The following is a 144,179-nucleotide window of genomic DNA, read 5'->3' as shown; positions in this document are numbered from 1 at the left end:
GAATGGAAGGATTTTACAACATACTTGATGGTAGAAAATTGTTTTGATTTGGGATTGGATCAACGTGTGTGTACTTATTGTTGTAACAAATTAAATCAAAACCAGATGCCTGCTAGAGCAGTTCATAATAATCTGGAATTGGTTGAGATTCCTTCTGAATTGAAGGATTTAAATACTTATGAATCTATTTTGATTCAAAGTATCCATCCCTTTCAGGCTATTGTAAGAATGGAGCCAAAGACAGGGAAATTGCCTCCATCAGATTTACAGAGAGGATTAAAGGGAAGAGTTGTTTATTTGCCTCTAGATTTGAAGAAAAACATTAACACAATTGGAGTAGAAAAAGTGGAAGAGGAACCTCTTGTTATCTTAGTTAATGGGGTTCCGACAAAGAATAAGAAAATATGGCAAGATTTAGTAGATGTTAGGAAAGTCAAAAGGGCAACATTGTATTTGAAAAAAAATAATAAATACTATAAAAATGTATATGTTGCAGAAGAGGAAGTAAGTGAGGAAGAGGATAGCGATTTGTGTGCTGGTCAAATTGAGAAAGTAGAACCCTGTACTAGTGAAGAAATATATGAACATTATAGTGTTCATCCTTTGCATTCCAAGGAAGTCATGGGGAATGCTATTGAGTTGTTTCAAATGAAACAAGCGAAAGGGAGTCCCATTAGTGTTTGGGAGGAAAGTTTGGAAGCTCGGTGTTTCCCACAGCTTTTTCCAACAGGTCAGGGAGGAAGATATGATGAGCGACCTCATCAAATTCCTGCTTCTGAATACCGGACTTTGCGATTGTATGCAGGAGATCCTAGGTTTCGACAATGCATTCCTTATTTGTTTCATCTCCTGTATGAAAGCGATCTGTCTGGACTGTCATATGCAGTGAACCACATCTTGAAAAGTGGTATACACATGCAAAACATCTCGGCAAGTGACTTTATGGATAAAGTCAATGTCCAAGACAGTATTTTGGATTCTCACCTGATTAATCTCATGGCGTGTCAGCGTGGTACTAATGAGTACTGGTACCGTCGTCATGGTGATTTAAAATGTATGCTGAGGAACTTAGGAACTCCCACATGGTTCCTCACTTTGAGCTGTGCTGAGTATGGCTGGGAAGACTTACTTGAATTTCTACGAGAGGCAAATGCTAACGTAGAAAACATCGAATTCAAGACACCCGGAGAACTGTGCTCTTTGGATCCAGTCAATGTATGTAGGTACTTCAATCATAGATTTGAAGGTATGATGTCTTTTATCATGAATAAGAAGAATCCACCTCTTAGGAGAGGTGTTGGATTTCTTCTGGAGGAAGGAGTACCAAGCAAGAGGTGCTCCTCATATACATATGTTGCTGTGGATCAAGGATGTACCTAAATTTGGAACGGATGCAGATGACTCAGTGATGAGTTTCATAGAACAGTATTCTACGTGTGCTGTTCCAAACGCAAAGGAGAAAAAAAGCCTAAGAGAAAAAGTTCTACGTTTCCAAAGCCATCGATGTGGAAAGTACTGTCGTCGTAAATTCCGGAACAAAGACAAGTTCTACACCAAATGTCGTTTCGGCTTTCCACGATCGGTGATTTCTAAAGGAAGAGTGAACAGTTTGATGTCTTCGCTGCGACATAATGTGATGAAGAAATCACCTAAAAACACATACAATTTGAAGAGGAACGAAGAGTCTAAGTACATCAACGACTACAACCCGGGGATTTTGTCCATGTGGAATGCTAACATGGATATACAGTTTGTGGCTGATAACTGTATGGCTGTGGCTCGGTATGTGACATCTTACATCACCATAAAAGAGAAGACAGAATTGAAGGATATGTGGGAGGACATTTCCCATGAAAAGAGCCTCAGCAAGAAGTTGTACAGTTTCAGTCTGAAGATGTTGTCGCATCGAGAAATCGGAGCTTACGAATGTTCTGACCGGTTGTCTTCAGCAAGTCTCTATGCCAAGTCCAGGAGTATCGTTTGGGTGAGTGTTGGTCTTGCTGCAACGCGTAATCGAGTTCTGAAACCTGTGCGGGAAATTGAGTATTTGGCGGAAAAGGAGCCAAACAGTACCGACATTTTGAAGAGCAACATGTTGGATACATATTATCCAAATCGAAGCAGTCACCTCGAGAATGTTTGTCTGTATGAGGTTCTGCAAAATTACATATTCAAGAGGAACATCAAAGAAGATACTGAGAAAGGAGTGTATGCTGTAATAGGAAGTGAGGGATGTCTGGTCAAGCAAAGAAAATGCCACTTGATAAACCATCGAAAATTGAGTGGCGAATCTCCTGAAAAAAAGGAGTTTTTCTATTTAGCACTTTTGCAACTTTTTAAGCCTTGGCGTGCAGAAGAGGAACTGCTTGGAGATTTCCTTTGTTACGAAGACTCATTCAATGCTGCCAAGGAGACCATAGAATGTCCTGCTTTTCCCAAATATGTAGAAATGTTGAATGTGGAAATTGAGCAGGAAGCAACGATTGCAGCCGAGATTGCCAGAGACAGTTCTCAGGACAGTCAGAGTTCTGCTTCATTGAGTCAGGATCCACTAGGAGGACCTCTTATCGAAAATGAAGCTGCCACTGCTATGAATGAAGTGGAAAGAGCCATGGCACATGCTCAGGAGGATGCGGTTAACTTAGAAGAGTTGGAAAGACAACTCAACGTTGAGCAGAGGAAAATATATGACGAACTTACCATGCAAATTGATCATGGATTAAGTCATGACAAGAAAGAGTGCTCATGTACGTCGTTGAAGCCTGTCCGACTGTACGTGAGTGGAGAAGCGGGAACTGGAAAAAGTTTCCTTATTAAAGCAATTTCATGTTATTTGCAGGAAAGGACAGAGTCATCGCTGTCTTGTGTTGTCACCGCTCCAACTGGACTGGCAGCACATAACATTAAAGGGATTAGTTTACATCGTTTACTGATGCTGCCAGTGGAGCATGACAACAAATTAGAATATCACAAGCTATCTGGAGATGCTTGTTTTGAAGTTTCAAGAGTCTTGAGGAAAATGAAACTTCTTATCATTGACGAAGTAAGCATGGTTTCCAATGTCATGCTTGCCTTTGTGCATTTGAGAATGCAAGAAGTTCTCAAAACAGAGTATGATGTGTTATTTGGTGGCAAACACATCATTGTTTTCGGAGATCTTCTGCAGCTGACACCAGTGAAAGGGCAACCTGTGTTCAAAATGCTCACGCATGAAGATACCAGGAAGTGCTTAGGGAGTATTGGCAACGTCAATATATGGTTAAACTTCAATTATGCTGAACTGCATGAAAATATGCGTCAGGCAAAGGATGAAGTTTACAAGACTATTCTACAAGATGTTAGAATTGGAAAAGTGACCGAGCATGGGAAAGAAGCTTTACATGCACGATTACTGACAAATTTATATCCAGACGAAGATGTTGTGCCTGAGAATATTTTTCAGAAAGTTACTGAGAAAAAATCTGGAATATGTTTGATGCCAACTCTTGCAGAATGTGCCAAATTCAACAACAAAATGTTGCATTTAGAAAAGCAAGAGATTGTGAAATTGGAAGCTATTGACAGAGTAGAGCATATGGGATCAACAATTATTTTGTCTGAGAATCTGAAAACAAAATTGGATTCATTACAGAAGAGTATATCTAAAACTGCGGGTTTTGAAAAGACTCTGAATGTGTGCTTGAACTGCCGTATAATTTTAAGAAGGAATTTACATGTTGAAAGAGGTCTGGTAAATGGATCAATGGGTAATGTTGTTGATTTTGTGAAATACAGAAATAGAGATGGAATTGAATTTTTAAAAATTAAATTTGATGGCATTGAGGAAGTACAGCTAATTGCTCGTTGTTCTGCTAGATTTTTGCTTGTAAAAGACTTATATGTTCGTCGTAAGCAGTTTCCTGTTTGCTTGGCATATGCGGTGACAATCCATAAATCGCAAGGTTTAAGTGTTGACTGTGCATTGGTGAATATTGGCAGTTCTGTGTTCAAGGAGGGTATGGCATATGTGGCATTGTCACGAGTTAGGACTTTATCGGGATTGTACTTGATTGAGTGTGATGTCACAAACATTTGTGCGGATCTAGATTGTGTTAAGGAATACAATAGGTTGAGAAGAGAGTATGCACCACATTTGCCTCAGTATCCTTTGTTTGAGAAACGTGTGGTAGGCCGGAAACGAAGAAATGTGACCAATACTGGGGAGGTTGTAGCAAAAAGACGAAAAGTCGATGAACCTGAAATTATAAGCAGAAACAAAAAGGATTCTGTTGAAGATGTTGTTGGTTTTCAATTTGAAAACAGTTCTGGTGTCAACTGCTATGCTAATGTAGTGGTTAATGTTTTGTTTTCTCTACAAAATGTAAAAGAAGAGATTGTGGTCAATTCTGATCAAAGATTTTGCAGTTTGTTAAATTCTGTGTTAGAGAAATGTAGCACTGATAGAACAAACATAGAAAGTGTGTCTGAAATTCGAAATCTGTTAGACAGATGTTCAGGCCAAACACAATTCTCTCAAAATAGTCAGCAAGATTGTCAGGAGTTTTTAATGTATATGCTTGATGTATTGCATGCTGAAGGTGTAGATGTAGATCACCTGTTTGGGCTTTCTTATCAATGGCAGCATGACTGCGAGAACTGTAGGGTATCAAGTAGTACTAGTGTAGACTCAGAAAGATTTATATATTTAACTTTGCCAGACAGTAAATCAGTCTCTTTTAATAAGCTAGTAAAAGCAGCTGATCACAATATGGAGTGTAGGCAATGTAAATCTGAAATGATGTCCACATTATTTATACGAACATATGGCCAGTATGTCATTTTAATGTTCCAACGATGTAGGCCTGATGGAACAAAATTGACAACTTTAATTAAAAATTTTGTGGCTTCACAGTTGTCAATATCAGGAAGGACTTTTGTAACTGTAGCAATTATATATCATGATGGTCCTTCAATAACATCAGGACATTATACAGCTTATTTAAAGTATAGAAATGGCTGGTCATTCTGCAATGATTCTGTTTTAATTTTCAAAAAAAAATTGCCATATGACCGTAAAAACTCTTACCTGGTGTTTTTAAAACCAAAATTTTAGGGAAAGAATCTCGGGATGTGCTCTGAGGAATTTCAAGAAGTTCTCATGGCTCCTACACTATTTGGCCTTGAGGATAAGTGTAGTACAGAGACATAATTTTTTACCATAACACTGGACGTTATTGAGAAATACGTGCACTTTGAATGAGTTCAGAAAAACTATTTCTTTTTATAAGCTAATTGAAGCAGCCAATCAAAACATGGAGTAGAGGGAATGTAAGTCTGCAATGCTGTCTACTGTTTTACATTGCTTTGTGATTAAAAGTGATGTAGAGAATTAAATAATTGTACTAGTCATAAAGGTAGTGTAAGTCTGCTTCATAGTAAGCAGTATCAGTGTGATAGGAAATGTAGAACATGATTGAGCAAGAAGGGGAAGATATTACTAGTCCAGGATTGTGTAAATGATCTTCAACATTTTAATTCTGAAAGTTGCGGAAATGCGAAAAGACGGGATTGGCTAACAAGAAATCCAAGAGTTATACATGGCTCTGACAAGATTTGGCCTTGTGGAAAATTGTGGTAGAGAGCAAGAAGTCATTTATTGTATGTAACATGTTTTTGAAAACGATGGAGGTTTTCTTTCAGAAAGTGGCGGGTTGAAAGTAATAACAGCACAACAGAGTGTAAGCTGTTCATAGGACATCCTTGGCCGTCATGGAAAGTAAGTTAACTTTAAGGAGTTCTGAATTCTGATTTGTAATGTTGTATGGGTTTTTTAAACACAATCATTTTGATTGTGGTTTTTTTTCCCCGCTGTTATATGATGAATACCTTCAAGTCACTGTTTTAGTGAAATTTGATACATTCTGAGAACAGCAAAAATAAACCATTTAACATGTATAATTAATTCTGTTCTGTTTGCATTTATGATGTACATGTAGAACTGTGTAGGAGGCATGGAGAAGGTGAGGCTTCTGTAAGTGTCAAAGTTGTTGCATACAGTGCTCATATTCTACGTAGTCTTTTATATTTCATTACTTTCACTGTTTCTGACTGATCTAAAAAATTTTTTTTAAAAAGAACAGTAAGTATAAGGGAAGGAAACAGACAGTTATGTTAAAAGAAACACAGCTATAGGGAATAAACTAGGGATACTGTTACCCGCAATCCTCTGCTGATGATGTCACTGAGCATGTCATGAATGATGTAATATGTGACATCATCAGCAGTGGATTACGGGTAATAGTATCTCTAGTTTACTCCCCTATAGCTGTCTTTCTTTTAACATAACTGTCTGTTTCCTTCCCTTATACTTACTGTTCTTTTTAAAAAAAAAAATTTTTTGGTTCGCTTCCGGTTCGCGTACCGGGGAGCGAACTGGGAAGCGAACTAAGAGAAATAGAGGTTGGCACAGTTGCAAATATTGTACCAATTTTTTAATAACGGGGAGGTAGTTCTGAAAAGAACTTTTTTTTAAATTGTTTTTGTTGTTTTATATTTTTTTTATTATTTTTCTGAACATTTTTTTACTTTTTTTGAATTTTTCTGAACAGTTTTATATTTTTTTTGTTTTTTTTTCGGAGGGGGCAACGAAAACGATTCATTGTAAAGGGCTCAACAGGAGCAAGAAAACAAAAAAAAAGAATTTATTGTTTGGGGAGTTTCGGACAAACATGAGCATGATTGTCAATAGCTCTGTTGATCAGAGTGATGCTACTTTCTCCGTAGCAAATGAATCCACTGCAATGTACGCAGACTTGTTTTACTTCACGAAATCTCGTTTGTATATTTGGCACCATCTCCCTGCCCTCTGGTCCCGTTACTTCCGGTACAACAGATCTTCTGGCCATAATAGGGAGATTATCTAGGTCGTCCTGTTCCTCTTCTTCCTCTTCTTGCTGAATTATAACTTTAGCAGGTGGTCCACTCTTCCTTGGATGTGGTGGAGGTGGTGGGGAAGCACCAGCTGAAGCTAGTAAAGAAGCCATTGCTCACTGGTAACAAAGGGTCTTTCTCTCACAATGATGAAAGTCAGAGTGAGGAAAGAAGGAGGGATTTTCACCATTTGGGAAAAAAAATAGTTCTCAACCAATGAAAAGTGTTCATTTTAGATCATATGACCTAGTCTTACATCATTAGGAAACCGAAAGTGAAATGAACCAATGAAAAGTGTTATTACCAAGTCACATGACCTGCTGTGTTTACGTTACGCGCTTTGCAGGGCCTCCCGGTTTGCTTCCAGAAACCTGTGCATTGCGACTCGGTAAGCGTACGAGTTCGCTAACGTAGCACGTCATATGACGTATCACGCGACAACGCGAAACGTCATGCGGACGGGAGGCGTCACGATGTTGTTTTCTAACGCGGCAGTTGCGGTAAAGAAACGTTTACCGGCTCGCGGTCTATTTCGCGGCATCAAGGTCAGCTAACGGGAAGCTTCCCGATTCGCGAAGCGGGAACGAAGAAAAAAAAATATTTAAAAAAAAAGTTATTAATAAACATATAAAATATATTTTTGGATTTAAAGAAGAATACATTTTACAGCTACAGATATTAGCTGTTAAAAAACCAATGAAATTCACTGAAAAAACCATAGGTTATAGACCATATATAGTTAGGAATTAGCATTTACAAAACCTTGAAAATTCACTGAAAAAACCATAGGTTATAGACCATATATAGTTAGGAATTAGCATTTACAAAACCTTATTTTACTCACACAAAACCATTGAAATTCCATATATAGTTAGTTGCACTAACTATATATCGCGCACCCGCAATCCACTGCTGATGATGTCACATATTACATCATTCATGACATGGTCAGTGACATCACTGATGACATCACTGATGACATCTCAAATGACATCACTGATGACATCACTGATGACATCTCAAATGACATCACTGATGACATCATGACACACCAATACCAGTTACTACATACGCACTCACTGATTCCTACGTCTACACACACATTCACTCATTCACCCATACAATCACTCATACATACAGTCACTCATTATTACAACACTATCATATGCACTCATACACCTATGCAGACAGTCACACACTGCCACTCATCCATGGAGTTACTCACACACCAAGTCAGTCCTGTAAAGAATCAATCACACTTCCATTTCTTCATCTATACAGTTAAACACAGAACACCATACTTCAGTGACATCACTGATGACATCACTAATGACATTTGAAATGACATCACTGATGACATCTCAAATGACATCACTGATGACATCATGACACACCAATACCAGTTACTACATACGCACTCACTGATTCGTACGTCTACACACACATTCACTCATTCACCCATACAATTACTCATACATACAGTCAGTTATTATTAGAACACTATGATATGCACTCATACACCTAGTCAGTCCTGTGAAGAATCAATCACACTTCGATTTCCTCATCTATAGTTAAACACAGAACACCATACTTTTCACACATATACTAACACATACTTACTCTCTTATACAATCACTGATACAAGTACACATTGATATGCACAGCGTCACACACCTCCCAGCCAGCCACACACACACTCAGTCTTCCATCCATCCAGTCATTCTTCAATATGTAAAACGTATTTAAACTTTACAAAAACACACAGACACTAGATGATGTCATCAGTGATGTCATCAGTGATGTCACTGACCATGTCATGAATGATGTAATATGTGACATCATCAGCAGTGGATTGCGGGTGTGCGATATATAGTTAGTGCAACTAACTATATATGGAATTTCAATGGTTTTGTGTGAGTAAAATAAGGTTTTGTAAATGCTAATTCCTAACTATATATGGTCTATAACCTATGGTTTTTTCAGTGAATTTTCAAGGTTTTGTAAATGCTAATTCCTAACTATATATGGTCTATAACCTATGGTTTTTTCAGTGAATATATATATATATATATATATATATATATATATATATATATATATATATATATATATTCACTGAAAAAACCATAGGTTAGAGACCATATATAGTTAGGAATTAGCATTTAAAAAACCTTGAAAATTCACTGAAAAAACCATAGGTTATAGACCATATATAGTTAGGCATTAGCATTTAAAAAACCTTATTTTACTCACACAAAACCATTGAAATTCCATATATAGTTAGTTGCACTAACTATATATCGCGCACCCGCAATCCACTGCTGATGATGTCACATATTACATCATCAGCAGTGGATTGCGGGTGCGCGATATATAGTTAGTGCAACTAACTATATATGGAATTTCAATGGTTTTGTGTGAGTAAAATAAGGTTTTGTAAATGCTAATTCCTAACTATATATGGTCTATAACCTATGGTTTTTTCAGTGAATTTTCAAGGTTTTGTAAATGCTAATTCCTAACTATATATGGTCTCTAACCTATTGTTTTTTCAGTGAATATATATATATATATATATATATATATATATATATATATATTCACTGAAAAAACAATAGGTTAGAGACCATATATAGTTAGGAATTAGCATTTACAAAACCTTGAAAATTCACTGAAAAAACCATAGGTTATAGACCATATATAGTTAGGCATTAGCATTTAAAAAACCTTATTTTACTCACACAAAACCATTGAAATTCCATATATAGTTAGTTGCACTAACTATATATCGCGCACCCGCAATCCACTGCTGATGATGTCACATATTACATCATTCATGACATGGTCAGTGACATCACTAATGACATCACTGATGACATCTCAAATGACATCACTGATGACATCACTGATGACATCTCATTTGACATCATTCTTGTGCTAATACGATAAACCTCTTCAGACTCTAATATAACCTTAGATATACTCAGTGTATACAGACACTCACACACTGTCACTCATCCATGGAGTTACTCACACACCTAGTCAGTCATGCAAAGAAACAATCTCACCTCCATTTCCTCAACTATACAGTTATACACACCTTACTTATTCAAACATATACTAACACATATTTACTCTCTTATACAATCCCTGATACAAGTTCACAATGATCCATACAGCCACTCACACATTCACTGGCTCTCATGCACAGTTATTTATATATGCCAACTCTCACATGTACTGTGTTTTACATATGTACTTACTATGACATCTAGCATTGAGATATCCATTCACTCATCAATACACTCATGCACACAGTCAACCGCCCATGTAGTTTTTTCCACATGCACTCTTGAACTCATACACCTAGTGAATCAACTGCTCACACATCTATGCACAGAGTCACACACCTCCCAGCCACCCCCACACAAACTCAATCTCCCATACAAATACTTGGGCAACCAATCAATAACACATATAGCCTCTCGTATAGCTAATGATCAACACATTCAGCAGTTTACATCACAACAGACATACTGATGCACACATTCAGACAGTTTAGTCACTAACCCATGCATTTAGTACGACAAATGTATTCACTCACTCATACAGTCAGTCACGCACTTACTAAATCCTTCATCCAGACACTTATACATCCACTCATTCTTCAATATATCAAACATATTTAAACTTTACAGAAACATACAGTCACTGGATGATGTCATCAGTGATGTCATCAGTGATGTCATCAGTGATGTCATTTGAGATGTCATCAGTGATGTCATCAGTGATGTCACTGACCATGTCATGAATGATGTAATATGTGACATCATCAGCAGTGGATTGCGGGTGCGCGATATATAGTTAGTGCAACTAACTATATATGGAATTTCAATGGTTTTGTGTGAGTAAAATAAGGTTTTTTAAATGCTAATTCCTAACTATATATGGTCTATAACCTATGGTTTTTTCAGTGAATTTTCAAGGTTTTTTAAATGCTAATTCCTAACTATATATGGTCTCTAACCTATGGTTTTTTCAGTGAATTTCAATGGTTTTTTAATAGCAAATATCATAAGCTGTCGAATGTCAAGTACGTGGTAAGTAAAAACATTTTCGTGTTTATGCACATTGATCTGCTTTGAATGCTGCCCCCCCCCTCATTTCTATTACGAGTACTCTCTCTTTGCAGATAGTGAAGGGTAGTTAACGCAGGCCTTTGCCCCCGTTGTAATCCGTCGTGCCTGCTTCTCTCTCCATTTGATTCGTTGTTTTCCAAGCATTTACTGTTTTAGAATTGGTTCTCTTTGGTTCATTCTCTATTTACAAACAAGCACAGAGTCGCAATACTCTGTTTAGTCTTTGCAGATAGTGAAAAATCGTGTAAAAAAACAAAAGGAATCGAACAAAATCAGTAGGCCACTAATGGGATCTCTTTTTGACCTCGCTAAAATAGAAACATTAGGAACAACCCCTCATGATTGCTCGTGGAATGGCCACGACGGAGCTACGAGATGGTGGTGCCAGCTTCAGTCTGAAACATCAATCAATCAATCAATCAATGACACTTATAGAGCGCGCTACATACCCGTAGGGTCTCAAGGCGCTTAGGGGAGGGGGGGGTGCCGCTACTGCTCGAACAGCCAGGTCTTCAGCTTCTTCCTGAAGGAGAGGTGGTCTTGGGTCAGGCGCAGGTCGGTCGGGAGGGAGTTCCAGGTCTTGGCGGCCAGGTAGGAGAAGGACCTTCCTCCCGTAGTTGCTCTTCGGATGCGGGGGACGGCGGCGAGGGCGTGGTTGGCTGAACGGAGGTGGCGTTTGGGAGCGTAGAAGTTGATCCGGCTGTTGAGGTAGCTCGGGCCTTGGTCGTGTAGGGCTTTGTGTGCGTGGGTGAGGAGGCGGAAGGTGATTCTTTTGTTGACGGGGAGCCAGTGAAGGTCTCTCAGATGTCCGGAGATGTGGCTGTGTCGTGGGATGTCGAGGATGAGTCTGGCTGAGGCGTTCTGGATCCGCTGGAGTCTCTTCTGGAGCTTGGCGGTGGTACCGGCGTAGAGGGCGTTGCCGTAGTCCAGTCGGCTAGTGACGAGGGTCTGGGTGACGGTCTTCCTGGTCTCGGTGGGGATCCACCAGAAGATCTTCCGTAGCATGCGTAGGATGTTGAAGCACGCCGAGGAGACGTTGTTGACTTGCCTGGTCATGGAGAGGGAGGAGTCCAGGATGAAGCCCAGGTTGCGTGCATGGTCTGTCGGTTTGGGTGCGGTGCCCAGGGCGGGAGGCGACCAGGAGTCGTCCCAGGCGGAGGGTGAAGAGCCCAGGATGAGGACCTCCGTCTTGTCCGAGTTCAGTTTCAGGCGGCTGGTCGTCATCCACTCGGCTACCTCTTTCATCCCTTCGTGTAGGTTGGCTCTGGCGGTGGCGGGGTCGTTGGTCAGGGAGAGGATCAGCTGGGTGTCGTCGGCGTAGGAGATTATGCTGAGGTTGTGTTGGCGTGCGATGGCCGCGAGGGGGCTCATGTAGACGTTGAAGAGGGTGGGGCTCAGAGAGGATCCTTGAGGGACGCCGCAGATGACTTCGGAGGCCTCTGACTTGTACGGTGGTAGGCGGACTCTCTGTGTTCGTCCGTCGAGGAAGGAGATGATCCATTCCAGCGCCTTGTCCTGGATTCCGACGTTGCTGAGGCGCTGTACTAGGGTGCGGTGGCAGACAGTGTCGAATGCCGCGGAGAGGTCTAGGAGGATGAGGGCCGCTGTTTCTCCGTTGTCCATCAGGGCTCGGATGTCATCGGTGGCGGCGATGAGGGCGGTCTCGGTGCTGTGATTGGCTCGGAAGCCGGACTGTGAGGGGTCGAGGGATCCATTTGTCTCGAGGAAGGCGGCCATCTGCTTGTTGACGGTCTTCTCGATGACTTTGGCTGGAAGCGGGAGGAGCGAGATGGGGCGGTAGTTCTTGAGTTCGGTGGGGTCCGCTGTTGGTTTCTTGAGTAGAGCGCTGAGTTCGGCGTGCTTCCAGCTCTCAGGGAAGGTGGCGGTGTCGAAGGATGTGTTGATGATGTCTCGCAGGTGGGGTGCGATGACAGCGTCGGCCTTGTTGAAGACGTGGTGAGGGCAGGGGTCGGTCGGTGATCCGGAGTGGATGGAGTTCATCGTGCGGATGGTGTCTTCGGTGCTGATCGGGGTCCAGGCATTGAGGGTGGTGGTGGGGGGTGGTTGTTCGGTCATGGTGTGCGTTGGTTGTTTGTTGAAGCTGTTGTGTATGTCATCCAGAACACTGTAGACTACCAATTCGATCAGTTCCGGTAGCGCCCCAACGTGACCCGATAGAGAAGAACTTGCCCTCCCCTCTTTGACTGATGGTTCTTGTTGCCTGTCCCTTCTGTTGTCATTTAACAGAACTATTTAGCCTGCTGAAAGGGGTTGTGTTCCGACCGCTGGTTGGTGGAGACATTTTGACTATATTCTGGACCTGCGTTGTCGCGTAATGCGTCATATGACGCGCCGCAATAGCTCATCCGGAAGTGCTCCGATGCGCGAAGCGCAGCTTCCCGGAAGCGATCCGGGGCGCGGCGCGCAGCGTGTAACGTAAGCATAACAGGTCATGTGACTTGTTAATAAAACTTTTCATTGGTTCATTTTACTTTTCTTATTCTAATGATGAAAGGCTTGGTCATATGACCTAAAAATTACACTTTGTATTACTTTCGAACATTATTTTTTCTTAAACATATATGTTATAATGTTCCAGGCTAATGTACTTTCCCGGAAAATTTACAACTGTCCTGCAAGTAAAATATATTCCTTTTTCGAGAAAAAGGGCGTTTCTTCGTCCCATGACGGAGCCGTTGAGCAAAAGAGGCTCCGCCTGCTGTCTTAGTCGCCGATACGCCTGAATATCAGATTCTTATCGATCACTTTATGTTGCAGGAGTAGAAAACACAACAGCCCTTGACCATTTATCTTTACTGCGTTCCTGCGTATTATACCTTTTACCCTTCATGTAATTGGACTGCTTTATTTCACTTGCCTTTTACTGATTCGAAAACAGTGACTATTATTAAAAACTTTACCAATGTAAATACTACTACCATGTTTTCTTTTAAAAACCTTTATTGTGAAAATGTCAGTATACAAATACGGGCCTATAACCACGTGGGTCGGCCACGGAGCAAACTATAATCGTATATGATGAGGAGACATTTACACTTTAGAGGAACGTAACGGGCGGGCCATTAGGTTGCAAGAACTAACGTGTCTAACAGTTGCGGAATCGGTGGACGTACATTTTATAATTAAAATACGACAGGGCCAGTTACAATAAAATTATCTAGATATAAATTTGCGGGCAAGTACCATGGGTGACGTTAATTCGAACTTTCAATAGTACAGTAATCAATAACACATCAAAACTTAATATCAATAGGGATGTCGAAATATTCAATCAATTCTCGTCCCCGCCCGCCATGTGCTTCAAAACTGCATACATATCTCGTGATATCAAGGTTGTGCAACCAGTACACAACAAGGAGTTACGAGTCCTAATTATTCCGGCGCCATTTTGGGCGAGGACGGGCAGGTCCAGGATATAGTCAAAATGTCTCCACCAACCATCGACTATGATGATGTTCATATGCTGTATTTATTAGAGTAACACTCATCTATCCACATGAAATTAATTTGCCACAATCTAAACATGTCATTTTAATCTTTCCAAAGTTCTTCTGAATATTTGGGACCGTTTCCCTTGCCTCTGATGCTGTCAGTGCCACTTCTTTGGTGAATGTACTGGCAGGTCGGGGGTTGTCCTCCAAATATCTCTTTTGTGCACCACTATAATTAATCGGTGCCACCTCTCCATATGACGATGCATGGTATAATTACCATAACTATATTTTTTTTCCGTTCCTCTGGAGAGTACATCGTGGCAGATGAGGCAGGTAACGTACCGGGCATTTACCTTTTTTGCATGTAGAGGAAAGGAAAAAAAATTCGAGCGTCCGAGTTCTAAGGTGTCCCAGGGCCATTTTAGTGGACCAGGCCCAAATCCAAAGAACAGGCCGCCATTTTGAGAGTCCTGTTGCAGCCGCCTGTCGCTGTAGCAGCAAGAGCGGGCGAAACTCAGCTAGACGGCGCTCCACTGCAGATGAAGTGCGTCAACCTGGAGAGGCGGGAGAGGCTCGTTTGCGCCGCCTCCCCCCCCCCCCTTCGGGCACCCCACGCCGTCTTTCGGCGCAGCATTGTAGGATGGCCACACCAGTGCGGCAACTTGCTAGACACCACCTCGGTGCCATCCGGATCTCGGCGCCCCACTGCAGATGAAGTGCCTCCACATGGAGAAGCGGGAGAGGCTCGTTTGCGCCGCCTCCCCCCCCCTTCGGGCACCCCACGCCGACTTTCGGCGCAGCATTGTAGGATGGCCACACCAGTGCGGCAACTTGCTGGACACCACCTCGGTGCCAACCGAATCTCAGCGCCTTGTGGTGTCTTCCATTCCGAAAATATTGTTGGCAGCATTTTAAAAGGAAAGATAAACAGCCATTTGTGGCCCTCACTACACCGTTCTCCTAGTGAGTCTCACATTGTTACATTTAGGAAGAATGTTGAAGAGTAGTATGTTGAAAATCTGAAGCCATTGTTCTACAAACTCTCAACCAGCCTTGGATGGAAAAATCCTAAAGAATGTACAAACTGAAAACCAGTTTTTGTCTGTATAGCATCAGCAGCAACGCTTGAGTCAGCTTTGTGTGAAGCCGCCATTTTGATTCCTTCAATAGCGTCCCCCTGCACACATTCATGGACCTGGTCGTGTCTTCAGGTCAAACGGATTGTGGGACAAGATGCACAAAGGAAAAGGAAAAAAGTTCCACCGGACTCCGAGAGGCGGCCGCCTATGTCATGGGCGATCTTAGGCCACACCAGGGCAATAGTGAAGCTGCAGCAGGTGCAAATAAGCTTCAGACAGTGTTACAAGCGCTGCTCGGAACTCTCAACTATGACACCACCTCGGTGCCATCCGGATCTTGGCGCCTTGTGCTGCCTTCGGCCTATTCGCACATCGGTCCGCTACTGACGCCACCTCACAGGCCAACGGGGCACCCCACGCCGTCTTTCGGCGCAGCATTGTAGGATGGCCACACCAGTGTGGCAACTTGCTAGACACCACCTCGGTGCCATCCGGATCTCGGCGCCCCACTGCAGATGAAGTGCCTCCACATGGAGGGAGAGACTCGTTTGCGCCGCCTCCCCCCCGCTTCTCAGAACTCTCAACTATGACACCACCTCGGTGCCATCCGGATCTTGGCGCCTTGTGCTGGTTCCGGCCTATTCACACATCGGTCCGCTACTGACGCCACCTCACAGGCAACGGGGCGCCCCACGCCGACTTTCGGCGCAGCATTGTAGGATGGCCACACCAGTGCGGCAACTTGCTAGACACCACCTCGGTGCTCTCCGGATCTCGGCGCCCCACTGCAGATGAAGTGCCTCCACATGGAGGGAGAGACTCGTTTGCGCCGCCTCCCCCCCGCTTCTCAGAACTCTCAACTATGACACCACCTCGGTGCCATCCGGATCTTGGCGCCTTGTGCTGGTTCCGGCCTATTTACACATCGGTCCGCTACTGACGCCACCTCACAGGCAACGGGGCGCCCCACGCCGACTTTCGGCGCAGCATTGTAGGATGGCCACACCAGTGCGGCAACTTGCTGGACACCACCTCGGTGCCATCCGGATCTTGGCGCGTTGTGCTGCCTTTGGCCCTATTCGCACATCGGTCCGCTACTGACGCCACCTCACAGGCCAACGTGGTACCCCACGCCGACTTTCGGCGCAGCATTGTAGGATGGCCACACCAGTGCGGCAACTTGCTGGACACCACCTCGGTGCCATCCGGATCTTGGCGCGTTGTGCTGCCTTTGGCCCTATTCGCACATCGGTCCGCTACTGACGCCACCTCACAGGCCAACGTGGTACCCCACGCTGACTTTCGGCGCAGCATTGTAGGATGGCCACACCAGTGCGGCAACTTGCTGGACACCACCTCGGTGCCATCCGGATCTTGGCGCGTTGTGCTGCCTTCGGCCTATTCGCACATCGGTCCGCCACTGATGCCGCCTCACGTGCCAACGGATTTTCTACGCTTTTTATAACCCTATGCCGCATAACAGGTCATGTGACTTGTTTATAAAACTTTTCATTGGTTCATTTTACTTTTGGTTTCCTAATGAGGAAGGCTTGATCATATGACCTAAAATAACACTTTTCATTGGATTAAAACATTTTTTTCCCAAACGATGAAAGCCCCACCTTGTTTCTGGATGTTTCAGACTGAAGCTGGCGTCAGCATGTAAGCACCACCATCTCGTGGCTCCGTCGTGGTCATTCCGCGAGCAATCATGGCAGCCGCTCCCCACCGGAAACCTGCAGGAGTCGGGGGCCCCCAAGACTTTTGTAGAATCTTCAAGGCTGAGGGGACGCTTTCGAGAATGGGGTCCAAGACCTAGCAGACAAGCGTCCGAGTTCCAAGGTGTCCCAGGGCCATTTCAGTGGACCAGGCCCAAAAAGGAAAGAGCCTGCCGCCATTTTGAGCGTCCAATCATGGCAGCCGCTCCCCACCGGAAACCTGCAGGAGTCGGGGGCCCCCAAGACTTTTGTAGAATCTTCAAGGCTGAGGGGACGCTTTCGAGAATGGGGTCCAAGACCTAGCAGACAAGCGTCCGAGTTCCAAGGTGTCCCAGGGCCATTTCAGTGGACCAGGCCCAAAAAGGAAAGAGCCTGCCGCCATTTTGAGAGTCCTGTGGCAGCCGCTTATCGCTGCACCGCAAGAGTGGGCGCAACTCAGCTGAATGGCGGATTTTGGCACAGTGTACCAAAAGCGGGCGGAATGGCAACTGAAACGGTAAAGGGGCGCCCCACTACAGCAGACGAGCCTCCACCTGGGGAGGCCCGTTCACGCCTCCTCACCCCCCCCCCCGGGGCGCCCCACGCCGTTATTCGGAGCAGCATTGTAGGTTACCAAAACCAGTGCGGCAACTTACTGGACATCACCTGGGTGCCATCCACATCTCAGCGCGTTCTGCTGCCTTGGGACTATTCGCACAACAGACCGCTACTGACAATGCCTCCCCCGGGACGCCTCACGCTGTTTTTCGGAGCTGCATTGTACGATACCAAAACCAGTGTGGCAACTTACTGGACATCACCTGGGTGCCAGCCACATCTCAGCGCGTTCTGCTGCCTTGGGACTATTCGCACAACAGACCGCTACTGACGAGGCCTCCCCCCGCACCCCCCGGGACGCCCCACACCGTTTTTCGGAGCTGCATTGTAGGATACCCAAAACCAGTGCGGCACCCAGGTAACATCACCTGGGTGCCGTCCAGAACTCAGCACGTTGTGCTGCCTTGGGACTATTCGCACAAAACACAGCTACTGACCATTGTTGCTTATTTTTTCCATAAAATGTTTAAATGTATTTACTGTTTTTGTTGCGTTGTATATATTTATAAGTTATTAAAGTTTTATAATCCTACTACTTTGTTGGAGTGCTATATATTTTTTATGTGACACATAATTGTAAAAACTTTGATGTACAAAGAGGCATCCCTGGAATCTTCAGCTTCAGGCTGGGTCCCCTCCCCAATCACAATACAGGATGGTTTTCAAATAGTAGGAACGCGTGTGATGTGACGGATCTCATCGGGTGGGGGCCTTGATCTACTGTAACTCCTTTGAAGAGGGGTGATTCTTTACAGCTGGAGCCATAAATTACATCTGCAGGGCTAGGTGATAGCCTGTGACCGGCCTGGACAATCGGACACATAGGAAGAGGAGTGTCAGAGGGTGCGGTAGTGAATAGGGCGAAAGGGAGGTGTCGAGCGGGCACAGGGTGTGATTCTCAGGGAAGAACAGCTCAGATGGGGGGAGGTTTATTGCCCATGCATAAGACAGAGAGCGGGGGTGATCAGTGCCTGGGGGAGATGCTTGCGAGGGTGGGGAGCCATGCTAAGGATCGACAGCGTGCAGAGAGTGGGTCTGGTCAAGGCATCTAAAATGGCTGCCGTGCACGACAAAAGTGTGGCATTTGAAAAAAGGCAAGATGGCGCAGACAATGTTTATCAACACTTCCTGATTTCCTTCGAATCGAACGTTAACAGACGTTATCTCTCCCACACTACCGGTCCCCCTGGGCTTTAACGCCGAGATGGTAGGGACTGCATCCCGTGGAGATAGGCCGAGACGTCACTCGGCAGAAAAAAAAAAAAAAATCAAAAAAAGTCTATAAACATACAATACGTTAAAAGTCAATCATTCTTGTTTCCTTGTAGTACGCTCCCCAGACCGCTTCCCGGTTCGCGAACCGGGCGCACCCCACGAAAAAAAAAGATTTTTTTTTTATTTATTTTTTTTGCCCCGCGGGGCCCTTTTAAAGCCTCCACATCAAACCTAGGGGGTCAGGGAGGATCTACTATGCCCCCTTATGGTCATTTGCCCCTTCGCTTTGGCCTCCTCTTGTCTCTCGATCCTACCGAGAGACAAGATGGCGGCCGCTACGGACTGTTTGGAATGTTTACAGACACCGGAGAGCCAATCAGCTTCGCTTCGCAAAGCTCCGTAACGCGGAAAGTACGCGAAACGGAGCGCTACCCGGGACGCTGTCACAGATATATATCTTTTTTTGAACGTTAATTTCTCAAAATCCACTGGAGCACATATATTGAGACCTAGCAAAGGCACATCGGGCTACCAGTCCCTACAATTTTGCCAAGTTTCGTGCAAATCCATTCAGCCGTTCGGGCTAAAAGTGAGGCCAACCGCCCTATGGAAATTAACATGGGAAAAACGCGTTTTGGGACCCCCCTTTTTTCTCGGCCCCCCCTTGACGACCCCCCCCAAATTTTCAGGGGCTGCTCAGAAACAAAATGTTCCATTTTCCTGAAAATTTCAGCCAATTCCGTCCACAAACGCCAAAGTTATTAGACATAGAATTTTCAAAAATCCCATAGAGAAAAAATCCTAACTATATATACCTACTGGCGACGGCCAGTAGGTAATATATATATATATATATATATATATATATATATATATATATATATATACCATCACATCCCTCCTTCAAACTAAAGAGGCACACTGACTCTGGCTGGATTGCTGTAATGTCCTTTAATATGTGGAACAGCACGAAGGCATTAGGCGTCCCTTTCCCAACGTTTCTGCTTCTGTAAGCCTTGATCACGGGTGGAGTCTCTGACTTTCAAATGACCCACGTGATTCTTTAAATCACCGCAGGCCGTATTCTTTTGCAGAGAGCGCAGGGGGAAATGCAGTGACATTTTTAAAAGGGAAGCGCTTCAATTTGCGTGTAAACGTTCCTTTTTACTTGTCTTTCCCTTAGCGCTGTAATACAGTCAGCCCAAATGCACAGTTCGTTTTTTCATATTTTCCACTCACTGTAGAATTACAGCCACAGCACGTAGCATCCAGAAATCTTTCCTTCAGCTCCCCACTCGCCACAGACTGGAAAGGAAATCCCAGAGGGCAAGCCGGCCCGGTTCTAACAAGTAATGTCCAATCAAAATTGCCTCGCAACTTGAACCGGGACCTAGAAGGGCGGTCAGTGAGGCTGGTGATCCAGCGCTCTCACCAAAATATTGCACAAATGACACTATCTACTACCACAAAACTTTCACTACAACACTAGGCCCATAACAACATTAGAGCGCTTGAATCATGAGGCGATAAGATCTAAATATAGTTGTTTAAACCATCTGCAATAATCAAGACCAGCTTGTCATTTTAGAAAGTTTATTTTAACACATCTAGAAAAACTTAGGTTTTGGTATTTTATTAAACAAGCATTAGAAAAATGTCATAAAGAAAGATTTATTCAGTATTAATAAAAAGAGCATAAATCAAAAATTATTATTCATTAGCAAGAATAAGTAAAATTAAGCATTTTCCAAAATCCTAACTATATCTCTGTCTCTACCCTCATCACCTAGTAATAAAGTAATTAATAAAAACTCCTGTCCTCACGTGTAAAGTCCATCAGCATAACATCGTCCTCCAGAATTCTCGAGCGTAAGCCAACTATGTGTTCTCTGAACCTATTCTTATACCCTAATTTTAGCTGAGCTAACTATTTTTCACATTCCAGCAGACGAATTCTAGTTCTTCATTGGCTGAGCCACCTCGTACCACAGTAAACTGTGACACCTCCTTTTTACATGCCCGGGCAAATTCACTAGTCCATTGTTCATGTAGAAGTCTTGGCAGCTTCTCCTTAGGCTGCTACATTTTGTAGCGACAGCTTCCTTTTAACCTTGAGCTAGTCAGCTCTGAACTCCCGTGGCACGTTAGCAAACGTTAGCAAATTTCTCCAAAAAGCCATCTTTTTAGCAGTTCAATCCAAAACCTTTCAAAATAAAAGCTCAGAGGCCTTTTCCATCCTTTCAGAATTATTTTCACTTGAGCCATTTTCATCATTAGGCCTCTTTCAGAAAGCGTCAATTTTCTGCGCCACTGTCCCTGCGCCACTTTTAAAAGGGTACTAATTTTCCTGCAGCCATCTCTAAGCTTCATTTGTAAAACTATTATATAAACAAACACAAAGAATAATTAATGAAAGAAATACAGTTTGTTCTGTTGCCTCCCATCATTGCTAATAATTAACCCATTAGTCTAAATTACCTAGCAGTAAAGCACAAATAAAGCAGCATTTTATATCTACCAGTCTTCATAAATCCATAAAACCTTATGTGCACCTAGAATAGTAGAAATGACATCACATAGACAAGGGAAGCAAAATAAGCACATGCCTTTATTTTAAAAACAGCTGCTATTAGTTATGACATGACAATAGACAGGATTAATTTATTATTTTCCACATACATAAGAATGCAACATAATGCACATTTATGAGCACACATGTTAGTTTCCCATGTGTTCTGTAATGTAATGTAACTTTAAACTAGGTTGAATTAGCACACACAGCACAAATTGTTAGCATTATTAATTTATTTATGGAAGTGTGACTTCACGGGTTTAAACAGATTTCTGTTTTCTATCCCGCTCCATCAACTCCCTCATCTGGTGATTAACAAATCACCACACCACCACCCAATATTTTAGCAAAGATTTTATCTAAGATGAACATGATTCAATTTCACCTGTGTTAGTAATTCTAAAGACTTATCTCATCAGTTTATCTACAATTCTCATATTGAGTTTTAAGAAACCCCTCCAGTTCTATTTCTTTTTCTTGTGTAACATACAACTAAGCTTCACTAAATGTGTTGCAAAAACTATAACTAATAAAATGTCAGTATCTTGCTTGTCATATTAACCTAAAACTTCTCTTTGTTAATTTCTAAAGGAAAAGTAACCACCTAAATTAACCAAAGCAGAATTATATTTTCATTAAGCTTGCAAAGAAAAATAAAACAAAAATTTTAAAAATTTTACCTAAATTTTCTAAAAATTTCTAACACCCCCCTTTTTCAATTTTTTTTTTTTTTTTTTTTTTTTTTTATACTTAGACCTTCTAACAGTTTTTCTTCGACCTAATGTCACAAATTAATTTTTCAGCTAACACAATTTCTTCGACCTTGTGTCACCTAACAAGATTTTCTTCAGCCTTATGCCAAAAATAGAAACCAAAAATTTTAACAGGCATGTACTTCAATCATTGTCACTTTTGTTTTCAATCTTTTCCTGACTGTGACTATTTACCTCCATTACAGGTATCACTTCTATTTTCTTTCCTGCCTCACTTTTCTTTTTAGAATCTTTTTCACTTGATATCTCATTAATCTGTTTCTTTGATCTGTATCTCAATTTGAATTTTAGGCCTTCATTTTCTCCTGGCCATTCATCACTTTTTCTTGGTAATTTCTTCTTTTGCTTGGTCACATTACATTCTGTTCTCCAAGCTCCTTTTCTGAATTTTCTTATTTCAGAATCTTCGTCATTCTCATCAGTTTCAGTGTCAGAAATTTTCATTCTGGACTCAGGTACTTCTTTACTCGGCAGCTACTTTTCTGCTTTTCAATACTCTCCTGGTCTTGAATCACAATCTGATCACATTCTTCTTCTGCTTCTTTTTCTGGCAGATCTCCATCATTTTCTGAGTCTTCAGTCACAACTTTCAAGTCTTCTTCAATCAAGGCTTGTTTTCTATTCATGTTCTCCAGATGTCGACCAACTTGTCGATCTTCAAGATCTGGATTCTCTTCAGGCTCTTCTTCAGAATCTGAATCATCAATTGTGACACTATCCTCATCAGGATTTTCAGGTGTAGATACACAAAAAGTATGGCCAGTGTCAATCCACCTCTTCAGTCTTTTGCACTTCTCTGCATTTGTCGTGACAAGACTGACTGGCCTCCTTTTCTGCCACCTTTGCACTAGAGTATTTCTTTTAAGACGAACCTTTTTCCTGATTCTTTTTCCTGGTAACAGATCAAGTACTTGCTCTTTTTCTCTTGTTTGCACTTCAGTTTCATCTTCATCAAACACAGTAATCATTTCATCTGATAAATTCCTGCAGTTCTCCAAATTGATGCTATCATTGATAGGCATCATTCTTTTCTCTGTTATGAATGTCTGTCTCATGACTTTGTACATCTTAATCTCACGTGGACTTAAATCTGTCTTTTTATCAGTAGTACTTCTCAAAAACATCAAAACAAGTGGAAGAACATCTGTCCACTTTGTACCTGCAGCTAGGCACATTTCTGCATCTCTGTCTTTTATAATAACATTCTCATGCTCCTCAACATCTGAAATTTCTAGTTTATCTGCACAATGGAGCAGTCTGTTTTCGATATGTTTTCTGCCTTCTGATAACTTTGCAACAGTAATTTCATCATCATGTCGCATCTGAAATGTTTCAACCCATTTTGTAATCAAACAAATAATCACAAAAATGTAACACAGTTTTTCATGTATTGACATCTCACAGAAATCCATTTGTAATCTGGTCAATGAATCACTCTCCTGTAATTCTGTTCCCAATCTCATAATTGTTCTCTTAATTGTATTCACTTGCTGACAAGGCAGACACCTCTGGTAAAGAGATTCTACAAATCTATGGTACATTCTGTTCATGTCAGTAATCATGCTATTTAGCAAAACTACTCTGTCATCTTTGTGTGTCAAAATTTCATCCTCATCTCGCTGTCTAAAATCTGCACTCAACCATGTGTTTCTCAACCATGTGTTATTCTCCTCATGAGTTACATCATCTTGTAAATCTTTGACTACCTGCCATGTTTCAACTACAGATGTTAGTATTAGTGAACTCAAAGCATGTTCATCATTTATTTTGTATGCTGCACATATCACGACAGCAAACCTTTCTGCCAATTGAATATCATCAATCAATCTTTTAATTAAATTTGCATTTCTGAAAAGTGAACCTGCAGAAGTCAATGTTTCAATCTGTTGATCAATTGTGTCCTTTACTTTGATGTCTTCACTCAAAAGAACATCAATTTTATTCCAACATTCTGGAAGTGCATTTAATCTTCTTGGACTGTTTTCTTGTTCTTTATTTAATCCTGTATCTGTTTTCTCTGTCTGTTCATTAACAAAAATTTGCAATGGCAATGAAGCCATGTCATTCTGCTGAACCATTACCTGTCGCTGTATTTGTAGCTCTTGTGTCGATTCAATTAGATCAATGTCAGACTTCTCACTTACCAGAACTGAAGTTATCTCTGTTTCTTGCTGAGTTTTGATCCCTACTAGTTCAATCTCAAGTACAATAGAATAAATCTTTTCAGTTAATGGGACTTTTAAATTTGTGGAACTAATTTCATCCTTTCCCAGCACAGGGACTATCTCTGTTTCCATAATTTTCATGGACTCCTTTAAATCATTTGATGAATTTACATAATCAGGATTATTAATTCCAGATGTACTCGGCATTTCATCATGCTTTTCTGTTGCATCAATTTGAGAAGAAGTTTGAACTGGGACTATATCAATCTGATCTTGGACTTTTGGCGTTACATCAATCTGCTCTAGGGGTCTCCTTAGATTCCTGTTCTGATCCATATTCACAACATCAATTTTACACTGATCTCTATTTTCTACTCTGACATCTTTATTATTTATTTTCACTAATTTGGGAATTTTTAATTTACTTTCGCATTTGGCAACAACCTTTTTCATTTTCTTATATAAGGAAGACATTTTCTTTAATTAATTTGGTAAATGTACTCTTTAAATTTGCCTTGCAGCGTTTGTTGATCAATTAATTAATTAATTTAACACTATCAGGTGTAAAAAACTTTATAATTTGGTCAATTTAATATATCTCCTAATTTACCTATATCACTAATTATAATTAACCTGTAAAGAAAAAATATCAATTTGCAAAAACAATAACAACGCAAAATATTTATTTATAACAATAATACCAACATATAATCACATGTGTTTTAAATGTACTTAATTTTCACTTACACACCTTCTGCAACGTATACCTGTGGAAAAAGAAAACCTAATCTATTTGCTTTTTAAATTTGGGCAGTAAAATATAAATTAACTTAATAACATCAATGGAAATAATCCAATTAATCAATCAAAATAAGGACAGAACTTGGTAAATTTTAAAATAATTCTTCTGCGTATCTGACCAATTTAAACACAGATAATCCTCTTAATATACTCCGTTTAATTTGATAATCAATAGCTCCTATTCTACTGTCAATAAATTATATGCAATTTATTTTGATACAGTAATCACTTTAGTAATATAGCAGCCAACAAAAAGTTCAGTGATGTTTATTTATTTAATTATGCTGCACAATCCTTTTATTTAATAAGTTCTAATCACCTTAGCTACTATAGTCAATTAATCAAAATAGCTGTTTGCTGTGATGTTTAATATTTTCCAAGAAATTCCACCTTCCCAAATATTGTGGCTAAATATCAAAAACGAATTAAGTATCAATCACAAAGCTCTGGGCACTGCTAGCGTAGAAATAAACACTTGGTATTAAATAAACAATGTGCATCAGCACAACGAGTGTTTCAGCCAATCAGCATGCATTTACCACATCACTCAGCCAACCACAATGTTCATCGAGCCTCGACCAATCCCGTCGCGGCCTTTCTAACACTGCGTCGTCTGAGCCAATCAGAATACTGCTCTTCTCGAGCAACAGCAAACAAACCTCCCTCAACCAAGCCTCCTAATGGAGATTTAAATTCAGGAAGTGTAGCGCGATCTCACTATCGCTTCAAAAGTCAGCGCCTAACATTATAGCCAGCACACACCAAAACACTAAGCTCAGACCAATCGGATATAAATTTTTAACCTCGCCCAATTACACGGAGCCTCGCCCAATCAGAGCGCGGCTCCTTCGTGAAGATACTGCTTTGGCTATGACGCGACGGCGTCCTAACGAATGGGAGCGCAGCTTTGGCTATGACGCTACGGCGTTTCAGCCAATGACAGCACAGGCGCTGACGCGCTTACAGCTTTCTTATTCAATCCAGCCCCCCTCCCTCATAAAGAGTTATTACATTTATTTGCCACATGCATCAGTCCTGTTCTAGACAACAGAGCTATTGTAGCGAGAGAAATTGGAAGAAGTGGGACACTTTCTCGGCAGACAATAATTACAAAGCCTACATTCGAGCCTCAACCAATCCGGTCGCGGCTCCCTTATGACGCTACGCGTCATCAGCCAATGGGTGCACGGCTTTTTCTATGACGCGCCGGGACCTGAGCCAATAGAAAGGCTGCTCCTTCGTTTACAACTCCAATTTTAGTTAAATCTCTTCCCTTCGTGTTCTAAACAAGTTGCAATACTTTTTGAGACATTAACCCAATTAGTAATAACACTTTCGATCTGTGATGAGGACCGGGATTTAAACAGGGACACTCATAAATGCAGATAACCACTCCAGACCAAGTATTTCCAATGGGAGAGCCTCGCCCAATCAGAGCGGGGCTCACAGAGCCTCGCCCAATAGAAGCGCGGCTCTATCTATGACGTGGACGGCCGCTGCAGGCAGCTCTCTCTCCCACTCGCTCCTTAGCAGCCCCCCTCCTTCACAAAATGCATTTATTTTACAATAGCGTTGCCAAAATAAAGGAAAAGACTACATTGGGGACACTTAAAGTAAATAACTAGAAAAGTCAACGCGTTTTCATTCAAATTCAGTGCTGTTGACAATTCTTTTAATTCATTTTCAGTACGGCTTGGCCATTATTTGTTGAATGCTTCAGCCAATTAGAGCGTTCTCTTGCCCTGACGCACTAGACACTTTAATTAGTCGGAATGATACTTTATTGTGACGCTTTTTGATTCGCTTTCTGATTGTTTGACAGCTGTTTTTATTCTTTGTACAGCACGCTTGTCACATACATCAGTTTTTAATTTAGTAATATAATTAAAACGAAGCCAACAAAAGTGAAGGCTTAGTTAGTTACTGTATAACGACGCCTCAGCCAATCAGGGATCAGCTTTTCATTAACAATGCTGACGCTCTAGCCAATCCGAGCGCGGCAATTCTGACGTAGGCAGCTGCTGCAGCTTCTGTCTCTCCTCACACACTTTCACTCCTAAAACCAGCCCCTCCCTTACAATTTTCGATCGGGGCACATTTTAATGAATTTAAACTACGGAGAACAATTTATTATTATATTTAAAGTGTGGAATGTTTATAAAATTAATTCTGATCACTTTTTACTTACTTAAAAAGTTTAACAACGTGGAATACCTTAATTATATCCTAATTAACACAGAACATTCTAAAATGCTCCTGAATGTTTTAAATTAGCACAGTTCACCTTTTTATACTTTTCAACTATGCTGAACACTTTTGAATCGAATTTATTAGTGTGCAGAGCCTTTAAATGTATTTAAACACTGCACAATATCATAAAAAGTCTTAGAATGGTACAGACTTTATCCTGAACTTTCCTAAGTACCTTAGAATTACTTTTGGTACATTTTAGTGAATACATAAAACGAAACTCATCTGTCTGCTTCTCTAATTAGGATAGTTTACATACATTCAAGTATCCACACTTCGGAATAGTCGGCGCTATTCACACTAAGGATAATTTACATTTGCCAGTAGAGCAACTCTTACCCTACCCTTCTAACACGTAAAAATATGAACCAGTTTTCCTCTGAACGCACCGCGAAGTGACAGTATCTAAGAGTTCCACTTGAACATACCTTACAAAACAATCACGCACTTTCACACTGAAAATTCCCTAACTTCACTCACACATGAAATCTGTACAGGACTCTCACCTGTTTATAGAAATCATGCACCGTTAGCAAAATAACACCGTTATCCGTACAGGGCTCTCACCTGTTTATAGATATAAAACATGTACCCGTACAGGACTCTAACCTGTTTATAGATAATCATGCACCGACATTACCCTGCCCTTCACTCAAGCTTGAATATAACTAATACTCTTATCACAGTGAGTTTTATGGAAGGCGCTTTGTCCCTATTCTCATGCTGCTCTAATTTCTTAGAAAACCCTCACTATACAAGATTCACACCTAGCCCTAAAACTGTGCTGCTCGGCGACAACACTATGGTACACGGCGATACCTCTTGTGATACTCGGCGATATCACTACAAACAGAACAGATGTCTTGTGTGACTGCCTTCTCATCACACAAACAGTACCGGTACAACTCACATATATCACAAAACAAACAAACTTAACATGTGTTAAAATTTAATCCTATGAATTTACCTACATATATGTATCATGCATGTAACATGTATGTCAAAAACAACATATATAAACCGTCCGATGGCTACCAGAAATTGATCCAGCGCTCTCACCAAAATATTGCACAAATGACACTATCTACTACCACAAAACTTTCACTACAACACTAGGCCCATAACAACATTAGAGCGCTTGAATCATGAGGCGATAAGATCTAAATATAGTTGTTTAAACCATCTGCAATAATCAAGACCAGCTTGTCATTTTAGAAAGTTTATTTTAACACATCTAGAAAAACTTAGGTTTTGGTATTTTATTAAACAAGCATTAGAAAAATGTCATAAAGAAAGATTTATTCAGTATTAATAAAAAGAGCATAAATCAAAAATTATTATTCATTAGCAAGAATAAGTAAAATTAAGCATTTTCCAAAATCCTAACTATATCTCTGTCTCTACCCTCATCACCTAGTAATAAAGTAATTAATAAAAACTCCTGTCCTCACGTGTAAAGTCCATCAGCATAACATCGTCCTCCAGAATTCTCGAGCGTAAGCCAACTATGTGTTCTCTGAACCTATTCTTATACCCTAATTTTAGCTGAGCTAACTATTTTTCACATTCCAGCAGACGAATTCTAGTTCTTCATTGGCTGAGCCACCTCGTACCACAGTAAACTGTGACACCTCCTTTTTACATGCCCGGGCAAATTCACTAGTCCATTGTTCATGTAGAAGTCTTGGCAGCTTCTCCTTAGGCTGCTACATTTTGTAGCGACAGCTTCCTTTTAACCTTGAGCTAGTCAGCTCTGAACTCCCGTGGCACGTTAGCAAACGTTAGCAAATTTCTCCAAAAAGTCATCTTTTTAGCAGTTCAATCCAAAACCTTTCAAAATAAAAGCTCAGAGGCCTTTTCCATCCTTTCAGAATTATTTTCACTTGAGCCATTTTCATCATTAGGCCTCTTTCAGAAAGCGTCAATTTTCTGCGCCACTGTCCCTGCGCCACTTTTAAAAGGGTACTAATTTTCCTGCAGCCATCTCTAAGCTTCATTTGTAAAACTATTATATAAACAAACACAAAGAATAATTAATGAAAGAAATACAGTTTGTTCTGTTGCCTCCCATCATTGCTAATAATTAACCCATTAGTCTAAATTACCTAGCAGTAAAGCACAAATAAAGCAGCATTTTATATCTACCAGTCTTCATAAATCCATAAAACCTTATGTGCACCTAGAATAGTAGAAATGACATCACATAGACAAGGGAAGCAAAATAAGCACATGCCTTTATTTTAAAAACAGCTGCTATTAGTTATGACATGACAATAGACAGGATTAATTTATTATTTTCCACATACATAAGAATGCAACATAATGCACATTTATGAGCACACATGTTAGTTTCCCATGTGTTCTGTAATGTAATGTAACTTTAAACTAGGTTGAATTAGCACACACAGCACAAATTGTTAGCATTATTAATTTATTTATGGAAGTGTGACTTCACGGGTTTAAACAGATTTCTGTTTTCTATCCCGCTCCATCACTGGCGCGGGGCTTCCAGTTGTAAATACCATCACATCCCTCCTTCAAACAAAAGAGGCACACTGACTCTGGCTGGATTGCTGTAATGTCCTTTAATATGTGGAACAGCACGAAGGCATTAGGCGTCCCTTTCCCAACGTTTCTGCTTCTGTAAGCCTTGATCACGGGTGGAGTCTCTGACTTTCAAATGACCCACGTGATTCTTTAAATCACCGCAGGACGTATTCTTTTGCAGAGAGCGCAGGGGGAAATGCAGTGACATTTTTAAAAGGGAAGCGCTTCAATTTGCGTGTAAACTTTCCTTTTCACTTGTCTTTCCCTTAGCGCTGTAATACAGTCAGCCCAAATGCACAGTTCGTTTTTTCATATTTTCCACTCACTGTAGAATTACAGCCACAGCACGCAGCATCCAGAAATCTTTCCTTCAGCTCCCCACTCGCCATAGACTGGAAAGTAAATCCCAGAGGGCAAGCCGGCCTGGTTCTAACAAGTAATGTCCAAACAAAATTGCCTCGCAACTTGAACCGGGACCTAGAAGGGCGGTCAGTGAGGCTGGCGCAGGGCATCCAGTTGTAAATACCATCACATCCCTCCTTCAAACAAAAGAGGCACACTGACTCTGGCTGGATTGCTGTAATGTCCTTTAATATGTGGAACAGCACGAAGGCATTAGGCGTCCCTTTCCCAACGTTTCTGCTTCTGTAAGCCTTGATCACGGGTGGAGTCTCTGACTTTCAAATGACCCACGTGATTCTTTAAATCACCGCAGGCCGTATTCTATTGCAGAGAGCGCAGGGGGAAATGTAGGAAGGGATGTGATGGTATTTACAACTGCAAGCCCCGCGCCAGCCTCACTGACCGCCCTTCTAGGTCCCGGTTCAAGTTGCGAGGCAATTTTGTTTGGACATTACTTGTTAGAACCGGGCCGGCTTGCCCTCTGGGATTTCCTTTCCAGTCTGTGGCAAGTGGGGAGCTGAAGAAAAGATTTCTGGATGCTGCGTGCTGTGGCTGTAATTCTACAGTGAGTGGAAAATATGAAAAAACGAACTGTGCATTTGGGCTGACTGTATTACAGCGCTAAGGGAAAGACAAGTAAAAAGGAAAGTTTACACGCAAATTGAAGCGCTTCCCTTTTAGAAATATCACTGCATTTCCCCCTGCGCTCTCTGCAAAAGAATACGGACTGCGGTGATTTAAAGAATCACGTGGGTCATTTGAAAGTCAGAGACTCCACCCGTGATCAAGGCTTACAGAAGCAGAAACGTTGGGAAAGGGACGCCTAATGCCTTCGTGCTGTTCCACATATTAAAGGACATTACAGCAATCCAGCCAGAGTCAGTGTGCCTCTTTTGTTTGAAGGAGGGATGTGATGGTATTTACAACTGGAAGCCCCGCGCCAGCCTCACTGACCGCCCTTCTAGGTCCCGGTTCAAGTTGCGAGGCAATTTTGTTTGGATATATATATATATATATATATATATATATATATTACCTACTGGCGGTCGCCAGTAGGTAATTATAGTTAGGACCTAGTTTCCATAGGAAATCCGCAACATTCTATTGGGAATAACTTTGGCGTTGATGGATGGAATTGGCTGAATTTCTCCAAGAAAATGGCCAGCTCCGCTCCGCTCCTTCCCTGAAAGTTTGGGGGGGATTCGTGAAGTGGGGGCGGAGATAAAACGGGGTCCCAAAACATGTTTTCCCCATGTTAATTTCCATGGGCGGTTGGACTCACTTTTAACCCGAACGGCTGAATGGATTTCCACCAAACTTGGCAAAATTGTAGGGACTGGTAGCCCGATGTGCCTTTCGTATGTCTCAAGATATGTGCTCCAGTGGATTTTAAGTAATTTAGGTTAAAAAAAATATATATATCTATAAGCGCGCCCCGGTACACGCACCGGGGCGCGTACCAGCGCGTAACGCGAGTTCGCGAGCGGAAAGCTGATTGGCTCTCGGGTGTCTGTCAACATTCCAAACAGTCCGGAGCGGCCGCCATCTTGTGTCTCGGTAGGATCGAGACACAAGAGGTGGCAAAAACAAAGGGGGAAATGACCAAAAGGGGGCAGGGTAGACCCCCCCGACCCCCTAGGTTTGATGTGGGGGCCATAAAATGGCCCCCGCGGGGCAAAAAAAATATATATTTTTTTCGATTTTCACGGGGGGAGCGCCCGGTACGCGCACCGGGGAGCGTACCGGGCAGCGTACCAAGGGGAAAACTCAGTGAAACAGTAAAATAATAATTTAAAGTGCTTAGAGGTAGGGTAGCTGTGAATAGAATTGTTGTGTTGTGTGGGTGATTTAAGTACCAACATGTAGGTACCAATGCAGAGTCTTAAATTCAATGTACACCGTCTCCTCTGTAGATATCTTGCATGTTGTTACAGAAGTTATTGTGGTATATGGAATCCATACCATAGTCTGTCAGGAAAGCAGAAACAGATCCTTTAAGCACTCCTTGAGAAAGCCTATGGGATCAATGGTAGTCTACCCTGCTCCCTTATGATGTTTTCAAGTATTACATTTTACTCTCTTCTGAATCTACACGAAATTGGTGGTGATATGGTGCATTAGAGACAGACAGTGAGAGAAAGGAGGCTGGAGATCAAAAAGAGATGTCAAATACACATTCGAGATAATATAGTGGGAGAAAGGAAGTAACTATGAGCAAACTTACTATGTAACACAAAAAAATTGCACAGTATACTGTAAGTCTCACTTTATATTATAATCATTTTGGTACTACTTCATGAATTATAATATTATATATGCTCACTCCCTACACCTCACCCACACTCCCTTACTTACCTTTCTTTGCTGCTTCACTCAGACCCTTTCGGTCACTCCTTCCTTTACTCTCTCTGTCTTTTCTCTCTGTCACTTCCCATGTCTTACCCTTATTCACTTTTATCCACCCTCTTTCACCCCTCTTTACTTACACTCACTGCTCTTTTCTCACCCTCCCTCACCGTTGTTCCTTTACTCCGGTTCCGTCACTACCCCTCATTCCCCATCCTTTACTGTCCTTCCTTTTACTTTCAACACCCACTCACATTCTCCCAGTACCTCTGCTTTAGTCTTCTTCCTCTCTCTTCCCTTCTTTCGCTCCCTTATTAATTTTCCTTTTCTCACTTACACCCTATTACACCTTCTCTCTGTCTTACTATGTAATAAACAGTCCCTCTGTGTTGTTCCCTCTAGCTCTCTTTCTCTTAACATAACTCTCTCTGTGTCTTTCCCTCATGCTCACTCCTTTATTTTTTTTATTTTTTTTGGGTGCGCGCCCCGGTACGCGTACCGGTGCGCGTACCCTGGAAAAAAAAGAATGACAGAGTTTTTTAAAAATGTAGTTTTTTTTTAAATTGGAGGTAGTTCTAAAAAGAACTGTTTTTTTTATTCTTTTGTTGTTTTATATATTTTTATTGTTTTTTTGAAAATCTTTTACTTTTTTTGGCTTTTCTGAACAGTTTTATATTTTTTTTGTATTTTTAATGGGGAGAAACAAAAAACAGGGAATTGTAAACGGCTCAACTGGAGCAAAAAAAAACTGGAAAAAATTAAGGTTTCTTTGGAAACTTGTGGTTATCACCAGCAAGGTTGATGAGTGTACTACTTTGCTCACCATAAGTAATTGTTTTTCCACAAAATATACAAACGATTTTGTATCTACCAAACTTGGTTTGGATGTTTGGGATCATCTTCCCTGTCTCTGGACCCAATGGAGTGGGTTCTTTGCTTGTTGAGGTTCTGGAAGAAGATTGGGGAAGGTTTCTGGCCAGTTCTCTCACCTCTGCCGCAGAATAGTTGTTAGGATGCCTGCGTTGCATATGGCGAATCATGGTGTGATTACCAAAAGAATATTTTTTTGTAGGGTTCCCCCTGGAAAATTCACAGCCACAGATCAGACAAGTTACTTTTGCCGCATTGACTTTCTTGTGGCCTCTTGGGAATTTAAAAAACTCCCACACAATGTGCTCTCTCGGTTTGTAAGGGGGATTGTCTTCAGGCAGGAAAGTCCTCCTCTCCTCCTCCTCCTCTCCCTCCTCCTCTTCTTCTTCACCACCAATGTGATGTTGTGGTGGTCCTTTTGGTAGTGGTGGTGGTGGTGGTGGTGCAGATGCTCCTGCTGCTGCTGCTACTGTAGCCATTTCTCAATCAATGGAAACAGGTCTTCCTCACTCAAAGAACAAAGTGAGAATGAGGAAAAAAGGTGGGGGCTTTCATCATTTGGAAAACAAAACTGTCCTGAACCAATGAAAAGTGTTATTTTCAGGTCACATGACCCGGGCTTTCATCATTTGGAAACCAAAACTGTTCTGAACCAATGAAAAGTGTTATTTTCAGGTCACATGACCGACGCGCTTACGCTACGTGCCCGGGGGCGCGCGTTGCAAAAGCGCATCGGGGCGCGCCCGGGGGCGCTTACGCCGTGTGTCATAAGACGCATCACGCGGCTACGCGATACGTCACGATGTTGTTTTCGTTCGCGGCAATAGCGCTAACGGGACGCTCACCGGTACGCGCACCAGGAGCGCTCCAGGGCAAAAAAAATAAATAGTATTACATAAATATACAATATAGGATTCATTATAAAATAGAAATTAGCTATTAAAAAACCTATGAAATTCACTGAAAAAAAACATAGGTTTCACACCAGTTATAGTTAGGAATTAGCATTTAAAAAACCTATTAAATTCACTGAAACAACCATATGTTTCACACCAGTTATAGTTACCAGGAAATTTTACTCGCATAAAACCATTGAAATTCCCACGTTATAGTTAGTTGGACTCACTATAACTTGCGCGCCTGCAATGCACTGCTGATGACGTCACATATTACATCACTCATGACATGGTCAGTGACATCACTCATGACATCACTGATGACACCATCCTTGTGACAGAGTAACAGACCTCCTTTCAGTGTAAAGTAACCCTTGAAACACATATTCAAATATAGAAACTAAAATTTACAAAAAAACAACCAATTCAGTAATTCCACCATCTATATACACATCCACTCATTCACCAACAGTTCTATATAGTCACTCATACATATACTCACTCATCATATGTAGTGATACACCTATACATCCTGTTACACACCGACAGTCATTCAAAAGATACTCTCACACATACTCACACATGCTAATAAACTATTGAACATCCATTTATTTGCATATACAGCTATACACACACTACCACTTTACTTCTAAGGTAACTTACACATACTTACTCTCTTAAACAATCAATTATAGAAACACATACTAATTTAGACAGGAACTCTTACAATCCCTCACTCTCACATATACTCACTTATATACATCAATATTCACATATACTAGATTAAAACATATGTAGTTACTGATAAAGACACTAGTGAGACAGTCATTCACTCACTAACACACACACATACACACTCATCCACCCATACAGTCCTGCACATACGCTGTCTTCAAAACACATACAAAGAGAGAGTCAGTCATTCATGCATCTATGTGCTAAGTAATACCCCCACCAAACCATACAAACACTCATACTGATACTAAGAAAAACATCTAATAACCCATATACATACACATGTAGCTACTCACCAACCCATGCAGCCACTTATACACAAAGTGAAACAATAATGCATATATTTAAATATTTAAACATTACTCACTAATATATGTATTCACTAAGATACACTTAATAAGCCACTTAACCAATCAATTTAAAAAAAATCCATGTAAACACTTATTTAAACATGTATTCTTCCATCAACTTTTACATATACATATATAACACATATTTATTTTTCAGAAAGACACACATTCACTTGATGGTGTCATCAGTGATGTCATGAGTGATGTCACTGACCATGTCATGAGTGATGTAATATGTGACGTCATCAGCAGTGCATTGCAGGCGCGCAAGTTATAGTGAGTCCAACTAACTATAACGTGGGAATTTCAATGGTTTTATGCGAGTAAAATTTCCTGGTAACTATAACTGGTGTGAAACCTATGTTTTTTTCTGTGAATTTAATAGGTTTTTTAAATGCTAATTCCTAACTATAACTGGTGTGAAACCTATGGTTTTTTCAGTGAATATATATATATATATTACCTACTGGCGGTCAACCGTAGGTAGTTATAGTTAGGACCTACTTTCCATGTGACATCCACAACATTCTATTTGGAATAACTTTGGCGTCAGTGGACGAATCTTCGTGAATTTCTCCAAGAATATGGCCTGCTCGGTTCCGCTCCTTCCCTGAAAGTTTGGGGTTGATTCATCCAGTGGAGGCCAAGAAAAAAGGGGGTCCCAAAATGTGTTGTCCCCATGCAATTTTCCATAGGGACCTTTAGCCAGGGCTACAGCCCGAACGGCTGAATGGAATTACACCAATTTGGAGAGGTAGAGTTCGGTTCGCAGATTGTGCTTTTTGTTAAATGGTGTAAATCCGTTCAGTAGTTTCTGAGAAAATTACAAGTAAAATCATAGCGATATCTAGAGACAGAGTTCTACACGCGGACGGAGATCCGTTCAATTACGAGCGCGAGCTGTATGCTGATTGGCTTTGAACTGTCTGTCAACACTCGAAACCAGGAAGTGTTGGCAGCCATGTTGTGCCTCAGTAGAACCGAGTCACAAGAAAACAGTAAAACAAAGTTGAGAAATAAGGTAAGGGGGCAGGCTAGAAACATTCTGACCCTTTAAGCTTGCTCAGGGCGTCGTACATCTCGGCGTACGCGTATGGAAATACGTACAATTACGAGCAGGAGCTGCATGCTGATTGGTTGTCAATACTCCCAAACAGGAAATGTTGACAGCCATCTTGTTTGTCGTGAGAGCCGAGTCACAAGAAAACAGTAAAACAAAGTTGAGAAATAAGGAAAGGCGGCAGGGTAGAAACATTCCGACCCTATAGTCTTGGTTAGGGGGGTGGTACATGGATCTTTAGGCTCAATTTTTATTTAAAAATAAATAAAAAATGTTGTGGTACTCGTGCAGTATTTGTACGCGGTGGAAAAGGTGAAAAAAAACTAGAAGTCCGTTTTATTCATTAGGTCCCGGGGGTGCAAATTACGGGGGCAATTTTTAGAGCTATATTTCCATGACAGTATGTAAAACTTTCCATTTTTTTTCCTGCATCAGTTGTACTCTCTACGCATGCGCAGCCTTGTTTGCAAGTGCACTTTTTTTTTTTCTTCAAGTTGGTCAAGCAAACCTCTCCTGATTTTAGGTATTAAATTTGCCGCTTTCTTTTCCCGGGTCATGTGTGTCATCTGGGGGTATACTTTTGTAATATATTAATAAACATATTGTACGTATATTTATTTGAAATGTAGTGTCGAGGCGCCAAACGTTGATTACATACTCGTCCAACCGCCATTTTAGTAGTTTTCCTCCGTTATTTTTATTATACCTGTTACTTTCATTTTAACCTGCGCATATTTTCTCTGTGATCGATGAGATTTCGTGCCACAGATACCACTGTGTTTGTCCTTGGCCTCCGATCTTATCAGACTTGGTCACATGTATACCTATAAACTAATTTGAAGGACGTAAGGCACAGCCATTACAACACGTGTTGGTCAACAAAAAAACAATATTAGGATTATGCGTTTATCATGTGTGGTAAATGCATACTAGTTGTAAAAGCATGTGTGGAAAAGTGATATGCGTGCTAATGGTTTTGTGGTGACGATCACGCGTGCTTATGAACCGGGTCTGGGCGTGGTGGAGTCTAGGGTACCAGGCAGAGGGGCACGCAGCTGCACTCATACAATATAGAAGTAATATAGGATTTTTAAAACTTAAAAAAAATCCATAATTATCCTAGATTAAGTCTTCTGTTAGTATGTTCATTAAATACATGAATATATGTTTTTAAACAATTAAAAACATTCATGGATTTTTTGTACGGGGCGCCGTACATGACGTCACACGGAAGCTTTGATGCGACGTGTAATGTCAAAGGGTATTCGTAGCGTATGCTGAGAATGATTAGCAGTACAAACTATGGTGCGATCACTCTCTCACTGTCAAATCAGAGCACAGGGCGCGCTATGAGAATGGTTAGAAGTGGTCACTCATTGGAGATCCAATTCAGGTGTGTGGCTTATCCACAGTATCATAACGTTATTTTTTAACCTGGTTAAGTTTGAGGTTTACATGAAATACTATGCTATAGACAGATATGGATGTTTAGGGAGCTTTTATCTGCATGAAGCTTGTTTATTACCATTTACATATAGGTGTCTGAGGGAGGGAAAAGAAGTCTATGTGAATGGCGAGGATTGCACAATAGTACCAGATCACTCCTTAATTTGTAGACACATACAATTGCATGGCTCTTGTATACAAGATGCTCCTAATTTGGACTGAGTTTTGAAAGGTAGTCCGACACCTGCTATCATAACAACTTTCAGTTTACTGGAAACGGGAGTTATTTACTTTGAAATAATGGAGATTGTTGTGCAATGTTAGCAGGGATTGCTTACATGATTACGGTAACTGAGCGTGTGGTTTGATTAAAAAAAAGTTGTGTTAACTCCTCTGCATCGGAAGCTGGATGTTTCCATCTGGGTGTCGATTTCGACCTTGAAAGCAGAGTCAACCAAACGAGTCGTATAAGAGCGATATTGTCTCAAAAAGAGGTCGCTCTTATATCTGGTACAGAAACATTTGTCCTTCATGTAGCAAACACCCGCACAGAAGTGAATGATTTTGGGGCGTGGTCTGGCCACGCAGGGAGATGGCCGCCTGCTAATAGAGCTCCGCCGAGGGACGGACCCCTGACGAGCTTCTCCGCCTCACCTGCTTGAGTGGGTCGTCTCTCTGGCGCTGGCAGGGCTCCGGAGCTTGTGAGGACTGCAGAGGTGTCCTTCTTTCCCGGATGGCGGCTCTCGTTTTCGCGGCAGCGGAGTGACGGTGAGGCGGCCGACTTCAGCAGCGCACGCACCGGCATTCGCGCGCTTTTGTGGCCGCGCCTCTCCTCAGCTGAGGCGGTGCTCCAGCTACCACAAGGCCGCACCTCCTTCACATCAGGGCCGCGCCTCCTCTGACGGTGCTGTTGCAGGATGACTTTCTGTGGGCTTTTTCAATGCCCAGGTTTCCAATGAGCAGCGCCCTCCTCAGGCTCCTTTCAGGATAGTTTTAATGCAGGTTATTTGGAGAATGCCTTCTGACAGAAATGAAGGATACAATGAAAGACTGCCATAATTATTCTTCCACGGAAGTGTGTTTATCCCAGTAACTGTGCACAGCAGTAATATTAGTATTGGCAGAGCTGAAAATTACCTGAATTTTTCCTTTTACTATTTATTTGCTGAGTGGAAGTAAACTGTGACTGTCATTTGAAGGAACAAAAATTAACAGTACTGGCAGATTCACATTGGGCTCTGAGCTGGGGGAAAATACATTTTGCCTGCCGTAGTACTGTATTTGTGATGTATGCTGCCCTCTCCAGGATCATTTAGGAAAAGTTTACCCTCAGCATTCCTGGTAATATTCTTCGAGGGAATTTCTTTCAGCACGTTCTTGCTGCCTTAACAGTACTTAATGATTATCTATAGGATTATAAGCACTGCTCCGGCTTTTTACCCTTCATTAGGGGCAACTGTGAAAGGCATCACCATAAAGACTGAAATGCAACCTAATTGACTGGCATACTTCTTTTTCGAGGCACCATGGCTAATCAATTTAATACCCACTTGTGCCCAGCTAATTTCTCAGCATTGGGGGGAAAAATTAATATTGCCTGCATTATCACTTCTATTATTACATTGTTTCATGTGGCAGTAACAAGTGAATATCATTTGCAAGGGCAGATATACTGGAACTGGCAGATTCACGTGCAAGAGTACTGGTTTATTTTTCCCTCTCATTTTCACCACCTGATCTCTGCATATTTGCTTAGCTGCTATTTGTGTCAGATTGACTTGACCTTCTCAGCTATTCCTATTTGTGTTCTCTGCCTTATTCCCCTAATATGGTACCTTACCAGTTCTATTACTACAGGGAAACGCAGTTGGAATAGGTTGACGGCTAACTTCTCAATTGCAGTCACTATTTTCTATTGTGGGCTCATGTGCTTTGTTTTTCTCTGCAGTCATTTACTGTTTTCACATGCTTTGCTAAAGAGGTAATTTACGTACGCAGGTTTGGTTATAATTTTCCAATTGCAGGAGCTACTTATCTGCTGTTCGTATTAGCTATTTTTCTTGCTGTGTACACCCTGTTGCCTCATTGCTATTTGGTACATTCCTGGCTTCACCATTGCCTCATATCCCAATATTTCCTCCATTCGCTACTGTAGACCATCATTGAAGTGGTGCGCGAACATGTCTAACAACAGAAATGGGGGCTGTGGGCCTAAGCAACCACTTTTCAATGAAGTGGTAAAGCAATCCGGTCCTGTGGCAGCTAAAGGTAATGGATCTACGTCACCTCCTTCATCGCAAGTTGCGTTGCCTCAGAGTGATAAATCCTTATCTGACACTATGCAACGCATTTTACAAGAACTATCTGGGGTCAACCGGCGGTTAGAAGGTCTGGACATTACTATGGCTTCCTTGACTACAGAAACTAAGTCCATCAGGGCAGAGCTCACTACCTTTCACTCCAGGATTAATGTAATGGACTCCAAAATAATGGACATAGAGGGTCGTCTGGATTCGGTTCAGGGTTCCGATCAGGGCTTACTTTTCCTACACAGTAAGATCATCGATTTGGAAGATCGCAGTCGTAGGGACAATATCTGTTTTTTTGGCTTTCCAGAAAATATTGAAAAGCAAGATATGAAGTCCTTTCTTTGTGATGCTCTTCCCACTCTAACTGGAATTTCTTTTACTCCTCCTCTTGAGCTCCAACGTGCTCACAGATTGGGCCCACCGCGTCCTGGACCTTCTGCAAGACCTAGACCAATCATTGCTTGTTTCCTTCGCCATGAGCAAACCAGACAAGTTCTATCATTGGCTCGCACTCGTGGTTCCTTTCTGTTCCAGGGTCATACCATCTACATGGCTGCAGACTTCTCTAGAGAAACGAATGAACGACGGAAGGCGTTTCTTTCCATGCGACCCCGACTACGTCAAATGGACATCAAATACGGTTTATTTGAGCCTGCTCGTTTTCGTATCACTAGGAATGGAGAGTCCAAAGACTTCTATGATCCTGCACTACTACAACAGTTTCTGAATGATATCAGGTCCGACGATATGGAAACACAGTCTCCTTCCTCTGCTCACTCTGCTCAGTCCAAGTCCTCATCTACGAATCTTCCAACATCTTCATTATATTCCTCTCCTGTATCTAAGCAACGTGGCAGAGATCCCACTCGTCTACCTCGTTCTCAGGATGGCAAAGATTCGGCTCTACGCTCTGTCTCCTCTCACACTAACACACAGCAAAGGGACAAGTCTAGATCACCTCTTAAAACACCTTCTGATGCTGATTGAATTTTTTCAATGTTTTAGTGTTTATTGGTTATGATGCTTTTACTGTTTATCTACCTGACCGAGGTCTTATGGTATGCTACAATAGGATTCATTCTTTTTAGCATTTTATATAGGGTTCAGTGCTCTATTGCCCTTCTATATTTACTATTATTATGTGATTTACTGTTGGCAGTTATTTAACTATTTTCAGGTTTGCTTATCATATAATATAAGAATGTCCCTCATCCCTCAAGGGATTTTCCTCTATTCCTGTCCATTTTCCTAGATATGATGCTGTTCCTGTTGTTACGCTTATTACCAATTGTTTCATGTCTTACTGACTCCGGTTTTCTATGATGTCTCTTTGTTTCTCTGTTTTCTTGATTCAAACGCCTCTTACAACACCCTCTGATACTGATTGAAATTTTATTTTCTCTGTTTTAAGTGTTTCTTGTTCGTGATGCTTTCACTGCTTATTTACCTCACCGAGGTCTTACGGCATGCTACAATAGAATTCGTTCTATACAGTTGGCATTTATTTCACTACTTTCAGGTCTGCTTATCATATAATATAAGAATAATGTTGTTCATGTTGGTATGCTTATTACTAATTATTTCATGTCTTTCATGTCTTACTTCCTCCAATTTTCTATGATGTCTCTTTGTTTTTCTGTTTTCTTGATTCAAACGGTGTTTGACCATCTTTCTTCTGTTTCTTCTCGGCTGTCTGGCTTTAGGGTATCTCTTCTTCTTCTTATATCTAATATCTCTTTCCCTCCCTTTCAATGTTGGTATGTTTCCCTTTACTGTTTTCTTCTTATTAGCTATGTCTTTTCTTTTTGTTCTTGTCATACTATTCTCGTCTAGGTTCTCTTTTACTGATGTGTTCCTCTTTCTGATGTAATCATTCCCATTCTCTGTTTTATATTGTAGCTTATACCTCCTTGTTCTTTTACCTTGTCTTTTTGAATTAGATGATTGAACTCCTCAGAGTATTTATTTGATCGCAGCCTCTCCTTGAAGTTGGTACCACTAATGTCAATTTCCCTTTTTCAATGCATCTCCCTCTCAATGTTTTACTGGTTGTTAAATGGGGTATTATTTATTTTCGTTACTTTGATAAGTACGATTTCAAATATTTCTTCAATAGGTTCTACTTTCCTCTTCTGGTCTCACATCTTCCTTTTGCTTTATTCTTCTTACTTTTATTCATTCTTCTCATGTCCTTCTCATGTCATCTTCAGAATACGGGAGGTTTTGATGTGTTGGTTACTCTTCTTATCATATTTCGTGACAGCCTCCTGTAGGGAAATACAAAGATTGATCCCGATTTGGATGATGATATCTTATTCTCTTATGCTTTATGTATTTCATGTTATCATTTATCCTTTAGATCCCTATTCTTTCTTTCTCGAAGGGGGTCCAGCTCCCTCTGGTGTTGCTCTAAGTGCGCCCAGACCCGCAGTTAACAGTCTAGGTTGCTCTTTTCTTCTACTGTTCTTATTTACTTTCCTTTTCTTTTTCCTTCTTTTCTTCTCCTTTTTCCTCCCAGAGTGACATCTCTTCTCTTCTTTTCTCTCTGTTCTTCCTCACTTCTTGTTAACTCAATCCTACCATCATGCCTTCTATCCATCCGTTGTCTGTGGTTTCTTGGAATGTTCATGGCCTTACTCATTACATAAAACGCAAAAAAGTTCTTTCCTATTTACATTCTAAGCATGTGGATGTTGCTCTATTGCAGGAGACTCATTTGGATGACATTGAGTCTACTAAGCTCAACAGAGACTGGGTTGATAAAGTCATTCACAGTTCAGTCTCTAAACCTGATCCTGCCAACCTAACCCTGTTCGTAAATGCGGAGTTGCCATCCTTTTTCGGAAGTCACTTCCTCTCACAATCTTAAAGTCATGGTCGGATCCTGAAGGTCGGTATGTTTTTGTTAAATTGAAGATTGGCAATTCCTTTCTCTGTCTTGGTTCCGTATACGCCCCGCTTGGTTCCAAAAAGCAATTTTTTCTTCGTTTAAATCGCCTTCTTACGGAAATAAATGCTTCTCAATTTCTCATTGGTGGTGATTGGAATATGGCACTGGATCCTGCTCTTGACAGAACAGGTTGCATTGACACAATTAACGCTTCAGACAGAGCCGTCTTCTGTGACATTCTTGCTGACGCTGGTCTTGTTGACCACTGGAGACTCAGTCATCCACAGGACAAAGAATATACGTTTTTTTCTTCTACCCACGGTACGTTCTCGCGTCTTGACTACTTTCTTCTTTCGCAAAATTCAGTCCGACTAGTTACTGATTCCAGGATATTAGAAGCGGCTATATCTGATCATTCACCTGTCCTTTTGTCTCTGGATTTGGGTCTTATGAGTCCGGGGCGCAAATCGTGGCGTTTGAATATCAACAAATATAAAACGCCTGCGGGTAAACTTCTTTTGCAGTCCCACTTCCATGATTATCTTCTCAATAATGCCAATTTGGTTTCTTCTAAACGGACGGTTTGGGCAGCTGCTAAAGCAACTATTAGAGGCCAAATTATGCGAGACGCTGCCCTTTATAATAAAAAGAACGCTGCCACACAAATTGATTTGGAAAAAGATATTCGCCGACTCTCTCAATTATATATTTCGCAACCATCTCTCCAAAACCGGAAGTTACTGGAACAGGCGCGTATGTCCCTTAATACTCTTTTCACTTCTAAGGTGGAATAAGCCTTACAAAAAATGAAAGGCCGCCACTATGAACAAGGAGAAAAAGCTGGTCGCTTATTGGCTGCACAATTGTGTCAAAGGGAGGCCGCTATGGCGATTCCAGCAATAAGATCAAGCGGTGGTGATATCCTTACTCGGCCACAAGAGATTGTTGAGGAGTTCTCTTCTTTTTATAGCTCTTTATATTCCCCAGGCACTCAGGTAGATATGATGGCAATGTCAAATTTTTTGGATGAAGTTCATCTTCCGCGGCTTTCCGATGATGGCAGGGCTCTACTTGAGGGACCTATTACGAGGGACGAAATTTCTTCAGCTATATCTGCCTTACCGTACCATAAGGCTCCGGGAGATGATGGTTTTCCTCCTGAATTTTTTAAATGGACTGGTCAGAGTATGCTTGATACTCTTCATGCTGCCTTTGGGGAAGCCGTGGAGGAGTCCTCTCTTGGTTCTATCTCTAATAAAGCCATCATTGCAGTTTTACCAAAACCGGGTAAGGATCCTCTGTTGTGTAGTAGTTATCGTCCTATATCTCTTTTAAATTCTGATGTTAAAATTCTTGCCAGCATTCTAGCATCAAGACTCCGCAAGGTTTTGCCCTCCTTAATCCATAACTCCCAAGTAGGTTTTGTTCCTGGTCGTTCCTCCCGCAATCATTTACGTACTCTCTCCCATGCCCTATGGTCCGCTAAACATCTTTCCAGTGATGCCCTCCTTCTTTCTTTGGATGCTGAAAAAGCATTTGACCGTATTGAGTGGGAATACCTTTTTACCATAATGCAAAAATTTGGACTAGGTGACCAGTTCATAGCTAAAGTACGACTACTCTATGATAGCCCATCTGCCCAAGTTAATTGTGGAGGCTTTCTATCTACTCCATTTCCCATTCGGCGGGGTACTCGTCAAGGTTGTCCACTTTCTCCTCTTCTTTTCCTTTTGGCTATGGAACCTCTAGCTGCTACAATTCGTCAATCGGCTGCTGTGGTGGGCGTTCCTCTTCCAATTGGTCACTCAAAGATTTATTTATATGCGGACGATATTCTTCTTACACTTACTAATCTTCCTAGCTCTCTCCCTGCTCTCCTCCATATCATTGACGAATTGTCTTCTTTTTCCGGTTATAAAATAAACTGGGACAAGAGCGAAGCCTTACATATGTCCCTTGGCACTACAAAGGATGCAATCTCTGGTTTTCCATTTCACTGGCAACCATCTCGGCTTAAATACTTGGGGATACTTCTCAATAGAGGATTAGATAACGTTGTCATTGACAATCTCACTTCCTTGATTCCGCAAATGCAAAGAGACTTCGATAAATGGAAGGCCCTTGGTTTATCCCTTTTGGGGGCGGGTTCAGGCGATTAAGATGGTCACCTTACCGCGTTTTCTTTATGTTCTGGGTATGCTCCCTTTGACTATTCCTCTGGCTACTCTTCGGTCTATTGATTCAAAAATTAAATTTTTTATATGGGGTGCAGCTAAACCGTGTCTCGCCTTTGCCAAATTAAAGTCCCATCAATTGCATGGAGGTTTAGGTCTTCCCTCTATTGAGCACTAGTCCCTTGCTCTTCATCTTTCTCATCTCTCTTTCTTTTTACCTAAATCTAAGGACATCCCCCAATGGGTTCCACTTGAACGTCATTTATTGGCTTCTGGCACTGGTTTGTCCCTTCTATATGGCAAGGGATCCAGTTCTCTTGACCCTAAAAATCCTATTTTATCTGCCATGTTTAAGTCTTGGCAAAGAAGCCACCGTCTCCTCAAATCTAACTTGCGGCTTCATTTTACTGCTCCTACATGGTCTAACTCGGCTATTCGGATTCGTGGTCGCGTTGTCTCCTGGCCTTTGTGGCAGGAAGCTGGTATTCATTCCCTGGAACAACTGTTTCATGGTGATAATTTTAAATCTTTTCCCCAATTGAGTGAGGAATTTCACCTCCCACCCACGCAATCCTGTAAATATTCTCATCTTCAACAAGCTATCATAAAACATCTAGGTTCCCCACCTGATCTATTATCCTCTTCTCCTATTTTATCTTATCTGAATTTATGGGGCACTTTTAAGGGAGTCACCTCTGGTCTTTATAAGACTTTCCTACACCCTTTATTCTCACAACCCCTTTCAAAAACCCTTCAATTAAAATGGCTAACACGCCTCTCTGTAACATGCTCAGATACTCAATGGGATCTCATTTTGGAAGGTTTGCATAAGGGTGTTCGAGAAGCTCGTCTTAAATTTTGTATTTTTAAAATTCTACATGAATGGCACTGGCCCCCGGTCAAATTACATCATGCAAAGCTACTTTCCCATTCCTTGTGTTGGAGATGCTCTGCTTCCGGTTGTGATATAACGCACATCATATGTGAGTGCCCTTGTACCAGATCATTTTGGATCTTTGTACGAAATACCTTGGCTCATTCTATGCCACTATCCCTGCCCTTTACCTCTGCGAATATAATTTTACATGACTTTCGTGGCCTTTCAAAGTTTACTAAACCACAGACCCGTCTCCTCCATACTGCTTTAGCCACGGCGAAAATTTGTATACTGCGTCATTGGAAGTCTTCATTGCCTCCTTCCCAGGAGGAGTGGTTGGTGGCAATGATACAAACAGCTTCTTATGAACGTATAATTTATAATCTACAGGACCAAGCTTCCATCTTTCTTCAAGTTTGGTCCTCATTCCTAGAGACCACAGTGGATAATGACCCTGTTTCTACTTCTTCTTCTTCTACGGCTCCTCCTCCTTCTTAATTTCTCTTCCACAAATCTTTTTTCCGTTTCTTACCATTCTTCTTACTCCCATTTTTCTCTTCATAACCAGTTTGTTACTCTGGGGCCCACCCCTTTTTTTTTTTTTCCCTTTCTTCCCTTTCTCTCTTTTCTTCTCTTTTTCACTTCCATTTTCTCCCTTATGAATTCCAGAGGATGTATTGTTTTATGCCTTCTTTATTATACTTAATTAATGTATGGTTTCCTCATTTATATTATGTTCCATTTTTTCCTCTGCATTTGTATCTATCTTTGCAATTTATTTATAATTTTCTTAATAAAAAAATTTCAACACAGAAGTGCATGATTTATTAAATACAGACGTGCTCTTGAATTTTGGGCAGTTAATTTAGAGTATCATTAATGTGTCCTTGACTACGGGGTTACCTTAATTTTTTAAAGTTAGAAGCAGTGGCATTGTGACTTCTGTAGAAAGTATATTTGGTGTCTTTTTGGGGGGTTTTCATTCGATTTTTTCCATCATCTTTGGTGGATTGCGCTTAATACTCGCATTAGTTGCGGGTGTGCTTTTATTAATTTGTTTACATAAATATGGATGCCCATCCTAAAGCAGACGATAATAAGTCCCGGCTGTTGCTGCTTCGCAACCGAATGATTAGTTATTACGGAGCGCTGCCTTTGGCTACATTGAGTGCATTTTACGGATTATCGTTTCGATTTTCCTTTTTCACATGCGTTCAACCTGTGTTCCATTGCCTGAGCTGTGATTTTGACTGGGCCCTGGATTTGTGTCTCTGCAGTACGGTGTCACCCAAAGCGGATTATGACCAGCTGATGAGCCCCTTAGTGGTTCATGACGTGCTCTGTTCTGGCGGCGGGATTATGGCCTTAGCAGCGACACATGGAATAATGGGACGTTGGAATGTTTTTGCAGCGGCGCTTAAGTTCTTGGCACGCAGTTACATTGAAGATGACCCGAGTTTTCCTCCGATGGTGATAGAGTCTAAGGTCGTTGAGGAACATGTATGTTCATTCCCACTATTGAATTGGGTGGCTGAAATGTTTTCAGATGAGAACAATGACTTCCTGTTGGAGGCTGTTGCTACATACTGTGCTTACACGCTGTTGGATTAAGACTCTTTGATTTTTCTACGTATTCTTTATTATTTAGCTACTGCTTTCTATCAAAGAGCGAATGACTTTTTTTTGGAAATGTGAACTTGACTCTGCTTTTTAGGCTTGGACTCTGCGTTCCTAATTCGCCCACGTTTATATCATGTGCTTTGATCAAGAAAGGGTGCCGTGGGGCTGAACGTTGCACTCACACCCTGTTAAGTTAGCATGGGTTTATTAGAAGCTTACACGCTATTTTAGCTTTCCTGCTCTGCTTTGCACGCAACACGTACTTGTGATATTGTTTAGAGAAGGCTGAGTATTTTGCTTTATATGAGAATAATTTGGTATGCTAGATTTGAAAACTGCCTCGCTAGTTTTGTCTTTATAGTGAGAGCATGGAACATCAAGGTTATCTTGAATACTGTGTCTGCTATTCAGAATGATCCTCGCATGTTCGAGCCATAATACATATGCAGCTGTGGCCACCTCTGATACTTGCGCGTTTCATAATGCATTGTGGAGGCAAAATTACACACAGTTGGAGAACATTCCTATCTTGACAGTTTGTGGAGCACTGAATGTGATGCACTACTGCTGAGTACCAGAGGTATGGGTCTGCCCATGTAATCCTATGAGACTTTCTGTAGTTATAAACTAATCTGCTAGGTATGGAGGGTGAAATGTAGGTTTATTTTAAATGTGTTTACCTTTAGTATTATAGGATGCTTTTTCCGTTTGTATTTCATAGAATAGTAACAATGCTGACAACCTTGTTTCTGATAATATGTTTGGTTGTATTTTCAAAGGTACTGTGCATGAGATTATGGTGTTAGAAATATAAATTTCAAAGTTGCACGTGTCTTTATTTACATCTTGTTTTGGACTGGTGTAAGACTATATTGAAAGAGTGTTCTTGTTATCCTCTTTACTTCATGTAATCTAAGTCGCATGTTCTGGGTTGACTAGTCATTGGTGTTATTGCTCTAGGGCGAAGAACCAATGAGTCACTGATTGCTAGTCTGGTAGGGGGTTTGTGTAGTAAGGTGGGTTTTGGTACACCGTAATTCACTGAGGTCCTAAGTCTTTATGCACAGTTCTTTGTATGAGCAGAATTCCTGGAACAATAGTTACAACAAAAAGGCTTGATAAAGGGCTTGCACTTTGAATATGAATATAAAATAGAAGAATAGTTGATAATCACAGCTAAGGAATGCAGCAATTAGATGTGTGTATGTGTGGATGATGTGTAGATTGAGTGGAAGATGAAAAACGTGAAAAATAAGAAAGGTTGGAGAGATGCAAACTACCCACTGCATTGTCAGTGAAGTGGATCTTTGGATTTCCAGGTCATTACACAGATAGGGTGTTGGATTCCGCAGTGGGAGCAAGAGAAACTAGTACCACATCTAAGGAAGAAAGCTAGTGCATAAAGTACACACAGTTGGGCAGATTTACAAGGTCGCTGGAAAAATGATGCAAAAGTGGCGCAAGGGGCTTGTAAACCTGCCGCAGTGTGTGGTAGAAAAGACGCAAGAAAGGACGGAAGTGTGCAAATTACCCACTGCTATTCACGGGTAGTAGTTACCAAGAAGGCTGAATAAAGGGCCTGCACTTTGCATTTGAATTAAAGAAGAATAATTGATAAGCTCAGGCAAGAATGGTAGCAAGTAGGTGTGTGTATTTTTGGTTGTTGTGTTGATTGAGTGGAAGATGACTAAGGTGAAAAATTAGAGAGGTTGCAGAGATGCAAACTTTCCATTTCTTTGTAAAGGAAGTAGGTGTTTAGTTTTCCAGTGCATATATATATTCACAGAAAAGACCATAGGTTTCAGGCACGTTATAATTAGGAATTAGCATTTAAAAAACCTTAGAAATTCACTGAAAAAAACCATAGGTTTCAGCCACGTTATAGTTAGGAATTAGCATTTAAAAAACCTTAGAAATTCACTGAAAAAACCATAGGTTTCACCCATGTTATAGTTAGCTGGACATTTCTCTCACCCAAAACAATTGAAATTCCCCCGTTATAGTTAGTTCAGCTGGTTTTGTATGAGAGAAATGTCCAGCTAACTATAACATGGGTGAAACCTATGTTTTTTCAGTGAATTTCTAAGGTTTTTTAAATGCTAATTCCTAACTATAACATGGCTGAAACCTATAGTTTTTTCAGTGAATATATATATACATACACACACACATATATATAAGGAATTGGAGGTAAGAACTACGAGGTCAAGTTTCTCTATAAATAAAAAAACTCCTCTACCCTAGATGTCAAATTTAGCAGCAAGATGAGGAGAGAAAGGGGAGAGGAAGGGACGAGAAAGGAGTATAATTCTCAATCTTCAAATTTTAAAATGACTAGTGCATATCATAAAATGATAATTTTTGCCGAGAGTATTTTGTAAAGTACATTCTAATTTGATAGTCCCCATACCGCCTTGTTTCTTTAGTTCATTTCCTACTATGTTTTGCATGATTAACAAGACAACACAGTTTCTACACTCAGCTTTCTAGACACAATAATGACACAATGTTCCATTGAGAGATGGCAGTATCCCAAATATTCACTTCTTGTCTCTTTTTGACTGCCTTGAGGATGCAACTGCCATTAGATTTAAGCTGTTATCGTTTTTCTTCGTTTTTCTAAGGAGATCCATGATCAACTTTAGAGAATTAAACTAATTTAAAAGAACCATGTACAATCAGGTTTATAAATTCCTTGACGACGATAGAGATGACTTTGAAAGTGTGGGCATTGCCGTTTTATTAGTTATTCCGTTTTCCTGATCAATTTGCATGTCTTCATTTATTGCAGATGAATGTGCAGTTCTGCGTCCACGTTGTGGTCAAATGTTTTTTCAGTACCAATTGCTAAAATTCATCTAGATTCTGTTTTTCGCCAGCTCAGAGTTCTATCCCCACCTCTTTCTTTGGCTTTCACAATCTTGATCCCATTTTATTTTAGGTGTTGACAAGCACTTGAATGAAACTCGTGAAAGTGTTTGGCCATGGGGTAGGTGAAGTCTTTATTCCTGATGGCGATCGTGGAAAGTACTAATGCAGTGATGACTGTCTTTATGAGGGCTATGGGGATAATAGGTAAAATCTTACGAAGAACCTTCATAGTGTAAAAGCAAGCGGAGGTAATATTATTCACTTGGTCTGATAGAGAGAGATATTTTGACCACCAAGGTTCTTTACTTGCTTGACAGGCAAAAGGCAGGACCCGGCTGCTTTCAGCCACCAGGTAGAGTTCCAGATAGAAGTGTCATTTCCGAACATGATCACCTCAGTGTTTCCGGTATTTTAAACAATTTTCTGACATCCAAGTAATAATGTGACTCATACAGTAATTAAAACTAAGTGCCACTTCCTCCAGTTTAGATGCTATGGAGACGACTATTTGTGTGCCCTCGGCATAACATACATCTTTAAAACCAGGGAGCGTATGAGTTTGGTTAGTGGTGTTACGTAAACATTAAATAGGGTGGGGGAGAGTGATGACCCCTGTGGGACACCACATGGCAAGGCATATGGGCGTGACTTATGCTCCTCCATCCTAATGTATTGCTCTCAATAGGTTAGATATGATCGAAGTTTTTCTGAGGCCTTGTTTGCAACTCCTATAGCACCCAGGCGCTGAATGAGAGTATGATGGTCAACCGTATCAAACGCAGACGATAATTCGAGTAAAACCAGTAGTGCCCCCCCATCAAGCTGGATATGTATGTCCTCTGCGGCAGCAATCAGTGCAGATTCTGTGCTGTGACAGGGGCGGAAACCATGTTGTGCTGGGTCAAGTTTTTCATTGATCTCTATGTAAGATAGTAGTTCTTCATTGAGAGCTTTTTCCGTACTTTGGAGGGGAATGATAAACATGAGATTGTCAGTAGCTGCTAACCTCGATGGGGTCCAAAGTAGGTTTCTTCAGGATGGGTCTTACTAGGGACTTTTTCCAAATGTTGGGAAAATGCCTGCACATAGGATGTTGTTTAGAAGAGGTGTTAATTTATTAGCAATTATACTGGGTGGCATATGGAAGACCATGGAGGGGCAGTAGTCCAGGGGGGAACCCGACTTTGTCACCAATATTAGATTCTCAACTCGTCTACTGTGAGAGCATGGAATTCATGAAGGAAGACATGTATAGGCTCATTGTCATAGTGAGGTTGGCCTGAATTTGTCCCTAATTTACTATTGGAGAACTCAATGTAGACTTTAACCACTTTATTGCAAAAGAAGTCTGCTAGTTTGTCGCAGAACAGACTGGTGGGATTGAGCTGTATGCTGTTACCAACATTGGATAGAGAGGAGACAGTCTTAAAAAACTCTCTGGCTGAGTTCTTAGAGGTCGTAACTTTCTCAGTAAAAAAGCTAGATTTTGCTGAGGTTATTTAAATTTTGTATATTTCCAGTGCCTCATTGTACTGTGCTTTATCATAGCAATCTGTCCTCCATATTCGCTCCTTGGCTCTACACTTTTTTTTTAGCTCTTTCAGCTCGACAGAGTGCCATGGGGCTGAAAGTGCTCTGTTGCTATCTGTATGAGGGTTTCTGGTGCTAACTTCTGTGCAGCTTGACTAATCCAACTGTTGAATTTGCAAGCTGCTGAGTCTGGGTCAACATCTAATTGCAGCTCTTGGAATTGTAGGGCAATTTGTAAGTTAGGAGTATTTATTTTACTCCAGCATCGCACTAACCCAGCCTTGTTTTAATTCTGTTACCTAACGACTGATTCTGACAGTAGTAAATCGAAGAATATAGCTTTGTGATTAGTCCAGATCAGAGGCAGGGTGTTCCTAAATTTCAATTGTGGATGGCTTGTGAAGATACCTCTAGTGTGTTATTCCCTTTGTGGGTGGATTCAGTAATAATTTGTTTAAAGTCTAAAATTTTTAGCAAGTTAACTGAATTATTTGTGTTGCAACTTTCAGTGGACTCTAAATGAAAGTTGAGGTCCCCAAGTATGGAAAAGTTGTCATGTTCCATACAAGACTCCATTATGGTAGCAAAAGTTTCGGTAAAATGGTGTCTAGGCCCTGCTGGTCTATGGAATAGTAGCCCATTGAAAACATGGGAGTTAGTACATTGAAATGAGAATTGACTGGCTTCTTTTGTTAGTTGAGAAATGCCTGAGAAGGTAGCTTTAATATAGGAGCGGTAAACAATAGCCACTACTTCACCATGTTGACCCTCTCTGGCACACCTATGGATAAGATATCCATTAGGTATAGCGAAGTTTAGGTCAGCATCAGCAGAGCTGTGAAGCCAGGTCTCGGTAAAAAACATTAAGTCTGGTTTGTACTGGTCGAGAATAGCAGCTATTTCAATTTTATGCTTAGGATGTGACCTTACGTTTATCAGTACACAACTTATGGAGTATGTATTAGATTTATCAGGGTTTTTCAGCAAGCCTGAATGAGCAACAGGCCTGGAGTAGAGATTAAAACTATTAGTGTCAATGAGATAGCTGCAAGTGGCGCATTGGTATGTTTATACGTTACAGTGGGGAAGTATTGGCACACATCCCATTTGCTCAGCTCTTTCGCGAACAGACAACAAACTCGCCTTTGTGTAGGTGATTGATGAATTTTGGTGCATGGCGTGGTCCGTGCGCGGACGCACCAGTGGCACGCTCACTGTGTGCATCCGCTGCGCGGTCGTGTAAGCATGGCCTTTTTTAGAGGATCGGGTCACGTGATGCTCTAGCTGAATGCTTGAACTGGTAGAGCATAGCCTAGAGACCCGAGAATGGAGGTCTGCCCTAACGTACGGGACCTTTCCTACAGTTTTCAGTTTTCTTTTGTTAAAAAGAAAGTGATTGTCGAGATCGCAGCATTAATCAGTGCAGGTTTAGCATCAAAGTGCTGGGTTTAGTAAAACATTCAAATTCAAAAAGGTGGCAGTAGTTTTAAAAGTAAACTGGTGCAACTTTTAAGCTGAAAACATAACAATCGCTCCCCCCAAGCGGTTTTTAGATTGCTCCTACAATAATGTGGACAGACACGCAGGCACCCATACAGATACTCAGACAACCAATCAATAACCCAAATAATTTCTCATTTAGCTACTCACCAACCCATGCAACGGCTTACACACCAACTGACAAACTAAACTGTATGAATGTATGCTTAAGTCACTAACCTATGCATTCAGTAAGACATATTTAATAACTCACTTATACAGTCAGTCACGCACCTACTAAATCATCCATTCAGACACTTATAAACCAACTCATTCTTCAATACACCTTGGCCTATATATATATATACACATAAAACATATTTAAACTTTACAACAGTCACTGGATGATGTCATTCAGTGATGTCATTTGAGATGTCATCGGTGATGTCATCAGTGATGTTACTGACCACGTCTTTAATGATGTAATATGTGACATCATCAGCAGTGCATTGCAGGGGCACAAGTTTTAGTTAGCTGAACTAACTATAACAGCTGAATTTCTCTGGTTTTGTAAAAGTGAAATGTTCAACTAACTATAACGTCCCTAAAACCTGTGGTTTATTCAGTGAAGAAAAAAAAATATATATATATGTATACAACGAAACTGCTCCCACAGAGAAGACACCACTCACGAAGTTCATATGAGCCTTTTATTGCTTGGCAGGCAGCAGCAAACACAGGTACGACCTTCAGCGCAGATTTTGCTATTTTGCCAAACGCATTTCGGGATGATTATCTTGTTCACTGGCTGGCTTCTGATGAACAACAGCATGCAGTTCGTATCGCACCTGCAGAGGTTTTTAAAGTCCCGCCCCAAATGAGCGTGTGCTAAAGTGCACTCTAGTTCTTGTAGTTAACATGGGTATTAGCCGTAGTGGTGCCGCTGTGAATGTCCCTCCATTTCCATTAAAATCAGTGTACTTAAGAACATTAATTAAAGAGTCATCGCGCTGCCTCTCCCCACATGCCATTTCCCAAGATGAAGGGCGCGGTGACGCCCGAAACGCGTTGGAACTTTCATGGCGAATTCAGCCCGAGTTTGTTGAAGTATTAGCTGTGCTGTCAGAGGAAAATAAAACATTTTCTACACGGATGCGTGTGGGCCTCCAACTGTTGGTATTCTTTCTCTTTGAATTTATTGCGGCCTACACCGGGTCACGGAGAGCCCCCGCTGCCAAAAAGCAGGTCCTATGTCATTACTTTGAATGTCACTCATGATGGAGCAAGGTGATGTTTTCTTTTGTGAAGAATCAGCAGAGCGACTACTTTCAACTACTCGAGCAACCCACTGTGGTTTTTGTATTTTCTTTCCAGGAGACAACAGCAGTGAGACCTACTAAAGGACTGTAAATATCCTGCAAATACCATATTGCATAGCGAAGATGCCAGTAGGCGGGACTTAAGAACATTAAATAATGAGTCATGGCGCTGCCTCTCCCCACATGCCATGAATGGCGCGGTGACACCCGAAACGCGTTGGTACTTTCATGGCGAATTCAGCCTGAGTTTGTTGAAGTATTAGCCCTACCTGTTTGGAGTGCTGCTCCTGCTTTTCATTCTTCTCCGGCCACTTCGCCATGCCTCGCGGCCCCCGCTCCGCGGGTGCCGCTCGTAGGCAAAGACTTTGGTATTTGTGGACTTAGCCTCCTGTCCCTCGACGTGCATTGAGCACCAACGCGCCTTCAGGAACCAACAGCTGACCACCAAGGGCAGAGGCGGGACTGCGAGGACCAGCGTGCCTAGCGGCGCGGATTAGCCGCAGCTGGTCCTCTTCCCGCCCCCTCCTCCCAATAAATTCTGAACGGAGTGAGTGCGCCTTGGGTCCCTACCTGTTTGGAGTGCTGCTCCTGCTTTTCGTTCTTCTCCGGCCACTTCGCCACGCCTCGCGGCCCCCGCTCCGCGGGAGCCGCTCGTAGGCAAAGACTTTGGTATTTGTGGACTTAGCCTCCTGTCCCTCGACGTGCATTGAGCACCAACGCGCCTTCAGGAACCAACAGCTGACCACCAAGGGCAGAGGCGGGACTGCGAGGACCAGCGTGCCTAGCGGCGCGGATTGGCCGCAGCTGGTCCTCTTCCCGCCCCCTCCTCCCAATAAATTCTGAACGGAGGGAGTGCGCCTTGGGTCCCTACCTGTTTGGAGTGCTGCTCCTGCTTTTCGTTCTTCTCCGGCCACTTCGCCACGCCTCGCGGCCCCCGCTCCGCGGGGGCCGGTCGTAGGCAAAGACTTTGGTATTTGTGGACTTAGCCTCCTGTCCCTCGACGTGCATTGAGCACCAACGCGCCTTCAGGAACCAACAGCTGACCACCAAGGGCAGAGGCGGGACTGCGAGGACCAGCGTGCCTAGCGGCGCGGATTGGCCGCAGCTGGTCCTCTTTCCGCCCCCTCCTCCCAATAAATTCTGAACGGAGTGAGTGCGCCTTGGGTCCCTACCTGTTTGGAGTGCTGCTCCTGCTTTTCGTTCTTCTCCGGCCACTTCGCCACGCCTCGCGGCCCCCGCTCCGCGGGTGCCGCTCGTAGGCAAAGACTTTGGTATTTGTGGACTTAGCCTCCTGTCCCTCGACGTGCATGGAGCACCAACGCGCCTTCAGGAACCAACAGCTGACCACCAAGGGCAGAGGCGGGACTGCGAGGACCAGCGTGCCTAGCGGCGCGGATTGGCCGCAGCTGGTCCTCTTTCCGCCCCCTCCTCCCAATAAATTCTGAACGGAGTGAGTGCGCCTTGGGTCCCTACCTGTTTGGAGTGCTGCTCCTGCTTTTCGTTCTTCTCCGGCCACTTCGCCACACCTCGCGGCCCCCGCTCCGCGGGAGCCGCTCGTAGGCAAAGACTTTGGTATTTGTGGACTTAGCCTCCTGTCCCTCGACGTGCATTGAGCACCAACGCGCCTTCAGGAACCAACAGCTGACCACCAAGGGCAGAGGCGGGACTGCGAGGACCAGCGTGCCTAGCGGCGCGGATTGGCCGCAGCTGGTCCTCTTCCCGCCCCCTTCACCTGACCTCTTTTTAGATAAGCAGTGGCAACAACGCGCACGCGGGACGCGCGCGGGGCTAAGGCCGGGGCGAAGACCGGGCAAAGAGCGGGCCGTTTAAGGCCGTTCAAGGACGGCAGAGGACGGCCCTGGCCCTGAACTCCTGCATCTTCGCCCTAAATCCATCAGCAAGGTAGGCGGCACTAATTACCAACTTTTCTTTAAACATATAGTGGCCGCCTCCTAGCCCTATCACTTACCGCCTTTTTGAGACCCCATTTTGCATCTGGCCCAGCACCACAGATGTCAGCTATGCGCAATAGAACTAGAAGCTGTACCAAAAAAGCCATGGGGGTAGCACAAGTGACTGGTCCTATAGATCTTTTTATCTCACGAGTGAATGAGACCATCGATAAAAGTATTGTATTGCTGGAAAAAGAGTCTCCCTGGACCTCATGAACGCTAGGCGCTCTTCCTTGGGCTCTCTCGCAAATGCAAATTCACCCTCCCAACAAGCCTTGAACAATTGTTCCCTACCCCTACCCTTGACTACTCCTGGCACAGTCACAGTACCGAATGCTGTTGACTTGTCAGTCACCCAATCCGACTCGGATCCATCCTTTGTTGATCTTGAGGCTACCCCAGATCTAGAAGCCTGTCAGACATCTGAAGAGACGGAGCCAAGCCTAGATGGGCAAATGGATAAAGTAACACCTCATGTACCTCTCGATTCTGGGGGAAGGGTTATTATTCCTACAAAGGTAGCGTCCAAGACGAAGTCTAAGGAAAAACCCAAAGCTAAAGCCAGGAACCACAACTTGATATCGCCTACTCCGCACCTGGCGCCAGGCATACCCTGCTGGGTTGAAAACATGGTAACAGATCTCAAACAGGACCTTGAGGCCACAATAGCAGCACAAATAAAGCCTCTAGTCTCTAAACTTGACAGACTCACGTCATTAATAAATTCGAAGTGGCCCAATAAGATGAATGGGCCTGGGTCTGTCCAGTTACAAGGGATTAAAGAAACGCTTCCCAAGCCTTCACCTTGCGTTAAGCTGCCTAAAGATGCATCTAACAAAGCAACAATACCATCAGTCACCAAGGATTTAGCTGCACTACACTTGTCCCAAGCAGGGAATAATTCTGCTCAACCCCCACTTCTATCTACTCCGAAGGCGGTGGGTCTTACTTCGACCTTGCAACAATCAGCTGGTGGAAATAAAACTACCATCTTACAAGCGAAAGATCTCGCAGGAAAGCCTACTAACCCTGCAGTTCCTCACTCTACAAACAAGCCTGAAGGCTCTAAGCAAAAGCAGGCACGTTTTAAGTCAATTAGCCTGCCACCGGAAGTCTCTCCTTTTGTGGTTGTATTGACAGCTGTTCCCCCACTGAAGGAGGGAGTAAAAGAAACCTTTGTAGAGTTAAGAAACAAATGTGCCCAGTGGCTTCAACTACACAAACCTTTACCTAATAATATGAGTGGTGAAATTCTTACTGTGCGTAGAGGGGACTGGGTGGGTAGGAGTAAGAAAACAATATCAGGGGATGTAATCACAGTTAACTTTAGGGATATAGGGGTAGCCAGTTACATATGTAACACACCCAACAGTGGTTCTACTACCCAAATCAACCCACTCCCCTTGTCTTACTTCCTCCCCATGCCGCCAAGACTAAATCCCCATCGGCTTGCTCTTCCAAATAATAGAGGGCCTGTGTATCCCCCTCAACATATCACTAAACACTGGCAACAGCCATCACATTTCTCATCTTTATTTCCACACCATGCTAGCCTTCAGTGGCAACAACCTTTCCAGCATCCACCACCCCTATATCAGTCTGCTCAGCAGTGGCAGCAATCCCTTCAGCCCCCACTATCTGCTAACCATCAATGGCAACAGCCATGGCAGGATTTGCCCTCTTCTTTCGACCCCTCATTTTCACAATTCGTCCATCCAAATAGGTACTGTGTGTTAGATGAGGTAGACTGACTCAATTTTATGGAAGGTCCAGATACAAATCTTGCTACCACCAATAACGACATGGAGGATGTTTCGCCAGCCACATCCTTCCCCATATGCCCCGAATTTCCAACAGTGACACCTCTAATATCACTCCCTCACACATTAACTAAGGACAGTGTAGACCCACCAAATTCTAAAATTATTGTCATCCCCGACGGTGATCCAACACATGGTGAGATAAAAATCCTTAGTTGGAACCTTGCGGGGATTTCTAGGAAATTAGGCCTCCCGGAGTGGAACGTCCTGATTGACGCCCACAAGATTTGTGTATTCCAAGAGACCTGGATCACCGAGCCATTGCATCGTGTCGGGTTTGTCACATTTTTCACACCAGCTGTAAAACCTATTGCAGGGAAGGGGCGGCCATCAGGGGGGCTCATCATCTGGGTAAGCATTTCGCTTAACTGTCGGATAACTATAAAGAAGGCAGGAAACCCAGATATCCTTGGTATCTCTCTATCGGGCCAACGTGGGGGACTACTTGTAGATCTCTACGATGTCTACGCTAGAGGTTCTAAAAATGGGTGTATCTCACCAACAGTAGCGGAGCTTGAGGCTCAACTAGGGGACCAGAGCGAACCTGGCCATATCATAATAGCAGGAGATTTTAACTGCACATATGAACCACTCCCTTTAGAAGGAATACCTGATTTAGGAGAAGAGGACAGTAGGTGGGGTATTCCCATCCTCTCTATTCCACCTATCAAGCGATGGACTCGCAGTGCAATACAGCTTAATGCACTTACCTTAGAGTTTGGATTAAGAGCAGCCAATGGCCGTACACGTTCTGACCAGATGGGTGCCCCAACGTTCAACAGAGTTGGTCACTCCACAAGGATAGACTATATTCTGTTGGACCGGGGGCTCTGGAGTTTGGTCATCGATATGGTTGTTATTCCTACCATAGAGAGTGATCATAACTCACTTTCCTTAACCCTAATGAATTTTTGGTCCACTGGAGCGCCGCTAGCACCACTGAGCTGTCCACAGGAGATTACTGTCTCCTCTTGTGGAAGACGCCTTAAGTGGAATAAGATTTTGTGTAATACTGATAAATTGTCCACTATAGAAGAGGTAATTAAAGGCACACAGGATGAAATCAGCTCCATAGATTTATGTATGGCAGCAGATAAGGTAACAACTATCTATGAAGTAGCCATAAAAACTATAGGGGACCTTTTTTGGGTAAAAGGGACTATAGGGAAATCGAAACCTCTAACCAAACCCAAAGGCAGACATGATTGGTATTCTGCATCATGCAGAAAGGCCAAGGCACGTCTAATTGAGGCAGTTAAAGGGAAGTCCCCCTTATCAATCCAAATAGCTAGAAGGGATCATAAAAAGGTCTTGTGGTTAGCCAAAAGGGAGTGGGAAGATGCCTACTGGCTAACCCTTAAAGAAGCCAGCTTGAAAAAAGACTCTAAATGTTTTTGGGACACTATAAGGGCACGTAACAGACCAGACAGTGATCTGTTAACCTGCAACATCTCAAGCCAGGTGTGGGAGGATCACTTCTCTAAACTCTACTCCTGTCACGACGGCTCTAACGGGAGAGGGCCTGTCATATTTCCGCTTACCACTAATTATGTATCTTGCCCCAGTGACTTCGACTTTACGCTAAAGGAGGTGGAATACGCAATAAGCTCTATTATTCCACAAAAAGCGGCCGGACCTGATGGGATTCCTGGGGATCTGCTAAAATCCGATAGCGCCAAATGGGGTAAATTGATTCACTCCCTCCTTGCTGCCATCTGTAGGGGTGCCCCTATTCCCTCATCGTGGAAGGGGGCGGAGGTGGTCCCCATCCATAAGAAAGGTTCGAGGGATGACCCATCCAACTATAGGCCGATCAGCTTGCTAGATACCAGCCAAAAAGTCGTCGGCAAAGTCCTGTTACTCAGAATCCTTAACTGGGTAGAAGAAAATAAAATCCTTTCCGACTTTCAGGCGGGTTTCAGAGTGGGCACTGGAACGATTGAGCAAGCTTTCAGGCTCATGATGGTATATTGGAAGGTTGTGGTAATAGGCAAGGGCAGTCTTTATCTCGCATTTATCGATTTAAAGACTGCCTTTGACCTCGTACCTAGGGACCTATTATGGAAAGTACTGGCTGACATGGGGCTGCCACATTATTTACTATCTCTACTAGCCAGACTACACCAGGACAGCTTTGCCCAAGTCAGGTGGGGCCCTGGAGGGGAGAAAACGGGCAGTATTCCGGTCGAGAGAGGAGTCCGCCAGGGATGTGTTCTGGCTCCCACCCTTTTCTCTCTTTACATCAATGGGGTGGTCGAGCATCTCCTTAAACATCCATCTGATGAGCCATCCCTGGCTGGCGAACGCATACCAACCCTCCTCTTCGCGGATGATACGCTTTTAATCTCCAAAACCCCAATGGGACTCCAGAGACTTTTGGACAATTTCCAATCATTTTGTACCGTTCGAGGCTTGGTCATAAATACAAACAAAACGAAGTACCTTGTCCTCAATCCACCGAAACAACATGTGCGTTCCCCCACCCTAAACGCTGAGCTCCTGGAAAGGGTGAAAGTCTTCGATTACCTTGGGATACGCCTTTCGGACAAAATGGATTGGATGCCACACCTAGACAAAATGCTGTTGAGCCACAAAAGGATTACAGGCGCCATTTTGAGAGAGCAACGTTCCAGTACAACAAGACCTATAGGAACAGCCCTTGAGATTTATACAGCTAAAGGTGTTAGCTCTGCCCTTTATGGAGCGGAACTTTGGGGCTTTTCGTCCATCGACGCTCTGCAAAGATCTGAGAACAAATTTTGCAGAGAAATAATGTCCCTTCCACAAGGCACCCCGACACTTCCTTTATTCATGGACCTTGGCTGTACCCAGATTGGCGAAATTGCGAAATTTCGCCCGTTACTACTATGGGCCCGTATTTGGCGGGTAGAAGAACTGAGTGGATATGCCAGAGGCCTTAAAGAAATTATGTCATCACCAAGCTGGCATAAAATCAAATGGCTAAAAGATATGAAAAGCCTATTAACTAAGGTGGGCCAACTTGAATCATGGCTAAGTAGAACTTCACCCCCAAAGCAAACACTTAAAAAGCTTTATTGGGACTGGATTTGTTCTCAAAGGCACTCTAGCACATCCCTAGGTAGGTTAACAGAGAACTTTCTGATGTTCAAAGACTGTCCCAGGCGGGAACTATACCTGGATACAATTGGAATACCCTTTGATAGGGCCTTGTATTTCAGATTTAGAACGGGAACTTTACCACCTAACACCTTCACTAAAAGATGGAAATCTTGTATAGAAATGTCTGATTTATGCCCATCGTGTCTTGCTAAACCGGAGACATTAGCACATTTTTTGTTTGTCTGCAGCGAGTATGCTACTCCAAGGAGGGTCTGGCTCAAAAACCTATGCCGGCAGTTGGGGACTAGGAGTCATGTTGAGGCAATCAGGATACTTATTTCGGACAGTAATGTACCTTATGCTTGTGCCCTAGCCAAATTTCTATCCTGGGCCTGGGCTATTCGAGCCAAAAAGCTAAAATAATTTGTTTAATTTCTTTTTAGAAAAATTTCTTAAACTGGAAATGCTGCTATAATTGTTTTACCTTTATAATTTAACAAACTAGCTGGCTATGTTTAATTGAACATACATCTTTTGAAATTATTGTTTGAAACAGAGATATAGAATCTTTTTAAAATTGTACTTAACTGTCATTTTTTATACAATTGATATGCTTTTATGATAATGACTTTTATCGAAATAAAGCTTTTTGACTTTGACTGTATTAGCTGTGCTGCCAGAGGATAATTAAACACTTTCTACACAGATGCGTGTGGGCCTCCAACTGTTGGTGTTCTTACTCTTTGGAAATATATATATATATATATATATATATATATATATATATATATATATATATATATATATATATTACCTACTGGCGGTCACCAGTAGTTAGTTATAGTTAGCACCTAGTTACTACAGAAAAATCACAACATTCTATTCCCAATAACTTTGGCACCGATTGACGAATCTTTGCCAAATTTTCAAAACTTATGGCCAGCTCCGGTCCGCTCCTAGAGAAACAGGCATTTTGCAATGCAATAGTTCTCGCATTAATTACGTTTGAGCTATTGGCATTACTAAATATTGCAACACCAATTGCATTGTAGGCCTAAAATATGTGTATTTAATTTTGCAGCAATGGTGGCAAGCTGCGACTTAGATGAATATGTTTAAAAGTAAAGTGCGCCATACTGCAGTTGCTACAATAGGTAATTGTGGATGCGTTAACAATTGATGTGTACACTGATGGCTGGTGGTTTGTGTGCCTGTAGAAATTGTGCACTGATGGCTGGTGGTGTGTGTGCCTGGTGGAAGTGTGCACTGTCGGCTGGTGGTGTGTGTGCCTGGTGGAAGCGTGCACTGACAGCTGGTGGTGTACGTGCCTGGTGGAAGCATGCACTGACGGCTGCCGGTGTTTGTGCCTGGTGAAAGTGTGCACTGATGGCTGGTGGTGTGTATGCCTGGTGAAAGCGTGCACTGATGGCTGGTGGTGTGTGTGTGCCTGGTGAAAGCGTGCATTGATGTCTTGTGTTGTGTCACTAGTGGAAGCGTGCAGTGATGGCTGGTGGTCTTTGTGCCTGGTGAAAGCGTGCACTGACAGCTGGTGGTGTTTGTGCCCAGTGAAAGTGTGCACTGATGACTGATGGTGTCTGTGCCTGGTGAAAGTGTGCACTGACAGTGTGGTTGTGTGTGTGGAGGTCTGTGTGGTTGTGTGTGTGTGTGGTTGTGTGAGTGTGTGTGTGATTGTGTGTTTGTGTGTGGTTGTGTGTGTGTGTGGTTGTGTGTGTGTGTGGGTGTATGTGTGTGTGTGGTTGTGTGTGTGGTTGGGTGTGTGTGGTGTGTTTGTGGTTGTGGTTGTGTGTGGTTGTGGTTGTGTGTGGGGTTGTGTGTGTGGTTGGGTGGGTTTGTGGTTTTGTTAGTGTGGTTTTGGGTGGTTGCGTGTGCATTTGTGGTTGTGTTTGTGGTTGTGTGTGTGGTTGTGTGTGGTTGTGTGTGTGCTTGTGTGCATGCTTGTGTGTGTGTGGCTGGTTTTGTGTGTGGTTGGTGTGGTTGTGTGTGTGCGGTTGTGTGTGGTTGTGGTTGAGTGTGGTTGTGTGTGTGGTTGTGTGTGTGGTTGTGTGTGTGGTTGTGTGTGTGTGGTTGTGTGTGTGGTTGTGTGTGTAGTTGTGTGTGTGGTTGTGTGTGTGGCTGTGTGTGTGGTTGTGTGTGGTTGTGTGTGGTTGTGTGTGGTTGTATGTGTGGTTGTGTGGGGTTGTGTGTGTGTGGTTGTATGTGTGGTTGTGTGTGTGGCTGTGTATGGATGTGTGAGTGGTTGTGTGTGGTTGTGTGTGTGTGGTTGTGTGTGTGGTTGTGTGTGGTTGTGTGTGTGGTTGTGTGTGTGGCTGTGTGTGGTTGTGTGTGGTTGTGTGTGTGGTTGTATGTGTGGTTGTATGTGTGGTTGTGTGTGTGGTTGTATGTGTGGTTGTGTGTGTGGTTGTGTGTGTGGCTGTGTGTGTGGATGTGTGTGGTTGTGTGTGGTTGTGTGTGTGTGGTTGTGTGTGTGTGGTCATGTGTGGTTGTATGTGTGGTTGTGAGTGTATGGTTGTATGTGTGGATGTGTGTGTGGTTGTGTGTGTGGTTGTGTGTGTGTGTTTGTGTGTGTGTGGTTGTGTGTTTGTTTGTGTGGTTGTGTGTGTGGTTGTGGTTGTTTGTGGTTGTGGTTGTGTGTGTGTGGTTTTGTGTGTGGTTGTGTGTGTGTGGTTGTGTGTGTGTGTGGTTGTGTGTGTGTGTGTGTGGTTGTGTGTGTGTGTGTGTAGTTTTATGTGTGTGGTTGTGTGTGTGTGTGTGTGGTTGTGTGTGTGTGGTCGTGTGTGTGTGTGTTTGTGTGTGTGTGGTTGTGTGGTTGTGTGTGTGGTTGTGCGTGTGGTTGTGTGTGTGGCTGTGCTTGTGTGTGTGACAGTAATACTAAAAGCATCTCAAAATAAAAGGAACACAAACATCGAGTTTGTGGAAAGAGAAAGCAGGTTGTAAGTCAAACGGGCAGCAGCAAAGCATTAACACAACATGTTCTTTGATGTTTGATGTTCTTTGAACGAGGACATCAAAGGGGCACTGCAAAAGTGATCACGGGCGCTTAATGCCTCACAAAGCATCGTAAAACCATAGCGTGCATGTGCACTTAGCTGTTGCATAATGTTGAAAATATTTGGATGTGTATTTTGGCAAAATATCTGATTTGTTATTCACGGACGCATTGCTCCCAAAAAAACCCGTCTTTTCACGTGTGTTCGCAGGAGTGCCTAATAAGTAGCACAAAAGCTCGAGTTTAATTCAAGAATATATTTTTGGGGGTGAATGCATTTAAATAGATGTAAGCAAGTGTCCAAAAGTTCATTTGAGCGACAGTGAGAAACACAGCGCTTTAGCATACATTTCTGTGATACAATGGACAAGTGAAAATATTGTTGCCCTATGGTACCCTTGATATTCGCTGTTTAGTAACAAAACGAACAGCGTTTATAGTTGACAAATATTAACGGGGGACCAAAGTGAAAAGAAAAAATGCATCCCGTGAGAAGAGGGAGGGTGAAACAGAAAAAGAGGGAAGTAGAAAAAGAGAGAGTGAGGATGAGAGAAGAGGGAGGGAGCGAGGGAGGGAGGGAGGGATCGAGCGAGAGATGGAGGTAGAGGAGAGAGTGAGTGTGTGTGTTTTTTTTGTTAAGTTATGCTGAGTGTTTGCCCAGCACTTTATGCACTCTGTAAGATTAACTCCAAGCCTTCAGGAGGAACAGGAGAAATGAAACAGAAGAACAGAGACAAGGGAAAAGAACTGATATAGGACTGAGGAAGAAAGTGCAACCTTTAGTGATGGATTGGTTTTCTCCAAAAAAGGTATGATCTTGTCTGAAGCCTGGGTGTTGCTGCAAGTTTTGTTCTGCGCCTGTGTTTGCCTAGATCTTACACAAAGTGTTTCATATCTGTTAGTTAGTTATTCTCATTAATACACTTACAATGTTTTAGTACAAAATAAATTATCATTTTTCGAATCAGTTGGTTTCTAATAGGCAGACACCTCAATAACATTTGTGAAATAAAATATATATAAAATTGCATATGAGGTGATTACATATGGAGGAAGGAACTACATGTACCCACAGAAGTCAGTGAGAAGAGTTCACTCGTGTGTGCATTAAATGTGGGCAAATCTTTATTACGGGGTCAGAAATCTGACCACTGTGCTCTGTTTTACTCCGAAATATTTTTCGAGAGGGTGGTGTGGCGAGCAGTGAATTGTTGCATGGGGGCACACGTGATTAAGGACAGCTGGTAGCTGTGCCATAATGTATGGGTTCCTCTGGTTTAATGTTGTACCTGAGAGTGTGAGACCGAGAACCCTGCCGCAGAGCCATGCTAAGCCCACCCCCTCCTCACCCCTCCTCCTGGGGTGAGCCTGTGCCCATGGTGTAGATATCATATACCTGGACCATGACATCGGTGTTTGTAACAGAGACCTGTCATACACTTGTCACACTCCAGCTGCCATTAAAATGCCATTATCCCACCTTGACCAACATTGATCAGCACGGCCCATGCTTCATTTACCTAACACAAAATATAGTGCTTCAGCATCTAGTTAGGGGTGCCAAGCGCTACATAAATGTATTTTCAATGCAGTTCAATACAGCACCTAGGCGGATGCCGTCTTATTTCAGGAAGATTTGGAAATATATGTATTTCCAGGAAACCTGTTGTAAGCATATAGATTTCAACTATATCATGAGATAAAGGGATGGTCATGTGACATCCTCGGGTTCTGGGAGGAACGTGCAGCCTCCTGCCTGGCGATGCACCTGTGGGAGAAGATACTGCACCATCATACAATTGAAAATGTTGGAAGAGAGGCTTAGATGGAGAGCAACGAAGGCCTAGGTGGGTAAAACAGAAAAGGGCAAAGAGGGAACAAAGAGGCAGAAGGGGAGGTGAATTGAGAAAGAAAACGAGCGAAACATGCAAAAAGAATTGGAGAAAAAGAATAAGGGAAGTAAGACAAATATAGAGCTCAATGTAAAAGGCGAGAGTGTGAGATAGAGAGCGAAGAAAGAGTAACATGGAGAAAGTGAAATACAAGCAAAGAGAAAACAAGGCACTGATTGCAAAGTCAGGCTTTGAAACAATAAACAGACTAATAAAGTGGGCTCTAATACTGGACACAGGCTGATCAGTGAGGTACTGAGACGAAGCATGGATTGTAGAGTCACTTAGTCAGCATTTGAAACGACTCACAAACTAAACCAGGATCACACGGCACGGCATAACTTGGCAGGGAGCTTAAGAAGCTGTGGTTATTGTTGGCACATTTTGACTATTCATTGGGTCGTATCTTTTCACATCCGGGCTATCAAAGATTAAACATCTAAGCGCCTAGAGGCGCTGCCTTTTGTTCTCGATCACCCGCACGCATTGCCTCATAATACGTTTCCACTTTCGGTGTGCCTGGAAGCGTGGTTGAACAAAGGGGGGAAGCTGCAGTGCTCTGCCTTGGTACCCAGCCCTGGTGGGAGGGGTTTTGGTGCTGATGACGGCGCAGGCCGGCCTGAACACGCCTGCCTGTCTGGCAGCCTTTGTTGTGGCACGGCGTCGGTGTGACCCATATGCCTGCTGGTGAATGGGCTTGCGCCAGTCATGGCTGACGTAACGCTTCACGGCCACTTTGGCCCGGAAAGACGTGGGATTGGCTACAGAGCAAATGTTATTGTTGGACAAGTGTGACCTTTGTGCACGTTAGTGATGGCACATGTGTATAGCGCTATAGAGCTAGAAACAAGAGGTTTCCAAGTGCCTAAGAAGAGTTTATGCTTTCTTGAAGGTCACCACTTACAAGCATGTTGGCTGGCTACACGAACACGTGTGTACTTATTGTGAGTGGTGTAAAGATCGAATCACATGGTTGGTTGGGCTGAGCCGTGTGTTGTGATACTCTGCGTCACACGGTGATTCATAAGGCAGTGCGCAGAATTTTAGTATGTCTGATGGACTTTGGTCAGCTAAGTGTGTCACACAGCTCAGCCTTTCAACTGCTGACATAATTGAAGGATTAGCCATTGTGATGTCACCTTAAGTTGTATGTCTCTTATGACGTCAAGGTTTCAGCTGGTGTGACATTGTGGGTATTTATCGAACACGAATTGTCTGCCCAGGATACAGGTTGCACGAATTCACAGTAGTATCGTGCTGTTCACCAGAGGTGTTTTGTGTCTGGGAATGCAGGGCAGGCGGTTCTGGTACAATTGGTCCTGAAAATAATGAGGGTTTGGAGAGAGCAAGTGTAGCTCTTTTATGGCTAGAGTGTTATATGGATAAAATCCTTTGATGAGATGAGCAGCAGCTAAGAATGCCTTTCATTGGGGCCATATTGGATTTGAGGGAGGGCAGAAAAAAGTAATGGTTTGGATGGAAGTTTTTTCTTTGTTTGTGTTCACTTTCGCGGCCGCTTTGATGTTCTCAGAGGCTACGCGGCTCACTGAGAACATCAAAGCGGCCGCAAAAGTGCTCCGAAAGGATGCAGGCTGACAAATGGTGCACGCGCCCGGCGCACATGCACTGTACCTCATCCGCCTGCAGCCTTTGGGTGCACTTTTGAAAGCCCCTACTAAACTCTTGCAGAGCAACGCATGCGCTTTGAATCAGCGAGACCTAAAAAGGGGGGTCCCAAAACGTGTATTCTCCATGCAATTTCCCATAGGACACTTTAGCCACAGCTACAGCCCGAACTGCTGAACAGAATTACACCAAATTTGGCAAAAAGGTAACCCTTGGTTCAGAAAGAACTCTTTTTGTTAAATGGTGTAAATCGGTTCAGTAGTTCCTGAGAAATTGGAAAAAAAAATCTCGATATCTGGGCGGAGCCTAACCACCCATGTCATCATGAGATCTGATTGGCTGTCAGCACTTCATCCTGGAATTGCTGGCAGCCATCTTGGGACCAATAGACATGATAGTACCCCATTGAAATGCATTGTAGTGAATCAAAGATTTTGAGGGTTACCAAAAGGAGAACTATAAAGGGTGATAACAGACTTTAGTTACATTAGAATTCATTTGTTGATGGTACCATACTAATTTCAGGAATTGTGGTGTGTTCTAAGGTGATTTTACCCTGTGAAAAACCTTCTGCTGGGATATCATGAATCATGTTTGTGAGAAAACTATTTGCACATGCTTGTCCCATAGAGTTTTGGAAGATGCTCCAGAAGCTAAAATGAGAGCATTTTTTCTGTAAATTCACATTATCTTTGAGAATGAAGTCTGACATTTTCAGTAAAACATGTACAGCCAACAAGGGCAGAGACTGTCAGTTGATTCCTTTGTGTTCTACTGTAGCTTCCCAGAGTGTTCTAAGGAACAACTAGAGCGCTAACAGCCTGACTTATGATAAAATTATGGCACACCTGAAGCCATCTTGATTGGAATACACTGATAACTCTTAAAAAATGTAATTTAAAAAGGAACAAAATGAGGGGGTTCATTTTGTCATAGAAATTATGGTTAGTGCTGTAGAAAGAAAAATTTGAAAATGTTTTAACCCCTTGCATGCTGGTGACGAACCCCAGCCGTCACGCTCCGCGGTGCTCGTGTGCGGATGACGGCTGGGGTTTGTCACGGCCCGCCCTGTTAGTTTGTTTACCGCACAGCGGCGGAAACGGGCCAGCATCGAAGGGGTTAAGTGAGATCTCAAATATCTTCCTGTTATATTTCAACAGGAGCAGCCTGTCAGTTGTTGCCTTTTCTCCTGAAGCTTCCCAGAGTGTTCTAAAGAATAACTAGAGAGGTAACAGTCTTACTTATGATTATGGCACACCCTAAGCCATCTTGATTGGAATAAACTGGTGACACTTCAAACATTTAATTTAAAAAGGAACAAAATGAGGGGGTTCATTTTGCCATAGAAATTATGGTTAGTGCTGCAGAAAGAAAATGTAGGGCATGTTGTAAGTGAGATATCAAATCCTCTTCTATTTCATTAGAAAATTCTGACATGCAGACTGAAACAATCACTTTCAATACCAGCAGTAGACTTCCAGATACCTCCCTGGTGAGCAGTAGACTTACTACAGTGATCTAATGAACAACTAGAGTGCTAACATTCTGAATTCATGGCAAATGTGTGACACATCTGAATGCCTTCTTGATGGAATCAAAGTAAAAAACTGAAAGCATTTCCTACTGAGGAGACTGCAGTTAATGAGGGAAATAGGAAACTTCATAACAAATAAATCTCCCAAGTTGGCCACCAGAGAAAAAATAGCCCAAATGTAGCACAAATATCACCCAGGTGTAGCCCACACACAGCACAGTGACAGAAGTGTTGCAAAACACTTTTTATTTTTAGTTTTCTGCAGTTATATATAGTGCAGAATGGTCAGGTTTTGGAGCGTTACATCTTACTAGGACCCCTTACAGCGTATTTTGCACGAAGTACGTGAGATTGATTTTGCGAAACATTGAACTTTACGATTCTGTTAACCTGAAGTTGCTCTGAACCGGGATTTGTAACACCCGTTTTTACCTACTGGTTTTAATTAATTCTCACTGTATTGCATTAGGGAAGAGGATTACCTGTTTTTACGTAAACTTTTATGATCTATGTTTCTAAATCGGATTGAATAAAGTTTAATGAATTCTATGGCAGGGCGGAGGCGAGGATTATGCATATCTTTCCTCACTTTATTTGCATTGCAGTTCAAAGAAAACATAACACAACAATCATTAAACAAAAGACTACACAACCCATGAACCAATAGGGGGATAGTCTCCAAGGCAACTATAGTCCAATCATATCACATTCCATCGTATATAATATCGTGACGTCCCTTCCGCTTCCTCTTTCTTCACTGCTCGTCAGTTAAGTGCATTCCTTACATTCTTGGCTTAATCTGACGTTGTTGCTGTTTGTAGAGCGGGGTCTTGTGCACGTTATTAGCATTATTGCCTTGGTATCGTTTCATATTCCCTGTGCAGCAGGCTCTTGCCCGAATACGTTCTCCCCCTCGCAGTTTCTCCCGCTGTGCTCTCTGCACGCGGTGAGATCCTGTCAGGCGCGTTTGGTCCGAGCGAGGCAGCTCTGTCAAGAGCTCCCGCTGGTCTTTACGCACGTTTGGGAATCCGGTCACTCCTTTAGTGTCCGCTTGATTTCTGACCAACCCTGGCCAAATTTTGACACCGCTATGCGGTGATTACCCTACACGGCCACGTTAGTTAATTAGTATTGTGCCTCAGTCTATTCTTATAACAGCTTCGGGGAAATCCCAGCTGTTGGAGCACTGGAGAGGTGACTGCCTTAAGGATTTTAAGGACATTTGTTCTGTGCTCACACACTCTGCTAACATGTCTTCTCCAGAATCCCATGTTTACTCCTCCTACCAGGAAGTGGAGAAGGAATGCCCCCCCCCAACTTCTCTCTCCAGCAGTGGACCAAGCTCTCTCTCTGGCTATTTCTAGGGCACTGGCTCCTCTTAGGGATCAGGTTGATAAGCTGGTGAAAAGCATCCCTGGGATGTTCAGTGACCCAGATCTGGTGGTGGCGGGTCCCAGTAGCTCCTAGATGGGGAATAAAAGGGCTGTTAAGCATAACATGGGGCACTTGGAAGGATTTGATAAACTTACGGAGACCTTCCTCAAGAGTGTGCAAACACTAAAACATGCTCCCTGCTGAGAGAAGGAGGAACCCAGAGAAGATTGCGATGCTGTCACCACTATTGTAGACCTTGACGGCGGGTTTCTCTTAGAGGGAGAGGGTGTATCGGAGGATGATTTCTCCTCCAATGAGGATAAGGATTCGGGGCATCCCTGGCATCCAGAGTCCCACTCCTCTCAGTCTCTGGTTGGGGAGGGGGTCAACTCGGATATGTACGAGCCTACCCAAATTTACCATTCTAGGTCGGCGGAGTGGACCCCTGACGCCAAATTGGCAGAGTATGTGGTGGGGAAAATCCATCAACCCCTTGAAAGGGAGGTCAGGAATAGGATGAGGGGAAAATGCCCCAGGCCCTCACTGAAGTGGAAGGTGGCACACATGCCTGAAATTGATGAGAAACTATGTACCTTTTTCTCGAAGTATATCAGGGATCCCAAGAAAGGAATTGATAGGTCTTGGACGTGGTAGGGCCCTTGACCCAAATTTTTCAATTGGCGGAGCGTTCAAAAGAGTCAGGATCCCCTTTGTCCACAGATATTGTAGCTGGTTGGGCGCAAAACCCTAAACCCTAAAACTCTACCCCCTCCACTACCCAAACACCACTGCACTACCCTAAACCCTAAAACACTACGCCCAGCATGACACCCTTCACTATCCAAACATAACTGCACTACCCTAAACCCTAAAACACTACCACCACCATGACTACTGAGGTTCCGTGGTTTTCGGGACCGGACTCCATTTTGTTTGCGTTGTTCGTGATGCCATTTTGTGTTGCCCTCACGTAGGCCGTAGAGGTAAACGAACGAACAAAGTTGTATGGGCCTCGTTGTTCATGTAAGCATTAACAGGCCCTTTTCGACTTGCGAGTGAACTGCAAAGATGCTGACCCCGTCACCTGAAACTGACCCTTTGCGAGGCCAATTTCTCTAGCTAATCGTTGTCTGAAATTGCCAATCAATGTTCAGGATATCGTTAACTTTTAGTTCCTTGCACATATCTTATCCTACTCAGCATCTGAATTGTTTCTTTTCTTATGTCTTTTCATTACATGGGTAATGCTTTCAATTATGGGTTTGTCCGGCTTGTGGTAATCGAATTTGGGACAGTCCTAATAATTAACTTGTGGGTTGGTCCGATGTAAAGTGAGCTTTTTGGAATGTAATAATGTGTGTGAAAATGTATTTCATTGGTCAGAATTTGCCGCAGTGGGTGTGCATTCGTAATTAATCGAAAACAGCATAAAAAGTGATGGCTTGCTCTACGAAAGTTGAGCAGTTTCTTGAGTTGTACACCGCGTTGTATTGCTTGGTTTACTGTTACTAGCTGCAGCTAATACATTTGATCTCTGACGCCACCTAGAAGTATTCCGTGTCTCTGTATTCCAAGACAGGTGAATCCGAAGACTTCGGGTGTGTCCCTGGCACCGCTGGGTTCTAAGAAAACCCGGTTCTTCAGTTGGCGCCCAACGTAGGGCGACATCAGCGGTACCGGTCGAAGCCCGAGGATCGTGAGGAGCCACGTGAGGAAATTCTGGAGGAAGGCCGCCACTTCATCGACTCCTGTATGTCGACGTGGACGAAAGTCTTTTCTACGAGGCCCCCTGCTTTCCGACGGCTACGAAGGACTGCTGCCCTGACTGTCGCCCTGTCTTGGACCCTTGATTGATCCTTTGTAGAGCGAGACCATAGACGGTCTTCTGGTGGCGTGACAGATATTTTGGTTAAGTATAAGTGGGTCGCTCCCACGACTTTGTTTTGGTTCTTGGTTTTGTTTGATTCGGTTCTTGCAAAAATCGAAGCCGAGGGGCTCGTATATTTACGAGTGTATCGATAGTTGATAACCCCTTGAAGTTTGAAGCTAGACTAGTGAGCTATAAGATGCCTGGTCTTAGCAAAATTAGGAAATTGTTTAGTTGTGGTTGCAACAGGGATTCCCGATTGGAGGATTCGTGTCCGATACCTCCGGTTGGAACTCCGACTTATGAGCTCTATTCAAAACACGGAGTGGGTCCTATCACTTATAATGAAGTGTGGGTCCGCTATACAAAGAAAGATGGTGTTTTACGATGGCCCCAACATGGTAGTTTCGAATTAAATATTTTAGATAATCTGGAAGTTGCGCTATTTAAGAAGAAAGCCCGGCCGGCAATATTTGACTCCTTCCGCCTTTGGCGTAAGGAAGCCAAACAGCGAGAAATTAAGCAAGCAAAGAGAGATAGGAAAGATAAGAATATGTCAGTACTACAAGCCACTAGGCAGTTTAGGAAAGATGGAGAAGAGAGTGCGAGTGAAGTTTCAGATAGACAGCGTTGCATGGCCATGGATAAATGTTATCCGGCCTTGCCGTCTTCTCCTCCGAAAGTAATTGAAGATCTTGAAAAAGATCCTTTGATCTCTCATTTACTGAGATTGCCACCCCCTTATGTGCAGGGTGCTACTGCGCCTCCATTACCCCCGGTTGTTCCACCCTTTGTTGTTCAACCTCCTGCTGTTGTTCAGCCACCTGGTGCTCCACAGATGGTTTTGCCTCCTACTGCGCAACCCACTCTAGGGTCGCAAGCTTTGCTACCAGCTTTGCCTCAAACTCCTTTGCCTTCTACTTCTGCATCTTCGACTCCTACTGCTCTTGTCCCTACACCTCTTTTGCCTCAAAATATTCATTCTCCTGTTTCTATGTCTGCTTCTTCTCCTTCTGCTCGAAAACGAATGACTGAGACTGTTGCTAATCTGTTGTCTCCATTGTTTAGGTCACTGAGTACCCCTGTTTCGGAACAAAAACAGAGTCGTAGTCAGTTTCCTGGTCCCGAAGAGCGAGCAGTGTTGGAGCTTTTGGCTCATAGATGGATTTTAAATGTTTCTAGGTATAAATTGCAAGCGGTTATGGATGTTTTCTTTCAGTGGGATCCGCCTAAGGAAAGGTATGTTTTTGATGTCATGTGTACTTTTCTCCGTCAGGAATGGGAAGATAATGAGTTGGGTCCGATTCCGCAGTAAGTGCTTGATGTTCAGTCCGAATTTGCTAAAGGGACGATAGTGGAGTCTGATGTTGAGGAAGCCGGAGAGACGATCCTTGCTTTTAGGTCTAGAGTACCGCCTCAGACATTGTACAAACCTGATTCGTCTGTTAGGAGGAAAGTGAAGCAGTACCCTATGAGAGAGGTTCCCCCGTATGTAGAGAGGCAGTTGCTGCTAATGTTAATCAGGGTATTCAGGCCGCACCGGCACATTTTCAGCGAGTATGGGTACATGTTCCTTGGAAAACAGCAGAGGTCTTGGCTCTTAAGCAGACCTTGCCTGACCCCCGTAGGAATCCTGCTGGTTATTACAAGGAGTTGTCCCAGACAGTTGATGCGTGTATTATGAATTTAGCTGACATAGATACGTTGATGGGTAATGAAGTTCCTCAACCTTTGTGGGCGAAGATTCGTCATGAGAATCATGTGGCAGAATTAGGAGATACGTGGGCTAATATTGTTGCTGCAGATGGTCGACATGTAGGAGGTGCTAAACCTGAGCCCTTGGTTGCAGAATTACCTGGTAGGATTATTAATGTAATGAAAACTATGATGCCTCCTTTGCGAGTGAATTGGGATAAGTTGGCAGCATGCAAACAAAAGAAAGACGAGAGTGTGTCTGATTTCTTCACAAGGTTTGAAGAGACGTTTATCGATCATAGTGGTCAGGATATGAGTACGGAAGGTGGTCAAAGGTTGTTCATGGACAAATTTGTCTTTAATTTGCTTCCCGAACTTTCTAATAAGTTAAAGGACTCTGAGAGTTCATGGGCTGTTTCTTTGTCAGCCCAGATATTGGCTACTGCACAATATTATGAGAATAGAGATAAAGATGAGAAGGATAAAGTAGAGAGGAAGACTAAAGAATTAAAGACGAAAGTTCTTTTGCAGCAAGCTTATCTGCCTCGTCAGAAGCAGCCTCAGTCTCAGCAACCTCCACAGTTTCAGAGATTGCTACAGAAGCCTGAGCCTTATGCTCCGCGATTCTTTCCTGGACCTAATCAGTGTGCTTATTGCAGAGAGGAAGGTCATTTCAAGAATAGTTGTCCGGCTTTGTTACAGCGTGCGAATGGCGTATCTGGTCAGAGAGGTCATGGTGGTTTCCAGCAAGCTCCTAGGGGTAGGGGACGTGGTGTGTTACCCCAGAATGAGGGTTCCACTTCCCTTCAGAATTCTGCAAATTATTTTGACAGACAGAATGTTCCGAGTGGTCAGTCTGCACAGTACTATGTTGATGATTATTATGTTGAGAGTGAGAGTGCTGGTTATAATGATAGTTAGGACAGCCATGGGCAAAGAGAGGGAGTAGTGTCAGTTCCAGTAGACCAGAGTGGACCTTATGTTGAAGTGATTACATTAGGTGTGACAGAACCTTTTCTTTTGGATACTGGTGCAACGAAGAGTTCTATTATGCACTCTAAACTTCCTGGCGCACCTTTGTCTGGCTTGACCAACGTTTCAGTAGGATTTTCTGGCGCCCCAGTTTGTAACCCGGTTTCTAGTCCTTTGCCCCTTTCTATTGGCCCTTGTGAATTGGAAGCTCCTCTTATTTTAACGACTGGTTGTGGTGAGAATCTGTTGGGTTTGGACCTGCTGAAAAGATTGTATGCGACATTACATTGCTCTCCTGCGGGAGTATATCTTACCTTGGGTAAGAAAGTGATTTCTTCGATGTATTTGTCTAAAGATTGTCTTCCACTGGAATTGTGTTCTCTTCCTGATACACTTTGGGCTACAGGTCCGAATGATGTTGGCCTCTTGCAGATTCCACCCTCAAGTCAAATGCTAGGCTATCTCGTATTCCGCAATATAAAATCTCTGGAGATGGCGAGAGAGCTCTTCTAGCGATTATTTATGATTTGGTTGAGAAGGGTGTAATTGAAGAAACAAGAGGTAATGTGTGTAACAGTCCTGTTTTGCCTGTCCTTAAGCGTACTGATGCTTCTCAGCCACCTGTGTATCGGTTGGTGATCAATCTTCGAGAAGTGAAAAGGATTGTGGAGCCACAGTTTCCTGTTGTCCCGGATATCACTGCTTTGTTGACTCTGATTCCTGCTTCGGCAGCCTGGTTTTCTGTTATTGACTTGAAAAATGCTTTCTTTAGCATTCCAATTGCTGAGGAGAGTAGAGACATTTTCGGCTTCTCTTTAGGAGGTCGAAGCTTCCGGTTTAAGAGAGCTACCCAAGGTTATTGTGAAAGTCCCTCCATCTATAGTCAGGCGTTGAAAACTCAGCTTGATGATTTTGTATTGCCTTCTGGTGCTACTCTTATTCAATACGTTGATGATTTGCTGGTTACTGCTGATGACGAAGAGATTTGTAAAAAGGCTACTTTTTCTTTGTTGCGACATTTGTCTGACCTTCATCATAAAGTGTCACCTTCAAAGTTACAGTATTGCCGACAAGAAGTAACCTACTTAGGTCATCTCTTGTCGAAGGAGGGAAGAAGGTTGACCCCAGAACGAATTCAAGCGATTGCGCAAATGAGTGTGCCATCCACACAGAGAGAAGTGCGTGCTTTCTTAGGTATCACCTCGTATTGTAGGCAATGGATCCCTAATTTTTCCCTGCTAGCGAAACCTCTGTTGGCATTGACTCTTAAAGATACTCCCTATCCTCTCCCTTGGTCTGAAGATTGTCAGAAAAGTTTTTCTGAATTACGTGATGCATTGTGTTCGGCTCCGGTGTTGGGTACTCCGGACTACAGTAAGCCTTTCACGTTGTATGTTCACGAGAGAGAAGGTTGCGCATTGTCAGTGTTGACTCAAAAATTTTGAGACAAGCAACGCCCATGTGCGTATTTTTCAACGACGTTAGATCCGGTAGTTAAAGCGTTGCCGACCTGCCTGAGAGCTACAGCGGCAGCTGCTGTTTCTATTCGACAGTCTGCTGGTTTGGTATTGGATAATACATTGATTGTGATGGTCCCACATGCAGTGGGTACCTTATTGAATAGGACAAAGACTCAGCACCTTACTAGTGCACGTCTGTCAGGTTATGAGCTGACTCTTTTGGCTAGCCATGTACACATCAAAAGATGTAATGTGTTGAATCCAGCTACGTTGTTGCCGATTTCTGTAGAGACAGATGCTCAAGAACAGCATGATTGTTTTCTTCGAACAGAGGAGGAAACAAAGGCTAGAGTTGATTTAAAAGATACTCCTCTTTCAAATGCTGATGGTACCCTATGGGTAGATGGTTCGTGTTTCAAGCTTCCGAATGGTGAAACGACTGCGGCATATGCTGTCACAACTTTACATACAGTTGTTGAAACAGCACGCATAGCACAGAATTCTGCGCGAGCAGCAGAGTTGATTGCATTGACTAGAGCGTGTGTGTTGTCAGAAGGAAAGCGAGTGAATGTTTATACTGATAGCCAGTATGCGTTTGGTGTTGCCCAGAGTTTTGGACTTTGTGGAGAGAGAGAGGATTTCTTACTTCCCATGGTATGAAAATTCTGCATGGGTAGTTAGTGAATGAACTTCTGGAATCACTTACTCTCCCAAAGCAGATTGCAATTGTGAAGTGTAGTGCGCATAAGAAAGTTGTGGATGATGTAGGTCGAGGAAATGCGTTTGCGGATGAAGTTGCGAAGGAAACGGCGAAAGACATGATGATCCGTATGTATGTTGCAGGCCCTGCTAGATGGGTTATGGCTGGTGGAATGTGTGAAGACACAATAGAAAGTGTGAAGATGATTCAGGCTGAAGCTACGGAAAAAGAAGTGAGTGTGTGGAGAGAGACTACGGGTATTTTGGATCCAACGGGTTGTTGGGTTGAGTTGTCAGAACACCAGCGATGGTTGTTGCCAGATGCGTATGTGCTCCCAGTGGTTACTATGGCTCATGGAATGGCTCACATTAGCTCGAAAGGGATATGCAAGTTGTTGGCTCCAGTATGGCAGAATGCTGGAATTCCGAAATGTGCTGTTAATGTGGTGATTATTTACAACAAGGGGTGGTGATGGACAGAGTCTCTGAATTAAGCAGAGTACTCTCACCCAGTCAAGAGATCAGGGCTAGATCCAACACCGTTTTTTAGCTCATTGCACCATCCCAGTTTCAGAACCTGGCTGTATGCAAATTAGTCTGTCCCTGGCCCAGTGCATCATGGGAACAGGGCAGACCAGACTACAAAAGCCAATTCTTACACTGGGAAGGAAACAAGCTTCCGGGGACCGGTTTCTGCCATTTCAGGCGTCTTCGGCCCGGCTTGCTTGAATCCTGATGGTGCAATGAGCAAGGGACTCACATCTGAGTATACCCTTCCACGCTTAGGGTGGACAAAATTATTTACAACAAGGGGTGGTGATGGACAGAGTCTCTGAATTAAGCAGAGTACTCTCACCCAGTCAAGAGATCAGGGCTAGATCCAACACCGTTTTTTAGCTCATTGCACCATCCCAGTTTCAGAACCTGGCTGTATGCAAATTAGTCTGTCCCTGGCCCAGTGCATCATGGGAACAGGGCAGACCAGACTACAAAAGCCAATTCTTACACTGGGAAGGAAACAAGCTTCCGGGGACCGGTTTCTGCCATTTCAGGCGTCTTCGGCCCGGCTTGCTTGAATCCTGATGGTGCAATGAGCAAGGGACTCACATCTGAGTATACCCTTCCACGCTTAGGGTGGACAAAATTATTTACAACAAGGGGTGGTGATGGACAGAGTCTCTGAATTAAGCAGAGTACTCTCACCCAGTCAAGAGATCAGGGCTAGATCCAACACCGTTTTTTAGCTCATTGCACCATCCCAGTTTCAGAACCTGGCTGTATGCAAATTAGTCTGTCCCTGGCCCAGTGCATCATGGGAACAGGGCAGACCAGACTACAAAAGCCAATTCTTACACTGGGAAGGAAACAAGCTTCCGGGGACCGGTTTCTGCCATTTCAGGCGTCTTCGGCCCGGCTTGCTTGAATCCTGATGGTGCAATGAGCAAGGGACTCACATCTGAGTATACCCTTCCACGCTTAGGGTGGACAAAATTATTTACAACAAGGGGTGGTGATGGACAGAGTCTCTGAATTAAGCAGAGTACTCTCACCCAGTCAAGAGATCAGGGCTAGATCCAACACCGTTTTTTAGCTCATTGCACCATCCCAGTTTCAGAACCTGGCTGTATGCAAATTAGTCTGTCCCTGGCCCAGTGCATCATGGGAACAGGGCAGACCAGACTACAAAAGCCAATTCTTACACTGGGAAGGAAACAAGCTTCCGGGGACCGGTTTCTGCCATTTCAGGCGTCTTCGGCCCGGCTTGCTTGAATCCTGATGGTGCAATGAGCAAGGGACTCACATCTGAGTATACCCTTCCACGCTTAGGGTGGACAAAATTATTTACAACAAGGGGTGGTGATGGACAGAGTCTCTGAATTAAGCAGAGTACTCTCACCCAGTCAAGAGATCAGGGCTAGATCCAACACCGTTTTTTAGCTCATTGCACCATCCCAGTTTCAGAACCTGGCTGTATGCAAATTAGTCTGTCCCTGGCCCAGTGCATCATGGGAACAGGGCAGACCAGACTACAAAAGCCAATTCTTACACTGGGAAGGAAACAAGCTTCCGGGGACCGGTTTCTGCCATTTCAGGCGTCTTCGGCCCGGCTTGCTTGAATCCTGATGGTGCAATGAGCAAGGGACTCACATCTGAGTATACCCTTCCACGCTTAGGGTGGACAAAATTATTTACAACAAGGGGTGGTGATGGACAGAGTCTCTGAATTAAGCAGAGTACTCTCACCCAGTCAAGAGATCAGGGCTAGATCCAACACCGTTTTTTAGCTCATTGCACCATCCCAGTTTCAGAACCTGGCTGTATGCAAATTAGTCTGTCCCTGGCCCAGTGCATCATGGGAACAGGGCAGACCAGACTACAAAAGCCAATTCTTACACTGGGAAGGAAACAAGCTTCCGGGGACCGGTTTCTGCCATTTCAGGCGTCTTCGGCCCGGCTTGCTTGAATCCTGATGGTGCAATGAGCAAGGGACTCACATCTGAGTATACCCTTCCACGCTTAGGGTGGACAAAATTATTTACAACAAGGGGTGGTGATGGACAGAGTCTCTGAATTAAGCAGAGTACTCTCACCCAGTCAAGAGATCAGGGCTAGATCCAACACCGTTTTTTAGCTCATTGCACCATCCCAGTTTCAGAACCTGGCTGTATGCAAATTAGTCTGTCCCTGGCCCAGTGCATCATGGGAACAGGGCAGACCAGACTACAAAAGCCAATTCTTACACTGGGAAGGAAACAAGCTTCCGGGGACCGGTTTCTGCCATTTCAGGCGTCTTCGGCCCGGCTTGCTTGAATCCTGATGGTGCAATGAGCAAGGGACTCACATCTGAGTATACCCTTCCACGCTTAGGGTGGACAAAATTATTTACAACAAGGGGTGGTGATGGACAGAGTCTCTGAATTAAGCAGAGTACTCTCACCCAGTCAAGAGATCAGGGCTAGATCCAACACCGTTTTTTAGCTCATTGCACCATCCCAGTTTCAGAACCTGGCTGTATGCAAATTAGTCTGTCCCTGGCCCAGTGCATCATGGGAACAGGGCAGACCAGACTACAAAAGCCAATTCTTACACTGGGAAGGAAACAAGCTTCCGGGGACCGGTTTCTGCCATTTCAGGCGTCTTCGGCCCGGCTTGCTTGAATCCTGATGGTGCAATGAGCAAGGGACTCACATCTGAGTATACCCTTCCACGCTTAGGGTGGACAAAATTATTTACAACAAGGGGTGGTGATGGACAGAGTCTCTGAATTAAGCAGAGTACTCTCACCCAGTCAAGAGATCAGGGCTAGATCCAACACCGTTGACATGAGTCCCTTTCTCACTGCTCCATCAGGATTCAAGCAAGCCGGGCCGAAGAGGCTGAAATGCCAGAAACCGGTCCCCGGTAGCTTGTCTCCTTTCTGGTGAAGAATTGGCTTGGTAGTTTGGTCTGCCCTGTTCCCATGATGCACTGGGCCAGGGACAGACTAATTTGCATATAGCCAGGTTCTGAGCTGGGATGGGGCAGTGAGATAAATAACGGTGATGGATCAAGCCCTGATCTTTGGACTGGGTAAGAGTGGTCTGCTTAATTCAGACACTCTGTTCATCACCACCCCCTTTTCTGAATCGTTTTTGGCCACTATAGGTGTGGCAGGGTATACTCAGACATGAGTCCCTTTCTCACTGCTCCATCAGGATTCAAGCAAGCCGGGCCGAAGAGGCTGAAATGCCAGAAACCGGTCCCCGGTAGCTTGTCTCCTTTCTGGTGAAGAATTGGCTTGGTAGTTTGGTCTGCCCTGTTCCCATGATGCACTGGGCCAGGGACAGACTAATTTGCATATAGCCAGGTTCTGAGCTGGGATGGGGCAGTGAGATAAATAACGGTGATGGATCAAGCCCTGATCTTTGGACTGGGTAAGAGTGGTCTGCTTAATTCAGACACTCTGTTCATCACCACCCCCTTTTCTGAATCGTTTTTGGCCACTATAGGTGTGGCAGGGTATACTCAGACATGAGTCCCTTTCTCACTGCTCCATCAGGATTCAAGCAAGCCGGGCCGAAGAGGCTGAAATGCCAGAAACCGGTCCCCGGTAGCTTGTCTCCTTTCTGGTGAAGAATTGGCTTGGTAGTTTGGTCTGCCCTGTTCCCATGATGCACTGGGCCAGGGACAGACTAATTTGCATATAGCCAGGTTCTGAGCTGGGATGGGGCAGTGAGATAAATAACGGTGATGGATCAAGCCCTGATCTTTGGACTGGGTAAGAGTGGTCTGCTTAATTCAGACACTCTGTTCATCACCACCCCCTTTTCTGAATCGTTTTTGGCCACTATAGGTGTGGCAGGGTATACTCAGACATGAGTCCCTTTCTCACTGCTCCATCAGGATTCAAGCAAGCCGGGCCGAAGAGGCTGAAATGCCAGAAACCGGTCCCCGGTAGCTTGTCTCCTTTCTGGTGAAGAATTGGCTTGGTAGTTTGGTCTGCCCTGTTCCCATGATGCACTGGGCCAGGGACAGACTAATTTGCATATAGCCAGGTTCTGAGCTGGGATGGGGCAGTGAGATAAATAACGGTGATGGATCAAGCCCTGATCTTTGGACTGGGTAAGAGTGGTCTGCTTAATTCAGACACTCTGTTCATCACCACCCCCTTTTCTGAATCGTTTTTGGCCACTATAGGTGTGGCAGGGTATACTCAGACATGAGTCCCTTTCTCACTGCTCCATCAGGATTCAAGCAAGCCGGGCCGAAGAGGCTGAAATGCCAGAAACCGGTCCCCGGTAGCTTGTCTCCTTTCTGGTGAAGAATTGGCTTGGTAGTTTGGTCTGCCCTGTTCCCATGATGCACTGGGCCAGGGACAGACTAATTTGCATATAGCCAGGTTCTGAGCTGGGATGGGGCAGTGAGATAAATAACGGTGATGGATCAAGCCCTGATCTTTGGACTGGGTAAGAGTGGTCTGCTTAATTCAGACACTCTGTTCATCACCACCCCCTTTTCTGAATCGTTTTTGGCCACTATAGGTGTGGCAGGGTATACTCAGACATGAGTCCCTTTCTCACTGCTCCATCAGGATTCAAGCAAGCCGGGCCGAAGAGGCTGAAATGCCAGAAACCGGTCCCCGGTAGCTTGTCTCCTTTCTGGTGAAGAATTGGCTTGGTAGTTTGGTCTGCCCTGTTCCCATGATGCACTGGGCCAGGGACAGACTAATTTGCATATAGCCAGGTTCTGAGCTGGGATGGGGCAGTGAGATAAATAACGGTGATGGATCAAGCCCTGATCTTTGGACTGGGTAAGAGTGGTCTGCTTAATTCAGACACTCTGTTCATCACCACCCCCTTTTCTGAATCGTTTTTGGCCACTATAGGTGTGGCAGGGTATACTCAGACATGAGTCCCTTTCTCACTGCTCCATCAGGATTCAAGCAAGCCGGGCCGAAGAGGCTGAAATGCCAGAAACCGGTCCCCGGTAGCTTGTCTCCTTTCTGGTGAAGAATTGGCTTGGTAGTTTGGTCTGCCCTGTTCCCATGATGCACTGGGCCAGGGACAGACTAATTTGCATATAGCCAGGTTCTGAGCTGGGATGGGGCAGTGAGATAAATAACGGTGATGGATCAAGCCCTGATCTTTGGACTGGGTAAGAGTGGTCTGCTTAATTCAGACACTCTGTTCATCACCACCCCCTTTTCTGAATCGTTAATGTGGTGAAGCATTGTATGATTTGTTTGAAATACAATCCTGGCAAGGGAACTCCAACTCCAGCTGGTCATTTTGCTCCTCCAACTTATCCGTTTGAAGTGATACAGTTAGATTACATTCACATGGAGAGATGCAATAATTTGAAGTATATCCTTGTGGTTGTTTGCACCTTTTCCAGATGGATAGAGGCTTACCCCCTAAAAGATAATACTGCCTTGTCTACAGCCAAAGTTTTGGTCAAGGAGTATTTCCCTAGATATGGATTGCCGAGAATTGGATGGAGCGACAATGGGAGTGAATTGGTGGGCCAGATCATGAAGAAAGTGTGTGCGGGTTTGGGAATTAATCAGAAATTCCATGCTGCGAATCACCCCCAGTCTGCTGGACTTGTCGAGTGCTATAATGCACCTTGAATCTGAAGCTAGCTAAGATACAAGCGAGCACTGGTCTTACATGGCCAGATGCCTTGCCGTTGGCTCTTTTGTCAACAAGGACGACAGTGCATTCTCGTGTGGGACTTAGCCCATACGAAATTGTCTTTGGTCGTCCGGAGAATGTTTGGGGTGTGCCTCGTCCTAAGAAGTACAGTGACATTGAGTACCCTATGTTGGTGGATTACTTACATGACTTGACTGCTAAATTAAGTGTTCTCCACCAACAGGTCTATGACAATTTGCCGACAGCTACTGCAGATCCAGGCCATACGATCCATCCTGGTGATTTCGTCTTGACAAAGAATTTCCAACGAACTAAGAACTTGGAACCAAGATGGACTGGACCACATTTGGTCCTTTTGGCCACTAGAACTGCTGTTAGAGTAGCTGGTAAAAAAATCTGGGTGCATGCCACCCATTGTAAAAAAATTCCTTTGCCCCTACCGTATGATAAGTGGGTGAGGGATGGAATAGCCGAATCCGAATGTGAAAGGATTCCTAGATTTGTACCTTTTAATGATGCACATTTGACATGGACTCAGTCAGAACGCAAGGATGATGACATACTGCAAGCTGCTGTGCCTTTGCCTTTGAGACTCGACACAACGAATCCGGAAATCCTTTTTCAAGAGCAAACTGTGCCTGGTAAAGAGCGCTACAATCTAAGACTGAGAAAGAACAATTAAATGGACAAATAAAAATTGATTTTTTTTATGTAGTGAATTACACCTTGTCAGATCAAGAGACTTTTTTTAAACTTTTTTCTTTTTCGAGTCACCATCCGGACTCAGCTGCAGGGTCGCGGTACAGCCTTAAGGGGTGAGCCGTGTATTGACATAAGGTCTGTGGTTCATGGTCGTTAGTACGATCTTGACGTACACTTAAGTGAAGAAGGTAATAGCCTTGAGCAGCACGTTAGAGGATGGAGTCTTTTGAGTCTGATAAGGGTGTTAAGAGAATTGATTCTAAAGTGAAGATATGTATATTGATCCGTCGCAAATGTTTTTTAATACTGTGTTTTCTAATGCTTTTGAATATTACGTTGGCTTGTGTGGGTTGGATTGTCTATGTTACACAACAGACGCTTGCATCTACATCCCAACCTACTCTTTCTTTTCCTACTGTTTCCCCAAATGAGTTTCATACGTTGCCTGAACATGAACAGACACGAAGATCAGAATTTGTGAACAATTCGTTTATACAGATGTTGCATCAGCATCAGCTAGTCGTAAATACCACAAATTGTTGGGTTTGTGGTCTTATGCCACATACGACAGATAAGGGAATGCCATATTTGGTTTTGCCTTTTTCGCCTAATGGGTCAGTATGGGCACTCCAAGCAATGTTTATCTATGCAAATGAAGCATCTCCTGTACGGTCCGTCAAAGATAATGCGAGTAATAATGCCTTGATACAGGGTATAGTAAATATGATCAGAGATATTGATGCGTATAATGCTATCCCTAAAGATGAGGTACGAGCATATGTTGGTTGGAACAAGACGAAATATAGCATTAGTCTGACAGAAAAAGAGAGACAGAGAAGGTCTCCTCCTATTTGGATTGTACCCCACCGAGGTCATTTTTGTCTACAAGGTAACGGTCAGAATCCGAGAGCTCAGCTTGGTAAGAGTGTGTGTGTTCACACCTATGTCTATACGTCCCAGAAATCTCCACCGTTCGTGCCAGCTAAAGGCACATATTTTGTTTGTTACGATAGAGCATATACATGGCTGCCTTCTGATTTTTCAGGCACATGTTATGTGGCATTTTTGCTTCCCTCTACATACACAGCTGCTTTCAATTACCATAAGACGAGATATGGTAGAGGTGTCATCGATGCGAAAGATACTGTCGCACAAGAAGTTGGAGACTTCTTTAAGGATTTTCTGCCCTTTTGGGGTCCTATGGCTAATAGTAGGAATATTCGTCAACTTACGAGAGTGGTTGAGGCCACTATAAATGAGACTGCAGGTGCCCTTAGCAATATTACAGCTGAGCTTCAGGCGGATCGTCTTATGACGTTACAGAACCGTATGGTTTTAGATATCATATTAGCAGATAGAGGTGGGGTATGTAAATTGATCGGGTCTAGTTGCTGCGTTTTCATACCTGATAACGCCCCGACAGTGTACCAAGCCATCTTGAGGTTACATAAGTCCGCTGAGTCTATACATGTAGACGAAGGGAACTGGTCGTTGATAGGATGGTTTTGGGGACTGTTGTCCAAATGGGGATGGAAGATTCTGATGTTTCTTGGTATGGCTTTAGCGATCCTTTTCTCGTGTTGATTATGTATCCAGTGTGGTCTTGCCATTTGTGGCCTTTGTGCTACAATCTGTGTGAGAAGACCCATCTCGAGAGCTGCGAAGGATAATAAGATGATGTTACAGCAACACCTTAATGACCTGATGAGAATAGATATAGACCTGGATTCAGATTGACGTGAGTTTAGGTTATTGCCTACGTAATGGCAAAAGGAGGGACTGAGGTTCCGTGGTTTTCGGGACCGGACTCCATTTTGTTTGCGTTGTTCGTGACGCCATTTTGTGTTGCCCTCAGGTAGGCCGTAGAGGTAAACGAACAAACAAAGTTGCATGGGCCTCGTTGTTCATGTAAGCATTAACAGGCCCTTTTCGACTTGCGACTGAACTGCAAAGATGCTGACCCAGTCAACTGAAACTGACCCTTTGCAAGGCCAATTTCTGTAGCTGATCGTTGTCTAAAATTGCCAATCAATGTTCAGGATATCGTTAACTTTTAGTTCCTTGCACATATCTTATCCTACTCAGCATCTGAATTGTTTCTTTTCTTATGTCTTTTCATTACATGGGTTATGCTTTCAATTATGGGTTTGTCCGGCTTGTGGTAATCGAATTTGGGACAGTCCTAATAATTACCTTGCGGGTTGGTCCGATGTAAAGTGAGCTTTTTGGAATGTAATAATGTGTGTGAAAATGTATTTCATTGGTCAGAAATTGCCGCAGTGGGTGTGCATTCGTAATTAATCGAAAACAGCATAAAAAGTGATGTCTTGCTCTACGAAAGTTTCCTGAGTTGTACACCATGTTGTATTGCTTGGTTTACTGTTACTAGCTGCAGCTAATAAATTTGATCTCTGGCGCCACCTAGAAGTATTCCGTGTCTCTGTATTCCAAGACAGGTGAATCCGAAGACTTCGGGTGTTATCCTGGCACCGCTGGGTTCTAAGAAAACCCGGTTCTTTACTACCTACACTACCCAAAAACCACTGCACTACCCTAAACCCTAAATCAACCCCCAGCACAACCCTCTACACTACACAAACACCACTGCACTACCCTAAACCCATTATACTACCCCAACACGACTTCATCACTACACAAACACCACTGCACTGCCTTAAACCCTAAAACACTACCCCCAGCACGACCCCCTACATTACACAAACACCACTGCACTACCCTAAACCCTAAAACACTACCCCAGCACGACACCTTCACTACCTAAACACAACTGCTCTACCTTAAACCAGAAACCACTACCCCCAGCACGACCCCCCTCACTACCCAAACACAACTGCACTACCCTAAACCCAAAAACACTACCCCCAGCACGACCCCCTACACTACCCAAACACCACTGCATGACCCTAAAACACGACCCCCTACAGTACACAAACACCACTGCACTACCCTAAACCCTAAAACACTACCCCCTACACTACACAAACACCACTGCACTACCCTAAAACACTACCCCAGCACAACCCCCTACATAACACAAACACCACTACACTACTGTAAACCCACAACACTACCCCAGCACTACCCCCTACACTACCCAATCACCACTGCACTCCCTAAACCCTAAATCACTACACTCAGCATGACCCCCTACACTACACAAACACCACTGCACTACCCTAAACCCTAAAACACTAGCCCCAGCATGACCCCCTACACTGCCCAAACACCACTGCACTGCCCTAAACCCTAGACCACTACCCCCAGCATGACTACCTACACTACACAAACACCACTGAACTCCCCTAAACCCTAAAACACTACCCCGGCACGACTCCCTACACTACCCAGACACCATTTCACTACACTAAACCCTAAATCTACCCCCAGCATGACTTCCCACACTACACAAAACACCATTGCTCTACCCTTAACCCTAAAACACTACCCCCAGCATGACCTCCTACACTACCCAAACACCACTGCACTGCCCTAAACCCTAAAACACTAACCCCAGCATGACCCCCTACACTACCCAAACACCAGTGCACTACTCTTTACCCTAAAACACGACCCCCTACACTACACAACCACCACTGCACTACCCTCAACCCTAAAACACTACTCCCGACACTACACAAACACCACTGCACTGCCCTAAACTCTAAAACACTAACCCCAGCATGACCCCCTACACTACCCAAACACCACTGCACTACCCTATACCCTAAAACACGACCCACTACACAAACACAACTGCACTACCCTAAACCCTAAACACACTACCCACAGCATAACCCCCTACACTACACAACCACCACTGCACTTCCCTAAAACCTAAAACACTACCCCCTACACTACACAAACACCACTGCACTACCCTAAACCCTAAAACACTACCCCCAGCATGACCCCCTACACTACACAAACACCACTGCACTACCCTAAACCCCCTACACTATACAAACAACCCTGCACTACTCTAAATACTAAAACACTACCCCCAGCATGTTCCCCTCATAACACAAACACCACTGCACTACCCTAAACCCTAAAACAGTACCCCCAACATGACCCCCTACACTACCCAAACACCACTGCACTGCCCTAAACCCTAAAACACTAACCCCAGCATGACCCCCCTACACTACCCAAACACCACTGCACTACCCTATACCCAAAAACATGGCCCACTACACAAACACAACTGCACTACCCTAAACCCTAAAACACTACCCACAGCATGACCCCCTACACAACACAAGCACCACTGCACTACCCTAAAACCTAAAACACTACCCCCTACATTACACAAACACCACTGCACTACCCTAAACCCTAAAACACGACCCCCAGCATGACCCACTACACTACACAAACACCACTGCACTACCCTAAACCCCCTACACTATACAACCACCACTGCACTACTCTAAACACTAAAACACTACCCCCAGCATGACCCCCTCACAACACAAACACCACTGCACTACCCTAAATCCTAAATCTACCCCCAGCACGGCCCCCTATACTACCCAAACAACACTGCCATACCCTAAACCCTAAAACACTACTCCCAGCATGAACCCCTATGCTACCCAAACACCACTGCACTACTCTAAACCCTACAACACTACCCCCAGCACTACCCCTACACTACACAAACACTACTGCACTACCCTAAACCCTAAAACACTACCCCAGCACTACCCCCACACTACCCAAACACCACTGCACTAACATCAACCCTAAAACACAACCCCCAGAACAACCCCCTACACTACACAAACACTGCTGCACTACCCTAAACCCTAAAACACTACCCCCAGCACGACTCCCTACACTACCCAAACACCACTGCACTACCTTAAACCCTAAATCTACCCCAGCACGACCCCTACACTACCCAAACACCATTGCACTTCCCTAAACCATAAAACAGTACCCCCAGCATGACCCCTACACTTCACAAACACCACTGCACTACTCTATTCCCTAAAACACTACCACCAGCATGACCCCCTACACTACTCAAACACCACTGCACTACCCTAAACCCTAAGACACTACCTCAGCACGACCCCCTACACTACCTACACACCACTGCACTACCCTAAACCATAAAGCTGTACCCCCAGCATGACTCCCTACACTACCCAAACACCACTGCACTACCCTAAACCTTAAAACACTACTCTCAGCACGACCCCCTACACTACCCAAACACCACTGCACTACCTAAACCCTAGAAAAGAAACCCCCACTCCATGCTCAATCCCCCTTACCTCTCACTCCTCGTGGTTCCTGCTTCATGTTGTCTCTGAGGGGCGGTGCATGTCGTTATGAGGAAACGGAACAGCCTCTGTTTCTTTAAAACGGCGTGGATCTTCTACATGTTTTTTAGAACGCATGGTAATTTACCATACATACCTTTACAGCAAAATTAGTTGTAAAGGCATACGTGATCATGCGTTCTAAAAAAATGCGTAGTAATGATTTTGCGATGTACAGCGCATGCGTGGTAATGCATGCGTTTTAATGGTATCGCGAAGTAAAAAAGTCATTGTAAAGGCTGTTTACCGATCGAAGCTGGCCCCTGTTCTACAGTGAGATGTTTATTTGATTAATTAGGAGGAAGGAAGGTGTTTTTTTTTACCGAAAAGTGCATTCCCGGCTGTTGTATTGTGAAAGTGTCCACTTGACCTGGTTTCACTTCCGATGAGAGAGTGGAAGAGTCTGTTTGGATCTAAAGGAGTTCTGTTGTTGGACGGGGCCGGCGCGACACTTCATCAGAAACATAGCTAATGGAAAGCATCCTCCCTGAAGTGTGGAGCAGTTCCATGAGAGGTCAATGAGTGTGCCTCCCACCGCAGTATGACAGTACCGCGTGACCCATGTGCCGCCTCCAGGATACGGGAGGCAGAAGCGGCATCACAGGTCCTCTTGGAGTCCGTTGTAGCACTAATTATACATTTTGGTACTAGGGCATTTTACCTTTGTTGTTCCTGCCAGATAGAAAGAGAAGATCCTGTGTTATTCAATGCCCTCGTTACCTTTTTTGTGGGTTGTGGTGCTTGTCACTTTGCTGCCCCGCTGGTGAACACAACTGGGCACCCCACCTCGTGTGCCATCTGCAGGGCCTCTGGCCATGGATCACGGGTTTCGGTTTCTGGAGCGGCAACATAAACAGTTGCTCCCAAAGGACTAGCCTGAACACGTAGGTGAATAGCCCCTGCACTAGCATTCCATGGAAAATATTTCCTAGCTCTCCCACGTCAACGAGGACGTCATAATACCACGGCTCTGCTCGTGACACCGTATGATGTCATCGGAGCCATAAGAGCGCCTCGTCGGCGTGCTGACGCCAGTTGCACCTATTTTTCCGTGCCACCGAGGCAAACAGGCGGACCGAGACATTTTCACACGTAAACATTGTATAATACATATATTTATATTCACTGAAAAAAACATAGCTTTCAGACACATTATAGTTAGAAATTTGCATTTAAAAAAACATAGAAATTCACTGAAAAAAACATAGGTTTCAGGCACACTATAGTTAGAAATTAGCATTTAAAAAACCTTAGAAATTCACCTGAAAAAACCATAGGTTTCATGGGCGTTATAGTTAGTTGGACTTTTCACTCTTACAAAACCATAGAAATTCCCCCGTTAAAGTTAGTTCAGTTAACTATAACTCGCGTGCCCGCAATGCACTGCGGATGACATCACATATTACATCACTCATGACATGGTCAGTGACATCACTCATGACATCACTGATGACATCTCAAATATATATATTCATTTATATGTTTGCTTTTGTAGTTGTTGAACTCTCTTGTACTGTATTTGAACTTTCACACTTTTCCAACATTTTCCTTTGGAAAAGATACTTTTCTTTTAATATTGTAATATATTTCCTCACTGTTTTTTAGTATCTGCTGCAATATTCGCAAATTTAAAATGTTAAATAAAAAAAGAAATTGCCTGTCTTTAAAATGTCGCCAAACTATTTTGCCCTAATATCTATGGTACTGTCTGATTTTAAAATGATTGCAGAGACTTGGTGAATCCTCAGAGTTGAGGCCTGATTTAAAATTGGGCACTGAATAGGAAAAGAGTTTGCGTGATCTTGCACACAACGATGGCAGATTTCCCTGATATACAAGTCGCATGCCTCAAACTAATCAGCTTGTTCCACTTAGCTCTTTCATAACGGTAAGTGACCTCATTTTCACTTTGTTAATGAGCCTATGCCAAATGCTCTGATTACAATCATGCCACTACCAGCATTTTCTTTTTTTTTTTTTTTTATTGAGCATGATTAGAAGTAATTAAGAATTTTCATTACAAAAGGGTACCAACGTAATATAGCGATAATACATCAAATATTTCAATAGAAAAAATATATATATACCAATAACAAGAGAAAAAAGAAACATTAATAACCAATACATATAGACACCATGAAAACACCAAAACATCATATCAATTCATCTCATCAGGAAGGAAGTCTTGCATTGGAGTACCAATCGGAAATTGGGGCCCAGATCTGGGTACCAAGAGCTCTAGATTTTCTACCTCTTGTACTATATATAGCTACCTCCTGCTTGTATGTGGCAAGAAATCGACTAAGCCACATCTGAAAAGTGGGAGCAGCAGGATCTTTCCATCGGGCAGCCAGTATAATACGAAGGACGGCGGTGCCTAAAAAGACAATCCTACGTTCCTCCATACTATAGCCTAAGGATTCATCATGACCCAGAAGATATAGAGTAGCAGAAGATCTGAGGTTCCGACCAAAAACTTGAGTCCAGAACCCTCCAATCATAGTTTGTAATATATCGAGCTTGGGACAATCTGCAAACATGTGGATTAAATTTGCTTGAGTCTGTCCACATCTTGGGCAGCAATCATCTGCCCGCAATCCCCACGTAAAAAGCTTAAACGGGGTATAATAAAGATTGTAGATAGTTTTATAATATTGAGCTTTAAGATTGGGGGCTAAAAATAATGTTGCTGAGAGAGTTAGAGAATAGTCAATGTCGACATCTGGATTTTCGAGTTTTAGTGCCCAAGATCGCTCTACACGATCTAAATCATCAACAGATGATTCAGAGAGTATGTCATATAGAGTTCCTATCCTGGTAGCCCGTCTCCCAATAATAGAAAAAAAATGAAAGCTCTCTAAATTAATATTGAGTTTAGAGTTACGAATACTGGTAAACACTTGAAAGTATTTTAAGTAGTCTGTGGATGGAATATCGAATCTCTGCTGTAGCCCTTCAAAGGATGGGGAAACATCTTGTCCAAAAAAGTCACCTAGTGTATGAATGCCAAGGTTCTCCCATTTCCTAGAGATATTATCCTTTAAACAGGCAGGTAGGATCCCACTATGCCATAAGGAGGTGTATTTAGTGATTTTAGGAATACCTAGATGTTTAGAGGCAAGTTTCCATATTTTCCATGAATCGCTAATCACCTTGAATTTGATCTTTTTATAGTAGGATGCCTCAAACTGTCTCAAGAATAACCCTTGGCATCTACCACCTAGCCCAAGTTAAAAAATAGAAGGGATATGTGAATCTATATTAGACGGAGTGGAAGATTTAACATTGAAAAGCGGGCCCATTTGCTGAAGTAGTGTTGACCAGAGATAAAATGTCAAATTCGGAATACCAAGGCCACCTCTATGTAGAGGAAGAGCCAGTAATGGTAACGCTCTCCTAATTTTCCCATAGTTCCATAAGAATTTGGATATAGTGGAATCTAGAATTTTAATAGTGCTACCTTCGGCCATCAGTGGAATGGCCCGAAACAGATAGAGTATTCTCGGAAATATGCTCAATTTAATATAATGCGCTCTCCCTATTATAGAGAGGTGTAGATTGTCTACCCTTCTGAGGTCGGTCTGTACTAAATTGATCAAAGGATCATAATTAAGTCGATTGATATCCTTCACCTCAGGAGATATATTTACACCAAGATAAATAGCATTTTTAACCTTATAGGGGCTGTCATATGTGATGTTATTTGTACAGAGGACCATGGTTTTATCCCTATTTAGGGAATAGCCAGAGTAGGATCCAAAAACCTGGGTTATTTGCTCTATTTCTACTACTGCGTCAGCTGGATTGGTTGTAAGCACGGCGATATCGTCGGCGTAGGCCAGAATTTTGGTTGAGTAGGGGCCCACCTTAACTGGTTGTATTTGAGGGGACATAAGGAGCTTTAAAATTAGAGGATTAATTACTAGGGCAAATAATATCGGGGAGCACGGACAACCCTGCCTAGTGCCTCTTTGTATCTCTACAAACTCTGATTCTGAGTCACCAATGGAAAGTTTAGCCCTTGGATTGATATACAAAGCTTTTATGGCTTTAATAAAGCCAGGTCCAAAATTGTTGTATTCCATAATGTCCCATAAGAACTGCCAAGATACACGGTCAAATGCCTTTTCGGCATCGAGTAGGATCATCGACATTTCCCCCCCCCCCGTAGCGCCCAAGATGTCAAATAGGGAGATGGCACTACGGGTATGATCGGTCGTGCCCCGCCCGGGAATAAAGCCATGCTGCCACAGGGATACAAGATGTTCGATGACCCTACTCAGCCGATTTGCAAGAATCTTAGCATATAGCTTTGAGTCAGAGTTTATGAGGGAAATAGGCCTGTATGATGATGGAAACTGAGGGGGTTTCCCCTTTTTAGCGAATATCGCTATATTGGTGTTTTTCCAAGAGTCTGGTGATGTTGAGTGGTATTGTACCCCCAAAAACAGATCTAATAAATAGGGTAGTATCTGTTTACCCAGCGCCTTATATAAGTCTAAAGGGATCTTGTCGGGACCAGCAGCCTTCCCGTTAGCGAGGTCCGACAGTGCTATCTCTAGCTCTGTAGTTGTAATTTCTTTTCCAAGATCTTCCTTAACTGCTTGATCGATTTTTTTAATTAGTTCTGGTTCAAGCAGCCACTCATTGAGAAAGGTTTTTGTATCTCTGGTAGGCTGATGGTCTTCTTCTCTTTGATAAAGCTTTTTATAGTATTTTTGAAACACACCTACAATGTCTTGGGTGGAAGAGTATTGTTGTCCCTCATATTCAATATACTTTATTTTGTTGTATGTTTGCTTTTGTCGGGTTCTAAGGGCTAGTTGTCTCCCTACATTTTCTCCTGATTCATAGATTTTATTTTTGTTAGCTTGATATATTTTCGCCGCTTTTTGAGTTAACGAGCTATTAATCTCTGTCTTTAAAATCAATAACTTTTGCAGTGTATCAGAAGTTGGAATTCCTTGCTGAATCTGACTAGCATGTAGCGTTTCAAGGTTAGTGAGTTCCAAATTAAGCTGAGTGTTGATGCTATCCTGAGTCTTTTTACGTTTAGCTACAAACGATATAGTCTCCCCCCTCATCGCTGCCTTAAAACAGTCCCAGACAATGAACCTAGGTGCGCTATATTGATTGCAATCAAAAAAGGCTTGGGCCCATGATGTTATATGGTTTATATACTCTGGGTTGACAAGGAGCTTGCGATCAAATGACCATTGGATATTAGGTCTTTTAAAACTATCCAAATCAAAGATGAGAGTGAGCGCGTTGTGGTCCGAAATGGTTTTAGGGGATTTAATAATGTCTATTAGGGCCAGTTTCTGCAGCGATGTCATGATGTAATCTAATCGGGCATACTTATTATGGGGATAAGAATAATAGGTAAAGCCGTTATCATTCTGTCTCAGTATATCCCATACATCAAGTAAGTCATGACTGTCCATCAGATGGGATACTGCCCTATAACTACCAGCATTTTCAGTGTTGCGCTCCATACGCACAAAACACAAAAGCATTGGCAGTATCTTCAATCTTTTGTGCTGTACGCACAAACCACAAAAGCGTTGCCAGTATCTTCAGTCTAATGCGCCATAAGCGCAGCCACGGCCGGTAGTAGGTGTAACTGCAGGGCGGTGACGTGGGGAGGGGGAGGGGCAGGGTGAGTGGTAGTAATGTATGGATTACGGACTTTAACAGGTAAGTAAACATATAAATAAATAAAACGAATTTCGTTGTGTGCACTGCATCACCAAATGTGATGCAGTGCGTGCAATGAAATTCGTTACACCTACTACCGGCCGTGGCTGCATAAGCGCTAATTACAAAAGCGTCGCTGTGATGGAGCGGGTTAATGAATAATATTTTGTTCAGCCTTGTGAAGTCAGACTTCCATAAACGTATAATAAAACTAATGTTTGCATGTATGTTATTAAACCAACCTAGAATAAAAGTTGCACACACCAACATGAGGGTTTAACATTATGTGCTCTATGTTGCAGCAAGTATGTTTTAAAAATAATTAACTAACCTTGTTTGTTGAATGAAGAATGGTAGATATAAATGCTGCTTTATTTGTGTGCTTCAGCTAGGTAATTTAGACTAATGGGTTAATTATTAGCAATGGTGGGTGGCAACAGAACGAACTGTATTTCTTTCATTAATTATTCTATTATGTTTGTTTATATAATAGTTTTACAAATGAAGCTTAGAGATGGCTGCAGAAAAATAGTCACTTCTAAAATTTGACGCAAGAAAAAGGTGGCGCAGAAAAATGACGCTTTTTGAAAAGAGGCCTATTGATGAAACTACCACAAGAGAAAATAATTCTGAAAAAGATGAAAAGCCTATTTGCTTTTATTTTGAAAGGTTTTGGAAAGAACTGCTAAAAGTGACTCTGTGGAGAGGGTTTGTAAACGTTCCACGGGAGCTCAGAACGGACAGGCTCAAGGTTGGAAGGAAGAGACGTGATAGATTTTGCATTGCTGGAACTTCTTTCGCTACAAATTGTAGCAGCCTGAGGAAGTGCTGCCAAGACTTCGTGCATAAACAATGAACTAGTGAATAAGCCCGGACATGTGGAAAGAAGATGTCACAATTTACTGTGGCATGAGGTGGCTCAGCCAATGGAGAGCTAGAATTCGCCTGCTGAAATGTGAAAATAGTTAGCTCAGCATAGTTTTAGGGTATAAGAATCAGCTCAAACAGCAGACATTTGGCTTGCGCTCGAGATTCCTGAGGGACGTGTTATGCTGATGGACAACATATGTAAGGAAAGGAGCTTTTTATTAATTACTTTATTTCGAGGTGATGAGGGTAGAGAAAGAGAGATAGTTAGGGTTTGGAAATGCATATTTTTACTTATTTCTGCTAATGAATAATATTTCTTGATTCATGCTCTCTTTATTAAATGCTAAATAAATCTTTCTTTATGACTTTTTCTAATGCTTGATAATAAAATTCCAATACCTAAGTTTTTCTAGATATGTTTAAATAAACTTTCTAAATGACAAGCTGGTCTTGTTTATTGTGGGTAGTTTAAAACAACATATATAGATCTTATCGCCTCATGATTCAGTCACTCTGTTGTTGATATGGGCCTAGTGTTGTATGGTAAATTTAGTGGTAGTAGGTAGAATCATTTATGCAAAATTTTAGAGAGAGCGCTGGATCAATTTCCTGGTAGCAAATCGGACGGTTATATGTTGTTTTTGACATACATGTTACATCCATGACACATATATGTTGGTATATTCATAGGATTAATGTTTAACATATGTTGAGTTAGTGATGTTGTCAGATTGTTTAATGTAGTTGAGAGGGTTTTTCCCAGCAGTGTGAAAAATCCCTGGTTAGCCATGGCAAGGAGTAGTGTAACGCTGTGATCAGGACGCTGTTATCAGGTTACACAGGTTCATTTGTTCTGTTTCAAAAGGTGATATCGTCGCATATCATCGTGTTGTGGTCGTGCAACACAAGTTTAGGGTTCTAGGTGTGTTAGAAAAATTGTATGTATGATAGTGAAGATTGTCTAAGAAATTTGAGCACTGAGTATAGGGACAATGAGCCTGTTTTAAAACTCTCTGTGAAAAGAGTAATAGAATATATCTAAACTTGAGTGAAGGGTAAGTGTTAATTTTTCCTTACAAGGTTAGAGTCCTAAGGAGGAAAAATTTCTCTTCCAAGGTTAGAGTCCTTAGGAAGAAAAATAAGCGTTGTTTTCTCTCCTAAGGTTAGAGTCCTGAAGAAGAAAATAAATGTTGTTTTCTTACTGGCGATTGTGGATTACTACGGTTGGTTAGAGTCCATACCGAGGTTTTCATGTATGTATGTTTTAGGGTTTTCCTGTTCGAAAGTGCGTGAATGATCTGTAATATCAATTGAGTTAAATTTGAATTGCTAAATGTACCTGCAATCAACTGAAACAATTTTGATTATTACCTGTTAGAAGGGTAGGGTAAGAAATTGCTCTATTGGCAATTGAGATTATTCTGTGAGAATAGCGTCGTCTATTCCACGCAAAGAATTTCTTGCATGACTGTAAAACTGTCCTATTTAGAGAAGCAGACAAATGGTTTTGTTTTATGTAGGTATTAAATTGTTTCAAAAGTAATTATAAAAGTTTTTAAAGCCTTTAGGTAAAGTCTGCATTGTTTAAATGCATTGTAAGATGTTCTGCGCGATTTAAAAATGTATAAAAAGTGTTCAGCGTAGTTGAAATGTACAAAAAGGTGATCTGTGCTATTTTAATGCATTTAGGAGCATTTAAGAATGTTCGGTGTTAATAAGGTTATAATTAAGTTACTTCACGTTGTTAAACATATTTTAAAGTAATTTACGATATTTAAATAGTAAAAAAGTGATCCGCGTTAATTTTAAAAACATTCCCCGCTTTAAATATAACAATAAATTGTTCTCCGTAGTTTAAAACATTATGAAAAGTCTTCCGAGTGAATTCTGAAGGGAGGGGCTGTTTTAGAGAGCGAGAGCGTGTGGGGAGAGCCTGGAGCTGCAGCAGCTGTATGCGTCAGAGCCGCCGCGTCCTAATTGGCTGAAGTATTGGGGGCGTCACAGCAAAGCCACGTTGTGATTCGCTAATAGCGTTTTATTAAGTTAAAAGTGGTTGCGCTGAAATTGACTGGTGCACGCTACCACTATATATAAAAAAAAATTCATTGATTTACTTTTAAAATTGTCCCCGTCTTAATTTCCTTGATATTATATTAAAATTTTAGCTTATTTTGTAAAAAGAGAGGCAAAACGCGGAGAACTGAGAGCCATAACAGCTATGTGTGTCAGAGTCACCGCGCTCTGATTGGTTGAGGCGTCAGAAGAGTCAGGGCAAGGCCGCGCTCTGATTGAGTGAAGCATCCGTAGCATCATAACAAAGCAGTGCTATGATTCGCTGAAAGTGTCTAAGTATTCTAAGAGGTGGTTGCGCGTGATTGGCTAATGCGCGTCACCACTGCCTGCTGAGGAAGTGTCCTAAAGTTTATTGTATATTAAAGAAAACACACTTGAATATAGAAATAAAACACCGCTATAGTCCCCTTCCTCGCCGCGTTAAATGTTTTAAAGGAAGAAGCGTCTCACAACTAATGAGTGTTATGAGCGTTGTGTGCTGTATTGGAGAAGGCATTTACAATAGCGCTCTGATTGGATAAATAGTTTGGCGGATCACAGCGAGGCCGCGCTATGATTGATTGAGGCATCGCCACCAGCATTGTGATTGGCTGAAGCGCGTTGTCGCTTCAAAATAATTATTTACAATTTAAAAATGTCCCCGTTTAGTTTTCATTCATTTCTATAGCTGTAAATATTACAGCTGATACGTTTAGAGTCAGCCAGTTGATGAAGTGGTTGGGGCTCATGTGCGTTAACCCTGCTTGCCGCGTAGATTATAATAAATAAATTTTGCCGTTTTACATTTCCTTCCTGCCGAGTTGTTTCAAGTGTCTGTCACAGCTGATGTGTGACAGGCGTTGCGCGCATTTGTAAAGGAGGGGCTGAACGGGAGGGGAAAAGATTGTAGCAAAAACCGAGTTGTGAGCGAAGCAGCTGCCCTTCTATTGGTTCAGGTCCCGACTCGTCACAGAGGAGCCGCGCACCCATTGGCTGGTGACGCGCAGTGTCACAAGAAAAGCTGCGACCTTATTGGTCAAGGCTTTGTAAACTTTGTGATATTTTTTTAAAAGCGTTTCTTTGCTTTTAAATGATTAATGTTGACTTAGTCTTAGCAGCAAATGCTTTATATGGATTACGCTACAGCTACACTGCCGCTTTCTCAAGCTTACTGAGAGACAGGCTCGCGTTACAGTCGTGCTTTGGAGCCGCTGTACGCTGATTGGTGGATGACGTCGTAGCGTCATAAGGGAGCCGCGACCGGATTGGTTGAGGCTCGGGTGGGCACTGTAATTGGCTGTGCGCTTTGTTTTGGTATTAAGACTGCCGAGAAGTTGCCTGCCGAGGAGTTACATTAACGAAGGGGAATTTAAACGCTGTGATTGCGCTAGAAATAGAATAAAGCTTGGTAAAGCATTGGAGAGGTTGGTTTCTCTTGTTAGCGCTGATGAGCAAAGGAAGGCTGCAGTTTCTTAAAAATTAGAACGAATAGCCAGTTGCAACTAAGTGCAGCAACAGTATTGGCAGTAATTGAAATAAAGGATTTAAAGATTCCTTAACCGCATGCGTGCGGGCGGAATTCCGCCCGTACGCTGGGTTTTTCAAAATCGCACTTTACGTGACGAGCTGGGCTCGTCATGAGCGTGCGAGGAGGCTACCTCATGACGAGCCCAGCTCGTCATCAGCGTCGAAGGGGTTAAAGGGTGTGTGGGTCAGAAGAAAGCAGATTTGAACTAAAATATATTGTTAAAGGGGTCTAAAGGTTTTTTGCAGCAGGACATTTTAATTAAATTAAAGGAAAACACATCAAGTTTTCTTTTTCCACAGCTGTTGATGCAGAAAGGTGTGTAAGTGCAAATAAATAGATTTTAAACATACCCAATCACATTTAGGTGTTTTGTTGTTGCAAAATAAATACTTTATATTGCTAGTTTTGCAAATTCATGTTTTTCTTTCCAGGTTTATTAAAAATTAGTGATGCAGGTAAATTAGGAGATATATTAAATTGACCAGGTTATAAGGTTTTTCTACACCTTATATTGTTAAATTAATTAATTAATTGATCAGCAAACGCTATAAGGCCAATTAAGTGAACACATTTACCTATTGTAATTATTTTGATTAATTTTAAAAATGGATAAATATTATCAAAAGAAAGAAAGAGTGATGTCTTGGTACCAGAAAATTAAAAATGTATTTAAAGATAATGCAAAATTGTTCCTACATGTGAAAGCAAATTAATGAATATGGAGGTAAGTAACGAAGTGACTGGTGAGAATAATGAAGACATATATTTAGAAGAAACGCCACTTCCCCGAAAAGAAATAATTTATGATGAGAATTTAATTTCTGAACCTGTCAGTGTAGAAATTATTGATCAGAGTAAAGATGATGTTGTAAATACAGTCCAAGGCAAAAGTCCAATTTCAAGCAGAATACCAGTACAGATTGATGTAACGCTAAGAGTCCCAGTTCAGATTAATAAGGTCCCTGCCCAGTCCTCTTCTCAAGATGTTACAACAGAAAAGTATGATGAGATGCCTAATACTTCTGGAATTAATATTACTGATTATGTAAATTCTACAAATGATTTAAAACAGTCAACGAAAATTAAAGAAGTAGTGACAGTCCCAGTGCTTAGAAAAGATGAAACTAGTCCCACAGCTTTAACGGTCCCATTAAATTCTGAAATTCAAAATTTTGTTGAAAAACTTTATTCTAATGTACCTGAAATTGAGCCAGTAATGATTCCAACTCAGCAAGAAAAAGTGATGACTCCAGTTCTAGCTAGTGAGAAGTCTGATATTGATCTGATTGATTTGACACAGCCTGATGAGTCAATAGATGAAATTGATCCACAGATTAAAATAAGCTTGACAAATGATCATAACTGTCAGGATGTATTAGGATTTCACAAAAGGCCCAGACAGGACATTAAATATGTTCCTCTGCCAGAGTCAGATTATGTCTACTTCACTGATGGCTCTTGTCTAAAAACAAAGGAAGGCTTTATGAAAGCAGCATATTGTGTCTGCACAGTTGCTGATGTTGCTGACAGAGAATACGGCTATGGAGTTGTGCATGATTATGAACACCACTGGTTCCAAAGAGGTTATTTGACTTCTGTAAGTTCACCTATCAGAAATGTAAGTTTAATTAAAGGATTGATTGATGGCATTCAGTTGTCAGTAAGGATTGCTGTCGTGAAATTTGCAGCATACAAAAAGAATGATGAACATGCTTTGAGTTCACTAATACTAACATCTGTAGTTGAAACATGGCAGGGAGTCAAAGATTTACAAGATGAAGCAACTCCTGAGGAGAAAAACACGTGGTTGAGAGTGGAATGTAGACAGCGAGATGAGGATGAAATTTGGACACACAAAGATGGCAGAGTAGTTTTACCAAACAGCATGATTGCTGACATGGACAGAATGTACAATGGTTTTGAACAAATTGAAAGAGATTCAATGGTCAAGTTTTTCAGAGGAATTTGGTTCAATACAAAATTCAAGATAATTGTAGAATTTCTTTGCAAAGGGTGTCTGACTTGTCAGCAAGTGAACGAATGTAAGAAAACAGTTGTGGGATTGGGAACAGAAGGACAGGAGAGTTGTTCATTCACCACATTACAAATGGATTTCATTGAAATGGCACTGCATAACAAACTGTGCTACATTCTTGTGATTGTCTGTTTGTTTTCAAGATGGGTGGAAGCATTTCTTAGGCTACATAATGATGCAATTACTGTTGCAAAGTTACCAGATGGTAGAAGAATTGAACAAAAGCTCCATTGTACATATAGACCAGAAATTTCAGGTGTTGCGGAGCAAGAGAATGGTATTATGAAGAACAGAGATGCAAAAATGTGCCTAGCTACAGGTATAAAGTGGACAGATGCCCTTCCACTTGTTTTAATGTTTCTGAGAAGTACTACGGATAAAGAGAAAGGTTTAAGCCCACGTGATATTATGATGGGCAAAGTCATGAGTCAGGCATTCATACCAGTGGAAAGAATGATGACTATTAATGATAGCGTCAATTTGGAGTACTGCAGGAATTTATCAGATGTAGTGACTTCTGTGTCTAATAAAGATGAAAATGAAGTGCAAAAAAGAGAAAAAGAGCAAGCACATGATCTGTTACCAGGTGACTGGGTCAGGAAAAAAGTTAATCGAAGAAGAAATTGTCTAGTACCAAGGTGGCAGAAAACGAGGCCAGTTATTCTTGTTACAACAAATGCAGTGAAGAGCAAAAGACTGAAGAGGTGGTTTGACACTGGCCTTACTTTACGTGTACTTACACCTGAAAATTATGATGAAGAAAGTGTCACCACTGCTGATTCAGATTCTGAAGAAGAGCCTGAAAGAAATCCAGATCTTGAAGATCGACAGGTTGGTCGACAACTGGAGAGTTTGATTGAAAAACAAGCCTTGAATGAAGAAGACTTGGAAGTTGTGACTGTAGATTCAGAAAATGATGAGGATCTGCTAGACAGAGAAGCAGAAGAAAAGTCTAATAAAGTTGTGATTAAAGACCAGGAGAGTATTGAAAAGCAGAAAAGAAGCTCTGAAAGCAGGAACAGGAATTCTGAAACTGGGAAGTTGAAGGTAATTGAAGAAAAAGAAGAAGATGAATTGCCAAGTACCAGCTACAAAGATGATGTTCCTAACGGAGTGAAGCTGCTGAGTAAAGAAGTACCTGAGTCTAAAGTTGAAATTTCTGACACTGAAACTGATGAGAGTGATGAAGATTCTCAAATAAGAAAATTGAGAAAAAGAGCTTGGAGAACAGAATATAATGTGATCAAGTCAAAGAAGAAATTACCAAGAAAAAGTGGTGATTGGCCAGAAGAAAATGAAAGCCTAAAATTGAAATTGGTACACAGATCAGAAGAACAGATTGATGAAATATCAAGTCAAAGAGATCCCGAAAAGAAAAGCGAGGCAGGAAAGAAATTAGAAGTGATACCTGTAGTGGAGGTAAATAGTAGCAGTCAGGAAAAGATTGAAGAGAATAGTGACAATAATTGAAGTACTTACCTGTTAAAAATTTTAGGTTACCTGTTTTTGGCATTAGGCTGAAGAAAATGTGTTAAGTGACACAAGGTCGAAGAAATTGTGTTAGCTGGAAAATAACTTGTGACGCAAGGTCGAAAAAAAACTGTTGGAAGGTTTAAGGGTATATATAACAAAAAAAACAAAAAAAATTTTGAAAAAGGGGGGTGTTAGAAATTTTTAGAAAATGTAGACAACATTTTTAACATTTTTTGTTTTATTTTTCCTTGCAAGCTTAGTGAAAATACCTTACGTTTTTGTAAAAACAATTCAAGATGCTTAATCTTAAAGAGATATTGTAAAATGTCTCTGATATGTGTGTTCCTAATAATTCTGCTTTAGTTAGTTTTAGTTGTTATTTCCTTTTTGGGAATTAACAAGGAGAAGTTTAAGGTCATTATGACAAGCAAAGCTTCAGCTAGTCAAGACAAACATAGTGTAATTCTGACACCTTTATTAGTTATAGTTTTTGTGACACTTTTGTTGAAGATCAGTTGCATGTTACACAAGAGAAAGAAATACTTGAGGAAAAGAAGAGAATTTATAAAATCAGAAAGGCACAAGAGAGAGAGATAGAACTGGAGGGGTTTCGTAAAACTGAATATGAGAGTTGTAGGCAAACTGATGAGACAAGTCTTTAGAAATACTAACACAGGTGAAATAGAATCATGTTCATCTTAGATAACATTTTTGCTAACATTTTTGGTGGTGTTTGGTGATTTTAAAATCACCAGATGAGGGAGTTGATGGAGCGGGTTAATGAATAATATTTTGTTCAGCCTTGTGAAGTCAGACTTCCATAAACGTATAATAAAACTAATGTTTGCATGTATGTTATTAAACCAACCTAGAATAAAAGTTGCACACACCAACATGAGGGTTTAACATTATGTGCTCTATGTTGCAGCAAGTACGTTTTAAAAATAATTAACTAACCTTGTTTGTTTGTATATTGTCTTATTAATTGCGGCAGTTCAATTAATTGCATGTGCCTATTTTATGTATGCTTTTGTCTATGTGGTGTCTTTTTATTTTTTCAGATGCATGGAGAATCCTGCTGGATTAAATGAAGAATGGTAGATATAAATGCTGCTTTATTTGTGTGCTTCAGCTAGGTAATTTAGACTAATGGGTTAATTATTAGCAATGGTGGGTGGCAACAGAACGAACTGTATTTCTTTCATTAATTATTCTATTATGTTTGTTTATATATTAGTTTTACAAATGAAGCTTAGAGATGGCTGCAGAAAAATGACGCTTTTTGAAAAGAGGCCTATTGATGAAACTACCACAAGAGAAAATAATTCTGAAAAAGATCAAAAGCCTATGAGCTTTTATTTTGAAAGGTTTTGGAAAGAACTGCTAAAAGTGACTCTGTGGAGAGGTTTGTAAAAGTGCCACGGGAGCTCAGAACGGACAGGCTCAAGGTTGGAAGGAAGAGACGTGTTAGATTTTGCATTGCTTGAACTTCTTTCGCTACAAATTGTAGCAGCCTGAGGAAGTGCTGCCAAGACTTCGTGCATAAACAATGAACTAGTGAATAAGCCCGGACATGTGGAAAGAAGATGTCACAATTTACTGTGGCATGAGGTGGCTCAGCCAATGGAGAGCTAGAATTCGTCTGCTGAAATGTGAAAATAGTTAGCTCAGCATAGTTTTAGGGTATAACAATCAGCTCAAACAGCAGACATTTGGCTTGCGTTCGAGATTCCTGAGGGACGTGTTATGCTGATGGACAACATATGTAAGAAAAGGAGCTTTTTATTAATTACTTTATTTCTAGGTGATGAGGGTAGAGACAGAGAGATAGTTAGGGTTTGGAAATGCATATTTTTACTTATTTCTGCTAATGAATAATATTTCTTGATTTATGCTCTCTTTATTAAATGCTAAATAAATCTTTCTTTATGACTTTTTGTAATGCTTGATAATAAAATTCCAATACCTACGTTTTTCTAGATATATTTAAATAAACTTTCTAAATGACAAGCTGGTCTTGTTTATTGTGGGTAGTTTAAAACAACATATATAGATCTTATCGCCTCATGATTCAGTCACTCTGTTGTTGATATGGGCCTAGTGTTGTATGGTAAATTTAGTGGTAGTAGGTAGAATCATTTATGCAAAATTTTAGAGAGAGCGCTGGATCAGCTGCAGCCGATATCTGGTTTAATTTCTACATGTACATGTACATGAAACATGCTCACCATGTAGGTTTCCACTGCCGATCGTTGCCAATCTGTGATAACTCGTAGTCAGCCTTGCTATAGTCAACAGTTTTTATTTAAGTGCTGGGCCTTTGTCCAATCTCCATGTCCTCAGCTCAGCTCTACAAATAATTGAACTCCTTTTTAAAATATCAACATTCTATATGTGAGCATGTGATTATGACCACATACCATTCTATCCATAACATTCTATCCATTACATCGCTACAGACAGAAATTCTGTATATTAGAAACAATCATATAGACTTGTGACCTATATAATGTAACTGGCTTCATCACCTTTCAAGCAATGTTTGTCCTACTTTGTACTTTTTATAATTCAATTACAACAGGTGCAGTTGTCACACCATGTTCTTCAGATTTGGAAACACATTTTCCTTTCTGAGTGGCAGGGGTGTTTTAGCAATAACTGCCAATGTTCCACATGAAACTGAGCAGGATGCATATTACATGGCAGCGACCAAGATACATATATCACAAAAGTACCACTCATTGATTTGCACATTTTGAGAGCTATAGCTGTACCTTGTATATTTCAGAGTGAACTGCCTCTTGAGAACCTACACACATAAGCCAGAGGTGCACTGTTTCTGTACATGCTAAAGCCACTTGGCTGGAGTAGCGGCTGGCTCAGACAGTGTCTGTCTCTAGACAGGAGGATGGGAACAACCATCTAAACAACGACAGGGTTAGGAAATATGAAGGGGCACATTTACAATTCCTGGCGCATCCCTGCAAATCAGCAGGGATGCGCCAGGAAACTTGCGACACGCATCACAATATTTGTGCCACCACGGATGCGCCGCATTTATCATGGCACAAGGAAATGCAGATCCTTGTCGCATCTGCCATTGTAACCTTGATGAAGTGCTAGAATTTTGTCGTGGGTAGCACTGTGCCATCCCGGCCTAACTTGCACATGGTGCGTCACACCTTACGCCTTTTTCAAGCTGGCGCAAGGTTTTGACGCATCTAGTCGGAAAAGTGACTGAGTGAAATCACTAAGGCACTTTTCCGAGGCGTCCCTGCACCAGAATGCCCCCCAATGCGCCAGAACGCCCACATGAAACCTGACGCAGGTTTCATGTGGCGCAGGGCTTTACAACACGATGCATCTCCCTAGATGCGTCACGTTGTACATCCATTGCAGCATGGAGCCTTCCAGTCCAAAATCCTACTGTTAAACCATTTTTGTTCAGTTCACAATGATCTAAATGTTTGGAGAAAAATAATCATTTTTGCTACTTAACGCCTGTTTCAAGAAGATGTTGGGGGATATGTACAATGAAGTGGTGGGGTATGTCGTTAGCCTCCTGGGCTTAACCCCTTGGCTGCGCTGAATGTTCCGCTAGTGCGGAACGTTCTATTGAGCGGGCGGGGCCACGACGGCCAACGGACGTGCGCAGCACTACAAAGGTAAGCCGTCAGAAGCAGCCATGAGGTTAACAACACGCTCCGCGACTTCGGAAACGGAAGGCTGCACCATGTGGTGCAGCCTTGCGTTTCCCCCTGTGATGGCGCTAAGTTTAACAACTTAGCACCAACACAGGCACACTTGCACCAGAGTGCAAGTGTGTCTCTGTGCAGGGGAGGATTCGATATGTGTAGGAAGGTGTCCCTTCCTGCACATAAACAAGCCTAAAATGCCATTTTGTAACTTTCATGTATGCTGCTTCATGCAGCACAAATGAAAGTTACAAAGTGGCATATTTTTAAAAAGGTTGGTTTATGGACAGGAAGGGGCATTTTGCTTTTTTCAAGTGTGTGGCACAAGGCAGCACACATGGAAAAAGCAAAAATTAGGATTTTCCTGGTCTTAATTTTGGCGCTGCCTCCTATGTACGCCACCCATGTAAAAAGGGGGCAGCGTCAAATACAATGGGTGTTACCGTGGACCGTCCAGCACAACACCCACTGCATGCCCCTTTCACGCTAAACATAGCGTGAAAGGGTGCCTTATGTACAAGACAGCGTTAAGTGGCTTAACGCTGCCTTGTACATAAGGCTGGGACCCTAAAGCCACAAGAAGGTCACAAAAAGTGATGTTCCCATGGTGATAGGGGCTTGCACATATGCCACGTTTTTTTTGATGCAAAGGAAGATCAAACAATCTTTGTAGATCTGGCTTCACATCGAAAACCATGGTTGGTAGTGTGGGAACACCCAAGAGCCACCCATGGAACGTTCCATTGGCATAAAGTAGGATAAATAAGAGCAAAGAACTATTCACACTACTTTCAAGGAAATTATCCAGTGCAAAAAAAAGTTTTATGCTGGAAGGTAAATACTTTATCAACACTTTGTGCTGCATTGAGCCACTTTGAATCACTTTGCCTTACTTTTTTACCAGATCAATGTGTTGATACATCAAGAACTATTACATTTATAATGCACATTTCTTTTAAGACAAAAAAGTGTCGTCTTCCTAATAGCATAAGAATAAGTACTGGCACCTTCACAAAAACTTTTCTCTTACACCATTAAGAATGACTTCTTGGTGATACTTTCTCTGGACCATACAGTACTTACGTTTTCCAAAGAATTCAGTGCTACAGACATTAATACTCAGTGGTGAGCCACTGTATTACATGCCAGATATCTCCTGACAATAATATTGCATCAACTACATCGAGAGAATCAATACATTGCAAGGATAGTAAATAATTACTTTCTTAACACCCCTTAAACATACCTCCCACACTCAGTATAAACGTAGTTAAGAATAGTGATATTATACTTACCTTGTGATGTAGTGATAGGTGATCTAGTTGCAGGTGATGCAAGGAATGCAGCACAATTGAAGGTAGATGTTGTGGACCCTCATACAGCGACATAGAAATAAAGGCTACATTTTTCTTTACTTACTACGTGTTAAGTGCATATATGCTTTTGGAAGCAAGCAGATCTAAAGATTGGAAAAAGAGAACTTTTGAATTACGAGTCACTTGTACATATTGTGTAGTATCTGAGAGACACCCCAAAGTAAGAAAAACAGTATACTGTTGGTTACGTTTTGGTAACTTGAGGAGGTTGAGCCTTCAAGCAGCTGGAATCAGGTGTGTTAGCACAGTGTGATTGGGACTAAATGAAGCAACATGGGAGTGAGTGAAAGTGGCCACAGCTGCTCTTTATAAATTAATCAACCTATATCCTAGTGCAGGACCTGGGTTGCAATATAGATCATGTCAAACATGAAATAATAGATTGGCATACCTTTGCCCATAGGGTAATTGCTTGTATCCTTTTTCATTCTTATGTCTTTCTTCTTTTTAAGGTCACAGAATTTATGTTAGATCTACTTTTATTGATTAAAGCCAATTTCTAACATGAGAAGTAGTACTGGAATGTGTGGTGCATCACACCAATCCAATATAGTTTTATGTTCCTCCACATATCCACCGTTTTATTTTTCTTGGTGATATATGATATTTTGACATTAAATGTGAAATAAATTGGGAGAGAGTGAAGGCAAAATTGTCTTGAAAGCTCTCTTGAACAATTTTTCAAAGATAGTGGACATACACTCAAAACTGTTGACTGTTCTGAAATATTTACCTCACTGATATTAACACGAACACCATTAGCAATAACCCACAACATACAAAAAACGATAACTCTTGGAGCATGAGGCATGAATGATTCTGCTGCCACATTGCCATGGAGAAACTAACAACCTTTTTTCAATCCACAGGTTATCTAATGCAGTGAATAATTTTAACATAAAATTGTTCGGCTGGAAAAGTCATTAATTGATGGATAATTCATTGCTGTTAACACACAATTTGTGCAATCAAAGGGCCATTCAAATGTAAAATATGAGAAGTCATGCCAATCACTTGACAATGAGGGTTGCTAATTGCTGGTATTTGGCTACTGTATCTTGGAAGGGCAGGCTTGTCAATGCGTGACGGAGGTGCCTCTGCAAAAGATGTATACATAGTCACTGTGGTGCTTATTAAAGAAGTGCTCAGAATTCAATAGAATTAATTCTAAACCACCATGACCCCATTGTATGCTTGGTTTTCTTACAATTGCCAACCTCTTTTGCGGACTTTTCTTTTGTTTGGTATATTTGGATTCAAGGTATCACTCAAATGTGAAAGTTAAATAAAATAGTGTTGAAAAAGTTGTCTACAGTTCAATCCAATAATATTAATGAATGTCATGTTTGCGGAGTAAAATGAGTGAAATAATTATCCAATACTGGTGTTCTGCTTGTGACATTGGACACATTTCATCAACGTAGCAGAAAACACGACTAGCTTTGATTCTCCACAACCAAAGTTTATTCGAAGCAATTCATTTTGTATATTCACTGTATGCAGGCGTCCGATGGGCTGGCCAGCCTAAATTAAACTCGTGCACTTGCCACTTCATTAATTAGTCCTGGTGAGCCTGACTTCATTCTGCACATTGCACGAGCTATAGAATACTTCTTGTTTAACGATTCCTCTTAGGAATGCTAAGTAAATATGTTATGCATTTTTTAATGTAAAATGTGCACCGTATATTCAAGAGGTGATGGCTGTAAGTAAACCGGTCATTCACGAAAAATCAACATAGAAGACAAAAAGAACAAGCATTGGCAAATACTATAGGTCTGCCATTGGATTAACCCTGGGCAGAGTTCGCATAGTTGCGCTATGAGAAACTCCGCAAAGGGGTAAAAAAAACTCTGCTGCACTACGCGGATCTCTGTGAGCGGCGGAGTTTGATAAAAGAATTATGTTCACGGTGATTGCATAGTGCTGGATACTTGTACGCACTGTGCGATCATCCCGAACGGCACATTGCACAGTGCAGGCTTTCCTATTCTGCCACTCGAATAGATTTTTACTTGAGCAGCAGCTTACTCAACGCCAACGGGCAGTTTCTCAACGCGAGCGGTCGTGAGCATACACAACCACTCGCAATGAGAAACTTGACCCCGCCACGTTCAGAAATCTCGCCGTGAGATTTATTTTCCACACTCGCCTCGCCAACTTGATGTTGACGATCACGAATGAGGAAAAATCTCGCCGGGAAGTTGATTTTCCCCGCTCGCGCTCTCCAACTTTGCGTTGGTGCTTGGCGTTGGCGCTGTGCGAAGCAGAGTTTTTGGGAACTCCGCGATCCCCACATAACGCCGATTGCGGAAAATTCCGTAAACTCCGCAAGCGGAGCGGAGTTCATGGCCCAGGCCTACATTGGATACAAGTCTTTTTGTATTAGTGGGTGCTTGCATTACTTTGTCATGGTTTTTGAAAAAAAATATTGGTGGGGTGCTACTGGGCCCTTGCCAATTTGCAAAAAATGGATCAAAGCAACAAATAATACACACTGCATAGTAGTGCTGGGCACTGATTATAACTGTTGTGTGTGGATTAGATCTTTGAGAAAGAGCAGAATGCCATAATTCACAGTGACATTAGCCAATTGCTGAAGTGGGCGTCCTTTTCTCTCCCTAAGAAAACACATCTTTCATGCTGGACTGCTAAAGCAGCTAGATCTGCCTGACTTCAGCCTCTTTCTGTCACTATTGCTATAGTTTCTGGGATTAACACTAAACTCTTCCTTAACCATGGTTTAATTTTTAGATAAAATCTCATACAGTGTGAATGGCCAACTTCAGATGCTAAAGAAACTAAAACCAATCCTACAACCAGACCACCTAAAAATAGCCACCTATGCTCTGACACTATCCAGATTCAACTTTGGCTTTGGAGTACTAGCAGAAGCATCACAATCTGGCCTTACTCAACTAAAAGCAATCTTATATTACGCAAACAGACTACTCTCTTTGACCAAAAAAATTCAACCACATCCCTTCTTGCTCGTGATTCTGAACTGACTCCCTATTGAGGGCAGACTCAAACCTAAACTGGAATGCCTAGCGTTCTTTGTAATGCTTTCAAAAACTCTGTCCCACTTGATGAACCTTCTCAAGACATTATGCTGTTTGAGACTCTTGAGTAGCAGAGAAAACCTTCTCCTGGAAACACTCCTATTCCAAACCTCTCATGCTCTTCCACATTCCTTCTAGGGAGTGGCCTCTACCTTCTGGAATTCCCTACCTACAGATTTTAGAACAGCATCTACCTTACTCTCATTCTGAACCTGCGAAAGACTCACCTGTTTAAGCTATAACTGACTGAGCGATCCCTGCATCTCTTTCTGGATTAACCTCAACCCCACTTCACAATCAGAACTGTAGATATGAAAGTTGTGTAATCCTTACACCTTCCTCTACTCTGCTTTCATCGTCACCTTTCTCTCCCTGCCTCCTCTACTCCATCTAACTCCCTCTTCCCACTCCATTTTAACACCTCACCCTCATTTATTATTTTCCTGACCTTACTCTTCTACTAGAATCTATGTGTGTTAACACTCTGTTGCACTCAATACTTCAATGCAGTATAAGTTCTATGTAAGACCTTGTGTCACATTCAGGGTTAACATCGTGAGTGCATCTTTACCTCAGGTGACAAGCGCTATAGAATTCTGCTAAATAAATAAATATCATTTTAGTAAATTTAAAGCGTACTGGCTAGTGCCAGGCCTTAAAAATGGAATAAAAATATGCAGTTATTTTAAAAAAAAAAAAGCTAAGCAGGACTTATCAGTAGCTAAAGAATATAGTAGAGAAAACCCCAAGGTGAAACTGAAAACACCCTCTTTTCCCCCTAAAGAAAAATGAGAAGCTGAGAATCTTGAGATGTTCATGAAAAGTGATCAGGTCTGGAGTGCAGCTTATTTAAGAAGAAAAGTATAGACACTTGAGCAAGAAACAGAGAAAGAATAGTTCATATACATTGTATACTTTATACAGGAGATATCTAACCTTAGAATGCATTTTCTTCAAGTCCACCTGGAGTGCCAGGTCTTGGGAAGCATTGATAGACAGGCAGAATTAAATACATTAGCAAGCAAAGAGGCGCAAAATTCAAATTTAATACAAATACATTGGGACCCCCATCTTGTTCCGAGCTTTATTAGAGGGGTTTTTGTTTATTGCACACTCTTCTTCTTAGAGTTAAAAAGAAATAGCCAGTGGAATGATTACTGGGGCTAGTGTAACATCAACATTGTTGCCTGTCGACTATAAATAATGTTGAAATGGACGACCACAGCTGACTGGTTTAATCCTATTATCTCGTTTATACTTCGTGGCATTCGTGTGTGTTCCTATGGTCACCACTTTCTAAAATGCCCAGGTATCATTTGTCCTATATACAGTTACTAGATGTTCCAGTGCCTCTCTCTGCATTTCAATCATCCTTGATTTCAGAGCAGCTTGTAGTCGACTCTACATTTGGCAATTTCTTCCCTGACCTTTAGGGACAACTTTAGAGCCCTTTGCAGCTTTTTATTAGCCTAACTACCACCTTTATCAAACCACCCTCAATGACTCTCACTCGAGTTCTATCTGGTTTGATCAGTAAGTATTTTGTGCAATTGCCCAATCTAACAAACGCCTCTGTGACCACTTGGGGGCTAGCTATACATGATAGGGCGCAAATGTGTTGCTGCCTCCCTCTCAGTTAGTGATCCTAAAAGCTGCCTTACATGACACACAACCTTGCATAGGTAAATAAGCACTGTCTAGCATGGGATTTGTACCGGAAGCATACCTTTCCAATACAAATTCCTATATCTAGCCAAACAATGAAGGATCCAATGCACTGGGTGTGTGCTGTGAAATCCAGCACAAATGGGATGCATGCCGTTTTAAGAAAAGAACACCTTTCTTTTTCTTCTTCCTCTTCAATGACTTTCCAACAAGGGAAAAGCAATGGATCTTCACCATATTTGGTGATGGGGAGGATTAGAGAATAGTTTTCCTCACTGAGATAATGTTGTCCACATGGAGAGAAAAAAGTGAATTTGCTCTGGAGACTCCATTAGGAACAACTCCACATGGGGGGGACTAGGAACTTTAGGAAAAGTCACATTTTATTACCAGACGAACACCTGGAAGCCTGCAAATTGTGCAGGTTTCAAGGCGTACCTCTGGTAATGTATGTGAAACCCAAAAAAATGGTAATTATAAACAAGAGAAGATGAACGCAGTTCTAATTTGGCACAGGGATGATGTATTTAGTGAGAAGAAAAAATTGTCTAGAATTGGTCGTTGATGTATTCTACCTGGTAGAGGTGAGGTGGTAGAGAGCGAAGAGTGTCTATATATGATTAGAGTTTTTCGTGTATTATAGATATGTTTTAATGAAAGATTTAGCCATTTTGGTATTTTATTGTAGACAGAGATTTCACTGTGCAGAAATTTTTTCCATAGACATATTTTCTATTTTTGAGGAATTTATAGTACCGTATCATATTACTTTCTCCCCTGTCCTCATTCCGTTGCTTATTTGCATAAATTAAAGTTACTTCACAAACAGACACCCTGCCTCCCTATGAGCAAAACAATCCACAGCAGATTTTTAACCCATTCCTTCCTCTATCAAGGGCATTTCCTCAGGAAAAGGATTGTCTTCATCTCAAATAATTCTGAATTTTTTATGCTTTTTCAGAAGTGTTACCTTATTGCTCTGGTGGTGCCAAGTTCTAAGGGCTAATTTGTACTCTGCTGTCCTGAGAGAGTGTTGTATGTGAGAGGGACCAGTGGGACTGGGCATCTTTGAGTACATTCCTGTGATTGAGGCAGTCCTCTGGTCCACACAATGTGTAGCTTGAAGGCAGCCTGGTTCTCTCTTTTTCTTCCTTGTTTATAGGGTTATGATAGAACTGATATCTATAGTGACTGCCAATGTCCACAGACATAGTAGTGTGTCAGCAAAAGAGTTGCAAGCGAAATGGTTACACATCCTCAGCCTCAAGGTAACAAAGGGGCATTGTGGTTGGGTGCCTAAAGAAGATCTAGTTATATCAAAAGCAAGTGCCAGGGTACGTGGTCTCAACTGTATTGTGACAGTATCAGATGTAAAACAAGACACCAAGAATCAAAATTCTGTGATTAGAATGTTTACCAACTTTTAATCGATATCCAGTAAACTGCAATGAATTTCAAATAAATTGTTGTTTACTTGCTAATGATAGGATGTTACTGCCATTACTTACTAGAAATCGAGGTATGCCTTATCAGAAAGGTATGATTCTAAGGAATATTATTAGTCCTATTTATCCCACCTAATGTGGGCAGAGCATCTGGCTTGCAAAACTGACCTGAGGATCATATAAATGTGGACATTACATATCATAGATTGGTGATAGATGGTGCTACGAAATTCGATTATAACAATGAAGGAGTTAATCCAATATGCGTACACTGTAATACCTGTTATGAAATCTCATGTGACCATATGTAAATGTAACACAATATATATTGAAATTATGATCAGGCCTTTACATGAAACAATCTCTGAACATTTGCATCCATTGAAATGATTTGACTCAAGATATCCTATATCAAAACATGTTAAACATTGTGGAGCACAAAGTACACATTGAGTTTCAAATTTCAGGGTGTAGATGCAGAACCTAGTGATGCCAGAGGAGATAACAAGTAATTGCGACTGTGTCAACTTAAACAAAATGGATTATGAGATTACATGCAATGGATGATGGCATAAATATTGACCACAAAATGCAGTATTTTCTAGGCACTTAGAGATTTGAACCATTTTGCTTGGAAACTGATATGTGCTCCCTTGTATATCTTTGGGAGTCTGTAGGAATAAATATGACTATTAATGTTGTTAATAATTTTGAGATATGTTCCATAACTGTAAATTGCAAAAATTGTGATTGGAAGCCTTTAATCTAAGAATATCTGTGCACTTGCGAGGAGAAGTGACAGACGATATTACCTTCAGGTGAATGATGTCCTCTCCTTTGTCTTTCCTGCTTTTCACTTCTATTGGGTGTCAACCCTTTTTAATACTTCTGATCACTTTGAGACAGATGATCCGACATATGTGCATTGTTGGAAAGTGGGTTATTGGTAGGGGCAAATGTAGGTCTGCCACTGGCAAAAAGGCCACTAACACATGGTAGGACTCAGCCTAGGTCTTAGAAAATCATTCCCATGTTCAACATTTGATATCTTGGCTGCAAGCAGACAGGCTTAACTTCAAAGACAGGTATGTAAAGCATTTAAAAACACAATTTCAGTAAATAATTATGACACAACACAAAGTAAAAACCCAACCCCAATTTATAAACATAGGTCATATTTTCACTTTTAAATGACACCAAAAACGAAAAAAATCTACTGTAGGGAACCAGAGATATGAATTTTTATAGATTAGTCACTTTCTAGTGCTTTGAAACCAACAGTGCCCATTTTAGTCATTTCGTTTTCTCTGACAGGGACACACCTTTAGAAATTTTTCTGGAGAATCTCACCACTGTGTCGTGCTGCCTTTTCCAGCAGACGGGGTCCAGTTAGAACTCCTTCCTGAAGTTCTGCTTGCGGGTCCCAATGTATCCAACACACAATCCAAGGTTCTGGAATCTCTAAGAGGGTCCTTAAAAGTGTGAAACTTCTATTCCGCAATCCACTTGAACAAAACCCTTACTAGTCCAATGGTAAGTGAAAGATTTGGTAGTGGTGTTTCCCTAAAAAGGGAATAACAGCACATCAGGCTATGCACCAGTAGATCACTGGTATTGTAAGGGCAAATTGTTTCAGGAATGCTGAACAAACAGCAGGGGTGCTAGAACGACCAGTGTCACTCACTACCAAGGACTGACCAGGGAAGATCAAAAATGATCCACCTGTACATGTAACAAGATAGGTCACAGCACAACCCAAATGAAAATGTTGAGGAGAAACAAAAATCCCAGCAATTTAAAGAGCAAGTAGTACATTTCTATTACAGGACACAACATGTGATAATGACATACACAAATCTTACCTGGCCGCCAAGACATGGAACTCCTTCCCCGCACACCTACGACTGACCCAGGACCACCTCACCTTCAGGAAGCACCTCAAGACCTGGCTATTTGAGCAGTAACAGCACCCCCCTCCCTTCAGCGTCTTGAGACCCTCACGGGTGAGTAGCGCGCTCTATGAATTTATTGATTGATTGATTGATTGAGTATGAATCAGAACAAGATGGCTGGATAAGACTGTTTTAGAAAAAGATTTTCTCTATTCCTTGTTCAAATTGAAATGATGAAATGCAGCCAACACGTGTTTCGTCTATACAACGTTGGTATTCAGACTTTCTCAAGGCTAGAGAGGTGGTAGTAGTGTCAAATTCTGAATAAAATTGCTCAGATGTAAAGGTCAACACCTTGGATATGGAAAATATCAGGTCAGCAGCGGGGATCCAATACAGAAAACGTGACGCAGATGTAATGGCGTGGGGTAAGGCAAGACAATGAAAGGTCCCCTCCAACATCAGAGTTAGCGGTCTGCTCATAAAACTCAAAAAACACGATGGAAATATTGCAATCCAAGTGCGTGGCAAATTGTTCTAATAGGTACTGGTGAACAAGGCGTGACTTGCAAAGATTTGAAGCCGACCTGCACGTGTTATCCACAGATCACTAGTATATTAGAGAGATGAGCCTGTGTACCCAATCAGTTTCAATCTTAAACGAAAAAACGGGTCCCCCACGCATGATAACGCATTATCATGTGTGGGGGACCCGTTTTTTCCTTTAAGGCACACATCCCTCTGTGCCATGCCCACAAACCCACTGCCCTGGCATACATCAGCCACCCCTCTAGCTGGGTGCCCTATGCTAGTGGTGTGGGCACAGGTGCATGAGCCCTGTGCCCCTACAGTATCCGGGGCCATTCCTGGGCACTGTAAGTGCAGTGATGCCATTAAAAGTATATGGTGCTGGGAGGTTGTCATTACAAACTCCACAGCACCATACTGGCTACACTGAAGGCTGACAAGTTTGATATCAAACTTCTTAGCACATTAAACCCACACTGATGCCAGTGTGGGATTTAATGTGAAAAGCACTACAGAGGGCATCTTAGAGATGCCCCCTGAAACCTAAACTACAATCCGCGTCTTGTCTAAGAGGCTGCCTAGGCTGCCACACAGCAGACATGTTGCTGGACCCCTGGGTGGAGAGCTCCCACTCTCCTGGGCCTGCAACAATGCACATCCTGAGACGAGGTGCCAAGCCTCCTCCCCCAGGATGGGCAGGGGAAGCGTCAAAGGCATTCCACCTTTTTGAGCTTCTTCAGACCACTTGCTGTACTCAGCAACTGGCCCTCACCAGTTCTGACCCCCACTCTGGCGGGAAGACTGGCGGGAAATCCAACGTCAGACAGGGGGGTGATCCAGCCTGTGACAACTCCACCCCTCAGGTGGAAGAGGCGAGGTGATGCACGACCTTGGGCTCCGGCCATCTTGAAGATGGGGAGACCTGCCCAATCACAGATAGGCTCCTGCCCCCCTCCCACAGGAGAGGAGCAGGCTAGGGGGTGTACCCACCCCAGGACAGGGACCCATTGGTCCCTGCCCTTACCCTACTTGTAACTCCGCTAAACTTAGTATTTAGGGGCACCCTGAACCTATTTCCACGGATCCAGATTACGAAACAAGAAAGAAGATCAAGGAACACGAAGACCTGCCGTGCAGCTGCTAAAAAGAGGAAGACACCAACTGATTTGGCCCCAGCCCTACCGGCCTGTCGACCCTCGAACCTGCCCCTGTTAAACCCCGGCATCTCCAGTGGTCAGCACCTCAAAAACCCTGGAGGACCTGACTGCCTTGTGACTCTGACTACCTGGGTTTCCCACGAGCAGTTGTACTGCTCAAAGCAAAGCAAGTAACAAGCCCTGGAATCAGTCCTGGACCGCGAACCCTGCACACTCTGCACCCGCCAAGCCTGGCCTGTGCTGGAGTGAATCAAGACCCTGAGGACGTCCCCCCGGCGATTCTGACCTGGAATCCAGTACCCAAGGACCCTCCTCGATGACCTCGACAACGTCTGCAGCCTCAGGACAAAGGACCCCTCCGACCGCGACCAGCAGGGGGTATGATTTCCCGACCTCAAAAGACACCCCTGCACCCGGCGCCCCACAGCCCCCTGTCCCCAACTCCTGGGTGCCTACCTATCCTCCAAGATCCCAAATTACCCCTCGAAGTGTTGGTTGCTCCAGAAGATCCTCCGTGCTCGAGCCTGCAGCCTTTGTTCCCTTTTCAAGTTCTCCATTAAATAACATTGAGCGCCCGACGGCTCAAAAGCACCCTGCACCCAGCCGCCCGAGTGCCCCTGGCAGTGCAACCTGTACCCTATTCTACTTCCCCATTTGCCCTGAGCAAGTGAGCAGGAGCCCAGCTCCCAGAGCCGCGTGGCCTGCTAACCAGCAGCCACCAACCTAAGGCCCCCTGCCTCTCATTGGATAACATTGGGCCTAACTGCCTCTGCACCCTGCTGCCCCTGTGCCGCTGAGGGTGTACCAACTGTGCCTACCTGACCCTTGGGGACCCCTGAGTCTATGCCCAGAACCTTAACCTCACCAGTCGAGTACTCACCTGGAAACCGATGACTTACTTTCCTGCCGTAGGATAACATTGACTGGTTTGACTCGAGAAATCTTCTAAGTGTGACTTTAACCTCTGTTATACCTCTGGAGATTGTGAACTCTGTACACACTGTACCTTACTTTGGTCCAGTATATATAGAGTCGCTTTCTCACATAGTGTCCCTATCCTTAGCTTTAAACGTAGGGACCCTATCAATTGGGGCACTAAATCCAGGTTCAAAGAGGCTAGCCTCGGCCAGGAGGTCCTTTAAAGCCTCCCCCTGTTGCGAGTGCTCAAAATGAGGCATCACTGAGTGAGCAGGTCCCAGATTGTCATCTATATAACAATCCCTTTCACACAAATGAATATTAAAATCAATCATAATTATAATATAAAACAAGGTGGCTTGCTCTGGCCTATAATTTTCTAAAAAACTTCCCAGATGTAATAAATGTTGGTTCACCACATCACATTCACCGGAATTATAAAAATTAACAAATACAATTTTTGGGTAATTAATGGTGGATAATTCTGCTATCAGACAATTATGAGATCCCCACTCCAACATCCTTGATGTCCCTTTTATCTTTAATGAAAAAATGAGTGCTAGCCCCCTCTTGGCTCTACCAGCTTTGGCTGGACGCGCAGGTAAACAGTAACATTCAAAACCGTCCGGCCAGAAATGATTCGCCCTATCCCACGTTTCCTGCAAAGCAATTACATCATATTGTTTTATGAAAGACAACCACCGTGTGCCGTCCCCTTAAGATCTAATACCAGCGATATTCCAGCTAACAATTTTACAATTTTGATCAGGGGCGGTTTCTAGATCCTGTTCAATTAAGGATGGACCAGGAGAACAAACCAATGGGGCCTCTAGTCAGTCATTCACATCAAGGTGAGACATAGGGAGGAATCTATTTGTTCAAACTAAATCTCAACTTATGTTACCTGGCCTTGGAGTTTGAAATTAAGGGGCTGTGTCTGCACGCCATAGAGACCAATTTATACGGGGATCGGGCAACCTATGTCGGATAAAAGAAAGAGTCCGATAAGCCCTCTTCCAATCTGGCCCAGTACCAGAATTAACATTCCTATCCAAAAGCCTTACAGGGGAATAGAAAAAACCATAAGGCAGGGCCCTAATGCCTCCCTTCATCAGCTCAGAGGCATCCCAAAAAGCCTGTCCGCTATATTGCATTTATTAAAGTTAACAATAATGCAGTATCCATCAACTTATTTAAGGCAGCTACCAATCCATCCCACCCGTGTAGCCATTATTATATTAGATGAGATCCCAGCATTACCACAACTCTTTAGTTCTTTTGAAGCAGGTTTGATCCACAGGGCTGTAGTTTCCAATGGTGCAAAAAGGCGCAAACTCAGAGTCCTGGCATTTGGAAATGCACTTCAAAATCTTCAGCGCAGACAGACCCTTCTGATTCTCTTCAGTTTCAAGCAGCAGATCTGACCCTCTCAGATACTTATTCCAAGTTCTCTGGGTCATGCAGGAGGTAACTTCTGACCAATGGGAGCAGAGTAACTCCTCAAAGTTATGACCACATCCTGTAGCGTGTGGCATTATTTTGTCCCAGAGTGCATCAAATCTTCCAAATCCATAATGGTTGATTTTCAAGCAAAAAGGTAAGAGCTGGCTAAACATATCCCTAGGATGGCTATTTTACTTAGACTCTCCCCCCTTCATCTGCTCACACCTTCCTTAATTCTACCATCTGCCTAAGGTGGGAAATTCATACATGTAAATGACAATGGTCTCTGCTCTCCTCTTTGAAGAGCATAGTTTACGACCCCTTCCCCTGGCCTGGCATTCCTATGGAACAGCACACCGCCATGCCAACAGAGCTGGTTAGCCCCAGGGGCTCTTCATCACCTCTTCAAGGCAGCCTAACTAATCCACTTAACTATGACCAATCAGGGCAGACCACTGGAAGGCTGAATTTGGACCTACAAACAAGAAAGTCTTATAACTTCTTGTATGTACATTTTAGGAGAAATTCAACAATAAGATATTGTTGGATTTATTAATACCATTCTGAAAAGTCTTTGAATGGCATTTCTATCCCTCTCCTATCAATAGTTATTAATCAATGAGGGACATCATTAGGGGGAGAACATGGAGACCGAGTAAGACGCCCGGTCTCGAGCCCAGTTTCATAGAGGAATGGAATGCGATTAGCAAAGACTCCCGTAGCAGCGAAACCAACGACCCTTATCAGAATGAAATCTGATGCGTGTATGGAGAGATAAACTTACCAGTGTTCCCACTGTATATGCGAGAGAAACTGATTTCGAGCCGCCGCTCCAGCTCCCAACGTGATCTTGGAGTGGGAGGGAGATTAGTCGAAGAGCAGCTCACCAGCCAGCCAAAGACGTGCAAGCCCTGGGGAGGCATTTGGGTGGAAGATGCAGAGAGACTGCTTTGCAGTCAGATAGCAACAGCCCAGGCAGCTTTCACAGGCACCCCTGGTAAAGTTTTGACTTATTCTCTTTTGAAAAGCCCAGGACTGGATAAGAAGGATGAAATCCAGTGTGATCCTCCCTCTACGTGCATGATATCGGCAAGAGGGAGAGGTAGCAGAAAAACCGGGGCAGCAATTAACACTGTAACTAAAGCACAAGTGAAAAATTCTCTGTAGCACGTAGAAACAAATTCAGCTTCTTTGGAAGCACAAAAAATTCCTCTAAAAAAAGTCTCCTAACATACTATTAAAGCAAGGATTTTCCTTTGCTTTAAGAAATAGACCCGTTGTAGCCAAGATTGTGGAAAAGGCAAGCCAGAGTACAACAGGAGAAGCTCGAGAAACCACTCCTGCAATTATAACAGTAATAACAGGAAGGGGGAAAAATGTAAAGGGCAAAGAAGGAGTGGCAATAGTGTGGTTATATCCACTAAAGCTGCTAAAGCTGCTGAAGTTGACCGAGCTAAATAAGGGTTCAAAATAAAAGTAACCCCCATCTTTACACTCCTTTTTTAAAACACAGGAGAAAATCCCTCAAAGGACTTTTAATACGGAGGAAAGTGAAAGTATTACCAGGGGGCGGACAAACATGCAATCCATAGAACCAATGGCTGTTGGAGGAGCCACAACAATGCAAACCTGGTTTCATGTAGTAGAAAACCTTGAGAAAGGAGGGGCAGGATCTCGTGCAGTCCTCCAAGATGATTTAGGTACAGAAGTTTAGAGTAAAGCCCCAGGAGGTCAGGAAAACAATTCAGAGCGATTTTTGCAAAACAGCGCAGATAATCTATTAGAAATACGAATAGTGGAAATGAGAACCAATTTTGCAAGATCGGAAAAAAAATCAAGAAAAAACTCATGCCACATGCGAAGCACTTGAGTGAAAGGTTAACTCTTTAATGGACCGAGTGTTGGTAATGGAAAACACGATAGAACAAACCCGGGAAGAAGTAAAACATTGGCAAGAGGAAATTTACAAGATGAGATTAAATGAAAAATTTCTAAGAGAAAAAATCGCAATATTGGAAAATAACTCAAGGCGAAATAATTTGCGAGTATTGAATATTCTCGAAGGCTCGGAAGGGCAAAACATAAAGGGTTTTGTGGTAAAACTACTGACTGATTTTATTCTGGGGGCTACATGACAAAACCTTCGAGGAAGATATTCAACGGGTACATTGAGACCCCTTCAGATTAGGCAAAAAGAGGAAAAATGCTCGAAAAATTCTCGTAAATTTTAAAACGTATCCATTAAATGAAAAAATTCTGAGCGACACCCTAAAACCTGGTCATTTATTAAAGGGAGATTACAGTTTTAAAATTAGGTTTGATCTGTCACGAGTCACACAGGACAGACAGTGGGAGCTGGGAAACTACATGCAGGACCTTAAGTCACTGGGTGCAACAGTTCAAATGAAGTTTCTAGCTCTCTAGGATCATATGGAACAATTAGATATACAATGTCAGAGATCCGAAAGTGGTGGAGAAGTTATTAGAACAAATTAAAGTGCAGAACAGGGAGTTATCTATGATGTAAATAAATAACATTCGGGATAACGGTGCAAGAAAAAAGCCAGTAGTTAGTCCTAGGATATTTGGGAGGGTTCTCCAGGGGAGGGATGGTGGTGTTAAGGGGGGTGTATTCTTATTTTTTGAGGGCACCGTTTTCTTCTTTTTGGTGGGGAGCATTAGGGAACAAATTTAAAAAAATGTTTCGATATGCAAGATATAAAAGTGGTCAAGATCCCAGTAGGATGAGTAAGCTCTGGAAGTTGGATGAGGTGGATGAGGGAGAGAAAACAAGACTGGATGGCTGAACCTTTGGGCAGAACTAAAATAAAGATCATATCTTGGAATGTAAATGGGCTTAGAGTGAGGAGAAGATGCCATAACATTTTTGAATACTTGAAATAAGTAAAAACCGTTAATATAATTATACAAGAAACACATCTTTTAAAATCTGAGTGGATCGAAATGATAAAATATCAAAAAAGTGCGGAGTGTTATGCGTGCACAAATCAAGCTAGCTGTATTAAGGGTGTGGCCATAATTTAAAAAAAACATCAAAAATAACAATATTAGATGAATACGCTGACGCGAAGGAAAGGTGGGCAGTCGCAGAAATTAAATCAGAAAGCAACCAATATGCAATAGCTGGCTATTATGGGCCAAACATAGATGCCCCAGCACTGCTCCAATCACTATATACCCAACTAATTAATATATTGGTTTCTATAATCTTGGGAGGAGATTTTAATCTGCTATTAGATCCTAAAAGTGATAGGTACCCCCCCAGGGAAAGCCTTAAACCTTCCTAAAATGAGGAAATGACTGAGCAGATTTAGGGAAGATTTGGGTCTGGTAGACATTTGGAAGAACAAGGGTGATCAAACTAACAGATTCACTTATAAAAATCATAAGTATGGTCAAGCGTCAAGAATCAACTTTTTCCTAATAGATAAAATGATAAGCAACAGCGTAAGAAAAGTTGAACATGTACCAGCCCATTTATCTGATCATTTCTTAGTCTACACAGAAATAAATCAGGACTTTATCCAGGGTGAATCAAGATGGACTGTAGACCGCACTCTTCTCCTAGAGGAACAGGTTATCGAAAAACTGAAATTTATAACAGTAGATTTTTTTCAAAAAATACCCCAATAAAGGACCAACTACACAGATAGTTTGGGATGCCTACAAAACGGTGATTAGGGGCACCCTGATTGGTCTGGCAGTTATAAGAAACAAGGAGATTAGACAAAATGTTAGTCAATTAGAGTCAGACATTCTAAACCATCAAAGACATTTGGAAGTGGAAACCTCTAAGGCAGAAGAAGAGAGACTAAGGGAATGAATTGTTGAGAAAAAGTGTGATTTGTCAAACATTTTGGAAGAAAGGGTAAGGAAAAGGTGGGATGCCAGCAGTCTGTCAAATTACGAATATGGGGAAGGTAGTGGGAAGCTTCTCTCTTGGAAAATATGGACCGATACTAATAGGAATAAAATTGTGGCAATCCAAGGAGATCCCATGAGTAGTCAGGTTAGGGATAGAAAAGAGATACAGAATTCTAACACTCATTTTTTCCAGTCCTTATGTGAAGAAGATTTGGTGGTCCCCATTAACTTAATGGACCTTTATCTTAACGAATCAGCATTTTCAAAGCTGGAAGTTGAGTTATGTGATAGATTAAATACAGAATCACTGTAGAGGAAGTATTGGGAGCTTTAAAAAGGCTGAAAAGGGGAAAGGTGGCTTGCCCGGATTCTCTTCCAAGTGAGCTGTACCTGGTTTTAAAAGAAATACTGGGCCCTAGATTGGCAGATATTTTTAATCAGATATTTAGCTTAGGTTTGGTGCTCCCAAAATCTTGGAATGACTCCACCATTAGTTTAATATTGAAACCAGGCAAAAACCCTTTAATTGTGTGACTTACAGACCCATTTCTCTTCTAAACAACAACTATAAAATGTACACCCAGATTTTGGAAACAAAACTAGGGAATATAACAGGCAAACTAATACACAATGATCAAAAATGCCGCAAAGGCTTTTGATTGGGTTAATTGGGTATTCTTGCACAGAACAATAGCGCATTATGGCCTAGGTGAGAAATGTATAAAAGCGATAATGAACATATATGCAGCCCGAGTAGCTAAAATTCTCATTAATGGAAATTTATCAAAAGAAATTCAAATTAAAAGAGGTACTAGGCAGGGCTGTCCCCTTTCTCCTCATTTATTTAATTTATATGGAGAGCCCTAGTAAATGTAATACGAAGATCTCATGAAATGACCCCTTTGAAAGATGGGTTAAGAAAGTGGCTTTCTACGTGAAGACCTTTTGGTGTTTATAAGTGATTTAAACAGGTCTCTCCCCATTACTACAAAACGGTTAAATGACTTAGGTCAGATTTCTAGTTATTAGGTTAACAATGAGAAAACAGAAATAATGCCATGGTGTCCCCCATCATCAATAGCGGAAGCAAAGAACAAAATTTGATATCTGGGGGTAGAGATTCTAAAGAATATTGATGAGATTGCTCGGGTAAATTTCAACTCAAATATGAAGGAAAAGAGAAGGCTGTTAAGATCTTGGAGTGGCCTATCTCTCTCGTTCTTGGGGAGGTTGAATAATCTAAACATTTCTATTTTGCCTAAATGTATGTTTATTTTTAATGCCATACCACTGGAATTTGAGACTCAATGGATTCAAGGGGAAATTAATGGATTTATATGGGCCTCGAGAGGCGTAAGAATAGCTTGGAGAAAGCTACGAAGCGTTTCATTTAAAAAATGTTCGAATTCTTCTTAGAGATCACTCTTCTTATTCCACATACTGGAAAGCTGTGACGGCGGAGGACTATTGCTTTTATAAATTTGGCCACCCAAAATATTTCAAAAAGGTTAAATTAAAAGTATTGAGTACTACATGCAAACTGTGGTTTGAAGTGAGAAGGACTTGGAAGATTCCCTATTACAGCTGCCTAGCACCCATCTGGAAGTCACCAGCAACTCCTGAATGCTTAAAGATTCTCTAGCGAGGCCTTAGAAGGAGGCAGGTATAACAAAATGGGGACAATTATTCAAAACAGAAGTTTTGAAAAGTTGGGACTCCCAATTAGCAGGAACAGAGGGCAAATTGTTGAGGTTCAAATATTATTAGTTGGCAAGCTGGGCCAAGAACCAGGAAAACACTTCGGGAAATACAGTGGAATTGGAAAAGGAAATACAAACCAACCCAGCAAGAAAAGAAGTATCAAAATGGTATTGCCACTTGATACAAGCAGGAGATTAAGACTTTTCCCTTTGAGACGATTTATGGGGAACGTTTTTTCCGGCTCAAGACTTGCAACATCAATTGCAAGCTCCTGCACTTTTTTTCTGCCAAATTATAGTATCTGCACCTCTTAGGAAAAACCATCTTTTTACCTTGCACAGGTCACATTGGTCACCAGAAATGTTAACAAAAATGACAGGCAAATGGTGAAAAATTGCCCAAATTGTGGGGAACCAAAAGCGAACGACATCCACTTGTTTCATCGTTGTCCTCATTTGGCAAAATTTTGGGAAGATGTGAGTAAGATTATTGATAAAGGTTTAGAGACAAAGATTGAGGTAAGCACATTTACCATTATTTTTGGACTGATAGAAGGTAATGATCCCCTTTTTGTGTTAAATAACACATAGAAACAATTATTATTTATGTTAGTTTTACTGGCTGGAAGAGAGATTTGCGTAATATGGATACTTACAATTTCCCCAAATGTAACTGTACGGTGGTCTTCCGTAGAGAAGTTTAGAAAATTGGATATGCCTAGAGGGAAGAGAAATAAGACCTGATTTTGGGATTTATGGGATAAGAATATAAGGTAGGGCAGGGAGGGATGTCCTATGATTACTTTCCATGTGATAAAAAAGAATTCAAGAGGATCATCATGGGGATCCGTCATCGATTACCTCAAAGAATTTGGAGGTCTCAAGACAAGATTTTATAACGAGAAAGGAGGGCAATCCCCTTACTGAAAAAAGGGAGAGAAATCCCCAACCAGAAATCTCGCTAACAATGTGGATCTTCTCCACTTATACCTCAATAATTGCATAAATGAGGACAAAAAATAAATAAATAGTTATTACTCAATAACTTTCTACCATGTTAACCTATGTAACAGGGGATTGGCAATGAGAAAAATGACTTGGGTAATTTTTCCAGCACCAGGACTTACAAAAACATATTTTATAAGTACTTATCTCATATCTACAGGAACCCCACCCCACAAACAACTCGGGGATACTTTAGGGCTTCTGAATCTATAGAAATATTGCAGATTCTCCCTCTACAGTGCTCCTAGGATCAACATCGAATTTGAGCAGCACTTTACCACAATGTGGGGAGTGAAATGTGAAATTTCACTTTACCCAGGCATATAAAAACTCATTTTATAATGGTGTACCTTATAAATACCTGACCCCCACCCCTGGGATACCTAGGAGAGACCCTGATGCTCCCTAATGTGGAAAAACATTGTAGATTATCCATTTTAAGTGCCCCAAACACCAAAGTCGAGTTTGGGCCCACATTTACTTTTTAAAAGCAATCCTGGCATCCAAGGCTGTTTTTAAATTGACCTGGCTTCAGCAGTGCACACATGCAAGTGCAGAAAACCCTAGTGTACGTAGGTGTTTTAATTGTATTCTAATGTGTTTCTTTCAGCATAGAACTTGCCCTGGGCCTGGTTAGGCAGAGCCCATAGTCAGTCAAAATCAGTTACTATCAGTCAGCAAAACGTTGGGAGGGTGCCCAGGGCACAGGATGACTTCGCAACATGCTTATTTGCTCATTTAGACTAATTGGTACACTTACAGATCATATTCATGGATATTCCTAGATCTAGATGTGCTTTAATTTCTATGCGCTTTTAGAGGACTTGAATATATACTGTGAATTTTGGATTGGTCTGGTGATTCTTGGACTGTGATGTCACGTTTGCTTATGGATTTATATGTCTAAGACATGTCTTTGTCATTCTCATTGCTGGGTTTAGTATATGGTATCTGTGATGTTGCTTAATACAATTATTCTGCAGTGTCACCATTTGATATTACACACATTTGGGAATGTCAGCAATTTTATTAATTTCTAGATTTACATATGGTAGAAATTAGTGTGAATTGATTTAAAATGATGGTGTACTTACATAGATTTGCTCATGATTTAAATAAACATATGGCTTGTGCCCTATGGGATATGATGACTTAATTGATTGCAGATACTCTAAGATGGCGGAGATTTCCTTTATGTGAACGGTAAGGTTGGAGTCCATCATTGCTGAAAATTATTTTGAAACCGACACGGAGATGATGCATGGAGATAGCGTAATTTGGGTATGTCAGCATTGACACCTTTATTGGGATATAAATATGTTAAATATAATGGGGAACTGGCCTAAATGAAGGTGTATATACATACGCTTGTTGGGGATATTAAAAAGGAGTGACTTGTGCATTGCGGGACTTAGTGACTGCATGGATTATAGACATTCTAAGTTGGTGCTGATTTTCTCAATGGGATCTATAAGGCAGCGAGTCCTTCATTGGGTGTAGATATACAATGGCAGTCTAATATGGCGCTTATTGGAAATACCGGTAAAGATACAGGTTGGTGTACTCTCCTATTGTATGTAAGTTGGGCTGTTGTTGACGTGATACTTGTAAGTTTCAGGGTGCTGCAAACTAATTATCGGCACTTGAGAGTACTCTAGGATGTGAGTCTATTATGTGGCAAATACACTCACATATACATGTTACAGTTATCTTGAGAAGTCTGATGTTGATTTTGGGCACAACTGGGTATTTTAACTTGCCACATATTGGATATGTTAATAATTAGATGAGTTGAGGGTACCCTCCTACAAACTCGACTTGGTATGAAAAAGTGGCAAATATAAAACTGATGATATAGTAAGAAAAAGAAAATGGTGTTTTACCTGGATGGAAGTTATGGGATGTGTGCGGACCTCAATGGATGTAAGCGTGTAATGATGGGGCCTATGAGCATTGTTCTTTTGACATACTGTCCTGACTAGTAACTTGTTTATTTAACTTTTTTAGAATGGCTGATTTTATTTAGTTAATTTTGTTTTCAGTTACATGAACTGTATATGAGTGATAAGGCTACAGGAAATGTGTATTGGTGAACTCATATGTTAGGTGAGATTTATGAATATGTTGATACCTATAATATGTTTGACACCTATGATTTATATGGTGATTGACTGGGTATTTGTACCATTTTAGGATATAGATGTTGGACATTACCACTACTGTGGATTGCTTCTCTTGTAAAGATTATCGGAATTTACATTAGGTAACATTTCTTAATAATAGTGGTGGTTTTGGGGGTCTCTATCTGTATTCACATATGGTCCTTACCTATTTTGGTAACTAGCTGTTAGCATGATCACATGCTGTTTTTATTTGGCTGTAAGGTAGATATGCTTTCTTTTCACTGTAGGATATGGTTACTTTGCTGCCTGAGCATGAGCCCCTATACATTACCATATTTTCCTTCCTTGTTACGTGCACCCTCTTGCCTTCAGTAGAATGTTTTTGATTACAACATACACTAATTCCAATTACCTGACACCATTGGTGCTTTGATGGATAACATTAGAGAGCTATATTTTGGTACTGATATACAATTTTCAACTTGTTGATGTAGCCCTGAGTAATTCATTGGTTGTTGTACCTTTATGATGAAACACGTGTTGGCTACAGAACTGAGAAAAATTGCTGGATGCATGAGAGGAAGCAAAGGGAAAAAAATTAAAAGAACACCTTTGGAACAATTTGAATCTTGATTTTTATTACGGAGCTAAAGAGTATTATTCTGTATTGTGGGGAGCGTTGCCTCACTATGTTAACGTGTGGAGGCCATTTCATCTCCTTGGAGCACCGTACAAAAATAACCTTTGGACTGGTGAATATTAGAAACACACATGTTTGTCCAGACATATAGCCTAGCCACTGTTGTTTGAATTGCTTATAAAACATCAGTTGGGTGACTTTGTTTCTGGTAATGTCATGCCTGTCTGTCTGTTTTTGATGTTTAAACTCTAGTAGAGGCATGATACTGTGGGGCACATGTGTTCTTGAGGGAAGACTCTAATTGCTTTCTTTTGTCTGGTGTTAGGGTCGCATGTGGCTGAAATTACCATCAGCACATACCACTTCTGGCCAAAATGGTGGTACTCACAGTGAGAGGTTGGAGGTGAGCAAAAACATGACTGTGATACCTTCATCTACAGAATCAAAAGACATCCTTTGATTGATTTGTTCCTTGCCATGTTATGCTATGTTATGTGCATTTGTAGGGTGCGGCCAATCAACCGTGAGGGTATCCAGTCACTGAGTAGGGCAGGCTTGAGGATGGAGGAGCAGATTATGCCTGCTTTGTCTGAAAGAACCATGTACTGAGGTTCCTTCAGAAGTCCATGAAAGAGGGTAAGGTTCTGAGGTGTTTCAGGAGGTCGTTCCAGGTCTTTGCTGGGAGGTATGGCAAGGAGCTTCCTACGCTTCTGGTCTTCTTGATGTGAGGAAGGTGTGCTCTTGATTGGGATGCAGATCGAAGTTGTCTGGTGGGTTAGTTGCTGAGGTAATCTGGACCAGTGTGGAGAGCTTTGTAGGCATAGTTCAGTAGCCAGAACATACATCTTTTTCTGGATTGGGAGCCAGCGGAGATTGTTGAGGTGTGGAAAGATGTGTCTTTTTTTGGCAGAATGTTCAGGATGAGTTTGGTGACTGCATTCTGGGTGGTTTGGAGTTGCCGTATGACATGGGCTTGGTTTTCAATGCAGAGGCTGTTTCTGGAAGTCTATAGGAAGCTGGGTTTCTGTTGCAGTACCCCGCCCCCACACCTTTTGCCAGATTTCAGATGCACCTTGACTTGATGTGCCCTGGGTCCCTGCCAATCAGGTTCCCAGGGCCTGTGTTCTTTCCCAAAACTGTACCTTGTACCCCCAATTGACACCTTTCTGGCCGCATGTCAGTCTCTTGCAAAAGGTACAATGGGTACCAAGGGCATTGTGGCCAGAGGAGGCCTCTAAGGGCTGCAGCACTTATTGTGACACCCTTAGAGGCCCTGTACCTTTCCATCAACACACTGCCATCACATACTGTGTGTTTTGGTGGAAAACAAAGTGGAGAGTTGACATTGCACACATCCCTCTTTACCATGCTCACAACCCACTGCCCTGGTATAGGTAAGCCACCCCTCTAGCTGGGTGCACTATACCAGTGGTGAGGGTACACGTGATTGAGCCATGTACCCCTAAAGTGTCTAGAGCAGTTCTTATTTAAACAACAACTAAGGAGTGACTAAGTGCAAATGAATAAAGAATAATTCAAAAAAAGGTTTGTAGTGTCTTTTTCTTTATATATATTCCTCTTACTACCCCCCTCAAGAACTAAGAGACCCCTTTAGAGAAAAATATTCACAAGGGGAAACAATGTTCCTTGTGTGATTTCCAGGGGGAAGGCAAAATCATATCTTTTTGTAAAAGGACCCTCACTCACCACTAGTTGGTGACATGCTTCATCATTGGGTCCCCGCTGGGGTGGCCGAATGCCTCCCCAGCGTGCTACAACGCCTGATTTACAGCGGAGCGGGATGTGGTGAGTGCAACAGTGCCCAAATTAAGGTGTGAGTGTAACTGTGGGTGCAAAATTAAAAATACAAGGTTGAGGCATGTACAAAAATATTTAATACCGCCAACCTGTATTAAGTTAAAAACAAAGTGGCGGACTACAAGGTTCAGTTTCAGGAAACCTGTGTCCTTTGAACAAACAACTGGTCAACATGTTTCTGCTGTTACAACTGCAAATTTGCTCAGCATTCGTCAGGACCTAAATTTAGTTCTCCGGTGGTGTACGCACGTTATGGCGCACCCTCCCGTGAGGCTCTTAAATGTGAAAAATTCTTTTTGAAGTATAGACCATATAATATTAGTCACGGTTAGTCACCGTGGTAGCTCCCTGCGATTTGCAGGAGTAAAAAAACCTGTGGAGAGTAAAAGACAATACAAAATAACACTTAATGACACACTGACATGAAATAAGCTTATCATATTAGCAAAATATAGTGCATAGCAATATTACATGCACAATGTCAGAAAGGTGTCAAAGCCATTATTTTATTTGGGGTGACCATTCCCAGGCACTCTAAAATTCACAGAGAGCCTTCAAGGTTTTTTTATGTCCCCCATCGGTAAAGTGAAAGACTTTTCCACCCCGAGGTGACGTTAACAAGCTGTATTACAGCTGCTTTTATTTAATGTAGGCAGAATGTAGAGGGAGTATATTTTACTCAACCTGACACTGCCAAAAATAATAATTAAAGAAAGAGTAGCTAACATGCTTCGTCCTGAATAGTGTCGTGCCTCTTCTAACAGTGCCTGGAAACCCAGTGTAAGAAGGGGCCCCTGGTAAGATTTCAGTGGTGCTCTTATCAGTAGCGACATACAAACACATACACTCACGTTACAAGAGTAATAGACTCTCCCCATGGGTCGAGACAGCGCGGGATGCCTTCACGCGGAGTCTATCTTAACAAAGGGGGGAGAAGATGTTATCCCACGAATAAAAATTATTTTCCTTTGTTGCCGCTAAATAAAGTCAGAGCTTGTGACTTACTTCGGCTCTCGCGACTCCCCGCATTATACCTGCACTCTGGGCTGCTGTCTCCCCGGAAGTAAGATGTACTTTCCCGGGATCGCATTTGTCTTGCAGTGCGAGGAAGTTCCGATCACGTGGGTAGCCCGACGTAAACTCCTTTACGCTAGGCTCCAGCTCTTAAAGAGGCAGTGTCTGATAATATGCTTACATTCGGGGTTCAAATCCCCCATGTGCCAGATGGAGCGAATATTATAGTATTATAGACAATGCTCATTAAACCATGCCAAAATTCATAGTGCCCGATTTAGTTAGTGTAATGATTACAAGAGTGTCTAACATATGGATTTTTTTTATAGTTCAAGGCTACAGGCCGGCAGTCGACTCAACCAGCGGGCCTTGAAGTTAGACTAGAGTCATTGCGCTTAAGGTCACCGGTTTGCGAGATGGCATGTACTAGAAAAAGGTCAAAAATTAGAGTATTATCACCTAATAAAGTAACCACTTCTTCTGTGGAAGAGGAGAGACACTAATCTTCCATAGTGGATTGATTTTACAGACGAAGCTATGCTACTTCAGAGAACTGAAACTCTCACAGCTATGCGCTGCGCAATATATATCAATAAACAACTAGAGAGTAAGGGCATGAGCAGGCACTCCTGTACCCCAATCAATATTTAAACAACAACTAAGGAGTGACTAAGTGCAAATGAATAAAGAATAATTCAAAAAAAGGTTTGTAGTGTCTTTTTCTTTATATATATTCCTCTTACTACCCCCCTCAAGAACTAAGAGACCCCTTTAGAGAAAAATATTCACAAGGGGAAACAATGTTCCTTGTGTGATTTCCAGGGGGAAGGCAAAATCATATCTTTTTGTAAAAGGACCCTCACTCACCACTAGTTGGTGACATGCTTCATCATTGGGTCCCCGCTGGGGTGGCCGAATGCCTCCCCAGCGTGCTACAACGCCTGATTTACAGCGGAGCGGGATGTGGTGAGTGCAACAGTGCCCAAATTAAGGTGTGAGTGTAACTGTGGGTGCAAAATTAAAAATACAAGGTTGAGGCATGTACAAAAATATTTAATACCGCCAACCTGTATTAAGTTAAAAACAAAGTGGCGGACTACAAGGTTCAGTTTCAGGAAACCTGTGTCCTTTGAACAAACAACTGGTCAACATGTTTCTGCTGTTACAACTGCAAATTTGCTCAGCATTCGTCAGGACCTAAATTTAGTCCTCCGGTGGTGTACGCACGTTATGGCGCACCCTCCCGTGAGGCTCTTAAATGTGAAAAATTCTTTTTGAAGTATAGACCATATAATATTAGTCACGGTTAGTCGCCGTGGTAGCTCCCTGCGATTTGCAGGAGTAAAAAAACCTGTGGAGAGAAAAAGACAATACAAAATAACACTTAATGACACACTGACATGAAATAAGCTTATCATATTAGCAAAATATAGTGCATAGCAATATTACATGCACAATGTCAGAAAGGTGTCAAAGCCATTATTTTATTTGGGGTGACCATTCCCAGGCACTCTAAAATTCACAGAGAGCCTTCAAGGTTTTTTTATGTCCCCCATCGGTAAAGTGAAAGACTTTTCCACCCCGAGGTGACGTTAACAAGCTGTATTACAGCTGCTTTTATTTAATGTAGGCAGAATGTAGAGGGAGTATATTTTACTCAACCTGACACTGCCAAAAATAATAATTAAAGAAAGAGTAGCTAACATGCTTCGTCCTGAATAGTGTCGTGCCTCTTCTAACAGTGCCTGGAAACCCAGTGTAAGAAGGGGCCCCTGGTAAGATTTCAGTGGTGCTCTTATCAGTAGCGACATACAAACACATACACTCACGTTACAAGAGTAATAGACTCTCCCCATGGGTCGAGACAGCGCGGGATGCCTTCACGCGGAGTCTATCTTAACAAAGGGGGGAGAAGATGTTATCCCACGAATAAAAATTATTTTCCTTTGTTGCTGCTAAATAAAGTCAGAGCTTGTGACTTACTTCGGCTCTCGCGACTCCCCGCATTATACCTGCACTCTGGGCTGCTGTCTCCCCGGAAGTAAGATGTACTTTCCCGGGATCGCATTTGTCTTGCAGTGCGAGGAAGTTCCGATCACGTGGGTAGCCCGACGTAAACTCCTTTACGCTAGGCTCCAGCTCTTAAAGAGGCAGTGTCTGATAATATGCTTACATTCGGGGTTCAAATCCCCCATGTGCCAGATGGAGCGAATATTATAGTATTATAGACAATGCTCATTAAACCATGCCAAAATTCATAGTGCCCGATTTAGTTAGTGTAATGATTACAAGAGTGTCTAACATATGGATTTTTTTTATAGTTCAAGGCTACAGGCCGGCAGTCGACTCAACCAGCGGGACTTGAAGTTAGACTAGAGTCATTGCGCTTAAGGTCACCGGTTTGCGAGATGGCATGTACTAGAAAAAGGTCAAAAATTAGAGTATTATCACCTAATGAAGTAACCACTTCTTCTGTGGAAGAGGAGAGACACTAATCTTCCATAGTGGATTGATTTTACAGATGAAGCTATGCTACTTCAGAGAACTGAAACTCTCACAGCTATGCGCTGCGCAATATATATCAATAAACAACTAGAGAGTAAGGGCATGAGCAGGCACTCCTGTACCCCAATCAATATTTAAACAACAACTAAGGAGTGACTAAGTGCAAATGAATAAAGAATAATTCAAAAAAAGGTTTGTAGTGTCTTTTTCTTTATATATATTCCTCTTACTACCCCCCTCAAGAACTAAGAGACCCCTTTAGAGAAAAATATTCACAAGGGGAAACAATGTTCCTTGTGTGATTTCCAGGGGGAAGGCAAAATCATATCTTTTTGTAAAAGGACCCTCACTCACCACTAGTTGGTGACATGCTTCATCATTGGGTCCCCGCTGGGGTGGCCGAATGCCTCCCCAGCGTGCTACAACGCCTGATTTACAGCGGAGCGGGATGTGGTGAGTGCAACAGTGCCCAAATTAAGGTGTGAGTGTAACTGTGGGTGCAAAATTAAAAATACAAGGTTGAGGCATGTACAAAAATATTTAATACCGCCAACCTGTATTAAGTTAAAAACAAAGTGGCGGACTACAAGGTTCAGTTTCAGGAAACCTGTGTCCTTTGAACAAACAACTGGTCAACATGTTTCTGCTGTTACAACTGCAAATTTGCTCAGCATTCGTCAGGACCTAAATTTAGTCCTCCGGTGGTGTACGCACGTTATGGCGCACCCTCCCGTGAGGCTCTTAAATGTGAAAAATTCTTTTTGAAGTATAGACCATATAATATTAGTCACGGTTAGTCGCCGTGGTAGCTCCCTGCGATTTGCAGGAGTAAAAAAACCTGTGGAGAGAAAAAGACAATACAAAATAACACTTAATGACACACTGACATGAAATAAGCTTATCATATTAGCAAAATATAGTGCATAGCAATATTACATGCACAATGTCAGAAAGGTGTCAAAGCCATTATTTTATTTGGGGTGACCATTCCCAGGCACTCTAAAATTCACAGAGAGCCTTCAAGGTTTTTTTATGTCCCCCATCGGTAAAGTGAAAGACTTTTCCACCCCGAGGTGACGTTAACAAGCTGTATTACAGCTGCTTTTATTTAATGTAGGCAGAATGTAGAGGGAGTATATTTTACTCAACCTGACACTGCCAAAAATAATAATTAAAGAAAGAGTAGCTAACATGCTTCGTCCTGAATAGTGTCGTGCCTCTTCTAACAGTGCCTGGAAACCCAGTGTAAGAAGGGGCCCCTGGTAAGATTTCAGTGGTGCTCTTATCAGTAGCGACATACAAACACATACACTCACGTTACAAGAGTAATAGACTCTCCCCATGTGTCGAGACAGCGCGGGATGCCTTCACGCGGAGTCTATCTTAACAAAGGGGGGAGAAGATGTTATCCCACGAATAAAAATGATTTTCCTTTGTTGCCGCTAAATAAAGTCAGAGCTTGTGACTTACTTCGGCTCTCGCGACTCCCCGCATTATACCTGCACTCTGGGCTGCTGTCTCCCCGGAAGTAAGATGTACTTTCCCGGGATCGCATTTGTCTTGCAGTGCGAGGAAGTTCCGATCACGTGGGTATCCCGACGTAAACTCCTTTACGCTAGGCTCCAGCTCTTAAAGAGGCAGTGTCTGATAATATGCTTACATTCGGGGTTCAAATCCCCCATGTGCCAGATGGAGCGAATATTATAGTATCATAGACAATGCTCATTAAACCATGCCAAAATTCATAGTGCCCGATTTAGTTAGTGTAATGATTACAAGAGTGTCTAACATATGGATTTTTTTTTATAGTTCAAGGCTACAGGTCGGCAGTCGACTCAACCAGCGGGCCTTGAAGTTAGACTTGAAGTTAGACTAGAGTCATTGCGCTTAAGGTCACCGGTTTGCGAGAGCCGAAGTAAGTCACAAGCTCTGACTTTATTTAGCGGCAACAAAGGAAAATAATTTTTATTCGTGGGATAACATCTTCTCCCCCCTTTGTTAAGATAGACTCCGCGTGAAGGCATCCCGCGCTGTCTCGACCCATGGGGAGAGTCTATTACTCTTGTAACGTGAGTGTATGTGTTTGTATGTCGCTACTGATAAGAGCACCACTGAAATCTTACCAGGGGCCCCTTCTTACACTGGGTTTCCAGGCACTGTTAGAAGAGGCACGACACTATTCAGGACGAAGCATGTTAGCTACTCTTTCTTTAATTATTATTTTTGGCAGTGTCAGGTTGAGTAAAATATACTCCCTCTACATTCTGCCTACATTAAATAAAAGCAGCAGTAATACAGCTTGTTAACGTCACCTCGGGGTGGAAAAGTCTTTCACTTTACCGATGGGGGACATAAAAAAACCTTGAAGGCTCTCTGTGAATTTTAGAGTGCCTGGGAATGGTCACCCCAAATAAATTAATGGCTTTGACACCTTTCTGACATTGTGCATGTAATATTGCTATGCACTATTTTTTGCTAATATGATAAGCTTATTTCATGTCAGTGTGTCATTAAGTGTTATTTTGTATTGTCTTTTTCTCTCCACAGGTTTTTTTACTCCTGCAAATCGCAGGGAGCTACCACGGCGACTAACCGTGACTAATATTATATGGTCTATACTTCAAAAAGAATTTTTCACATTTAAGAGCCTCACGGGAGGGTGCGCCATAACGTGCGTACACCACCGGAGGACTAAATTTAGGTCCTGACGAATGCTGAGCAAATTTGCAGTTGTAACAGCAGAAACATGTTGACCAGTTGTTTGTTCAAAGGACACAGGTTTCCTGAAACTGAACCTTGTAGTCCGCCACTTTGTTTTTAACTTAATACAGGTTGGCGGTATTAAATATTTTTGTACATGCCTCAACCTTGTATTTTTAATTTTGCACCCACAGTTACACTCACACCTTAATTTGGGCACTGTTGCACTCACCACATCCCGCTCCGCTGTAAATCAGGCGTTGTAGCACGCTGGGGAGGCATTCGGCCACCCCAGCGGGGACCCAATGATGAAGCATGTCACCAACTAGTGGTGAGTGAGGGTCCTTTTACAAAAAGATATGATTTTGCCTTCCCCCTGGAAATCACACAAGGAACATTGTTTCCCCTTGTGAATATTTTTCTCTAAAGGGGTCTCTTAGTTCTTGAGGGGGGTAGTAAGAGGAATATATATAAAGAAAAAGACACTACAAACCTTTTTTTGAATTATTCTTTATTCATTTGCACTTAGTCACTCCTTAGTTGTTGTTTAAATATTGATTGGGGTACAGGAGTGCCTGCTCATGCCCTTACTCTCTAGTTGTTTATTGATATATATTGCGCAGCGCATAGCTGTGAGAGTTTCAGTTCTCTGAAGTAGCATAGCTTCGTCTGTAAAATCAATCCACTATGGAAGATTAGAGTCTCTCCTCTTCCACAGAAGAAGTGGTTACTTTATTAGGTGATAATACTCTAATTTTTGACCTTTTTCTAGTACATGCCATCTCGCAAACCGGTGACCTTAAGCGCAATGACTCTAGTCTAACTTCAAGGCCCGCTGGTTGAGTCGACTGCCGGCCTGTAGCCTTGAACTATAAAAAAAATCCATATGTTAGACACTCTTGTAATCATTACACTAACTAAATCGGGCACTATGAATTTTGGCATGGTTTAATGAGCATTGTCTATAATACTATAATATTCGCTCCATCTGGCACATGGGGGATTTGAACCCCGAATGTAAGCATATTATCAGACACTGCCTCTTTAAGAGCTGGAGCCTAGCGTAAAGGAGTTTACGTCGGGCTACCCACGTGATCGGAACTTCCTCGCACTGCAAGACAAATGCGATCCCGGGAAAGTACATCTTACTTCCGGGGAGACAGCAGCCCAGAGTGCAGGTATAATGCGGGGAGTCGCGAGAGCCGAAGTAAGTCACAAGCTCTGACTTTATTTAGCGGCAACAAAGGAAAATAATTTTTATTCGTGGGATAACATTGTTAAGATAGACTCCGCGTGAAGGCATCCCGCGCTGTCTCGACCCATGGGGAGAGTCTATTACTCTTGTAACGTGAGTGTATGTGTTTGTATGTCGCTACTGATAAGAGCACCACTGAAATCTTACCAGGGGCCCCTTCTTACACTGGGTTTCCAGGCACTGTTAGAAGAGGCACGACACTATTCAGGACGAAGCATGTTAGCTACTCTTTCTTTAATTATTATTTTTGGCAGTGTCAGGTTGAGTAAAATATACTCCCTCTACATTCTGCCTACATTAAATAAAAGCAGCTGTAATACAGCTTGTTAACGTCACCTCGGGGTGGAAAAGTCTTTCACTTTACCGATGGGGGACATAAAAAAACCTTGAAGGCTCTCTGTGAATTTTAGAGTGCCTGGGAATGGTCACCCCAAATAAAATAATGGCTTTGACACCTTTCTGACATTGTGCATGTAATATTGCTATGCACTATATTTTGCTAATATGATAAGCTTATTTCATGTCAGTGTGTCATTAAGTGTTATTTTGTATTGTCTTTTTCTCTCCACAGGTTTTTTTACTCCTGCAAATCGCAGGGAGCTACCACGGCGACTAACCGTGACTAATATTATATGGTCTATACTTCAAAAAGAATTTTTCACATTTAAGAGCCTCACGGGAGGGTGCGCCATAACGTGCGTACACCACCGGAGGACTAAATTTAGGTCCTGACGAATGCTGAGCAAATTTGCAGTTGTAACAGCAGAAACATGTTGACCAGTTGTTTGTTCAAAGGACACAGGTTTCCTGAAACTGAACCTTGTAGTCCGCCACTTTGTTTTTAACTTAATACAGGTTGGCGGTATTAAATATTTTTGTACATGCCTCAACCTTGTATTTTTAATTTTGCACCCACAGTTACACTCACACCTTAATTTGGGCACTGTTGCACTCACCACATCCCGCTCCGCTGTAAATCAGGCGTTGTAGCACGCTGGGGAGGCATTCGGCCACCCCAGCGGGGACCCAATGATGAAGCATGTCACCAACTAGTGGTGAGTGAGGGTCCTTTTACAAAAAGATATGATTTTGCCTTCCCCCTGGAAATCACACAAGGAACATTGTTTCCACTTGTGAATATTTTTCTCTAAAGGGGTCTCTTAGTTCTTGAGGGGGGTAGTAAGAGGAATATATATAAAGAAAAAGACACTACAAACCTTTTTTTGAATTATTCTTTATTCATTTGCACTTAGTCACTCCTTAGTTGTTGTTTAAATATTGATTGGGGTACAGGAGTGCCTGCTCATGCCCTTACTCTCTAGTTGTTTATTGATATATATTGCGCAGCGCATAGCTGTGAGAGTTTCAGTTCTCTGAAGTAGCATAGCTTCGTCTGTAAAATCAATCCACTATGGAAGATTAGTGTCTCTCCTCTTCCACAGAAGAAGTGGTTACTTTATTAGGTGATAATACTCTAATTTTTGACCTTTTTCTAGTACATGCCATCTCGCAAACCGGTGACCTTAAGCGCAATGACTCTAGTCTAACTTCAAGGCCCGCTGGTTGAGTCGACTGCCGGCCTGTAGCCTTGAACTATAAAAAAAATCCATATGTTAGACACTCTTGTAATCATTACACTAACTAAATCGGGCACTATGAATTTTGGCATGGTTTAATGAGCATTGTCTATAATACTATAATATTCGCTCCATCTGGCACATGGGGGATTTGAACCCCGAATGTAAGCATATTATCAGACACTGCCTCTTTAAGAGCTGGAGCCTAGCGTAAAGGAGTTTACGTCGGGCTACCCACGTGATCAGAACTTCCTCGCACTGCAAGACAAATGCGATCCCGGGAAAGTACATCTTACTTCCGGGGAGACAGCAGCCCAGAGTGCAGGTATAATGCGGGGAGTCGCGAGAGCCGAAGTAAGTCACAAGCTCTGACTTTATTTAGCGGCAACAAAGGAAAATAATTTTTATTCGTGGGATAACATCTTCTCCCCCCTTTGTTAAGATAGACTCCGCGTGAAGGCATCCCGCGCTGTCTCGACCCATGGGGAGAGTCTATTACTCTTGTAACGTGAGTGTATGTGTTTGTATGTCGCTACTGATAAGAGCACCACTGAAATCTTACCAGGGGCCCCTTCTTACACTGGGTTTCCAGGCACTGTTAGAAGAGGCACGACACTATTCAGGACGAAGCATGTTAGCTACTCTTTCTTTAATTATTATTTTTGGCAGTGTCAGGTTGAGTAAAATATACTCCCTCTACATTCTGCCTACATTAAATAAAAGCAGCTGTAATACAGCTTGTTAACGTCACCTCGGGGTGGAAAAGTCTTTCACTTTACCGATGGGGGACATAAAAAAACCTTGAAGGCTCTCTGTGAATTTTAGAGTGCCTGGGAATGGTCACCCCAAATAAAATAATGGCTTTGACACCTTTCTGACATTGTGCATGTAATATTGCTACGCACTATATTTTGCTAATATGATAAGCTTATTTCATGTCAGTGTGTCATTAAGTGTTATTTTGTATTGTCTTTTTCTCTCCACAGGTTTTTTTACTCCTGCAAATCGCAGGGAGCTACCACGGCGACTAACCGTGACTAATATTATATGGTCTATACTTCAAAAAGAATTTTTCACATTTAAGAGCCTCACGGGAGGGTGCGCCATAACGTGCGTACACCACCGGAGGACTAAATTTAGGTCCTGACGAATGCTGAGAAAATTTGCAGTTGTAACAGCAGAAACATGTTGACCAGTTGTTTGTTCAAAGGACACAGGTTTCCTGAAACTGAACCTTGTAGTCCGCCACTTTGTTTTTAACTTAATACAGGTTGGCGGTATTAAATATTTTTGTACATGCCTCAACCTTGTATTTTTAATTTTGCACCCACAGTTACACTCACACCTTAATTTGGGCACTGTTGCACTCACCACATCCCGCTCCGCTGTAAATCAGGCGTTGTAGCACGCTGGGGAGGCATTCGGCCACCCCAGCGGGGACCCAATGATGAAGCATGTCACCAACTAGTGGTGAGTGAGGGTCCTTTTACAAAAAGATATGATTTTGCCTTCCCCCTGGAAATCACACAAGGAACATTGTTTCCCCTTGTGAATATTTTTCTCTAAAGGGGTCTCTTAGTTCTTGAGGGGGGTAGTAAGAGGAATATATATAAAGAAAAAGACACTACAAACCTTTTTTTGAATTATTCTTTATTCATTTGCACTTAGTCACTCCTTAGTTGTTGTTTAAATATTGATTGGGGTACAGGAGTGCCTGCTCATGCCCTTACTCTCTAGTTGTTTATTGATATATATTGTGCAGCGCATAGCTGTGAGAGTTTCAGTTCTCTGAAGTAGCATAGCTTCGTCTGTAAAATCAATCCACTATGGAAGATTAGTGTCTCTCCTCTTCCACAGAAGAAGTGGTTACTTTATTAGGTGATAATACTCTAATTTTTGACCTTTTTCTAGTACATGCCATCTCGCAAACCGGTGACCTTAAGCGCAATGACTCTAGTCTAACTTCAAGGCCCGCTGGTTGAGTCGACTGCCGGCCTGTAGCCTTGAACTATAAAAAAAATCCATATGTTAGACACTCTTGTAATCATTACACTAACTAAATCGGGCACTATGAATTTTGGCATGGTTTAATGAGCATTGTCTATAATACTATAATATTCGCTCCATCTGGCACATGGGGGATTTGAACCCCGAATGTAAGCATATTATCAGACACTGCCTCTTTAAGAGCTGGAGCCTAGCGTAAAGGAGTTTACGTCGGGCTACCCACGTGATCGGAACTTCCTCGCACTGCAAGACAAATGCGATCCCGGGAAAGTACATCTTACTTCCGGGGAGACAGCAGCCCAGAGTGCAGGTATAATGCGGGGAGTCGCGAGAGCCGAAGTAAGTCACAAGCTCTGACTTTATTTAGCGGCAACAAAGGAAAATAATTTGTATTCGTGGGATAACATCTTCTCCCCCCTTTGTTAAGATAGACTCCGCGTGAAGGCATCCCGCGCTGTCTCGACCCATGGGGAGAGTCTATTACTCTTGTAACGTGAGTGTATGTGTTTGTATGTCGCTACTGATAAGAGCACCACTGAAATCTTACCAGGGGC

The sequence above is a fragment of the Lissotriton helveticus genome, chromosome 4_1, assembly GCF_964261635.1.
Source record: "Lissotriton helveticus chromosome 4_1, aLisHel1.1, whole genome shotgun sequence".
In the NCBI taxonomy this organism is placed as follows: domain Eukaryota; kingdom Metazoa; phylum Chordata; class Amphibia; order Caudata; family Salamandridae; genus Lissotriton; species Lissotriton helveticus.
Note: the sequence above shows the minus strand (reverse complement) of the source record.